General features: G+C 35.8%; 2 protein-coding genes across 3 annotated transcripts in view; both read left to right on the top strand.

Annotated features, from left to right (window-relative positions):
• Nucleotides 1–16,640: 16,640 nt before the first annotated feature.
• Nucleotides 16,641–102,076, top strand: TRIP11 (thyroid hormone receptor interactor 11). Of its 2 annotated transcripts, none has more exons than XM_077123376.1 (21): nt 16,641–17,182; nt 20,752–20,810; nt 27,602–27,712; nt 30,654–30,917; nt 32,940–33,008; nt 34,518–34,683; nt 35,146–35,508; nt 40,198–40,238; nt 40,946–41,032; nt 43,379–43,591; nt 44,195–47,224; nt 49,959–50,099; nt 50,617–50,810; nt 56,200–56,363; nt 57,452–57,555; nt 60,807–60,906; nt 87,988–88,069; nt 88,877–88,991; nt 89,430–89,546; nt 91,774–91,918; nt 98,262–102,076. In XM_077123376.1, exons 1-21 carry the CDS (start codon nt 17,047–17,049, stop codon nt 98,480–98,482), a joined length of 5,922 nt encoding a protein of 1,973 aa, XP_076979491.1. In that variant the 5' UTR covers nt 16,641–17,046; the 3' UTR covers nt 98,483–102,076. The 2 variants fall into 2 exon arrangements, with proteins under 2 accessions (XP_076979491.1, XP_076979490.1); XM_077123375.1 differs by having other exon boundaries at nt 20,749–20,810; nt 98,262–102,075.
• A 16,780-nt stretch (nt 102,077–118,856) lies between these two features.
• FBLN5 (fibulin 5) overlaps nt 118,857–119,232 on the top strand; it is a 78,622-nt gene continuing 78,246 nt past the window's right edge. Inside the window, exons 1-2 of the mRNA XM_077123374.1 lie at nt 118,857–118,962; nt 119,125–119,232. The exon at nt 119,125–119,232 is cut by the window's right edge and continues 90 nt beyond it. The gene's annotated coding sequence lies outside the window, so the exon portion shown is untranslated. The remainder of the gene's footprint in view (nt 118,963–119,124) is intronic.

The raw sequence follows: 119,232 nt of genomic DNA, 5'->3' as shown, positions 1-119,232 counted from the left end.
CCCTGACCCCCAGACCTGTGCACACCAGGGCTCTGCTCCCCAGATCCATGCACCAGCACAGCCACATCCTCCCTGCCGGGCACCCATGTATCCATGCACAGACCTCTTGACCCCTGCACCCCACCCCCACCCCACCTGCACACGTGAACACCCTTGCCCCACTCCATGACACAAGTCCCCTCCTCCCATACTTGGCAGGTGCTCTCAGGAACATTTATGCTACATAGCCTCTGCCCTGCACAAGTGGGCACCCCTACCTCACCCCACCCCTGCGGACCAGACCCGTGCCAGGGCCCCACACATCCATGATCACCCACCCCTGACACACGTCCTACAACCTCTGTGACCTGTGTCCCTACCCTACACACTCTCACATCCACATCCTGGCCCCCCTGGACTCCTCCCCCTGTGCAAGGACACACCCATGCCTAACCTCCTGTGCCCAGACCTCTGTACCCTGTATCCCACACCCTCACACCCACAACCCACACGTTTCATGCACCCGCCTGCATCCTACCCACATACCAGCCCCAGCACAGCTGTTCAGTCCCCCATCTGCCTCCTGCTATGCCCTACCTGTTTCTCCCATGCTGCACCCTGCTCCTGCGCTCCAACTTCTGCCTGAGCTGCACCTCCCACCCAAGGCCCCCGCACCACAGTTCTACAACACTGTGACCCATACCCCATGCTCAGAGGCACCAGCATAAAGTCCCCCAAACCCCGCATATTCGTACACCGCAACCCATCGCCACACTGTTGTGCCCTGCCCTGTGCCCAGCGACCTGCTCCAAACCTGTCCAGCAAATACAAAGCTTTAAACTACTGAAGGAAATCAATATCCAAAGTAACCCTATCAAGATAATTACATGCCACAAAGACAACAGAAGTTCATTAACCATATGAAGATGCAGACAAATACAGTCCAAGTCCAATGACAAAATTAAAACGCTAATCAAAGATTAGTGTCTAATAAAAGATGTTCATATAACTTTACTAAATAATAAGTGGGATATAAAGGAGATAAAGAAGACACTAGAAGGGTATAAAGAGGAATTTGAAAGAATAAATAGAAAAATAGCAGATATTACAGAGATTAAAGATGCTGTAGGCCAAATAAAAAATATGCTAGAGACACACAGCAACAGATTTGAAGAGGCAAAAGAAAGAATAAGTGAACGAGATGACAGGACGACTGATTTTGAACACCCAGAAGAGCAAATGACAAAGAAGACGGAAAAATTTGAATTGGATATCAGGGAAATGATGAACAAAACAATACACACAAATATAAGAATCATTAGTGTTCCAGAAGGAGAAAAGTAAGGGCTAGGAAGATTAATGGAGGATATAATGGGGGAAAACTTCCCAACCTTTATAAGAGACACAAATATGCAAATCAAAGAAGCCCAATAACTCCTAAGAGAATAAAACCAAATAAGCCTACCCCAAGACACACACTAATCAGTCTGTCAAATGTTGAAGAGAAGCAGAAAATCCTGAAAGTGTCCAAATAGAAACAATCTACTACATATAAGGGAAACCATGTGAGACTCAATTCAGACTCCTCAACTGGCACTGCGGAGGCAAGAAGGCAGTGGCATGATATATTTAAGATCCTGAAAGACAAAGACTTCCAGATGAGAATTCTGTACCCAGCCAAATTGTCCTTCAAAACTGAGGGAAAGATTAAAATTTTCACAAACAAAGGCTGAGAGAATACATCAACAAGAGACCAGCTCTACAAGAAACACTAAAGGGAGTTCTGCTGGCTGAAATAAAAAAAAACAGGAGTGGGAGTTCCAGAGGAGTGCACAGAATTGAAGAATACCAGCAAGTGTATTAAAGGATAAAAAGAGAACGAGGGAAAAGAACATATAGATCTGGAAAATAAAATCCAAAGGATAAGATGGTGAATTCAAGAAATGCCTTTACAGTAATAACTTTGAATGTTAATGGACTAAACAAAACAATTAAAAGATACAGATTGGCAGAATGGATTAAGAAATATATATGCTTTTTGTAAGAGACTCATCTTAGACAAAAGGATACAAATAGATTGAAAGTGAAAGGATGGAAAAAGATGTTTCATGCAAGCTGTAACCAAAAGAAAGCAGGAGTAGCTACACTAATATCAGAAAAAAATAGGCTTTAAATGTAAAGACATCATAAGAGACAAAGAAGGACTATATATTAGGAAAAGGGAGAATTAACCAAAAAGAAATATCATAAATGTCTATGCTCCCAATTGAGGGGCTCCAAAGTACGTGAGATAGACACTGGAAAAACTGAAGGGAGTGATAAATGTTTCAACAATAATAGTAGGAAACTTCAATATACTACTCTCCTTTATAGACAGAATAACCAGATGGAAGATCAATAAGGAAATAGGGGGCTTAAACTATTTGATAAATGAATTAGACCTAAGAGACATATATAGATTGTTACACCCCAGAACACCAGGATATACATTCTTCTTTAGTGCTCATGGAACATTCTCCAGAATAGATCATATGCTGGGGCACAAAACAGGTCTTTATAAATTTAAAAACATTGAAATTATTCAAAGCATTTTCTCTGATCACAATGGGATGAAGCTGGAAATCAATAACCACCAAAGAACAAGAACTTGCACAAATATATGGAGAGTAAATAACACACTCTTAAACAATGAGTGGGTCAAACAAGAAATTGCTAGAGAAAACAGTAGTGATCGGAACATGAATGAATACGAGAATACAACATATCAGAACTTATAGAATGTGTCAAAGGCTGTGCTGTAGAGAGGGAAATTTATTGCCCTAAATGCCTGTATTAAAAAACAAGAAAGAGCAAACATCAAGAACTTCACTGCTCACATGCAGGAACTTGAGAAAGAACAGCAAACTAACCCCAAAGCAAATAGAAGAAGAGAAATAACAAAGATTAAAGCAGAGTTAAAGAAATGGGAGAACAATAGAAAGAATCAATAAAATCAAAAATTGGTTCTTCAAGAAAATCCATAAAATCAATGGGCCACTAGCAAGGCTGACAAAGAAAAAAAGAGAGGATGCAAATAAACAAAACCAGAAATGAGAGAGAGGTTATTACCTCAGACCCGGAAGAAATCAAAAACAAAAATCATGAGGATACTATAAACGACTGTACACCAAGAAACTAGACAACTTAGATGAAATGGACAAATTCCTGGAAACACAAAAACAAGCTATACTGACTCAGGAAGAAACAGATTTCAACAAACCAATCACAAGTAAAGTGATTCAATCAGAAATGTTAGTGATCAATGGAAGATAGGGGCAAGGGGTATGGTATGTATGAATTTTTTTCTGTTGTCTTTTTATTTCTTTTTCTGAATTGATGCAAATGTTATAAGAAATGATCATGGTGATGAATATGCAACTATGTGATGATATTGTGAATTACTGATATATATGTAGAATGGAATGATCATAAGTTAAAAATGTTTGCTATATATTTTTTAATTTAAAAATTAATAAAAAAAAATTTTTTTAAAGGCATTCAATCAGTCATCAAAAATCTTCCTACAAAGAAAATCCCAGGGCCAGATGTCTTCACAGGGGAATTTTATCAAACATTCCAAAAAGAACTAATGCAAATCCTGCTCAAACTTTTCCAAAAAATTGAGGAAAAAGAAAGACTATCTAACTAATTTAATGAAGCTAACATCACTTTAATAGCAAAACCAGGTAAAGATACCACAAGAAAAGAAAACTACAGACTAATCACCCTAATGAACATAGATGCAAATATTCTCAAAAAAAATGCTAGCAAATCGAATCCAATGGCATATTAAAAAGAATTATACACCATGACCAAGTGGGGTTTATATTACAATTAGTGTAATACAGCACACTAACAAATTGAAATGGAAAAATCATACAATCATCTCAATTGATGCTGAAAAAGCATTTGACAAAATCAACATCATTTCCTGATTAAAAAAACACTTCAAAAAGTAGAAATCGAAGGTAACTTCCTCAACATGATAAAAGGCATATATGAAAAAACATAGCCAGTATTGTACTCAGTGGTGAAAGGATGAAAGCTTTCCCCCTAAGATCAGGAATGAGACAAGGATGCCCTCTGTCACCATTATTTTTCAACATTGTACTAGAAGTTCTAGCTAGAGCAATCAGGCAGAAAAAACAAATAAAAGGCATCCAAATTGGAAAAGAAGAAGCATAACTCTCATTTGCAGATGACATGATATTATACTTGGAAAATCCTGGGAAATCTACAGCAAAGTTACTTGAGCTAATAAACAAATTCATCAAGGTGGCAGGTTATAAAATTAATATGCAAAAATCAGTAATACTTCTATATGCAAACAATGACGTAACTGAGGAGTCAATTAAGAAAAAACTTCCATTCAAAATAGCAACTAACAGAATCAAGTGTCTTGGAATTAATTAGGGATATAAAGAACTTGTACACAGAGAACTGCATAAAATTGTTAAAAGAAATCAAAGAAGATCTAAATAGGTGGAAAGACATTCCATGCTCATGGATAAGAAGGTTAAATGTAGTTAAGATGTCAATTCTACCCAAATGGATCTACCAATTCAACACAGAACCAATCAAAATTCCATCAGCCTACTTTGAAGACTTGGAAAAACTAGTTACCAAATTTATCTGGAAGGGAAAGAGACCCCGAATAGCTAAAAGCATCCTAAAAAAAGAAGAATGAAGTGGGAGGATTAACACTCCCTGGTTTTAAAACTTATTCTAAAGTCACAGTGGTCAAAACAGCATGGTACTAACACAAAGATAGAAGACTTGACCAATGAAATTGAATTAAGAGTGCAGAAATAGACCAACAAATCTGTGGTGAACTAATCTTCAACAAGGCCTCTAAATCCACTGAACTGGGACAAAATAGTCTTTTCAATAAATGGGCATGGGAGAACTTGATATCAATAGCCAGAAGAATGAAAGAGTACCCTTACCTTATACGCTATACAAAAATTAATGCAAATTGGATCAAACATATAAACATAAGAACCAGTACTATAAAGTTCCTAAAGAAAATGTAGGGAAACATTTCCAAGACCTAGTAATAGGAGGTAGCTCCCTAAACTTTACACCCAAAGCAGAAGCAACAAAATTAATTAATAAGCTAGATAAACGGGAACTCCTCAAAATCAAATGCTTTTGTGCCTCAAAAGATTTTGTCAAAAAGGTGAAGAGGTAACCAACTCAATGGGAGAAAATATTTGGAAATCACACACCGGATAAAGGTTTGATATCCTGTATACACAAAGAAATCATACAACTCAGCAAGAGAACAAGCAACCCAATTATAAAGTGGGCTAAAGACATGAATAGACATTTTTCTGAAGAGCAAATACAGATGGCTAAAAAGCACATGAAGAGATGCTCATTCTCATTAGCTATAAGGGAAATGTAGATCAAGACTACTATGAGATACCACCTTACACCTATAAGGATGGCTGTTATTAAACAAACAGGAAACTATAAATATTGGAGAGGATGTGTAGAAATTGGGGCACTCATGCACTGCTAGTGGGAGTGTATAATGGTACAGCCTCTATGGAAGACAGTCTGGCAGTTCCTCAGAAAGCTAAATATCAAGTTGCCCTATGACCTGGCAATTCCACTACTTGGTATATACCCAGAAGAGCTGAAAGCAGTGACACAAACAGACATTTGCACACCGATGTTCATAGCAGCACTATTCACAATCACTAAAAGATGGAAACAATCCAAGCACTCATCAACAGACAAGTAGATTAACAAAATGTGGTATCAACATATGATGGAACATCATGCAGTAGTAAGATGAAATGATGTCCTGAACCACATGAAAAGACAGGTAAGCCGTGAGACATAATGCTGAGTCAAATAAGCCAGACACAAAAGGACAGATACTGTAAGGTTCCACTGTTATGACCACAGTAAAGGTAAAATTAGAGGCTTATAATACAGAATATAGGGGACCTAGAAATACACAGAAGCTTAAGATGATTATACAGTTTGCTAATGAAATTGAACTTACTTGTAAGGAAATAGAAGAGAAGGTGGTTCACTAGTGGGTCTATAAGTAATATTACCACATTGAAGGTGAACATGATTGAAAGGGGTTGTATAGACTCATGCATCCCACCAATTACCACTACAAATATAAACAAGTTCTTGCATGAACTACTGCAAAGGTATGAATCTTGTACAAAGAGTATATAATTTCAGGGTATAGGGGAAAATGATATTGCATGTTCTGGTCATGTTTAACAGGAAAACATCAACAGTACCACAGCAGTACCAGGGAAAAATAATAGGGGAGGGACAAGAGATGGGGGTGGTTTGGATTTTCTATTTGGTGAAGGTGTGTTTATTGGTTATCTTTCTCTGGAGATCAGTGAAATTATCTAAAATTGAGAGTGTTGGTGAACTGTTGACTTTGGACATTATACATAAGGCCCAGTAAAAAGAAGTGGCTGGAAGATGCACTGACCGAGAAGGAGATTAGCAAATGATGGTGTAAACATGTGAACAAATACAGTGCTGGTACAAAAAAGAATAAAGTTGTGAGGCATGCAATGATGTGACGAACTTTTGGGACATTTGGTGAGGCAAGATAATACAGAAACAAAAGAGCAAATATTGTATGATCTCATTTAGAAAATATGTATAAGAAAACTGGGGTCTAGATTGTAATCTCTTATAGCAGTCATATTTAGTCCAGAGTAGTAACTGTTATTTCTGGATTTTGAGGGGCTGTTTTGTATGTGTATAACCTGGTATTTAAAGATAAGAATGAATCCGATGAGGTCGGGATTAAGGTAATTCAGAATACAGGCATATAAGGAAGACATTGCCTGTATTTTAGAACTTCACCTACTCTTTTTGAGACCAAAGGAAGAAAGTCTTAGTATGTCCAGAACCCAGGTTTTCTGTAGCACATAATCTAACTCAACCTGTCTGGATAGGTCATTTGAACAATCCAAACACAGGGAGGGGAGCTTAGAATGAGAATGAGAGCCTTTAATCCTGATTAGTTTAATGTAATGCCTGGATACATCCCAGAGTATATTAAGTAGATAATCAAACAGTATTGGCAAAGTCCCATGAAAGATAGGAGAAAAATTATAGAGCTATTAAACTTTACCACCGGGGAAACCCCAGATACTGTGTCAAACATTAGGGACACCCAGATTGATAGGTCAAGTCCTTGATCTTGAGGCTTGCTCTTGGGAAGCTTATGTATGTAGCGGAGAACCTTAGCCTACCTATAGGTATGCCTAAAAGTCACCTCCAGAGTTCCTCTTTGGTTGCTCAGATGTGGCCTTTCTCTCTCTAATTCCAACTCTGCAAGGGAAACCATTGCCCTTCCCCCTACATGGAGCATGACATCCAGGGATGAAAGTCTCACTGGCAGCATGGGAGATGACTCCCAGGGATGAGCACTGTGGGATCAACAATGCCACCCTGACCAAAAGAGGGGAAAGAAGTGTAACAAATAAGGCATCAGTGGCTGATAGAGTTCAAGTAGAGTGTAGGGTGGGCCACGGTGGCTCAGCAGGTAAGAATGCTTGCCTGCCAAGCCTCAGGACCCGGGTTCGATTCCCGGTGCCTGCCCATGTAAAAAAAAAAAAAAAAAAAGTAGAGGGTAGAGGCTACACTGGAGGTCATTCTTATGCATGCTTCAGTTAGACATTGCTACTTATCATAACTTGGCAAACATCAACCCCAAAACCATTCCTGCCAATCCTAAGGAATATCTAGGGCATTATACAAGATTCTACAAAGGTTCCATGCACTAGGGTAACTTTCCAGAAATCAACAACTTCCAGATGGGTCCCTAGGCCAGATAAGTTCTGAAATGCAGAGGGGCCAACTATTCCAGAACATCAACTAGTTCCATCCCCCTAGCCCATATTAATGACAGCCGTTTCCAACAAGAAAAAGTTAGAAAGGGCATAGCCCAAATATCCCTAAAGAGTGGGAGAAAGATCACAGGTGATGGTGGAGTTATACAGAGAAGGGTAGATTTAACACATGAGTATGAGTGCTGAATCATTATACTGATATTTCTTTTAGCCTCAAGTACCTTAAAGCAGCTAGAAATAAAAACCTAAAATTGTGGAATTGTAACCCACCCAAATTCAGAAATCTGTTCTACAACTAATTGTTGCAGTGTACTCTGAAATTTATTGCTTTCATGTATATATATATATTATTTAACGGGAAGAGGAGTGTGACAGAGAAGATAGGATTTAACAAATGAGTATGGCTGCTAAATCATTATATTGATATTTCTATTGGTCTCCAGCTTCTTGGAGCAGCTAAAAGAAAAAACTTATGGACTGTAATCCATACCAAACTTTAAAATCTGTTCTATAACTACTTGTTAAAGTGTACTTGGGAATTTATTTCTTTTTTGTCTGCATGTTTCACAATTAAAAAATATTAAAAAAATAAATAAAATAAACCTAAGCAATACACAGACAATCCAAAAAATAGAAGTAAAAATGATCACACAACAAATTAAAAAAAAAAAGATATTGTTTTAGAGAGTGATAAGAGGCAGGGCTAGGTCAGATGGAGTTCAAGGAAGTCTCTTCTGAGGAGGTCTCATTTGACCAGAATCCTGAATGAGGCAGCTGTGTGATGAGCTTGATGCCTGCCCAAGGACACAGCAAGCACACAGCTCTAAGTTGAGAGGTGGCTTTTTGCCTCTAAGGAGGGAACAGAAGGGCAATGAGGCTAGCAAGTAGTGAACAAAAGGTAAAATTGGGATGCAAGCAAAATTTTACCATGTACAGTTTTATAAATAGGGAAAGTTGGATTATATTTATCATTTATTACACCAGGGAATGTAGCTCCTCTTTTTTTTTTTCTTTTCTAGAATATTCCTAGGCTTGTCTGTTTTATTATAATCTTTTAAAAGGCCCATTAACTACATTTTCTACCAAGGAACAATCTGTGTTTGTATCCATGCTAAGGAACCCAAACAGCTAGCCAAACTTTTAAAATTAAAGATTGTGTTTACCATAGATCAGCATTTTAGCAAGGCTTCCCCTTCCCCGTTAGTGCATTTTTGTTTTCTTTCCTGTTGTCGACCCAACTTTTTCATCATTAATAGACTACTTTAGTTCAATTTTGAAGGCTTAGCATTATATCTTGTTTGCCTATTCATAGCATCAAGCCTAGAGATTAATACCTGGATGTCTCCCTGCTATACTCCTTTTGTCTTTTTTAGCCACTTCTAGGCCTGGAGGACATCATCACCTTGCACAGAAACATGTACAATAACTTCTTAATTGTTCACTTGGCCTTCAGTTTCTCGGTACTTGAGTTCAGCCTTCCCAAAGCTCCCTAGCCCCTTCACTCCAATCACCTGTACGTGAACCTCCATTATTGTCAATATTATGTTGACATATTGTTATGAAGGAAATGAGATGAGTCATACAGCAAATAGATGAAAGACCCAGGCAGTCAGTCTCAGAGTCTGTATTTCTAACCACTGGGGTATAATGTCTTCCATACATATACATAGAAAACACTTAACGAACTCTTCTAACATGAGATGCAGATTTCTTGAAGCATTTCAGACTGGGTCCCAACAAATTTTTACTGATTACCTTCTATAGTAGAAATTTCCTCTGGTGGCTTTCAGCTCACAATTGTAACACTACTTTATTTAATATACAATGAGATTTATTCATGAAACAGACTTCATCTAGAATTGAAAGCACAGCATTTCTTTTTCAAAATGATTCATTAGAGCCCAGCATGGCAATTTAATAAAGGCATACCTCAGAAATATTGCAGGTTTAGTTCCAGACCACTGCTATAAAGCACATATTGCAATAAAACAAGTCAGATGATTTTTTTTTTTTTGCTTTCCCAGTGCATAGAAGAACGTTTACACTATACTGTCATCTATTAAGTGTGAAACAGCATTATGTCTGATGTAAAACAATGTACATACCATAATTAAAAATGATTTATTGCTAAAAATGCTAACTATCATTTGAGCTTTCAGCAAGTCGTAATCTTTTTGCTGGTGGAGGCAGCTGACTGATCAGGGTGATGGGTGCTGAAGGTTGGGATGGCTGTGGCAATTTCTTAAAATAAGACAACAATGAAGTTGGCTGTGTCAATTGATTCTCCCTTTCACGAAAGATTTCTCTGCAACATGCAATGCAATTTGATCGCATTTTATAGTCACTGTAGAACTTCTTTCAAAAATGGAGTTTATACTCTTTAACCCTGATGCTGCTTTATCAACTGTCATGGTTAGGGACAGGTGTCAACTTGGCCAAGTTGTGGTACCTGTTTATCTGATTGGGCAAGCGCTGGCCTGTCTGTTGCAATGAGGACATTTCATAGGATTAGGTCATGATCACGTCAGCTACATCCACAGCTGATTCCATTTGTAATCAGCCAAAGGGGAGTGTCTTCTGCAATTAGTGATGCTAAATCTAATCATGGGAAGCCTTTTTTTTTTTTTTTTCACTTTTTTTTTTTATTAATTAAAAAAAGAATTAACAAAACAATTAGAAATCATTCCGATCTACATGTACAATCAGTAATTCTTAATAACATCACATAGTTGCATATTCATCATTTCTTAGTACATTTGCATCAATTTAGAAAAAGAAGTAAAAAGACAACAGAATAAGAATTAAAACAATAATAGAAAGAAAAAAAAACAAAAAAAAACAAAAACAAAAAACCTATACCTCACATGCAGCTTCATTCAGTGTTTTAATATAATTGCATTACAATTGGGTAGTATTGTGCTGTCCATTTCTGAGTTTTTATATCCAGTCCCGTTGTACAGTCTGTATCCCTTCAGCTCCAATTATCCCTTCTCTTTTTTTTTTTTTTTAATTAATGGAAAAAAAGAAATTAACCCAACATTTAGAGATCATACCATTCTACACATGCAATCATTAATTCTTAACATCATCACATAGATGCATGATCATCATTTCTTAGTACATTTGCATTGGTTTAGAAGAACTAGCAACATAACCGAAAAAGATATAGAATGTTAATATAGAGAAAAAAATAAAAGTAATAATAGTAAAATCAAAACAAAACAAAACAAAACAAAACAAAAACCTATAGCTCAGATGCAGCTTCATTCAGTGTTTTAACATGATTACTTTACAATTAGGTATTATTGTGCTGTCCATTTTTGAGTTTTTGTATCTAGTCCTGTTGCACAGTCTGTATCCCTTCAGCTTCAATTACCCATTGTCTTACCCTGTTTCTAACTCCTGCTGAACTCTGTTACCAATGACATATTTCAAGTTTATTCTCGAATGTCCGTTCACATCAGTGGGACCATACAGTATTTGTCCTTTAGTTTTTGGCTGGATTCACTCAGCATAATATTCTCTAGGTCCATCCATGTTATTACATGGTTCATAAGTTTATCTTGTCTTAAAGCTGAATCCATTCTGCCATTCTATGTCTTTTGATTGGGAAATTCAGTCCATTAACTTTTAGTGTTATTACTGTTTGGATAATATTTTCCTCTACCATTTTGGCTTTTGTATTATATATATCATATCTGATTTTCCTTCTTTCTACACTTTACTCCATACCTCTCTCTTCTGTCTTTTCGTATCTGACTCTAGTGCTCCCTTTAGTATTTCTTGCAGAGCTGGTCTCTTGGTCACAAATTCTCTCAGTGACTTTTTGTCTATAAATGTTTTAATTTCTCCTTCATTTTTGAAGGACAATTTTGCTGGATATAGGAGTCTTGGTTGGCAGTTTTTCTCTTTTAGTGATTTAAATATATCATCCCACTGTCTTCTAGCTTCCATGGTTTCTGCTGAGAAATCTACACATAGTCTTATTGGGTTTCCCTTGTATGTGACAGATTGTTTTTCTCTTGCTGCTTTCAAGATCCTCTCTTTCTCTTTGACCTCTGACATTCTAACTAGTAAATGTCTTGGAGAACGCCTATTTGGGTCTATTCTCTTTGGGGTGCGCTGCACTTCTTGGATCTGTATATTTAGGTCTTTCATAAGAGTTGGGAAATTTTCAGTGATAATTTCTTCCATTAGTTTTTCTCCTCCTTTTCCCTTCTCTTCTCCTTCTGGGACACCCACAACACGTATATTTGTGCGCTTCATATTGTCATTCAGTTCCCTGATTCCCTGCTCAAGTTTTTCCATTCTTTTCCCTATAGTTTCTGTTTCTTTTTGGAATTCAGTTGTTCCATCCTCCAGTTCACTAATTGTAGCTTCTGTCTCTTTAGATCTACCATTGTAGGTATCCACTGTTTTTTCCATTTTTTCTTCTTTGTCCTTCACTCCCACAAGTTCTGTGATTTGTTTTTTCAGATTTTCTATTTCTTCTTTTTGTTCAGCCCATATCTTCTTCATGTCCTCCCTCAATTTATTGATTTGGTTTTTGAAGAGTTTTTCCATTTCTGTTCGTATATTCAGCATTAGTTGTCTCAGCTCCTGTATCTCATTTGAACTATTGGTTTGTTCCTTTGATTGGGCCATATCTTCAATTTTCCGAGCGTCATCCATTATTTTCTGCTGGTGTCTGGGCATTTGATCAGATCTCCCTGGGTGTGGGACCCAGCTGGTTGAAAGGTTTTTCTGTGGAATCTCTGGGCTCTGTTTTTCTTTTCCTGCCCAGTAGGTGGCGCTCGTGGCGGTCGTTTGTCTGCGGGGCAGTCGGCCTGGGAAACCGCGCATGGAGGCGGGGGTCGCTGGCAGTGGCTTGGGGGAGTGCCGGTCCAAATTGCCCAGCTGGCCCGAGACGCCAAGCGTGACGGGAGGGCCCCGCTATCCAATGTTCCCAGTCAGACCGGGGAGCCACGTGCGTGGAGGGGACCCCAGACGCCAGCCACCCCAGCCGGGAAAACGTGCACCCCTCGTGTATCTCACAGCAGTGGATTCTCCCTACCCGTTCAGCCGTTCCAGAATGGGGTACGCTGTCTTTTTTGGTCTCTGTCGTGACTCCGGGAGCTGTTTTGTATTGTTTCTGTTTCTTTAGTTGCTTTTCTGGAGGAGGAACTAAGACCCGCGCGTCTTACTAAGCCGCCATCTTTTCCGTAAGACCATGGGAAGCCTTTTAAGGAGGACTCAGAGGAGACAGGTTCCATTCCTGCTTTGGCTGGTGAGCCTCTCCTGTGGAGTTCATCCAGGCCATCCATCAGAGTCATCGGCTTCACAGCCTGCCCTGTGGATTTTGGACTCTGCGTTCCTATGGTCACGTGAGACACTTTTATAAATTTTATATTTGCAAGTGTTCCCTGTTGATTCTGTCTCTCTAGAGAACCCTAACTAATACATCAACTAAGTTTACGTAATCTTCCAAATCCTTTGTTGCCATTTCAACAATATTCTCAGCATCTTCACCAAGAGTAGATTCCAATTCAAGAAGTCACTTTCTTTGCTCATACATATGAAGCAAATCCTCATGCATCCAAGTTTTTCACCCCCACCCCCCATGGGTAAGCACTGGGAATTGAACCCGGGTCTCCAGCATGGCAGGCGAGAACTCTGCCTGCTGAGCCACTGTGGCCCATCCTAAGTTTTATTGTGAAATTTCAGCAGTTCAGTCACATCTTCAGACTCCACTTCTAATTCTAGTTCTCTTGCTATTTCCACCATATCTGCAGTTACTTACTCTATTGAAGTCTTGAGGTCTCAAAGTCACCCATTAGGATTGGGACCAACTTCTCCCAAACTCCTGTTAATGTTGATATTGTGATCTCCTCCCATGAATCATGAATGTTTTAATGGCATCCAGAATGGTGAACCCTTTCCAGAAGGTTTTAAATTTATTTTGCCCAGATCCATCAGAGGATCACTATCTCTGGCAGCTACTGTCTTACAAAGACTCTTCCTTTTACTTGAACTCTTATGGCTATTAATTGGCCTAATTTCAATATTGCTGTTTCTCGGGGAATAGTGAGGTCTGAGAAGGAGAGAGATGGGGGAATGGCCGATTGGTGGAGCAATCAAAATACACACATTTATCTATTAAGTCTCATATGGGCATGGTTCATAGCACCCCTAAACAATTATAATAATAACATCAAAGATCACTGATCAAAGATCACCATAACAGATACAATAATAATTAAAACATTGAAATATTGTAAGAATTATCAAAATGTGACACAGAGGCAGGAAGTGAGCACATCTTATTGGAAAAATGGCACTGATAGACTTGTTTGACACAGAGTTGCCACAAATCTACTCTTGGTAAAAATAAATAAACAAACAAACATATAAATAAATAAATAAAGCAGTATCTGTGAAGCACAATAAAGTGAAGCACAATAAAACAAGGTTATATTGTTATAAAAGGAATGTTATAATGTGAATTTTCCTGTGGTATTGCTGGTACTAGCTTTGCAAGTGACCACCTCTCTCATGGTCCTCAGTTACAAAACCTGGTTCACTCACTAGTCAGTCCTGCCTTGTCTGCTTTCTCCTTAAAGGAAAAAAAGTTATCAGCCATGCAACTTACAAGCACAAATGTACATGGCATATAGTCATTGGCCAGAGAGACCACTTAAGCACAGCACAAATGTACTTACTGGCCTCTTTCGCTTCGATTTTATCCACAGGAGAGGCCACCATAGATAGCACTATGAAAGATAGTGAGTGGAACATAGTGAATGCCTCCAACACTTGGAATCTGATGGTACCAGGCTTCCCTTGCTTATAAAGATAGGTCCCTAGCAATCATCTTTGCACCCTCATGACCATACACTCTTGCCACAGTTGATTAGACCAAAGATAGAAACTTGAAATAAGGTGGGCTAATCAGATTCACTCATCTGAGAATGTGGAGTTGGGGCTGAACTTTAATGGAGTCTGGGTTGGTGTTTTAGATGGAAAATGTACAGAAACTTCAGGGCCAAGGAGGAGCCATCTTCTGCTATGTGTGCTCAGTAGCAGAGAAAGCCACTCTGCAGAAAAGAAAGAGGAACAAAGCAGAGGGAAGGAGTGGTAAGATGTGCCAACAATGCCTGGTTCTGGTTCTTTTCTGAGGATGGCACGAGACCCCCATTTAACTTTGTAATACATTTCTCTTTCTGTTGCTTTCTGTATCTATCATGTTGCCCATGCTCTTTCTCTCTTACTTAAGCTTGAGTTGAGTCGTGCTATTTGCAGACAAATAATTCTAAGTAATACTTAGATGCAGATATTATAGAAGGCTCTGGATATACTCCTGCCTAGCTGAGCTTACCATCTGGTGGGCTAGTCAGATACATTAATAGTAGTTTTAATAAAATATGATGATTGCGTGATGATATGTAGAGTTCTTCCGGAGAATCCAGAAGTGGAATCTAGTCTGTCCTAGGAGGTGACATTCAAGCTGTCTTCTAAAGGTGAAAAGCGAGGGAAGGGGTTTCCTAGCAAATAGCACTCCATAAGCAAAGATGTGGAAACAGTATGTACATTCAGAGAAAAACAAGTAATTTGGCTCACTTTTTCTGGAATATAAGGGAAAAGACAGGAATTGGTAGGAACTAGAGCTGAAGAGGTGAGCAAGGCCAGAATTATGAGGTCTTTGAAAGTCATGGAGCTATCACAGGAATGTATACACAAGGGGTGTGTGTTTGTGTGTGTGTGTAGAAACTGTGCTGGCTAGAGGACTAGAGCACCCAATTTCTTTGGCAGCTATATTTCGAGTAAATGAATAGACAAGTATTTATTAACAATAGTAATAATTAGAACATCAGAGTTTTATTGACTTTGTTAGTAGGAAAATGTCCCTTGCAATGCAGTCCACTCTGGAATCTTGGACAGTGTGGAATTTTGGAGTTTTTGAGGTCCAGGGCTAGTCAGACCTTGATTTGAAATAAATTTATCAAGATGCTACCACTTCCCAAGGCCTCTAAAGTAGCTTATTTCCTCAGTCTATTTTCCTCTCCCTTAGCACTGCCAAACTATGTTCCAACCCCTCCCTAAAAGGATTTTTCAAGAAGCTTTCCACAAGCCCACTGAAAATGTCTTCTCATTTGTCTCCCCACCAGACTTAACCAGAGGTGACAGAGGAGGACCCCAGGGACGTAAATTGCCCCACAAATGGGTTTTCTTTCGTTCGTGAGGTGTATTTAAAAGTTCTGTACACAACAGTTAAAAATTAGATCTCCTGAAAGCCCACATTTCTTCATGACAACCATCCAATGGAGCCGTGTGCGTGTGAATTATTCCCGCCCTGCTTCACTCATTGTGCTTCCTGCCAGGACACCTGAATTAGTATCCCCTCCTTTACCTCGTTGCACCCTCAACTCCTACCAGAGCGTATGGCACAAAGCAGCCCTTAAGAGGCTGTTGAGTAAATGTTTGATACAGTAGCGGGTACAGAATGGGTCGATCCCGCCGTCTTGCTTGCACCGCTGTCTTCGCGGATGTAGTCCAAATCAATACGCTCAGGCTTCAACACCGTAACGGAGTACGTGGGGTCCCGGGCCACCAAGGGCCCGGCTCTGCCTGGAAACCCAGGGCTTCGGATCGCTGCAGGTTCTTCCCGCTGCCAAACCAGCGGACCACCATTTGGGAGGGAGACAGCCTAGCCGGCCCGTCCGCACTCGGTCCTCCGCGATCCCACCGTCCCTTGCGCCAAGGACACGTCTGGCGGTTTTCTCGTGGCCCTTCTATGCCACCGTGGCGCCTCTCTATGATCTACTGCTGTTTTTAGGGTGGGTGTCATGGCGGCCTGCGTCGAGTTGGCAGGAGTTGCCCACTGAACCGGGGAAAGTCATTAAAGCAGAGGAAGAAGTGGCCCATCCAGACGATGGGAAGTAGCGGGAATGAGCAGGGTTGCTGTGTTACTGGTGGCAACTCGTGATAAAGTCCCAGGCCAGGGCTTTGCATTTCTAAGCAGAGCCGGGCAGTTGGTAGGTGCCCCCGAAGCCGTTGTTGCCTAGGAACATTGTGTTCTCGAATTCTGAGTGTTTTGATTCGGACTAGTTCTGCCAAGGCAGAGGTTCGAGGACACTTGGTGGGATCGTCGACGACGCTGGACGCTTTTCTCGGAGCGGACCACGTAGTTTACTGACCCACGGCGATGTCCTGGCTTGGCGGCCTCGGCTCCGGCTTGGGCCAATCTTTGGGCCAAGTCGGGGGCAGCCTGGCTTCCCTTACAGGCCACATTTCAAATTTTACGAAGGATATGCTGTTGGAAGGCACGGAGGAAGTGGAAGGTAACAGCTGGGGCGAAATGAGGGAGGGCTCGACTGAGCGTCGGTTTAGTCCCCACCACCATCTGTCAGAAATGGGACGGGTCAGATAGTAGGGGCACTGCATTTCTTTATTTACATTTCTTATTTTGTTTCTTATTAACTGAATTTCTCAGATGAAGGACCACTGAGGTCTTGGGGAAGAGCTCTGGCCTTCTTCCTTTTGATTACTCTGGATGTCTGAGTAGAGTGAAACTGCGACAGTGTTAAGTAGAGTTTATTTTCATTTCATCCACGCCACCTTTTACTTTGCCCTTAACTTGGGGGCGGGTCTGATTTTGATCATCTTTTCATATTGACAGTTAAAAAAGAATTGTCTGTGTATGACAAATAGTCCCATAATTTTGTTTCTTCGCTTTTTAACCAGTTGCAGTAATTCATAATTAAAATATTTAGTGGCTCTTATCCTTTCTGACGAAGTATATTAGTGAAACATTGCTGGGTTTTTCCCATTTTATATTTTTGCGTATTCTGCTGACACATTGCAGTGCTCCAGCTAAAAATTACTTTGTGAATAATTGCCCATTCACCCCACATTTATACAGTAGAACAAAGAAAAGGAACCCTTTTAATTTGGGTTGGCTAGGTACCTTTATTATCTAACTTCAAGATAATAAGAAAATAAAACTCTGCTTTGCCAGAGTTACCTCTTACTCCTTCCCCTTCTTTCCCAAATACCGTACATATGCACATTCACGTGTACATGCACACTTGTATTTGTACCTAGAGCTTCTGTTGTAGCTTTGTCAACTACCAGTATAACTCCAAGTCTTTGCATGGAATACCCATCCTTCTCTTCCTCCTCCATCACCCTCCTGTGCCTGGAAAATTATTTTCCTGAATGTCCCTGCTCAGATGTCAGGTACTTGGTGAAACCATCTCATTCCCACACAGGTTGAGATAATTGCAGGTGATCTGTGTCCTAACTGAAGTTTGTGAATCTCTCCCTGATAGCACTTACATATTGAGATTAATTTATCTCTTTCCTTGATGCCCAAAGCATGGACACTAATTTACCTTATACTACTATTATGTGGCATCTTCTTTTGTACACACTTGATGCTTTATAAAAATATTGCTAAGCAAGTGTTTAAAAATCTACTTAATGCTTTCATTCTTTTCCCTTTGTGTAAAAATAAGACTTGCTTAACACCTATTTGTTTTATAAATTGTTCAAAAGTAGGGGTAGAGTACAGTTCATTTACTTATTTGACAAGAATTTATTATCTATCCTGTACCAATAATGAACAAGAAAACAGTTCCAGAATAATAATTTTGGTCCAGCTTGACAATCACCCATGTTTACAATATCAGAAAGTTGCTGTTCTACCAAATACTGGTAGGAGCTTGGGCTTTTTGTTGTGGTTTTTTGTTTTTGTTGTTGTACTTTTTAACTCAGAAAGGAAAGGAAGAAAATAAAAAATATTCATATAAATAACTATTGCAGAAAAAAAGATCTGGGTTGGATGCTGGGACCTCCTTCTTCTAAAATGGGAATTAATGGTTTAAACAAAACAAAAAAAAAAGAAAAAAATTAATTATTCTGCTCAATAGTATTTGTCATAATTGCAAAATTTTTTTTTCATCTTCTAAACACTCAAAATCTCCTCTTTAGGAAGCATTGAGATGAGACTGGCAAGAATAGCTAATGCCCTGACTCCCTAAAATGGTGGGGGAAGTCCTGAGAGGCACTCTACTAATGGCCCTCGAAAGCCACACACACTCCAGAACTTGGGCTTTTAAATCAAATAGATAGGGATTGAAATTCCACTTCTGTGTATTAAAGGTGTGGGACCTTTGGCAAATTATAACAGCACAGCTTTTCGTCTATTTCATAGGGATAAGCATACCTATCAAGAGATTATGCAGATTAAGTGAAATCATGAATGTAAAATGCCTAGAACTATGCCTAGCAAATAGTAAGAATTAATAACCAGTAGCTGTTACTTTTTATTTCTCTCATTAAGAAAGGCAGAATTTTTTTGTCTACATATCTTCCCTTTATTTTTTAAAAGGCTAGTATTTTTTAGGGGGAGTGGGGTCGGAAAGTGCAGACAATCTGTATAAACATTTTCTTTGTCCCTCTTTGAAAAAATTGCTGCCTCCAACAACCTTACCAAACAGATTATTGTTTGTCCTCATCAGAGTAGCAATTGCACAGACCTTCCATAGTTTTAAGCAAGATGTTATACACAAGCACAGAAACAACCCCCACATGGTGATTTTGAAAACAGGAAGAGTGAGTTTGTCGCTATTGCTCATTAGCTGCCATTTGTATTTTTTTTTTTTTTGGTTTAAATCGTAATTCAGAGAAGTTCATTTTTTTAAAAATATTTTTATTGAGAAATATCCACACATGCACAGTCCAACCATGTTATACAAGCAATGGCTCACGATATTGTCACATAATTGTGTATTCTTCACCATGACCATTTTTAGAACAATTGCTTTATTCCAGAAAAAGAAATAAAAAGAAAAAAAAGAACGTATGCATCCCATACCCCATACCCCTCCATCTTATTGACCCACAGCATTTCAATCTAACCATTTTTTACCCTTTATCTCCCTCTATTATTTATTTTTTTTTATCTTTTTTTTTTTTTTAACATCTGTCTGTACCCTGGATAAAAGGAACCTCAGACACAAGGTTTTCACAATCACGCAATCACTTTGTAAAAGCTATATAGTTAGACAGTCTTCAAGAATCAAGCCTACTGGCACAGCTCAACAGTTTCAGGTGCTTCTCTTTAACCACTCCAATACACCATAAACTCAAAATGGATCTCTAGATAATGCATAAGAATACCCTCCAGGCTAACCTCTCCACTCTGTTTGAAATCTCTCAGCCACTGAAACTTTATTTTGTCTCATTCAGAGAAGTTAATTTTAATAATAATAAAGTTCTGTGTGTAATGAAAATGCTAGTATCTAGAAAAGATCTAACTCTATGGAATGATTTTCAGACAGAATCAAAAGTGTCGTTTTGACACGTTTGGACACTGACCTTACTTTTAAGTGAAAATGTATAAAACCTGACTAGAAGCTCATTCCATTTTTAATAAATTGTGTCTTAAGTTCCTTTAAATAAATGTTTCCCTCGTACATTTTCAGTCTTTGTTTATAGGTCGTTAATTGTTTGATAGTCTTGGAAACAGAAGTTAGAATTAAGGACTTTAACCCAGATTAATAAATTTCATCTAAAATTAAAATGTAAGCCAACAGAGAAAGATATTCACTTTGCACAACTTCACTTTACACAAGACATTTTTAATGAACGCTTCAGGAGGTAAAGGTAGAAATCCTAAGATGCAGGAGGAGATAGGCAAAAAAGAGTGACTTATGTGACAGCGAACAACATTAGGGCAAAAGACAGTTGTAATGAACAGCAAGTGATATTTATCTTCTGAATTTGCTTTTAGATCAGCATACCATTATGTTTAAAACTCAGTGAAATATATTTCCCTTAGAGTGCCTGTTTATTACTTCATATGGTGTTGATCAAATATTCAGTATCTACTTTTTTTTTGTAGCAGAATTACCTAACTCTAGGAGAGAGGAAATTGAAGCCATTCATTCAGTCTTAAAATCAGAGGTAAGGAAAAGTAAAGACTACTTTAATCTTAGAGTTTTCTTTTTTGGAGACTTGAAAGTTACCCAAACTTTATTTCAATTTCTTTTTAAAATCTCTGCTCACCTCTTCTCCTTTATCTCAGTTTTTTTTTTTTTTAGCTTTATCAGCCTCCAGTATATAAACAGTATACTTATATGTTACTGCAGATTGCTAATTTTTAATATCCCCATTTCTGTTTCTTTATGCTGGAAGTAGGAAAACTGCCAAATGTAGAAATAATAGTGGCAACAATTTATCATTGTCAGTGACTTACTATGTTGTAACATTGTGCTACATTGCAATAGTACATATATTTAAATTTATTAAGAATGCACTTCTGTTTAACAAAGGTGATATTTGGATACATAGATATTAAGAATATAGGTGTAGCAAATTAACTTTACCTTTTTATTCATTGTTAGTAGTGCCTAGTTATGACTTGTTCTGCACGCTGTACTTAATAGGGATGAGAACAACTTGGAAAAGGTTCAAAGAAAAGCCATAAGGAAAATGAAAGGGTGTAAAAGTGTGACCGAAACTTTTATTCTGTATTCGAAAACGAATACAGAAGCTCAACTATTTAACTTTACAATGAGAACACAGGGGACATTTAGTAGTATTTGAGCAAATGATACTTTTAGATGACTGTGGTAAGCAGGTTTTACACTTTAGTGAGCCCATAAAAAGAAAATTGAATTTAAATATAAGAAAATACTTAATGACAATGAACATTGGTCTAGATTTACCAAGGAATTATAGGAGTATTCTGCCTCAATAGAAGGTGGCAGTTTGGTGGCACTTAGAAACCTTGGTATTAATTACCTACTAAATAAAGTAAGTGCTATAGTGACAGAGAAGAACTTAACAGCTTCTTTCTTTGTAGGGCTGAGATAGAAAATCATTCCTATAGTCCCTAAATAGATCCTTGAGAAAGCACTCATTAGTACTTTCATGCCTACCCAGAAAAATTACATGACAGAGGTGTGTATAGTAGCATTAATTTAAGTGAATTCACCAGTGAGCATTTTGGGAAAAAGAATAAAATAAACAGCTCTAATCTGCTCAATGAATGTCTGTTTTGTATAGTGAATTTCTGCTTTGTGTTGAGCTTAAGAAGGGAGATAGAAATCTTCTGTCCCTCTGTTGATTTTAATTCTAATGTTTCTCATAGTGTTATTATTTGACTATGGCAAGTGTGATTCTGGTATTTAGACGTGCTTTTTTTTTTTTTTAATACAACACATCTCTTAAATACAAGCCAGCTTCCTTGATTGGTGCTTAATAAAGATAGCATGAGCTATTCAAATACTGGCGAAACATAGACTCTCAGACTTCCCAAGGGCTTTATTTTCTAGGATAATTTTGACTATACGTGATTCTTGCCTCGTGGACTGACTTGATAACCCATTTTGCATTTTATCCATGTTTAAGCTTGCTACTGTAAGAGAATAAGGCAAAGATAAAAGGTTAAAACCATGAAGCATCTTATATTCTATTCAGAAAATTTCAGTATAGACAAAGGGCAATGTGTTTTCCAGAGAATTTGCTTACAGATGTTAATTTGTAATTGACTATGAAGTAGTTAGGATTCTTCGATTGCAAGTATCTGCCACCAACTTGAGCTAATAAATCTCTGTATACCAAGAAAAATAGTCATCACATTTACCATCTGGGTCCTATTGGATTCTAATTTTAATATTTTTAAGTAATTTTACAAATAATTTATAGAGGTAAGAATAAGTTGGTATTGAAAAACAGCTTTACTAGAAATTTTAATATGAAATGTAAGTATAGTAAGCCTACATATTTATTCCATATATTCCTGTATTTGAGGACATGTGAACCCCAAATAGACAGTGTTTGAATGCAAATAAACTGCTCCTCTCTTGGGCATGAATTGGAATGGATCTATCATGTAAATACTGATTCCAAATTTCATTTACATCTTTAATAGATTTTAGCTCATCATTACTTCTGGTTCTTCTTGACTTGTCTTGTTAGAACAATGCTTTTGAAAACTTTTTGACAGTGTATAATTTTGCTGAAGAGACAATGCCTGCCTTCTTTGCACCATATTTTTATTCTTAGATTTTCAAATATCAATTAGAATGATCAATCCATTGGATTTTTTTCATTTCTGTGTCATCTGTTTCTTTCCAGTTACCTTTATATACATCTGTGTCTTCAACATTTGCCCACTTTGGGATCATAGCAAGTAAATATTAGCATACAAATATATATATAAAATGCAAGAATTCTGTTACATATATTTTTAGCAAAATGAAATGGTTCAGGTCCCTGTCAAAAAATATTGCTGGATATAATATTTTTCTATTGAACTTGATGAGAACAGCATATTTTGTTTTTGTTCTTACAAAAATATTGTTCATTCATTGATTCTTGTGTTTGAGAAAATTCATCTGGGACATTGTCATTTGAAGATTTGTTTGAGAATTTGCTGCTGCAGTCTGTTTCACCATCCTCATTATGCTCTAGTGTGGTGCTCTCTTTTTGTATTTATTTCCTATATTCATCTAATTGTGAATATTTTCCTCTGTTTTCTTTGTTAAAAAATGAAAAATCTTGAATTTTCAATTGTGTTCAATGAAATCTAAAAAAAAAAAGACTATTGAGATAGTATCTTCAGACTGCTTTTGCTTTCTTAAAAAGATGATACAATACTTTGGGCAATACAGTAAGAAAACTGGCCATTTCACTATTGCATCATCTTTCTAGGTAATTCCATCAATTTTCTGTTTTCTTATTATTTTAGACTATTTTAGCATAGTTGGAAATAATTGATGAGTAATGAAGAAATAATTCCTAGGATGATGACATAGTAAAATGTTTCAAGATACAGGAAAAATAAGATCACTAAGCACTCATGATTATTCTTAGATTTACAGAAGGGTCCAATGGGATGAGTTTTATTGTATTAAAAATAAAATTGAAATTTCTTTTTTCTTTCTTTTCAGAGGACCTCTGAAAAGAATAAACTTCATAAATATCTGTCTTTACAACTAGGACTGCTCAAATAAGAAATTCACAAATTAAAATTGGGTCCAGTGGATGCTGATAGCATATCAAGAGTTAAGCAGGATGGGATAATTAAGGATATAGGAGTAGCTCATGGAGTCCCAAAGCAGAAATGTAGCTGGACCTTTAGAAAGCACCACACCCAGAACTGGAGACCATCAGGAATGTCTCTTTTTCTCATTTCTACTCTACTCTGTTCTTTTCCCTGTGTATTTATTGTTCGGTCCATTCAAGTGAGCCTCCTCTGCTCCATAGTCCATATGATAGAAAATCTGGGCACTGACAGCTCGTGACATGTTAAGGCTTCAGTCACATGGAGAAAATTTGTCCTTTGTGTGCTTTCTCCACCTTTCTGACTCTCACTTTGTTGAGAGTTAGGGACAGACAACCAAATAAGTATTGGCTACCCTGAAAGTTTTCAAATTCTGTTTATTAATCAAAGTTAAACAAATAATCTTAAGTATTTTTGTGTGACAAAGCCTGGAATGGACTTTTATGAACAGGTTTGACTTCAGTATATTACGTTGCTTCAATTATGTATAGTATTTTTCATGTTTAACAGCTCACAGAAAATCATGCAGAAACAGTCCATGAGATAGAAAGTAATTAGCTGTATGATCATTGGTTCTGTTTCTCATTGATATTTCTTCAGGATAACAAAGCTCTGTGTTGGTTTCTGAAAATAGAGTTCCAAACTTAGACTCATGAGAATTGTAATTTTTCCTTTGATTTACTCCATTGGTTTTCTGTGGGAGTTAAGAGAATTCATGGTTTTCACATCTGTTGACATAAAAAGTTCCTGGAATCTATGAAGAATACAGATAATATCCCCAAAATGAAGAAGTCCCTACTTCTAGCTGGTACTTTCTTTCCCACCAGTCTCATTTTTTTCTCAATCATTACTATATTAAACTGTGTAGACATATTAGTAGAATTCTTAATAGTATTATGTGTAATATGTGAATTTCTTTTTTGTAGAAAATTTTAGTGTTTGTTTCTCTTTTCCAGTTGTCCTTATTACATTCATTCAAATGACAAGGAATTATAAGAGGTTAAGAGGATTTAATATTTAGGAATGTAAAATTGAAGTAATGAAGACATGCTTTCCAATATCTTAAAATGAAAGACTGTGATCTCTAGATTCATTGAATTATGCTTAGAATATTTTGTGTACTTATAACAGTGGTTTTGCAAATGGAGTTACACTGGTTTCTTCAAATTTGATTTTTCAGCAGTACCTCAGGGAGCCCAGGGGACCGGTAAACATGTAATGTGAGGCTTTAGCCTCCTACTTGTACTTCAACCAGAAATTTTTTTATGAAAAGATTTTTATAAAAAGTTCTACCATTACACACCTATTAGAATGTCTAAAATCCAAAAGTCTGACAATGCCAAATTCTTGTGAGGGTGTAGAAAAGCAGGAGTTCTCATTCATTGTGGGGTGAACTGCAAAATTGCATATCCATTTTGAAAAATAGTTTGGCAGTTTTTTACAAAGCTTAACGTAATCTTATAAGAACCAGCAAGAAGACCCAGCAATCAGGCTCCTAGGTATTTATCTAAATGAATTGAAAATTTAATGTCCACACAGAAATCTCTATACAAATATTTATAGCAGCTTTATTCATAATTGTCCCAAATTGGAAGTAGCCAAGATGTCCTTTAAAAGGTAAATGGATAAACAAATTGTGGTACATCCATACAATGGAATATTATTTAACAATACAAAGAAATTAGATGTCAAACCTTGAAAAACATCAAGGAGATCTGTAAATGCATATTGTTTAGTGAAAGAAGCTAGTCTGAAAAGGCTGTACATACTGTGTGGTTCCAACTATATGGCATTCTGAAGAAGACAATGTAGAGACAGTAAAAGATCATGGTTGCCAGGGATTTGGAGGGAGGTGAGAAGGGATGAAGAGGTGGAGGACAGGGCAATTTTTTTTTTTTAATTAAAAAAAAGTAACACAACATTTAGAAATCATTCCATTCTACATATGCAATCAGTAATTCTTAATATCATCACATAGATGTATGATCATCATTTCTTAGTACATTTGCATTAATTTAGAAAAAGAAATAGCAAGACAACAGAAAAAGAAATAAAATGATAATATAGAGAAAAAAATAAAAATAAAAAATACAAAAAATATATATAAAAAACAAACAAACAAAAAAACTGTAGCTCAGATGCAGCTTCATTCAGTGTTTTAACATAATTACATTACAATTAGGTAGTATTGTGCTGTCCATTTTTGAGTTTTTGTATCTAGTCCTGTTGCACATTCTGTATCCCTTCAGCTCCAAATACCCATTATCTTACCCTGTTTCTAACTCCTGATGGTCTCTGTTACCAATGACATATTCCAAGTTTATTCTCTAATGTCAGTTCACATCAGTGGGACCATACAGTATTTGTCCTTTAGTTTTTTGCTAGTCTCACTCAGCATAATGTTCTCTAGGTCCATCCATGTTATTACATGCTTCATAAGTTTATTCTGTCTTAAAGCTGCATAATATTCCATCGTATGTATATACCACAGTTTGTTTAGCCACTCGTCAGGACAGGGCATTTTTTAAGAGCAGTGAAACTATTCCATATAGATATTACCATAATGGTGGATACATAACATTGTACATTTGTCAAAACCCAAAGCACTGTACAGTGTAAAGAGTGAACCCTGATGTAAACTATGGACTCCGATTAATAATTTATTAATACTAGTTCATCAGTAGTAACAGATATGTCACACTAATGCAAGATGTTAATAATAGGGGAAACTGTGAGGGGTCAAGTATTTTTCTTTAAACCTAAGACTGCTAAAAAATAAATATTTGAAAAATTAGCAAAGTTCTGTTTGGGGAAGAATCAAAGACTCAAATATGTAATCTAGTTAATTAACAAATGTGTATAACCTAGTATATTCATTTACCTACTATATGCTAGACACTAGGTATACAGAGATGGGGGAAACATTGATTAGTGGCTTTTTCTTAGTAGAATAGTAAACTGAACAATTTTTTGTTTTTTTACTTTGGTTCAGAATTAAGTATGATCTCTGTTGTAGTTTGCTAGCTGCCGGAATGCAACATACCAGAGATGGATTGGCTTTTAATAAAAGGGAATTTATTTCATTAAAAACGTATATAGTTCTTTAGAGGAAACACAGCCAACTTTCAACTAAGGTTCTTTCTTACTTGGGAAGGCATGGGGTGATCTCTGCTGGCCTTTTCTCCAGGCCTCTGGGTTCTGACATCTTTCCCTGGGGTGATCACTCCTTTCTGCATCTCCAAAGGCCTGAGCTGAGCTGCTAGTGCTGAGATGAGGTATGCTGAGCTATTTGGGCTTTGCTAAGTTGAGCTCTCTCATTTAAGCACCAGCGAATTAAATCAAATGTCATTCATTGCAGCAGACACACCTAGCCTACTGCAGATGTAACAGCGGCAGATGAGGTTCATAGGCCATTGGCTCATGTCCACAGCAATAGAATTAGGTACCTTCACCTGGCCAAGTTGACACCTGAATCTAACTACCACAATCTCTATAAACTTTTGTATTAAATTTGAACTTTCATTTGAAAATGTATTTTTAAGGACAAGATTATGCCTGAGATTTTTAATATTTCATTTTTTTAATGAAGTGATATAATGTTTTTCAGAATGCCATATACATAACTATTACTGACGTATTTTACTTTAAGTCTTTTTGTTGAAAATACTTTTTTCTTCACTTCTAGAATGAGAGACTTAAAAAACTTTGTATAGATCTGGAAGAGAAGCATGAAGCATCAGAGCTTCAAATAAAGCAGCAATCTACAAGTTACCGAAATCAATTACAACAGAAAGAGGTAAAGGTTATTACAGTTATTCATATTATTTCTACTGTAATGTATTTAGAAAGGTATTAAAGAGTTATAATATACATCAAGCTTCTTTTAGATACATAGAAGTATTGAAAGGGTGTTGACTATAATTATTTTCAACTCAGTTTGATATAAAAAATTTAACAACAATAAGCTTTTCTACTAAGATTATTGCATAAGCTAACCTTCGTGGAGTTTAATTTCTACTTTCCCAATGGAGAAAGGTCTTTGTATAAAATATCTTCAGGCATCTGTTGCTTATAATTTCTAATTTGGTGAAATATAACTTCTCAACTATTTACTTAAAGTTGCTTTAAATCAGTGCTATCATTACTAATGACATTTTCTTTTTTAAACTATGATTACAGATATATATATTGGCATCTACTTGATTTTCCTCAGAAAAATGATATTGCACATATTATAGTTTTTTTTAATTAAGAAAAAAATATGACAAGAAAGAAACACAAACATTCTTTATTTTTTTATTTTTTTCATTTTACATGGGCAGGCACTGGGAATCAAACCTGGGTCCTCTGGCATGGCAGGCAAGCATTCTTGCCTGCTGAGCCACCGTGGCCTGTCCAAACACAAACATTCTTAACATATGATCATTCGGTTCTACATATATAAACAGTAATTCATAATATCATCACATAGTATGCATATTATAGTTTAATGTTAGTATTCTGTAAAGTTTGTGTATGTCTTTCGTTTGATTGAAATGTTTATTTTAGAATTGGCTTATATTTTCTTTGCAGTGCTGCTTATACATATTATATAATTTAATCATTGTTATCTGAATTCTTAAAATATAGACCATGACCCCATGTTTTATACTGTTGAATTCTCTTTAGTGTTTAGTATATAAGTGGAGTTCAGTAAACACTTAAAGTGAATTGAACCATTTCCTTTTATTATCCAAATGGCTTTGATGTTCTTCAGTTTGTTGATTAAATGTTCATTTCTACCACACTTTTGTATTTTGGCTTTTTATTTAGGCACATTTATTTCTAGTTCTTCTAGTGATACCCTAAGGTGAAAAATAAAAGTAAACCCGTTAGAGATAAACACTTAAAATAGTGCTTTTCAGACCATCTGTGGTGAGGGGGTGAGGACAAGTGTTTTTTTTCATTTTCAGTCTGTTGAGGGTTGATAACTTTCATAAAATACACTAAAAATTAATTACTGCAAAATAAATAAATACAGAAAAGCAAGCTAATAAGCCCATTTTTAAAAGATTCAATAGATATAAAATTAATCTGTCATATTGCTTTAAAAGTCTTTAAATCTTATTCATGGCACCAGTTCATGGACCACATTTTGAGTAGCACTGATTTATAGGGCACTATGATAGAACAGTAAATGCTACCTAGGGCTATACAGTAGAATCATAAGGGACCCTTTTAAAATAAACACATGTTCAAGCCCTCCCAGGAGATTCTGATTTTGTATACTGGAAAAGGGGCTTGGTATTGGTATTTTTCAGAAGCTCTGTAGGTAATTGTGATTTGTATCCCCTGGTTGAAAATTTTGTTTGTGGAAAATTTTGGCATTTTATTTTCTAGTTAACTATTGTTCTAGAAATAAAATTAAGCATTCAGCATTTAGAAATGCCTGTTTGCTATTAGAGCTTGCATTTGTGTAATTCTACAACTTGATGTAAAAGTCTGTTGTGTATTGAGAATTTTCTTTGTATTATAGCTGCATTTGAAAAAATGTGAATTTCAGTACTTTTTACTAGGATGAAAAATAATACATGAATACACTTTTTTTTGATTTTTTTAAATACACTTTAGATCTGCTATTTTCTAAATTTATTTGCTGTCTTCATTGTGATAAAGATACAATTTACCTCATTATTTATAGACAAATGAATGTAATTGATGTATACTACTATAAATTGATGTATATTACTAGAGTATATAGGAAAAGGACTCTAATATGAAAAGCTTGTTTGTTTTGACATACATATATTTGGTTTTTGTTTGTCTAATTGCTTGTCTTTACACATGCAGAAAAACTTACTTGTTGGCTGTCTTCCCAGTGTTAGATTTTCCTCAGTTGTGGCAGAGAGTCTTCTGGACTAGTTTGAATATTTTACAGATGTCTTATTTTTCTCTTGTTTACTCACTTCTATTTCTTGGGTAATTCTTCACTTGGAATGGATGTCACACTATGATAGGTCCTATGTTCATAGTTTCTTTTGGATCATGACTTGGTGTTGTTACCCTCTAGTCTAAACACTCTTCTCAGGATTTCAGAATTTTTATACTGTTCTGTCCCTGAGTAGAGTCAGTTTATCACTAATTCCTCTCTGCCAAGGCTAAAGGAAGGGCCTCTTTCAATGTATGATTTCCTTCTTAGACTCATGGACTAAAAATCTTGGGTGTGTTACCTTATCTAAAAAGATTGGATTAATAAAGCAAAGCACTTTTCCAGCTGTGCTGTACAGAGCAGTACAAAGTTGCCTCTGATTCACAGTGTGTTTTTAGCCTAAACCCAGCCACATTCAGTTATGTAAGACTCTTCCAACACAAGATGTTCCGAGAAAACTTTCCAGAATGCAGGCTGACACCAGCTTTCCTTTTCCCATTATCTAAGGTCAGAGAATCACAAACAGAACTCTAAGAAATTACCTATGCTATTCCATACATAGAAAAAAGAAAATTCATGTTTAATTGAGAAATTCGTTAGAGTGAAATTCTTATCTCCATACTCTTTGAAACATTATTTATGCTTTAGCTATGGTAGTTGTTTTTGTTTTTTAAATAATAATCTTATGGGTAGAATGTTCTAGAAGAGTTGGATCCAGCTAATAGAGTACTCTCTTAAATTATTTAATGTGTAATATTATGAAACTACAAAATGGTCAGTATGGTTATTTTAGAGTACCTTTTCTAAAACATGAATTATAAATATATAGGTAGAGATCAGCCATCTTAAAGCACAACAGATTGCACTACAGGATCAGCTGGTGAAGCTGCAGTCAGTCGCTCAGTCAGTACATTCAGGAACTGACAGTGTACCAGCAACCACTGCATCATCTTCATTTGGCTATGCTTCAGCTTTCCACGGTGATGACATGGACTTTGGTGACATTATTTGGTCACAACAAGAAATAAACAGACTGTCAAATGAAGTTTCAAGACTTGAATCTGAAGTTGGTCATTGGAGGCATGTTGCTCAGGTGTGTAAAATTTTCATGGGTTTTTGTAAACTAGGGGTGAGTAGAAATACTGGCAATATTTGTAGAATAGTTGCTTTTTATATCAGAAAGTACCCTGGACTAGGAAATAGAAAACCTGCATGTACTCTTATTCTGCCAATGGCTTTCTAAGGAAATTTTGGTCAGCTCATTTTACTCTCTTGCTTGTTTCTACTTTTGTACAATGTTTGGGATAAATTTTCAAAATATTTTTAAAGCAACAAAACCTTTTTTTTTTCCTTTTTGATAAAATAAAAAGTTATAATCCCAGGACTCAAAAGAGGTCAAAATGGAGTTGCTCTGTTTGAACCACCCCTTTTTCCTCTGTAGACCCTGAGACTCCAAGGCACTGGGTTGAAACCCCTCATTTACATGGCATCTGAGGTTTCTGTTAGCTCCAGTTGTATGTAAAATGAAAATATGATATTTGGTATTATAAAATAAGTTAAACAATTCTGATGTTTTTCAGGGATTAGAAATTAAATCCTTATTGTTTAGGGCTGTAAACTTTCTTCCAAGGAACACATTTTGTGTTATATAAATATTTTGTGTACTTTTGAGGTTGTCAATAGTCATGAGACCCAGAATAAACAGAAACATTATTCACTTGGATTGAATTTTATCAATGGGGAAAAAATATGTTAGTAAAGATATTATTTTCTACCTTTTTGTGATTGTGATCTAGTTATATTAAGAGGGAACCATTGTAGTTAAAATTAACCCCTTCCCAAGTTGCTACTCATTTTCAACACCCATAATGAACCTTAGAGAGGATAATATGTTTGTCCATCTTACCTTCACAAAACTAGTTCTTAAACTTTATGTAAAAATAACACAAACTCCCGGGGAGCTTGATAGTATTGTAGATGTCCTGTCCTGTCTTTAGGGATTTCAATCCAGCAGCCTATTTTAGGGTGTTGGTACAAATACTCCAGATGATTCTGATAATCTGTGGAACACATTTTAAGAAACATTATATAGGGTAAGAATTCATAAGGAAGAGATGGATTTTTGGTATGTTCACTTCAGTATATTTTGGATGCTTACTATTGCTCTGTACTGAGATATAAAAACGTAAAGGCAGAATTGGGACTTTTCAGGATACTTGATTTTCTAGCAAGGCATAATAAAAATTAATATCTGTATATATTTTATAAAATGCTTTCATATATGTTATCCCAATATATATTATATTAGCCTTAATAACTATGTGAGGTATTTATTACCTGTACTTTGCACATAATAAAACTAAAAGTTTAAGTAATACACCCTTTGTCATAGTGATTGTTTTTTTTTTTTTTTTTTTTTTTTTTTTAATTTTTATTACATGGGCAGGCACCGGGAATCGAACCCGGGTCCTCGGGCTTGGCAGGCAAGCATTCTTACCTGCTGAGCCACCGTGGCCCACATAGTGATTGTTTCGATTCAAACATGTTCTGCAACTCCAAATTCCTTTGTTCAGGCATACAGCAGCTTTTGACTCAATAACACTCTACACAGTAAAGGTTAATAAAGATAAATGCACATACAGCCTTGAATGAGAAAGGAAGAATCAAAAAGTCCTTTTATTTATTTGTCAAATAAAAGGTTATTATTTATTGGGCTAAGGATCTTCTGGGTAAAATCATTAAAACTTTTTTTTATTGACTTATTATTAGTATTGAGTATCTTCATTTTAGAATTTTCCTTGTAGAAAGCTGCTAGTTTATCATCAAATCTACATTTTGTCAAGTTAAGTAAAATAGTCTTTTTTTTTTTTCCTTTAGAACTTTGGTTATTTTTTGAAAGTATTGTCTCCCTAGTTAAACTCTGGAATGTTATCTTTTATTTATTGTAGATTACTCACTATTGGTCTAGATTCTATAAAAGGTACTGGACATTTTTAAGCCAGAATCTGTCTGAGAAATGTCTGCTTTTTGAAAAGTATCTTAATAAAATTAATTTGTGACTTTCTATTTTATAAGAAAATCAATATGTTTTTCTAATTCTTTTTTTCTGATCTAGACTGCTAAAGCACAAGGAGCAAATAACTCTGATCAAAATGAAATCTGCAAACTGCAAAATACTATCCAGGTAAGAAAGATTGTTGGAAAATTAGTTATTATATATAAAAATTTGCTTATTAAAGGTTTAAGTCTAAATTAGTAAAAGGCTCAGTTATGAAAGTAATGATAGACGTTATGCCATTTATTTCTTTTTCAAATTTTGTATGTTCTTTATTCTTTATAACAAGGGATATAAACATATCACTTTCCAAAATCATTTAGTTTTGAACATTTATTTACTAAGTAGCATTTATTTTTTAAGTCTGTACTTTCTCCTGTATCTCTTAGAACTGTTTTTACTAAACCAGAATCCTGAGATTGCTGAAATTTCAGGGTTTAAGGTTAAAGGGTATCCATCAAATAAAATGCTAATACTATTCATTGTAAAATATTATTTCACCTTAGAGTTAGAATTTTGCTTTTGTTTTAAGAAAAGCCTTAGCTACATATATTTATCACTGGCCATGGATTGTTTTTAATCTGCAAATTATTGTCAGATACAGAATTTTCAGTTTTTTGTTTTAGTATTATTACAGTACTAGCATGGGTGGGTTCCAGAATCAGACCTGCGTTTGAATTCTAGCTCTGCTATTTGCCAGCTGTGCTACTTTGGATAAGTTAATTAACCTTTCTAAGCTTCTATTTTCTCATCAAATAGAAAATATTTATAATATTAATCATAATACCTATCTTATAGGATTTCTTAGGGATTAAATATAAGCTTTTAGCCCAGTTCTTGGCATATAGAAAATGCATAGGATTAAAGAATAACTTTCACTTGTTTTCTCAGGAAATAAAAGCTTATTTCTAGATTAGAATTCTTGTTAAAAGCAACAAAATCTGTCCCTAAGTAAAGTAAAAGAGGATTTACTGGGAAAACCTAATGTAGTCTCCAGGATTGAAGGAGTTGATCACTCTGGCCTCAAGAAGGACAAAGATGGGAACTGTGTCAGGGATCTGGGTAGCGAGACACAGTGGGCAGTCTCTCTTCAGGGTGCAGCTATCATAATGCTTTCAGACCAACAAGTTTCCCTTTGAGGCCTCAGCTGAAGATGCACATTTCTGAGAAAGAGATTGGTGGACTCAATTTGCTTGACAGAGCACCTCTGTTGACAGTTTGGGAAGCCATCAAAACTGATAGAAAGAAAGTCCAAGTGAGGGAAGAATAAGACTAATAGGACAACAGGTGCAGATTGGCCAGTGGTTGACACTGGTATTGGTGGGATGTGTCGTTAGGAGGAAGAGAAACTCATGGTCACAGATACTAAGGAAAAAAATATTTTTTTTTGCTTGCCTTTTGTTTCAGTTTTTTTCTTGCATTTAAAATAGAGAAACTGCCCTGAAAGTCCAAGAAAGATGAGGGTAGAGTCTTTCAGAATCTTCCTGATTTTGAACCTGTGTTAAAATTTTTTTTAGTCTTAGCGCTTTCTGAGAATTATTTTTAATAATATGGACTTAGGAAAATAGTAATATAAATAGCTAATGTAAACCTAGGGATCATAATAAATATGTTAATTTTATGTTTCTATTTTTTAAGGAACTTAAACAGAATCTAAGTCAGGGAATTGATGACCATCAACATGAAATGTCAGTATTGCAGGATGCACATCAACAGAAATTGACAGAAATAAGTCGCCGGCATCGTGAAGAATTAAGTGACTATAAAGAACGAATTGAAGAACTTGAAAATCTGTTACAGCAAGGTTCTTGTTTTTATTACCAGTTTTAACATTTTAGATGACATAATTAATGATAAACCTAGCACTCTTAACACCAGGACACTGCTGTAAACATGAGCTAGATGAATTCTCCTAGTCTACAAAAAAATTGCAGTGGCTGCCAGTATATTCAAGATTTTGGCAAAAATGAAAAGATCCTTTTGCTTTGGTGGTAAAGTTATAATTCATAGATTTCTTTCCATTGTTTAGTGGTCATAAATGATTAGCGATATTTTCAGTTTCTTTCAAACTTGGATATATAGGCTTTTTAGTAGTTAATTCAAATAATAGCTTTCCTATTTAAAAAAAGTGCTTAGTCTATTATAGTAATTTTTGACTTTTCTTTTTAAGCCTTTCAAGTTCTGAAGCCTATTAAGTCTGTTAGTAATATGTAGGTATATTTCTTGGTACTTGACAGTTGATGACCTTTATTTTTCTTTGTTTTAGGTGGTGCAGGAGTTGAAGTAACTGACCACTCTAAAATTCATGAGATGCAAAAAACTATTCATGTGCTACATACTGAAAAAGTAGAGTCTGCAAAAAAACTTGAAGAAGTACAGGATCAAGTAAAAGACATAAATAAAAAATTAACTTCTGTAGAAAATGAAAGAGATGTTTTGAGGAGAGAACAAGAACTGTTAAATGTGGAAAAGAGACAGATAATTGAAGAATGTGAGAAACTGAAACTGGAATGTAGTAAATTGCAACCTTATGTTACGAAGCAAAGTGATACTGTGACAGGAAAGGAAAGAATTCTCCCACAGAGTACATCAATGGAAGAAGTGTTCAGACTACAACAAGCTCTGACTGGTATAAAATATTTGGAACTTATTTCACATTGGTATTTCATTGCATATTAGTTGTTTTCAGAGACAGAATGGCCTAAGAAATAAACACGTGATTAACTGAATATTCTTCCTGGAAATGGAGTACGCATGGAAGTGACTATGGAATTTGAGTAGGAATGTTTGTTTTGAATTCACCGTCACAGTTAATAGATGGCAAATAGCAATTGTCTACTGAAAAACAGTTAAGCTAGGTGTCTCTCAACTTCCTTTCTCATCCTTTCAGTATTTGCATGGAACTTGTTGATTTAGGAGGCCATGTAGATTTCTGAGAAATATTTGTGTACTAGACATTTTTGTGAGGAAGTATGGGTCTGTTTCTGTTAATCTGTATAGAATCAAACACTTCTGTTTGTTACTGAGTACAGCCTTCCTTCTCCAATAATTTGTGTTTTCTTTTGAAATAATCTTGCCTGTATCTTAACAAAGGCCCGAGTGATAAGAGTCATGGGTCTTCCACTGTTTTCTGTGCTCTGGATGGTATTTAGTATATTATACCAGTGTTTTGTGCCACAAAAAGTAAGTACTGAATGAAATATACCCAACTCCAGTGTTCATTCATGCCAGGAAAACATAATTGGAGCTCTTCAGCTGAAAAGATTCCTTTTGTTTTTTACTGTGTCTTCTTCTTACAACATTCATTAGGAACTCATTCATTCCTGCTCTCGAGCTTTCCAGCCCTTATGTGTTTCCCAGTCCACATCTGTCTTCCTTGCCCAGGTCTTTATATGAGTTTCTACCTTGGATGGCCGGCTCTCTTCACATCACATGGATAGTCACATTAAAGTTATGTTCAAAGTAAAGTCATCATGTCCTTTTCCGCTTCCTTTCCTTACCTTAGTGGTTGGTAGTGTTTACCAGTCATCCAAAGCAGAAAGCTGGGGAAGTCATCTCCTAGCAAGTCCTGTAAGTTCTAACTCCTTGGCTTCTCTGGCTTAGTGATATTTTAGGATTATATCGCAGAGAAGTTCTAGGATTTCTCACAGATACCTCAATCCTTGGAGCTGCCATACAGGCAAAGGAATTCTAGATATCATTCTCACTTAGCTTCAATCAAAGTAGCACTTCTTTTAAAAAAAACTAATTAATTATACATATTGGGTAATTCTATATGAATTTTATTTACTTAAAAAACAAACCTACTGTCCTTACCCACCCCATTTACCATCTCCATTACCACTGATTTGCTTTAGCCACTCATAATTTCTTAATGGTGCAGAATAGGCCAATGGTTAAGAACATGACTGGGTTGGAAGAAAAATCGATCAGTAACTAACTGCCACTGGTTAAGTTAGTTAACATTCCTGGGCCTTGGTTTTTTCTCTGTTAGATTGAAATAATACTGTCTTCCTCATAGTTATAATGAGTATTATATGAGTTACTAACCACCAAGTTCCCTTTACAAGCGTCTTGCAGATGTAAGCATTGTTACTGGTCTCGTGATTCCTTGTTCAATCTATTTTTCTTTTTCATTTTGCAGCCAGAATGATTTTTCAAAAGTGCAAAGCAGGGTATTCCCCTACTTTTAGAACTTTGTGGCCCTCTATGGACTTAAGGATAAAGTCTAAATGTCTTATATGGGCCTATAATGTCCTTCATGATTTTCATGTATGCCTCTTCAGTTTCAAGCCTTCCCATTCTCCTAACATTCTAAGTATAGCCATACTGAACTTTTTGTAGCTCTTTAAATCAGCAATGCCTCTCTTAGCTCAGTTGCCTTTGCATTTGCTGCTCTCTCTGTGTGGAGTGTCTTTCTACCTTTCTGTCAGCTAACTCTTAATATATTAAAATTCAGTTTAGGTACCTCCACTGGGAGGTGCTGCTGCCTTCCTGGTGCAGTACCTTTCTCTCCTAGTCTGGATTAGGTGCTTCTCCATTTTGCTCTCACCAGCACCTTGTGCTCCTTGTGTCGCTGTATTGTAATCATAAATGTGTTTGTCTTCCCCTCTGAGTTGTAAACTCCTTGAGAGTGACGACTAAATTTTTCCATCTTGTTGTGGAGTATCTGGACTCCTAGTAAATGATCAATTACTGTTTCTTGATTGAATATTAAATGAGTTACTTTGGCTGAATTCATAGTATTCTGTTTTTGTGCTCCTCTTCCAGAAACTCTTCTATTTATGGATCTACCCATAATAGAGTTAATGGTGTTTTTGTCAGCAGTAATGTCTAAATTATTTTAGTTAATTGAGAGATTATTATATTATTACATGTAAATTTTTGAAGTCCCCCCTTAACCTTAGAGTCATTTTGAAACATAAGTTGTTGTTAATATTTTTTCAAGGCAATGCTTATAACTCATTCAGAATGCAGTTATTCTTTCTTATACTACTCTATAAAATTAGATTTTAACTTGGTTTTTAACTTTCATTAATAGTATGATTTCTTAGGTACAGTAAAAATATGTTTCATTCACAACTGTTTGTGCTCACTAGTTGTGTGCTTATAAATATACTTTATTATTATTTTTTATAATTTTGTGAATATATTGTGAGAATGCTTATATTATTTCTATATTTACATGAGATGAACAGCATTTACAAACAGTTGTAACATTCAGAGAACTATATAATTAAAAAGTCATTATCTTTTTCCTTTATGTCATGTACTCTATTTTCTTTTTTTTTAAACAGTAGCAAAGACATGTTTAATTTAAAAAGTCAAAAACAGGAAATATTAGCCTGAAGTGGCAAATTTTCAAACACCAATCTATGTAAAAATGTTTAAATAGTGATGTTACTCCAAAAATAGATATTTATTCTATTTTTTTCTATTTGCAACAGTTTTATAAAGGCAAACAAACACCTGCAATTGAGGTAGAAAAGCCAAATTCTTTTGGATTAAAATACTCTTCTTATGTTTTATTTATTTGCTTATTTTTTATATAGACAGGCACCGAGAATTGAACCCGGGTCTCCAGTATGGAAAGCGAGAATTCTGCCACTTGAGCCCCTGTTGCACCGCCCTCTTCCTATGTTTTAATAGCATCTTCTATACAATATTAAATGAATTCTAATTGTTTCAAAAATTTTAATTCACAAATATATTACTTTACAAAACTTAATTTAAAATACTGAAAATTTTTTTTGTTAAAAGACACTTAGCCTTGGGCAGGCCATGGTGGCTCAGCAGGCAGAGTTCTTGCCTCCCATGCCAGAGACCTGGGTTCAATTCCTAGTGCCTACCCATGCAAAAAAAAGACACTTAGCCTTGACAATTATCTCACATTCAAAATATTGTGCAGAAAAATCTGAATTCGCCATATATATTACATAAAAGTAAGCTATATATTTACATTTTCAAAAGTAGTTTAGAAGTTGAAGTTAAGCCAACTGCTACTAATGGTCCCCTTTAAGCAGTGTCTGCTAGTACTCTCTCTTCACAATCAGCCTTTAAATAGGACCAGTTTTCACTTTCAAATCATGTAACTAGTAAATGATTTAATTAAAGGGAAATAAAAATTCGATCCTCTTAATTCAGTGTAAACAAATGTATTTTTTTCCTTTTTTAATTATGAAAAATAATATACATGCAAAAAAGCAATAAATTTCCAAGTACATTTTAACAAGTACTTATACAGCAGATTTTAAAGTTTGGTATGGGTTACAGTTCCATGATTTTTCATTTTTTCTTCTAGCTGTTCCAAGACACTGGAGACCAAAAAAAATAGCAATATATTGATTCAGCAATCATACTCATTTGTTAAATCCTATCTTCTCTATTATACTCTTCCCTATCTTTTTTTGTGAAAAATAACGTATATACAAAAATGCAATAAATTTCAAAGTACATTGTAACAATTAGTTATAGAATAGATTTCAGAGTTTGGTATAGGTTACAATTCCACAATTTTAGGTTTTTATTTCTAGCTGCTCTAAGGTACTAGAGACTAAAAGAAGTATCAATATACTGATTCAGCACTCATACTCATTTGTTAAACTTAACCTTGTCAGTATAACTCTACCATCACTTTTGATCTTTCTCTCCCTCTTTAGGGATATTTGGGCTATGGCCATTCTAACTTTTTCATGTTGGGAGTGGCTGTCAAAAATATGGGATTGGGGATGGAACTAGTTGATGTTCTGGAAAGACTAGCCACTCTGTATTTCAGGACTTACCTGGGCCAGGGACCCATCTGGAGGTTGTAGGTTTCTGAAAAGTTATAGCAGTGCATGGAACTTTTGCAGAATCTTATATAAATTCTTTAGTATTGGCAGGAATGGTTTTGGTTGGGATTTGGCAAGTTATGAGAGTAGCAGTGTCTTACAAGCTTGTGTAAGAGTGACCTCCAGAGTAGCCTCCCAACTCTAAACAAATGTATTTTAAAAGTGTTTTCATTGAGGGAAAACTAACAGACAAAAAAAAAAATCAAAATTTGAAAAATAAACCTGAAACGGTAAATATTTGAAGTATTCTTTTCAGCACATTTCTAATAAGATTGTCTTCTGTTTTCAGATTTTTAAGGATTGAAAATTTCCTGTTAAAATGGAAATTCTAACATCTTTATATTTTTATTTTCTTATAAAAATAAACAGGGCTATATTAAAAAATGTACTTTATTTTAATAGAATTGCTTTTCTGAGTTTAATATAAGGGTAATTATTGTTATTTTAAAGGTTTAAAATGTCAATGAATTCTTTTGTTGTTTTTACAGATGCTGGAAATGAAATAATGAGACTGAGCAGTTTAAACCAGGTAAAGTCATTTTAAGGGAAAAAATTTGGTGTGAGTTTACTATGAAAATGTATTATGATTTATTGCAATTGTTTATTTTGTGCTTTTTATCCATTCATGTGAACTTGCCCCTAGGAACTTTCACCCCAATAATTTTATGTTTGCTGATTAATAGAAGAAAATTTTTCCATTATAAATCAGCATAATTTAAAATAATCTATAATTGAAAAGTGCTAGTATATCTTATTTTCTTTCTTTGACATAGGCAGGCTCTGGGAACCTGGGTATCTGGCATGGCAGGTGAGAATTCTGCCACTGAGCCACTGTTGCACTGCCCTAGTTTATCTTTTTTTTTGTTTTTCCTAGTATATCTATTTGAAAGATTAGTTTTACAAATGCTGCATATGTAGAGGCAATAGAAAAAGGTCCTATACCAAAATGAATACATTTGATTTTCCTTAAGAAATTCAGAGTTGTTTCTTTTTCTAATTATTACAGATGATTTTGTATGCTTATATTTTTTCAATATAGTAAAGAAATCCTCTCTAAGAATGGCTGTGAAATGAGTTGAGTGGCTTTATATGGACAGTATTGCATGTCTACATTTTTTATGTATCGCTAAAGAAATAATTGAGTAGAAATGCACAATTATAAAGCTTGGCTGCTTTTTTTATCAATTTGAAATGTCTCAGTACTTATCTGAAAACATATTCTTAACATTTTTGTAGGATAACAATCTCACAGAAGACAATCTGAAACTTAAAAAGCATATTCAGGTTTTAGAAAAAGAGAAATCTCTACTGGGTCAAGAAAAGGTGGGTACTGTAAAAATGGGGGCAGAATTCAAATAGTATGTGTATTATAGATCACAGCTAAGGGCCAACTTTATCACAAAATGGAGTGTTTAATTATTGAGAACCCAGAGGATAAAGCTGATCCCATTGATGCTTGGCAGGTCAGGTTGGAGAACCTGGGTAAGGTTCAGAGTATGAGAGGCTGGCCAGAGTTACACATTCACAGATAGGCCAAGTGGGCGCACAGATATGAGTTGAACAGATATGTAAAGACCTTATTTTGGTTACAGATGATACTCTGACAGCAGCAACATAACTGATGGGTCAGGCGGTCTGGAATAACCTACTACAGTAACTGTATATACTGCTTTTGCGTGTCAGAAGATGCATAGTGGACAGGATTTTCATAGTGGTGAAGGGAAAAAAGGGACATTCTCGGTGGTAGAGAGTGTATTTTTTGCTATGTGGTTGGTAGCAAGGATTCTATAAGGCAATGTTTCTGTGTTTGCGCCATTTGGAGGTATTTTCTTCCCTCAGGCAGGTGCTTAAATGTAGGACAGTTGTAAGCTGGTATTATAAGTTAGAGGTATCTCAATTCAGTTAAATTCTCAATTTTTAAAAAAAGTAGTAAATTCATAAAGTAAAAAAAAAAAATCACACATTAGGAGGTATTTTTTGTACCTTTAGTGTTTAGCCTTTTCTACAGAGGCAGTCTCTGTTACCACTTCCTTATATATCTTTCCAGACTGTAGCTATATATGTACGGTCATATATGTCAATAGCTTTCTTTAAAAAACTTCAAATATTGTCCATCTATATCTTAACATCGTATCCTGGACATCATTTTATATTAGTATATAGGCATTGTTTCTCAAAGAGGGCACTGCTGGCAAATTCTTAGCTGTGTATACTGTCCTATGCATTATAGAATCCTTGCTCCCATTCTTTTTACCCATTAAATGCCAAGAATGTCCCCTAGGCTGTTGCTCTTTTTGCTGTATTATATACATTTTCTCTGATTTGTTTTCATACTCATTGCATTTGCTCTTTCAGATGTTCCTTTTTATAACTGGCTCAGGTTTATTTTATAGTTTGACTTCTCTGAATTTATTCTGTAGGGCCTGTATCTGTCTCATGGTATTTTTGGATTTTGTAGCTACCCTGAAAACTGTTTCTCCTTTCTTTTGTTGTCAGTAGTCCATTGTAACACTTCCTTTAATTGTATCTGCTGTAGTTCTGACTACTCAATCATTAAGAATGCCAGAGACATCGACAAGGCTATGTGCTCTTAAGATCTACTCTAGGAAATTATTTGTGGTTCTCCTAATTGAAAGATAACTTTAGAAAGACATAAGAGAAAACTGTTTCCATTTTTCAGTTGTGGTTCTGGATAAAATTTTGAGTTGGAAGAATGAAAATTGTTTGACAGATGTTACCGTGTTGATTGGTCTTTATAGAGTATATATAGTAGGCTTTTTATAAGAGGAAAATTGAAATTTTAGTTTGCTTTACAGTATATACCATATTGGGTGTGATTTTTAAAAATCTCTGTCTATGAAAGAAGAATTTACAGTAATATGTATTTAATCACAAACATTATAATCAGCAATTGAAATAATGTTGAAGCATAGGAAATGGTCCCATTCCCGAAGTATGGCAAATATGGGAGGGAAAGTTTTAATACCAAATAATATAGCATCAAATGCTAAAAAATTCTTATATATATATATATATATTTATCATTAGGAATGTTAGGTTTGAGGGAGGAGAGCTCAGGTCAGAAGGTAAATGAAGGAAGGAGACACATAGGGACTCCATGTTCTGAAAGATACCGGTAATAAGGGAGGTAGACTTAAAAATCCTTTAATAAGGGGAAAGAAGCCTTTTTATTGTCTCAATAGAGAGGACAAAATTTTAGAGTAAATGAGCATTGATTTTTAACATTTGTATTTGTGTCTCTGGCTATTGATGACTGGATGTTAGGGAATGGAAGTGAAGAGAGATAGAAGACTTGGGATGTTTTTGTAAGTATGTATGTGGAGGTAGTAGGAGGGGGAGGAGAGATAGAAAGAAAGCCTCAGTAGGAGCTGGATAGGAAAGGCTTTCAAATGGAAAAGTTTTGTAGGAAGAAAACGTTGGTACTAGAAGACAAACTTATAATCACTTCATCTTTTCTAGAGTTATAGAAATGTTTTGCTGGAAGCTGCAGATAAAATTGCACATTAATGTTTATATATATGTATATATATATTTTTTGGGGGGGCATGGGCAGTCACTGAGAAATGAACCCTGTTTATATATATTTTTAATCTTTTGTTTTCTCTTCTTCCAATTTACATGTTGCTTTCTCCCCCTTTATCATTTAAGGAAGAACTTCAGCTATCACTTTTAAAATTGAACAATGAATTTGACATAATTAAAAATACAGCTACAAGAGACATGAATTTGGATTCACAATTAAAGGATTTGACACTTACTTTGGAAGCAAAGGAGCAAGAACTTAATCAAAGTATTACAGAAAAGGAAATACTGGTGACTGACTTGGAAGAATTGAACAGGCAGAACCAGGAAGCTACAAAGGTAACATTGTAACAAAGACAGTGAGGTAGTGTATGCTTACTCAATAGATAAGCGCCAGATTAACAAGCAAAAATGATGAGTGTAATTTAAGTAATATTTTCAGTCATTGATGTCATAGACTGGCAAACTTCTTCTGTAAAGTGATAGCAAATATTTTGTGCCTTATATTTAGATAGTAGACATTTTACTATCTTATTTTATGCTTTATATTTAGGTAGTACTAAATATCACAGACAGTACTTAAATGAATGAGTGAGGCTATGTTCCAGTAAAATGTTATTTACAAAAGCAGGTAGTGGATCCATTTTGGTCCAGTGGCCATAGTTTGCTGACCCTTACTCTAGTGTTTAAGAGTAGAAAATAAACAACCTGTATATGTCATTTACCTCTTTGGTTTTAAATTTTTATCTTTAAAAGGGTAAAAGGGATTTGCTATAAGTACTAGTAGATAATTTTATAGGTGATGTTGGGATTAAAAAATGAGTTATTTTGATTGAGGATTAGAAATATCAGTATTATTCTATTACATATGAAATTTTACAAAATTTTCTTTAGTTACTGAAGTGAATGTTTTAGTTACCATGCAAATTAATTTTTTTCCAGCACATGATTTTTATGAAAGAGCAACTATCAAAACAGCAAAATGAAGGGGATAACATCATTAGTAAATTAAAACAAGATTTGGATGATGAAAAAAAGAGAGTTTGTCAACTTCAAGATGATAAAATGAACATTAGTAAGGAATTGGATATACAGATTGAAAAGCTAATTCAAAGTGAGTTGGTTCTTAATAATATGCATTCAACCAAAGAGAAGCTTGAAGACAAAGTAGAAGAACTGGTAGATCAGCTAAATAAACTACAAAACAATAATTTAAATATTCAGAAGGAGAATGTTGAGCTTAAGGAATTTATTAGAAAAAATGAGGAGGAACTTTCTAGTGTCAGGAATGAGTTAACTCAGTTTCTTAAGCAAGACTCTAACAGTAATTTTAAGGGTGATTTACTTCAAGAAAGGGAAGCTGAAGTTAGAAACTTAAAGCAAAATCTTTCAGAAATGAAACAGCAGAACGAAAACTTAAAGAAACTTGCTTTTGATCTCAAAATGGAAAATGAAAAGTTGGTTTTAGTATGTGAAGATGTAAGACATCAGTTGGAAGAAACTGTTGCTGGTAATGATAAACTTTCTCTGGAGAAAAATGCCATTGTGGAGGCTCTAAAAATGGAAAAAGGACAGTTAGAAGCGGAATTGTGTCAGGCCAAAAGGAGGCTGTTGGAAGAAGCAAACAAGTATGAACAAACCATTGGAGAACTATCAAATGCCCATAATGTGAATAGTTCTGCCTTACAGCTAGAACATGAGCATTTAATTAAACTCAGTCAAGAGAAAGACTTTGAAATATTAGATCTCAAAAAGAATATTGAACAGATGGATGCTGATCATAAAGTAACGAAGGGAATTTTATCATCTAGTTTAGAAGAGCAAAAGCAATTGGCCCAACTTATAAAAGAGAAAGAAATTTTTATTGAAAAACTTAAAGGAAGAAGTTCAGAGCTTCAGGAAGAATTAGATAAATATACTCAAGCTTTAAAGAAAAATGAAATTTTACAGCAAACTGTAGAGGAAAAAGACAGAATTCTTGCATCCATGAAAGAAGAAAACAATCACCTGAAAGAAGAGCTGGAACGGCTGAGGGAACAGCAAAGTCGCGCTCCACTTGTGACTGAGCCCAAAACCCTAGAAATTATCATGGAACTGGAAGCTGAAGTGTCTCAGCTGAATATAATAAAGAGTACTCTTGAAGAGGAAATAAAACATCATCAGAAAATAATTGAAGATCAGAACCAAAGTAAGATGCAAATACTTCAGTCTTTACAGGAACTGAAAAAGGAAATGGATGAGTTTAAATACCAACATGAGCAAATGAATACCACACACACCCAGCTCTTCTTAGAGAAAGATGAGGAAATTAGAAATTTACAAGAAACAATTGAACAAGTCAGAACACAGTTGCATGAAGAAAGGCAGGGCATTCAAACAGAGAATTCTGATATTTTTGCAGAAACCAAAGTTCAGAGCCTTAATATTGAAAATGGAAGTGAAAAGCATGATTTATCTAAAGCCGAAACTGAAAGATTAGTAAAAGGGATAAAAGAACGAGAAATGGAAATTAAACTTCTAAATGAAAAGAATATCTCTTTAACAAAACAGATTGATCAACTGTCGAAAGATGAGGTTGGTAAACTAACTCAGATTATCCAGCAGAAAGATTTGGAGATAAAAGCTCTTCATGCAAGAATGTCTTCAGCTACGTATACCCAGGATGTTGTTTACCTTCAACAACAACTACACACCTATGCTATGGAAAGAGAACAAGTGTTGGCTGTTTTAAATGAGAAGACTAGGGAAAATAGCCACCTAAAAACAGAATATCACAAAATAATGGACATAGTTGCTGCCAAAGAAGCAGCCCTTATTAAGCTGCAAGATGAGAATAAAAAGTTATCCACTAGAGTTGAAAGTACTGGTCAGGATATGTTTAGAGAAACTGTTCAGAATTTATCACGTATCATTCGAGAAAAAGACATTGAAATAGATGCATTAAGTCAGAAATGTCAGACTTTATTGACTGTTTTACAGACATCCACCACAGGTAATGAGCTTGGAGGCGTTAATAGTAATCAGTTCGAGGAGCTTCTACAAGAACGTGATAAACTAAAACAGCAAGTGAAGAAAATGGAAGAATGGAAACAACAAGTAATGACCACTGTACAAAATATGCAGCATGAGTCAGCCCAACTACAGGAAGAACTTCATCAACTTCAAGCCCAGGTTTTGGTTGACAGTGATAATAATTCTAAATTACAGAAAGACTATACTGGCCTAATCCAAAGGTATGAGCAGAATGAAACCAAACTCAAAAGTGTTCGTCAGGAATTAGTACAAGTTCAGCACAGCCTAGGGCAGCTTTGCAATACCAAGGATCTTCTTTTAGGAAAACTTGATATTATTTTGCCACAGCTCTCTTCTGAACCATCACTTGCTTCACAGTCAACAGAATCTCTTAAAGCAGTTAAGTCTGATATACTGAGCGAGTCTTCTAAATTACTTCAACAAGAGATAGAAGAGTTAAAAAGATCACTGCAGGAGAAAGATGCAACAATTAAAACTCTCCAGGAAAATAATCTTAGATTATCTGATTCTATTGCTGCCACCTCAGAGCTAGAAAAAAAAGAACAGGAACAAACTGATTCAGAAATAAAGCAGATAAAGGAAAAACAAGATGTTTTACAGAATTTACTTAAGGAAAAAGACCTCTTAATCAAAGCCAACAGTGACCAGTTACTTTCTTTAAATGAAAATTTCACTAACAAAGTGAACGAAAATGAACTTTTGAAGCAGGCAGTAACAAATCTAAAGGAGAGAATATTAATTTTAGAAATGGACATTTGTAAGCTAAAAGAGGAAAATGAAAAAATAGTGGAAACATACAGAGAAAAGGAAACAGAATATCAAGCATTACAAGAGACTAATATGAAGTTTTCTATGATGCTGCGAGAAAGGGAAATTGAATGCCAGGCAATGAAGGAGAAGACTCTTGCTTTTGAACAGCTATTGAAAGAAAAGGAACAGGTATGTTTTGGATAGAGTATTGTGGAGAAAAGTTTGAGATGGAGAAGGAGATTTTTTAAAATGTGTTATTTACTTGATTGATTGATGTTATTGATGTTGTCTTTGAAGAGAAATAATACATTATTCATTTTAGAAATATTTATTTCAAGGTATTGTGACTCATTTTAAATACATTTCTTCAGAGGCATCTAGAAGTTTCTTCTGCAAATAATTAGATATTTCTAAATATTTTTAGTACTAGATTAATTTTTATACTCTGTTAATGAGAAAAAAGAATTTAATTAATTCAATTAATATTTTTCTTTAGAAAATAGAAGTGTCACAAGAGAGGATTTTTTTTATTGATTAAAAAAATTAACAAAGCATTAAGATATCATTCCATTCTACATATACAATCAGTAATTCTTAATATCATCACATAGTTGCATATTCATCATTTCTTAGAACATTTGCATCGATTTAGAAAAAGAAATAAAAAGACAACAGAAAAAGAAAACAGTAATAGAGAAAAAAAGATTATATATACCATAACAAGAGAGGATTTTGAAGTCACTAGAATTTGACCAAATTTTAGGTATAGTTCAGTAGCTGCTAGTAATGGTTAACGTTTCAAACTTCTTGTATGTAAAGGAAACTGTGAAACATGTTACACTATGCCTTAAATATGATCTGCAGTACGAAATACATTTTACATTGACACCCAGTAAACACCTGTGTGTATGTATATGTGTGTGTATAAAACAGAAGTTTCAGGAACCAGGTATTACCCTTAGTACATGTGCTGCTCTACTAAAAGTGTTAGTAGCATTTCATGTATTTAAAAATTTACATGCAGTTCATTTGATAAGAATCTATTGATGACCCCCTATTGTATCATATTATGTTATGTGCTATGTGGGGCTTGTTTGTAGTGCCCTTTCACTGTGGTTTCCATACTTTTAGTAGTAGAAATTTGGAGAAGAGAAGATAGGCACAACAATAGAACAGTCAACACTTACCTATTGAGTGTTTACATGTAGATACAAAACACAAAATCATTTAATTTTTTTTTTTTTTTGCCAATTAAGTTCTTGGATTAAAGTGTGAAAACTTAACTTATTTCCCCCCTTGTTACCTGATTAAGTAGGTACACTGATAGTCAATGTTGATGTGTTCTCTTTTCAGATATTGCCTCATCACATTAGTGGTACTGTTCTGTCCATAATTGGTGAGAAAAAGACTTCTAGAGTCTTTCTATTGCTCACTAACCAAAACTGGGTATACTGTCTTATTGTTGTAGGAGTATGACAGAAGAATGGAGAACAATGAAGTATTCTGGTTTCTATATTTTTTGCTCTTGTAATTTTAGCATATTGTATTATTTCATTCCATTCATTAACGTTTATAGGTCTAAAGTACATATTTTTGGTAAGGCTTGCCTACCTTTTAGGAGGCTTCCCTAAGGTAAGAAAGTAATCCTTAAATGTTGTATTACTTGAGGGTAATTGGTATAAATAAATAAATTTCTTTCAGTTCACCATATATAATTGTAGAGGACTTTCGACTATATTTTGAATGTAATAACATCTTTTTTGGGGGGGTGCACAAAGGGATGTTGTCAACGCAGATCATCAAATCTATTTCTCAAGCATTTGCTCTTTCTCTGTAGTATGAAAAAATTTTTAATTAAAAAACTATTTGGAATATTTTGGCTTCACTATCCAAGAAGGGGTAAGATAAAAGGAACAGATGGTTTTGCATTTTGTAATCAGTGATTTAAAAAAAGACAGGACTAATTATAATTCTTAAAGAAATGGAAAGTTTACATGAAGAGTTTAAATAATATTAAACTATAAATAGATTCATTTGATATGCATATTTAATAGAGGGACAAGACTTAGTTCTAAACAGCCTGATGCTATTTTGTGCTTTTGAGTATTCCAGCTGTCTTTAACTCATGGCCTTACTGCTGCAATGAAGAGTTACCTTTTTCTGCCATTGTTAATATATTGCACTTGTGTGGAATGCATTCACTAAGAAGTTTTATTACTATCTAGCAAGACAACATTCCAGATTTGCTTTCATTAAACTGTTGTAAATTGTTTTTTTAAAATAGGCTGGGCATGTTAAATAACTCACCTTCATTCCTCAGCCAGCTACTTGAAATTGTTACTTTCTCTAACAATTGTGTATGCTGAAAGGAAGGACTTTTGTGGTTAATGAAATATGCATGCACGTACATACACATTTTTGGGGTGAATTGGGCGTTTGTGAGCCATTTTAATATAGAGAGAAAATTTTATCAGATTTTGTCTTTTCATTTTTTAAAAATTTCTAATAACCTTTTTCTTTTATGATATTTTTAGATTTATAGAAAAGTTGCAAAGATAGAAGTGAGTTTCCATATACCTTACACCCAGTTTCCCTAACTATTAACATTTTATATTCCTGTGGTACCTTCGTCACAACTAATGAGCCAGATTGGTATAATATTTTTAATTAAAGTGCATACTTTATTCAGATTTCCTCAGTTTTTACCAAATGTCCTTTTCCTGTTCCAGAATTCTGTCCAGGTTACCACATATTTAGTTGTCATTTCTCCTTAGGGCCCTGTAAACTGTGATAGATTTTCAGACTTTCCCTGTATTGATGGCTTTGCCATGGTTAAATATATTATTAAATTAAATATCTAAGGAAGTAAATTTCTTTTTAAAAATGTGTTTTCTTTAAAGCTAAAGTTATTTCTTTCCAAAAGGGCAAGACTGGGGAGTTAAATCAGCTTTTAAACGCAGTTAAGTCAATGCAGGAGAAGACAGTTATGTTTCAACAGGAAAGAGACCAAGTTGTATTGGCCCTGAAACAGAAACAGATGGAAAACAATGCCCTACAGAATGAGGTATGCTTTCTCTTTATATGAACAGTGAATTAAACATTAAGTTAAATAACTATTAAGTAAGAAAAAAGGAAAGATTATCAATTAAGATGCATTTATCTCATGTGATTTTTCTTAGTCTTCCTCTGATGTACTGTAGTAGGATTTTGATCTCCCAGAGTACATTTTACTTCAGTTTTCAGAAGTTAAATAAACTATGGCATACTTTGGGTATAAAGAAATTTTCCCACCCATAAAAAATGAAAAAAACAAAAAAGGAGAGAGACATTTACTGAAAAAGCAATCTGTTCCAAAGAACCTAGTACTTTGTATTTTTCCATTTTCTATTATAGCCACAGGGAATGAGATCTTTACAAAGTAAAGCTTCCAGATGAACATTCCATATGATTTCAAGAGATTTTTTTCTTGAAAAGCATACAATTATTATGCTTCAATAATGGAAAAAGATCAATAACAAAGTGATTTATGGGAGGGATGGATCATTTTGTAGAAGAAAAATAAGGAAATGTTCTCTACCTAGGTAAAACATTTACGTGACAAAGAATTGCGCTTAAACCAGGAGCTAGAGAGATTGCGTAACCATCTTTTAGAATCGGAAGATTCTTATACTCGTGAAGCTTTGGCTGCAGAAGATAGAGCGGCTAACCTAAGAAAGAAAGTCACACTATTGGAGGAGAAGCTAGTTTCATCCTCTAATGCAATGGAAAATGCAAGGTAACTTTTGTTTTCTTTTTTTTAGCATTAACTGATTGAAAATGTCTGAGTGTCAGACTCGGTAAGCATTTTTCATATGGTAGTTTCTTTTATTCTCATAAAATTTATTCTCTCCATTTTGCAGTTGAAGAAACTGAAGGGTAAAGAGCTTTAGTAACCTGCCCACAGTCACACTGAACAAGGTTTCACACTCTTAACCAGATTAGACATTCACACTGAGGTCTCTGAATCTTAACATTATCATCCTGCATAATTGCCTCTTATCATTTTAGGAATTTAGACATAAATTCTGGCTGATTTAATTAGCTTGTTAGGTTCTTAAAGAACTTAGTTTGTGTGGTTTTATTCTTGGTCAAATGATGTAAGGTTAATACTGAGTATGAGTATTAGAGGGAAGACAGAAAGAAAGTAGCAAGGTGAAGACGTAGGTCAGTATCAATTGACTCTTGATTTATTAGAATTTTTGAGTCTTTTATATTTGTAAATTTTATTTCATTAAAAAGATTTTCTTGTTTTCTGTTTTTTTTTTTTTTTAAAGCTTTTCTTTTATTACAGAAGCATTTTACTATCCACTCCAGGAAAATCAAACAAACCCAAAGAACATAAAGCCATCATCCTACCCTCTCATAGATCCTCTTTTTTTGTTTTTTTGTTTTGTTTTTTTTGAGGGGTTGCTGGAGGGGAATTGCAGGGTCCAGCACATGAACCCGGGTTTCATGCATGGCGGGCAAGAATTCTACCAGTGAGCTACCCTTGTGCCACTCTTTTTTTTTTTTTTTTATCTTTTTTTAGTGCTTTTATATATATGTGTGTGTGTGTATTATAATTTTTTTAAATTAATTAACGGAAAAAAATAAAAAAAAGAAATTAACCCAACATTTAGAAATCATACCATTCTACCTATGCAATCAGTAATTCTTAACATCATCACATAGATGCATGATCATCGTTTCTTAGTACATTTGCATCGGTTTAGAAGAACTAGCAACACAACAGAAAAAGATATAGAATGTTAATAAAGAGAAAAAAAAAAGTAATAACAATAGTAAAAAAAAAAAGACAAACAAACAACCAGACAGACAAAAAACAAACAAACAAAACAAAAACAAAAACAAAAATCTATAGCTCAGATGCAGCTTCATTCAGTGTTTTAACATGATTACTTTACAATTAGGTATTATTGTGCTGTCCATTTTTGAGTTTTTGTATCTAGTCCTGTTGCACAGTCTGTATCCCTTCCGCTCCAATTGCCCATTATCTTACCCTGTTTCTAACTCCTGCTGGACTCTGTTACCAATGGCATATTCCAAGTTTATTCTCGAATGTCGGTTCACATCAGTGGGACCATACAGTATTTGTCCTTTAGTTTTTGGCTAGACTCACTCAGCATAATGTTCTCTAGGTCCATCCATGTTATTATATGCTTCATAAGTTTATCCTGTCTTAAAGCTGCATAATATTCCATCGTATGTATATACCACAGTTTGTTTAGCCACTCGTCTGTTGATGGACGTTTTGGCTGTTTCCATCTCTTTGTAATTGTAAATAACGCTGCTATAAGCATTGGTGTGCAAATGTCCGTTTGTGTCTTTGCCCTTAAGTCCTTTGAGTAGATACCCAGCAATGGTATTGCTGGGTCGTATGGCAATTCTATATTCAGCTTTTTGAGGAACCGCCAAACTGCCTTCCACAGTGGTTGCACCCTTTGACATTCCCACCAACAGTGGATAAGTGTGCCTCTTTCTCCGCATCCTCTCCAGCACTTGTCATTTTCTGTTTTGTTGATAATGGCCATTCTGGTGGGTGTGAGATGATATCTCATTGTGGTTTTGATTTGCATTTCTCTAATGGCCAGGGACATTGAGCATCTCTTCATGTGCCTTTTGGCCATTTGTATTTCCTCTTCTGATAGGTGTCTGTTCAAGTCTTTTTCCCATTTTGTAATTGGGTTGGCTGTCTTTTTGTTGTTGAGTTGAACAATCTCATTATAAATTCTGGATACTAGACCTTTATCTGATATGTCATTTCCAAATATTGTCTCCCATTGTGTAGGCTGTCTTTCTACTTTCTTGATGAAGTTCTTTGATGCACAAAAGTGTTTAATTTTGAGGAGCTCCCATTTATTTATTTCCTTCTTCAGTGCTCTTGCTTTAGGTTTAAGGTCCATAAAACCGCCTCCAATTGTAAGTTTCATAAGATATCTCCCAACATTTTCCTCTAACTGTTTTATGGTCTTAGACCTAATGTTTAGATCTTTGATCCATTTTGAGTTAACTTTTGTATAGGGTGTGAGATATGGGTCTTCTTTCATTCTTTTGCATATGGATATCCAGTTCTCTAGGCACCATTTATTGAAGAGACTGTTCTGTCCCAGGTGAGTTGGCTTGACTGCCTTATCAAAGATCAAATGTCCATAGATGAGAGGGTCTATATCTGAGCACTCTATTCGATTCCATTGGTCGATATATCTATCTTTATGCCAATACCATGCTGTTTTGACCACTGTGGCTTCATAATATGCCTTAAAGTCAGGCAGTGCAAGACCTCCAGCTTCATTTTTTTTCCTCAAGATGTTTTTAGCAATTCGGGGCACCCTGCCCTTCCAGATAAATTTGCTTATTGGTTTTTCTATTTCTGAAAAATAAGTTGTTGGGATTTTGATTGGTATTGCATTGAATCTGTAAATCAATTTAGGTAGGATTGACATCTTAACTATATTTAGTCTTCCAATCCATGAACACGGTATGCCCTTCCATCTATTTAGGTCTTCTGTGATTTCTTTTAACAGTTTTTTGTAGTTTTTTTAATATAGGTTTTTTGTCTCTTTAGTTAAATTTATTCCTAGGTATTTTATTCTTTTAGTTGCAATTGTAAATGGGATTCATTTCTTGAGTTCCCCCTCAGCTTGTTCATTACTAGTGTATAGAAATGCTACAGATTTTTGAATGTTGATCTTGTAACCTGCTACTTTGCTGTACTCATTTATTAGCCTAGTAGTTTTGTTGTGGATTTTTCCGGGTTTTCGACGTATAGTATCATATCGTCTGCAAACAGTGATAGTTTTACTTCTTCCTTTCCAATTTTGATGCCTTGTATTTCTTTTTCTTGTCTAATTGCTTTGGCTAGAACTTCCAACACAATGTTGAATAATAGTGGTGATAGTGGACATCCTTGTCTTGTTCCTGATCTTAGGGGGAAAGTTTTTAATTTTTCCCCATTGAGGATGATATTAGCTGTGGGTTTTTCATATATTCCCTCTATCATTTTAAGGAAGTTCCCTTGTATTCCTATCTTTTGAAGTGTTTTCAACAGGAAAGGATGTTGAAATGTTGTCAAATGCCTTCTCTGCATCAGTTGAGATGATCATGTGATTTTTCTGCTTTGATTTGTTGATATGGTGTATTACATTAATTGATTTTCTTATGTTGAACCATCCTTGCATACCTGGGATGAATCCTACTTGGTCATGATGTATAATTCCAGTTTTCATATGGAACTGCTGGGTCAAGGGGCAGGTTTAAAACTTTCAGATGTCCTGCTAAATGATCTTTCAGAAAGATTATATCCATTTATATTTCTACTAGTGCTATATGCATCTTTTTATTTATCTTTTTACTATGTATGATGCCAAAGAAGATAAATGGTGATAATAGATGTTACCTCTGTCTGCAGAGAGATTTATAGAGAGGTTTTTTTGCAGGGTGTGTTATTGTAGCTTACCTTCTAACTCAGAAATAAATCTTGTTTAAAATGGTAATTAAAACAGTTAATGATTGTTTGTGTATGTTCCACATTTGACAGAAATGCTACAACACCTCAGGCCATGAAATTTATGATCCTTCCCATTTTCAGGCCCTTATTTTCTCCAATTAAAATAATTTCTAGTTTCTGCCCTCTTTTGTTCACTGTACACAGTAACTGCCAGAATAATTTTCCTATACAGCTGTGATCCTGTTTTGCTAAAAAATGGTCCATATTCTTATTATGTGGTTCCTTATACTCTTATGATGTGGTTCCTTATCTTAGCCTTATTTTATGCTATTACCTACTCATCAACATCCAATCAAACCGAATCTCTTAGTTTCTTCAGGCAAAGTTACTACTTTCCCATTTCTTTTTCTTCTACCCTTTCTTTTTCATATTGTTTCTTCTGCCTGAAGAATAGACCTGATCCCAGACAATTTTCCTGCAAATCCGCCTGTTCTTCAGATACTTTCCTTTAAGAAGGGTGCTTTAGTACCCCATTTCCTTAGATCTAAAACCAAACTCTGATGTGATTTTTGCCCTTTGAACCTGTGTAGTACTTTGCTTGAGTCTTTGATAGGACACATATTTATTTTAGAGCGCAAGTAATTGTTGACCTTCCTTAAGCTGTCTCCTACCCAATGAAATATGAAGTCAAGAAGATAGAGGTGATACCATTCATTCTGTACCCTTCCCACTGCATGTATTCTTATACATATTTTTTAACAGTTGTTCAGTAGATATTTGTCATATGAATAACTCACTTCTGTGAGCCAGATTATGCTATTTTGAGCCCTTGCTTAACAATAGTCACATCTGTTAATTTACCTTTTGAGTTAATTAACAGCTCATTTCATGCTTACAATCACCCATTGAGTGATTTGCTAACCAATAAAAGTAATATGAGTTTACTACTCTTTCCACAAGAGGGTGCCATTGGGTAAAATCTATTTAAAGTGAGCCAATCTTAATGGACTTGAATAAGAGTTTAACCAGATTTTAAAAACCCAGGAAGAGAATTGCATGATTTTGTGTATAGCAATTACACATTAAGGATGTACATCATTGACACAGTTCTGAATAGGTGCTATATAAATCTGTTATGGATCTCTGGTTTCTTATTTAGGGAATGGTAATTGTTATTGTATTTAAAAGATGGATGATAAAAGATAATTAACAAGTAATCAGAGCATTTCATTAGGAAATAGCCTGTAGAAAGTAATGAGTTCATTATGATTATATATGTCAAAAGCAAGGGGATACCATAGACTCCATTGTTTGTTAGATTGGAAGCTGGACAAAATGACCTCAAAGATCCCTTAAAAATAACAATTTATGATAAATTATGTTTTAGAATTTTAGCCTGGAAACATGAAAGTTTCAACTATTTGTAAATTTTTCTTTTACTGGCATTTCCTGTTGAGCCTAATTTTTAGGTATGTAAAATGACTACCATTTGTTCAGAGTCACTTTCACAGGAAGGATGATTAAATGAACAAAAAAGGAAAGACTAGAGATAAGAGGAACTCTTCATGATTTCTTTGAAAACCTAACTTGAATTTAATACAATAAAATGTAGGTGAAGTTTCATCTTGTTAAAGTGTCTAGAGAGAAAATGTTGACTTTTATTCTTTTCTGTTTGAAGTCATCAAGCCAGTTTACAGGTAGAGTCGCTGCAGGAACAATTGAATGTGGTTTCCAAGCAAAGAGATGAAACTGCACTTCAGCTTTCTCTCTCACAAGAACAAGTAAAGCAGTATGCTCTATCACTAACCAATCTGCAGATGGTACTGGAGCATTTCCAACAAGGTAAAGTCTAGTCCTTTAGTGAAAATGAATGATAGTTTTGGGGGAATTTTACCTTATTTTAGTGCTGTATTAGATCAGGCATGGAGAAATCTTTGGAAGGTTAGTCACCTGTTGGGGGAAAGCTAAGTAGCCATTAACAGGTTAATTTAGATAATAAAGTACAGAGATATAAACTATTTTATTAAAATTTTATTTTAGAATCATATTATTACCAGTTAAGTTGAGCATAGAGACATATGAAATGAGCATGATTTGAAAGGATGTTCAAGGGATAATGAGGGAAACACAGAGGAAGAGAGAGAGACACGTAGAAAAAGACAGTTAGGTTTTTGCATACTGGTCCCACTTTGGAGTGTTACTCATCAGTAATTGCTGTCTTTTGAAATAATAGCCTGCTTTTAGCTATTCATCTATACTTTGAAGTACCTACATTTTCTAGTCTTGGTAGGCAGTACTTTTCTGGAGACACAGTAACAGTGACAAGAGCAGTTTTACCCTTATAACCAAATAATGCTTTTTTACTTTCTCCCTCCCTCAGGTTTACCCCCGTTAGATCATTCACCCGCCCATTATTTATTTATCCATTCAGTAATTACCAGGGGTTTCATATAATCTGGGCATTGAATTAACTGTTACTAGAGGGTGGCGGTTGGGGAATATGAGGATAATGGAAGAAACAGGGGTTTACAGTTTTGTGCCTAAGCAGAACTTTAAGTTTGTACATGTTATGCAATGTCAGGGTTACTCTTGAATTTTAAATATAAAAGTTATATAGGTCTACTCTACGATATAATGATGTAATTACCAGAGTGGACAAAATGATATGGGTCTGAGGCTACAGAGAAAGTATTTCCAAAGAGGAATGATTTGAATGAAAGAATTTATAAGATGGGCAAGATGGAGGAAAATTAGGCAAAGAAAACAGTAATCTCATTACTTTGATTCCACTTAACATTATCACTAAAGCCTCTATAATTTTCTTGTTAAAGAGACATTTGAACTGTTACCGGAATTAACATTTCAAGTGGTTTAAAATTCCAGTTATATCACACACTACAAAATATTGATGTAACTTTTTTTCTCTGTAGAGGAAAAAGCTATGTATTCTGCTGAACTAGAAAAGCAAAATCACCTTCTAAAGGAATGGAAAAATAAGGCAGAAAATCTGGAAGGAAAATTGGTGTCATTACAGGTAGGCCAAAAGAATTTTCTCTTGTAAATTTTATTATTGTTGAAATAATTACTTGTAGTATCCTTGTCTTGGAAATAACTATTCATTTAGTCAGTATTGTTTTAATGATGACTAAATCTGGGAACCTATACTGGGGCAAAATAGGGAGCAAGGCGTAAGATTTTCCTCATATAACATCAAGGCTAAAAGGAAACAACAGCAAATGTGAGACAGGAAGACATCTAATTGTTTTTTAGCATACATAGATATTTTAGACATTTCTAAAGTAAACCTAAATCTAAAAATTTAACTTTATAATTAATTTTCTCTTTTCAAAAAATATATTGACTATTATATTTCACATGGATTAATTTAGATTAGATCCTTTTCTTTTGGACATTATCCTTTAAAAAAGATTTTTCCCATTTTTTGCCTTATTTTATATGCACAAAAATTATATTTAAGGTATGAAGAATAATAAAATGAATATCCATCAAGAGACATGAGTTCAAAGTAACTTGTTTTTAGATTTAGAAGGAACTATAATCTAAGTTATAAGTAGACTGTAGCTACAGCTAGTGGAAAATAATAAAATTTATTCAGCTGGCCTTAGTGATGATTATGCTGTTCAGGAACATTAATGTCCTACATAAGTGAACACATTTCCTTTAAAGTTTTAAAACTTTTTGTGAAATACTGAATGGCTACAAAACCATATTTAGATAATGTGTATAAAATTTAAGAATAACAGTACAGCAAATACCAGTGTTATTCATTGTAACAGCACATTCACCACCCAGTGTAAGAAATAGAATGTTATCTTTTGACGGTCCTTATACACCCTCCACATCTCATCTACTACCACCTCATAAGTAACCACTGTTTCAAAATTTTATGTTTATCACCCCCTTATTTTTCTTTATGAATTTGTCAGAGATTTGTATCTTCAAATAGTTTGTTTGGTTTTGCATATTTTTGAACTCAGTATAAATGGAATTTAAACTATGTTAGTTAACTAAGTCTTCTATGACTTGCTTTTTTCAGTTTACTTTTATGTTCTTGAGATTCACCCATGTTACCATGTGTGGATGGTTCATTATTTTGACTAGTATATCATATTTCTTTGCATGAATATACAGTTTATTTACATTTGTTAAAGAATATCTCAGATATTTGCTGTACAAACAGTGTGGTTATGAACATTTTTATTTAAATCTCCTGGTGTACCTGTGAAAGAGTTCTTTCAGGTGCATATTTTGATCAGAATTGCTGGGTTGTGGGGTATACATGAGTGTCTTCAATTCTACTAGATGATAGCAAATTGTTTTCTAAAGTGATTGTACTAATTTTCTCCTGTCAGCAGTGCATAAGAGTTTTTGTTTTATGTCCTTGTCAATACTTGGTATTATCAAACCTTTAACGTTTTTCCAACCTGATAGGTGGGAAGGGCTATCTTTTCATGGTTTTAGTGTGCATTTCTAATGAGGTCAAGCAACAAATTAAAGGAGCAAAACCATAGAAATTATTAAATAGCTGCTAAAAAGCATGCAATCTAACCCAATAGCTTTATAGTCCTAATTGAAAACTTAGAAAAATTAAGAGAAAACTACAAAATAAACAAACAAACCGCAAAACATAGTGGCAGTTATTATCATAAGCCCAAAACACTAAAAGAATTTTAATTAAAATAAAGAACTATCACCTTTATTATTTAACTTTGTCTTGGAGAGTCAAGCAAATGAAGCATGACAAGAAAATGAAGTAACTGGTCTAAACTTTGTAATAGAAGATATAAAACTACTCTTCTGAGTAATTTGATTGTGTACCTAAAAAACTCAAGAGACTAGTAAATTACCAGATTAAGGTAATTTGGTAAATTCATGGAATATAAGATAAATACAGAAATCAGTAATTTTTCAAAACTGATAAAAAGTACAAGATAACTGGGGAGAAATGTACCATATAAATTTAATGGAGTTTCACTTGACTCTCAACAGAGTTTTTTTTTTTTTTTAATTGAATAAAATAACCTGGAGTTTGGTTTACATGGGTGAGTAAATACTCAAGAATAGCCAAGAATATTGTGAAAAGGAACAGTGAAGAGGGACTTGCCTTACTAGATATTAAAATAAAGCCATACTTCAGTACAATATTGGCTAGATTAATGGAATAGGAGGAGAATCTAAAATAGGGTCCACATTATATTTGAGAATTTAAAGCTAAAGTTAGGATTTCAGTTTAGTGAGATAAGGATAGATTATTTAGTAAATGATGCTGGCACAACTATTTGGCCATGAGGAAGAAAAAACATCAGACCCCCACCTTATGCCATATACAAAAATAAATTTCAGTTGTATTATAGCAAGGATCACCAACTTGGGGTGGACTGGAAATCTGGGGGTTTTTGGTTATTAGATTGATGGGGCGGCTCCTCTGGCAGTTAGTGATTAGGAGCCAGGAATTTCAAAAGCTCTTCCATTGAGAAATACTATATTAAAGATAGAAAATAGTTAAAAAAAAAATCTCTAAGACTACATCCACAGTCTAGGATCAAGGAGTCTCCTAATCAAGACTAAAACTCTGGAAGCTGTAACAGCAAAGTAGTACACATTTGACTACCTATATACAATTTAAAAACTTTTACATGGCAGAAGACATTATAAAGTCAATAGACAAATGACAGATCTGGCAAATAATATCAGTAGCACAGATGACAAGGGGTTTACTAAGTGTACAAGATACACTTCCAAATAGACAAGAGAAAGGCAGCTAGTAAAAAAACTTGTGAAGTATGTGAGGTTTTCACAGATGAACATATCCAGCTGTTCTGTAAACATGAAAAATGCTCAAATTCACTGATAGTCAGGGAAATAAAAATTAAAGTAATAATGAAATATCACTTTGTACCCATCAAACTTGCAGAAAATAAAAAGAGCAAGAACATCTGCTGCTGTATTTCTTGAATTTTTGTATCTTTTTTTTGTAGTTTTTCTGATTTCTTCTATTATTGCTGCTTTTTACTTTTGCTACCATGTTATCTATTAGCATCCTCTTTTTTACTTAGCTCCCTCCAAAAGAGTCAGTGTTGTGTTGTAAAAAAAAACTGTGGGTTCTCTACTTGATACTTATTATGTATGTGAACTTGCCCAACGTCACAGAGGTGCAGTGTACTAGTTGAAATGTGGAAGGTTGACTCTAAGATGTCTTTTAGCTCTATAGATTGTGATACTGTTTTTGCACATTGCTTTTTAATAAACCTTTCTCCCTCTAAGGAACGTTTGGATGAAGCAAATGCTGCTTTGGACTCAGCATCGAGACTTACAGAACAATTAGATCTGAAAGAAGAACAAATTGAGGAACTTAAAAAACAAAGTAGGTTTCTTTTTTCTACAAAACTAATCTTCCACCCAACATTAGTACAATTGAGTGAGACCAAATTTAGTAAGTGTGACTTCCATTTCCATGTCTCATGACTGATTTGCTTTGATTTGAATATGACCCTGGTGAAGCAAGAATTAGTAAGTTAGCCCTGGCTGCCAGGTTAGTTTTCCTGGATATTCAGGTAATCATTTGTGTTTGCTGTTACTCCATTGATGATCAAGGGGTTGATTTAACTCATTTGACTTTTTATAGTTAGGACTTCTTCCTTATCAGTTCATGTTCATCCACCTAAAGCTGTCTGATCTTTTAGAAAGGGCAGTGTTCCCAAGTTAAAGAGTAACATTTTGTGAAATGAAATGTTTGAGGTACAGCTCTCTATGAATATAGATAGTACTTTACACACAGGTACTCATCATATATTTTTTGATGCTTGCAAGGTGTCTCATTAGCTCTCTCAGTTCCCTAAGGTGAGTCCTGTGCTTAGGGTTATCAGTTGGCCCTTAGCTAATCACATGGTTCACAGTGCACTGTTGAATCTAACAGCTAACCAAAAATGGCATGTCCTTATTAATCTCCAATTTAGGGATCACCAGGAAGTTGAAGCGATTCTAGGGCTGCACATAGTAGGTAATAAATCGGAGTTATCAGGAAGGAGATAATTGAGCCTTAGAAATACACTAAATTTAGGAGTCTGGGTTAGGCACATCAGCACCAAGGCAAATAATTAAGGAGTTAAGAAATACATTCCACCTACCATAAAATAGAAATTAGACATAGACAAAAAACATGGCATGGCAAAGATACTGTAAAACTATAGAAACACACCAAAGAAGCAAGCAGACAAAAACTACTGAAGCATGGATACCAAAAGACAAGGGAAAGTAAGTTCGCCTAAATCCTACAGGAGACGAGAGTCCTTTAGGAACACAAAGAGCAAAAAAAAATAAATGTGAGGTATTGTTTCCAAAATAACTTGATTCTGAGGCAAATTATTGCCCATCTAGAAGTCCTCAGTTTACTTATTTGAGTTGGGTGAGCCTTGGAACTCTCAATCTAGTGGATGAACTGGAAATGGGCAACAAAGAAATAATTATATATGAATGTTTATTATGGACATTTTTACATTGCATATATGGTATCATTTAGTCTTCTCTTATTTCATTTACTCTTCATAAGCAACTCTGAAATAAGTGGTATTAGTTCTATTTTTAGAGTTAAAGAAACTGAGATTTAAATCTTGATCATTTTATCCTCTGACCAAAGCTCATGATCTTTCCACTTTACTAAATTTCTTCCTGTCAGGAAAATGTTTATTTATAGTCTGACTTATATTTTGTTCAGTGTATCTTCACTTCCCTTGAACATAGGGCAGTATCTCTGTGTTGTACTCTAAATGTTGAAATGGTTGCTTTTACCTAAGGTGGTGTTTATTGGGAAAATAATTTAGTTAGGTTGAACACCTGTGCAATTATAACATTATCTAGAAGACATATGGGAAACGCAGAGAAACAAATAAGGTGACATCCTGTGAACCTAAGGATTAGCTGAATAATTAGTATCTTAGGGTAGGGCTAGACTGATAGAGGTGAAAAGACAGTATTCTGAACTAATGAGGTGTTTCATTAGTATGTGGCAATTCAGTGCTAATATAATATCTAATGCCATCTCCCCTTTTAGACATCTACCTGAGTCATTCCCAGAAGGTGATATAATGTAGTTGATAGATGTTATCAAAGTTCCTGCACTATTATGTACTTGTTCAGGTATCCATTTAAACCCCGTAGATAAAATATATTTTCAGATTTTTTAAATTATATTTGACAAGGCTTAGGTGGCCTAGGTTCTCTGCATGTAAAATTTGCAGTTTTCATCATAAATATACAGAAACTTTGAACTCATTTTGTGGAGTCGGTATGAGCTAGAGAAGAAGCTCTAATTGTCCTAACACAACTGGTATTCAAAAGGGCAGACAAGAGGCCAGTGTGTATTGCATAGACAAGAAGGGAGGAGTAAAGAAAGAGTTCTGTTTTGTCTTTTAAGTCATTCTTGCCATTTACAGTTCTTCTTCACTGTTTTCTTTTATTACCTAAATGCTTAATAATGCTTTTGAATCTCTAAGCACAAATGTGATTGTATTTTCTCAAAGCTGTAGTCTTTTGATTTGGTAATATAATATTTGATAGTATAAATGAAACTTTGTTTCAAAATAATCACTGTATATTTTCTTTCATAGATCATTAAGTGTTTTAAATTTTGATGGATGCTGTAATACAGTACTTTATTTTTAACACAAAACTTGGCCAGACAGCAAAAATATTTGCCAGGAGAAACAATTTTAAAAAAGACAGATTGGCTTTTGCTGTAAGAAAGTACAGAGAGATTTGAATTGTAGAGGCAACGTATTGTTTTATTTCTAAGCATCTGTAGACTGATGATTAGATGATACACATTTTCACCATTTAAACAATGTTAGGAAATTCACTTTAAAAAATGATATTTTATTCAGAGTGGTTGATTATGTCATTGTTATTAGAGATAAGATAATTCAGTCTGGTCATACATGAAAAAAGAGCTTTACATATAACACCAGTATTAAACCAGTAGAATGATTTCAATCATTCTTAGAGTATATAATTGTTAAGTGCCATTTACATGTAACTCTGGTTATGGGTTGAGGGCATTTGTAAGCTCTGTATGAAAAGTATGAAAATGCCTTATAAGGCATTAAGCACTTAATGAGAACCATTTGCTTGGCCTCATGTTAGGTGATGTGTAAGATGCTAGGTAGATCCCTTTTTTTTAAGAAGCTTAGCTAAAGAAATAACACCTAGTGTAGATCCTCCTAAGTTAGTAATTTAAGACAGTAGTACACAATAGCGATCATAAGATAGTGTGTATTTAATCCCCCCCAAGAGTCCCACTGAGGGTCAGGGAACAGTCCATCAAGGAAAGGAACTTGACTGGAGCCTTAAAACAATAGTATAATTTGACCTAAAGAGTGAAAGAACTATTTTAAAAGAAAAGAAAACACACATAAAACCACATACACACACCCTGGGCAAATGACAATGAAAGAAAACCCTGCACTACTATAGATACTATATTTTAATAATAAATGTTGGCTGGCAGAAGAATTACTGTTATTGTTCCTTTTAGAAATTACTCTTTCAGCATTTTGCATGAAGTTGTTCTTTTTCCAATTGTTCCAAAGACTTATTTCACATACCATCTTACATTTTGTTTTTGTTTAAATGCAAGACACTAGGCCTCTGTGAAGTAGATAGGACGTTGTCTTTCATCAGCTCTGCTGAGTTGATCAGAGTTCAGAATTCCTATGGAATTATCATTCCTGTGAAAATATGCATTTGTGTAAACCTAGATATTAGTTAAACCATTAAGAGATGGGGAGAAATGTTATCTTTCCATATTTATGTCCAAATTTGACTCTTCCCTCTTTCATTTCTTATTCTCTATCATCATCCTTGAAGTAAGTTCTTGCTTAAAGGGGAAAAAAAGGTAAAATTGTAGAAGAAAGGGCAACAGTTCTTGCTTTGGTAACCATTATCAAAACTGTAGTGAATTTTATGTTAAATAGATAAAAGTAAAGTTTTCTTAAGCAATACAAGTTTAGATTCTAGCATTGGGAAAATCTTTTGGTCCATCTGCCAGTTTATATCTATACTTAAAGGGCCTCATAACTGATTTTGTTTTTCTTGAGGAAGGTTTAGTGGCCGCTTTAAAAAAAAAGTCTATCGGTTGAGAATAGAAAATTTCCATAGCATATTTTTTAAAAGAAAATCTAATAGAACATATAGAATGTGTTCCAGTAAAATCTACTGTAATATGAATCATAAAAACATGTTTGAAAACTACAAATATAAAAGAAGCTTGAAGTGTTTTTCATGGACCTACCTTTATGGTGCTGGATGGCAGAGATTTTATTTTAAATAAAGACATTCCATTTTCCAGAACATGATTTATACAAGAAAACATATAATGTCCTGTTGAACATAGGCCAAACGCATTCCCAGACGCTTTGTTACCCAAACCTTTGAGGGATTTCTTTATAGATGTTTTTGGCAGAAGTAGTGGTTTTAGAGGAAATATATAAGAAATACCAGATGTAGTTTTCTGAATAGCCATAAATGGTTAAAAAATTATTTGAGACAATATAAACATCTGAATATACTATGCAGTGCCAAAATTTGAGTTAAGAAAAAGTTTTTATCAATAAGGTAAATAATTAAGCCCTTTTCAACTTAATGGTTATGTATTTAAATGTGTGATTCCCAAAATTTGAAACAGAACTATTTTTTAGAAATTGCATTCATGTTTTAATGTTTCCTCTAAATATAAAGGAAAAAGTAAACTATGAAGAGATGAGAATTCTTTGACTTAATGGATTTTATGGGTACTTTTCCTTATTTTTTTATATATGGATAGGTACTTCAGAACATAAATCATTTATTATTATTCTGTGTTTTATTCTTCCACCCCAGATGTTCTCCCTTCTCAGGGAAAAAATCATTTTTCATTTACATACTAAATATTCATTTTTTATCTGCTGTGTTCCAAGCACTAAAATAGGCACTGGAGATGCAAAGATCAGGGACAAAAATCCTGTCTTCAGGAGGTTTACAGTCAGGCAGTAAGGTAAAGATTGTATACAATGAAATACATCCAACAAATTGTTTCAGCAAGGAGCTATCCCTTCTTCTTGGTAATGGTGGTATGGAACATAGAAAAGAAGGGTATATCTGACTTCACTTGAATGATGAGTATGTACAGCTAAGCAGGCAGGGAGTTGGGGAAGAGCATTCTTGACAGAGGGAAAAATTCATATGAAATTGTGACGCAATCTGGAAATTGGCTATAGATTTGATTGGCTAGTAATGGTCAAGGAAGGGGTGATGTGTGTGGGGTATGCTGGTATGGAACACAGGGGAGGTGGGGATGGAAGTGGAGGAGAAATGAAAGTATAATAATGGGTCACAAACATGAATTGCCAACTGAGGCTAAAATGGTAATATAAAAGTAGAGACTGGTGAATTAAAGAGTGTTTTTTATAAGGGGCAGCAGGGGGTTGTGGGAAGATGGCAGAGTAGAAAGCTTCAGGAATCAGTCTGCCACCAGAACAACTATTAAACAGGCAGGAACTGTCTGAATCAACTGTTTTGAAGCTCTGGAGTCTGGTAGACACTGTGCAACATCCAGGAAAGAGCGGGAAGAAGAGACTGGCAAATCACAGTAAATACTGGTGGGCTTCACTCTCCTTGAAGCTACTATCATTGTTTATCCACCAGCCTCATGACAGGCAGCAGTAACATCTTTAAACCCCAGCCCCTGGTACAGTTTGCTGGTGCCACAATAGACTATAAAGACGTAGTTTTCCAAGATCAGGGAATGTGCAGTCCTGCCATTGACCTCTGCTTTTTATCAACAGTTAAGATCACTAGGATCCCATCACTGTTCCAGCCCACCTAGAACAAAAGCAGCAGATGAGTCTTCACTACAGTAACCTTTCTCCAAACTGTGGAAAACAGTTTAAGAGCTGCATTTACTGAGCAATTTCAAGTCAAGGAAACACAGTTTCAAAGAGCCATAGAAGAAGCTTTGGCATTCTTGCTGGCTACTCCCTCACATGCTCTTAAGGCAGTATGGAGCTGGCTGGTGCACCTTTTGTGGGTCTGTGGTCTCAATCTGCCTGGGAAAGATTGACCTAGTAAACTACTCTCCTTTGTAACACCTTGCTCAACACTGAATTTGCCTTCCAGGAAAAAACAACTTGGAATAGTAAAAAACAGTGCAAGAAACAGTTGAGTCAGGCGGCTTGAGGCAAAGGCTTACCTGCTTTAAGTCCTGTAAGGGAGTACCTGAGAGAGATAAGATCTATTTTCTAGGGAGAAGAGGGGGCATTCAAATTCCTGTAAGCAGGGGGAACTCCTAAACCTTGCAAGCACAAGCCCAGTGCAAGACACAGGGCTCAGAAAAGATAGGGAGAATCCTGTACTTTACATTCACCTTGGACAGACTTTATTTGTATGGCTGAACTTTGAAGGAGTTCAACACAAAACCAATTTTGCAAAGACTGTGAAAGGTGTTTTTTGCATTGTTTTGTTTGGTTTTGATAGATCCTGACACTGAAAAAAATCTTTGATATCACTAGCAGGATACAAACTCATAAAACTCAGGTACTCAATATCAGTTCACATTTTAAAATATTAAAATGTATAGATGTACAGTGTGCAGCAAAAGATTATGAGACGAACAGGAAATGATGGCCCATCCAAAGGAACAGGATAAAAATCCTAAACCATCAACAAAGAAGCCCTGACTATGGACATACTGGACAAAGACTTTTAAAAAGTATGCTCAAGGAAATGAAGAAAAATACAGAAAAGAACTAAAGAAAATCAGGCAAACAATGAAGAAACAATATTAGAATCCCAGTAAAGAACAATTTAAAAAAGGAACCTGACAGAACTACTGGAATTGAAGACCACAGTAACTGAAATGAAAAATTCCCGGGAGAGTTTCAACAGCAGATTGGAGCTGGCAGAAGAAAGACTCAGTGAATTTGAAGATAGGACAATTCAAATTAGTGGGGCTAAGTAACAAAAAGGAAAAAGAAATAGAAAAAACAAAAGTGGATTAAGAGAGAGGTCACCATCAAGCATGCCAATATACATGCAGAAGAAAAGAGAGGAACAAAAGAAATTTTTAAAGAAATAATGATAGAAAACTTCCCAAACTTGCAAAAGATGTGAACATGCACATCCAGGAAGCCCAGTGAACAACAAACAGGATGAACTTGGAGACAAATATGCCTAATTTTTTAATGCAAAGGACAAGAAGAGAGTTCTGAAAGCTCCAAGAGAAAAACAACATGTTTATATCCAAGGGAGCCCCAATTAGACTAAGTGCCAGTTTTTCATAAGAAACCTGGGAGTAAGAAGACAGTGGGGTGAATTACTTAAAATGCTGAAAGAAAACAATTGCCAACCAGGAATTTTATATCTGGCTTTACTTTCTTTCAAAGATGAAGGAGAGATTAAGATATTCCCAGATAAACCAAAGCTGAGAGATTTCATTACCACTACATGTGCCTTATAAACGGTACTAAAGTGAGTTCTTCAGACTTAAAGGGAAGGATACCATATAGTGGTTGAAAATGGCATAAAGTAGTAAAGACTTCTGGTAAAGGTAACCATATGGGTAATTATAAAAGCTAATATATATTATGTTTCTTGGTATGTAAACTCCACTTCTGACTTCTTATAGGTGCTAAAATGCAAATGCATAAAAAGCAATGATAAATGTATGCTTTGGACGTACAATATACAAAGATATAATTTGTAACTAGTATAAAAAAAGATAGGGGAATGAAGGGGTATAGGACAGCTTTATATGTATGCTACTGAAGTTAAATTAGCAACAAACAAAAATGACTTATAAATTTATATAACAATCTCACAATTTAAGATGTGAGATTTTAATCCATGATACCCACAAAGAAAATATATGAAAAATATATCCAGAAAAAAGTGAGAAGGAACACAATATGGTACAATGCAAAAAAATCAGAGAAAGATGAAAGTAGACACTAAATAGAAGAATTGAGGGTCAAAAGGTATGATAAAGATGTAGTAGCAAAATGTCAAAAGAAAGTCCTGCATTATCAGAACTGACTATAAAGATAAATGGATTGAACTCTTCCAGTTGAAAGCCAGAGACTGCCATCCATTGGCAGAATGTTTAAAATAGTACATCCAAACTATATGCTGCTTATGAAGGATCACCTTAAATTCAGAGATATCAGTAGGTTGAAAGTGAAGAGATGGAAAAAATATATACCATGCAAGTATATCCATAAGAGAGCTGGAGTAGCTAAAAAGAGATGAAATAAACTTTAAGGAAACTGTTACAAGGGACAAAGAATGTCATTATATACTGATAAAGGGGTCAATTCAACAAGAATAGATAACAATTATAAATATATATGAACTTTACAGCAGAGCATGCAATTATATGAAGCACATATTGACAGATTTGAAAGAAGTAGGCAGTGCTACATTAATAGTAGAAGACTCGAATGTGACACTTTCAATAATGCATAAAATATCTAGATAGAAGATCAATAGGGAAATAGAAGACTTGAACAATACTCTAGAACTAACAGACGTTTGTAGAACACTTCGTCCGATAACAGCAGAATACACATTCTTCTATTGTGTATCGTTCTTCAGGATAGATTATATGCTAGGTCACAAACTGAGTTTCAGTAAATGTAATTGTATCTTCTGCAACCAAAAGAAACAAATCAGGGTGGGCCTTGGTGGCTCAGCAGGCAAGGATGCTTGCCTGCCATGCCAGAGGACCTGGGTTCGATTCCCGGTGCCTGCCCATGTAAAAAAAAAAAAGAAACAGAACAGTAATAGAGGGAAAAGTGAAAAAATTAATAAATGTGTGGAAATTAGCATAGCCTGAAAGAACCTAGTAGGTCAAGAAGAAATCAAAACGAAAATTAGGAAATATCTTGACGTGAATGAAAATGAAAACACAGCATACCAGTATTATGGGATACAGCAAAGGCAGTGCTGAGGGGAAATTTGTAGCTCAAATGCATACATCAGTAAAGAAAGATCTCAGATCAGAAATCTAACATCCAACTAGAGGATCTAGATAAAGAAGAGCAAACTAAATCCAAAGTGAGCAGAAGAAAGGAAATAAAATGATTAGAGAGGAGATAAATGAAATAGAGAATAAAAAATGAATAGAGAGGCTCAACAAAAGCAAAAGTCAGTTCTTTGAAAACATCAATGAAATTGATAAACCTTTACCTAGACGGACAAAGAAAAGAAAGACATAAATAACTAAGATCAAACAGAAAGTGGGACATTATTACTACACAAAAGTGAAAAGAACTCTAAAAAAGATTCTGAACAACTGTTCGCCAACAAATTTGATAAACTAGATGAAATGGACAAATTCCTAGAATCATTCAAACTACATACGCTGACTTAGGAAGAAATAGGACATCTCAGCAAATCAGTAATTAGTAAACAGAATGTATTAGTAATCAAATCCTCCCAACAAAGAAGTCCCAGGGCCAGATGGAAAATCTTATCAAACATTCTAAGAATTAACACCAATCCGCCTCAAACTCTTCTGAAGAAATTGAAGAGAAGGAAACACTCCCAGAATCATTCAGTGAGGCCAGCATCACCCTCATATCAAGGCCAGATAAGAGATACCACAAGAAAAGAAAATTATAGACCTTATGAACCTAGATGCAAAAATCCTCAACAAAATACTAGCAAATGGAATCCAACAGCACATTAAAAGAATTATACACCATAATCAAGTGGGATTTACACAGGTATGCAAGGGTGAGTCAACCTAATAAAATTAAGTAATATACCATATGTGCTGGTTTGAAGCTATTATGCACTCCAGAAAAACCATGTTTTAATTCTGATCCAGTCTTGTGGAAGTAACTATTCTTTTAATCCTGATTCAGCATCACAGGGTGGAAACTTTTGATTAGATTGTTTCCACAGAGGTGTGGTGCATCCAGTTGTGGGTGGACCTTTTGCTTAGATGGAGATGGGATTCCAACCATTCAAGGTAGGTCTTGATTAGTTTACTGGAGTTGTTTAAAAGAGGAAACATTTTGGAGAAAACTCAGAGCCAGTATAGATGTTTGGAGATCAATACAGAAATAGCCCAGGTGCTAAGCAAGGACTCACAGAAATAGCCAGAACCTGAAGAGAAGAATTCTACGGCCATGGCAGATGCTAAGAGATAAAAGCCAGTGTTTGGTCCGAGAGCAGCAAGGTGATGCCCGAAGACATTTAGAAAGGAAACCACTGGCATCAGAAGGTGAAAGTAATGGAACAGGGAACAAAGACTAGCAGATGTTAGCACATGCCTTCCCAGATCACCCTTCCTTGAGCCAAGGTATCTTTCTCTGGATACCTTAGTTAGGACATATTTATAGCTGTAGAACTGCAGGTTTGTAGCTTATTAAATTCCCTTTTTAAAAGGTATTCCTTTCTGGTATAATTGTATAATAGAAGCATTAGCAAACTAATACACCACATTAACAGAATGAAGGGGTAAAAATATTGCAATTGGTGCATAAAAGGCATTTAACAAAATCCAGCTCTTTTTTTTTCTTAAATGTTTTTATTGAGAAATATCTACCCACCTACAGTCCAACCATATTATACAGCAGTGGCTCACAATATCATCACGTGGTTGTATATTCTTCATTATGATGATTTTTAGAGCATTTGCATCAGCCCCCAAAATAAATAAACTCTCATACATCCCATACCCCTTACTTCTCTCTCTCATTGACCAACAATATTTCAATCTATCCAACTTTTGCCTCTTCTCTCCCCCTATTATTTATTTATTTATTATCCTTATTTTTTGTTTACTTATCTGTCCATACCCTAGATAAGAGGAACATCAGAACCAAGGTTTTCACAGTCACACAGTCTTATTGTAAAAGTTATATCATTATACAGTCATCTTCAAGAATCAAGGCTACTGGAACACAGTTCAACAGTTTCAGGTCCTTCCCTCCAGCCACTCCAATACACCATAAACTAAAAAGGGATATCTATATAATGCATAAAAATAACTTCCAGGATAGCCTCTAGACTCTGTTTGAAATTTCTCAGCCTCTGAAACTTATTTTGTCTCTTATCTCTCATCCCCTTTTTGGTCAAGAAGACTTTCTCAGTCCCATGATGCAGGGACCTGGCTCATCCTGGGAGTTCTATCCCATGTTGCCAGTAAGATTTATACCCCTGGGAGTATAAATCCCACGTAGTATGGAGGGCACTGAGTTCACCTACCGAATTGGCTTAGAGAGAGGCTGCATCTGAGCAACAAAAGAGGTTGACTGGGGGGATTTTTAGGCCTAATTATAAGTAGGCTTTGCCTATTCTTTTTTTCATAGGGGTGAACCCCAAGATCAAGGGCTCAGCCTGTTGATTTGGTTGTCCCCACTGCTTGTGAGAATATCAGAATTCTCCAAATGGAGAAGTTGAGTATTTCCTCCTTTGTCCCCAGTTCCCCAAAGGAACTTTGCAAATACTTCTTTATTCACTGTGAGATATATTGGGGCATCACACCAACCTGAACAAACCAACATGATCTCATGTCCAATTCAAGATTCTAGGTGCTTATGGTGTTCAACTAAACTGACCATGCAAGTTAAATTAGGTAATGCACTACCCAAAATATAAATTTTGCACCAACTAAACATCTCTCCCTTTAGTCTCACACAGATGTTGAAATTATAAAATATGGACCACATCATCTTTTACCCTATATTCTGATTTACATCAGTCCTATAGCAATCAGCTTCATTCATATTTCTAGTTGAAATCTGATCCCTTTTTCAACTTTCTAAACAGTTCCTGTATGGGTTACTGCTGACTTTCATAGCTTCAGAACTCTGAGTCCCAGGTGTCACATAAATACTCAAAGTTTCTGGGAATGACCAAATTATAAAGAAACAGCTCAATATCTCAGAATTTGGAAATATAGTTACAACTCCTGAATATATGTGACTGTTGTAAGAGCTTACAATATAGGACCCTTTACAATAGGCCCCAACCTGATAACCCATGCTCTTAAGTTCACTGAGATTTTTTTTTAATTTTTTATTAATTTTTAAATTAAAAAAAATGACAACAAAGAAACAAGCATTCTTAACATATGATCATTCCATTCTACATACCCCCTACCCCTCCCTTTCATTGATCACTAGCATTTCAATCTGTTTGTTTTAACATTTGTTCCCCCTATTATTTATTTTTATTCCGTATGTTTTACTCGTCTGTTGACAAGGTAGATAAAAGGAGCATCAGGCATAAGGTTTTCACAATCACAGCCACACTGCAAAAGCTTTATCATTATACAATCATCTTCAAGAAACATGGTTCCTGGAACACAGCTCCACATTCTGAGGTAGTTCCCTCCAGCCTCTCCACTACATCTTGAATAACAAGGTGATATCTATTTAATGCATAAGAATAACCTCCAGGATAACCTCTCAACTCTGTTTGGAATCTCTCAGCCATTGACACTTTATTTTGTCTCATTTCACTCTTCCCCCCTTTTGGTTGAGAAGGTTTTCTCAGTTCCTTAATGCTGACTCTTAGCTCATTCTAGGGTTTTTCTCAATTCCTTGATGCTGAGTCTCAGCTCATTCTCGGATTTCTGTCCCATGTTGCCAGGAAGGTCCACACCCCTGGGAGTCATGTCCCATGTAGACGGGGAGGGCAGTGAGTTTGTTTGTGTTGACTGGAGAGAGAGGCCACATCTGAGCAACAAAAGAGGTTCTCTTGGGGGTGACTCTTAGGCCTAATTTTAAGTAGACTTGACCTATCCTTTGTGGGGTTAAGTTTCCTATGAACAAACCCCAAGATTGGGGGCTCAGCCTATTGCTTTGGTTGTCCCCACTGCTTGTGAGAATATTAGGAATTCAACTTAAGGAGTTGAATTTTCCCCCTTTCTCACCCTTTGCAAATATTTTCTTTTTCACTGTTCAAATCACTCTGGGATTTATCGGTGCATCACTCTGGACAAACCAACAAAATCTCATGCCCTACTCAAGGTTCTATGTACTTATGGTGTTCAATTAAGCTGTCTACATAAGTTAAATTAGGAAATGCACCGGTCAAAATATAAATTTTGTGCCAGATAGACATTTTTTGCTTTAGTCTTACACATAAGTTACAATTTTAAAATGTTCATTGCTATCAATTTTCAACACCCTGCAGTACTGACATTCCTATGTTCTTCCTTATGCAAAAACAATTTTTTTAATTTGTGCATTTAGTCACTATCATTATACACTCTAGGCATTCCTAGATTATACTATCTCAGTCTTTATCGTCTATTTTTCTTTCTGATTTCATTTGTGCCCCCAGGCCTCCTCCCTCTATCATTCTCACATTCAGCTTCATTCAGTGTTTTAACATAATTGTATTACGGTTAGCTAGTATTGTGCTATCCATTTCTGAGTTTTTACAATCAGTCCTGTCGCACAATCTGTATCCCTTCAGCTCCAATTACCCAATATCTTACTCTGTTTCTATCTCCTGGTAGTCTCTGTTACCAATGAAATTCTCCAAGTTTATTCACTAATGTCAGTTCATATCAGTGAGACCATACAGTATTTGTCCTTTTGTTTCTGGCTAATCTCACTCAGCATAATGTCTTCAAGGTCCATCCGTGTTGTTACATACTTTGTAAATTCATTCTGTCTTATGGCTGCATAAATATTCCATCATATGTATATACCACAATTTGTTTAGCCACTCATCTGTTGATGGACATTTTGACTATTTCCGTCTCTTTGCAATTGCAAATAATACTGCTATAAACATTGGTGTGCAAATGTCTGCTGGTGTCCTTGCCCTCATGTCCTCCCAGTAGATACCTAACAATGGTATTGCCAGGTCATATGACAATTCTATATTTAGCTTCCTGAGGAACTGCCAAACTGCCTTACACAGTGGTTGTACCATTTGACATTCCCACCAACAATGGATAAGTGTGCCTCTTTCTCCACAGCCTCCCCAGCACTTGTCATTTTCTTTTTTATTGATAATGGCCATTCTGGTGGGTGTGAGATGATATCTCATTGTGGTTTTGATTTGCATTTCCCTAATAGCCAGGGAAGTTGAGCATCTTTCCATGTGCCTTTGGCCATTTGTATTTCCTCTTCTGCAAAGTGTCTGTTCAAGTCTTTTGCCCATTTTGTAATGGTGTTGTCTGTCTTTGTGTTGTTGAATTGAACTGTCTCTTTATATATTCTGGATACTAGACCTTTATCTGATGTATCGTTTCCAAATATTGTCTCCCATTGTAGTAGGCTATCTTTTTACTTTCTGGACAAAGTTCTTTGATGCACAAAAGTGTTTAATTTTGAGGAGTTCCCATTTCTTTCTTTCTTTAGTGCTCATGCTTTGGGTGTAAGGTCTAGTAAACCGCCTCCTAGAATAAGATTTATAAGATATCTCCCTACATTTTCTCCTAAAAGTTTTGTGGTCTTAGATCTAATGTTTAGGTCTTTGATCCACTTTGAGTTAATTTTTGTATAGGGTGTGAGATATGGGTCCTCTTTCATTCTTTTGCATATGAATATCCAGTTCTCTAGGCACCATTTATTGAAGAGACTATTCTGTCCCAGGTGAGTTGGCTTGACTGCCTTATCAAAGATCAATTGTCCATAGATGAGAGGGTCTATATTTGAACACTCTATTCAATTCCATTGGTCAGTATATCTATCTTTATGCCAGTACCATGCTGTTTTGACCACTGTAGCTTCATAATATGCCTTAAAGTCAGGTAGCGTGAGGCCTCCAATTTCATTTTTCTTTCTCAGGATATTTTTAGCTATTCGGAGCACCCTGCCTCTCCAGATAAATTTGGTTATTGGTTTTTCTATTTTTGAAAACTAAGTTTTTGGTATTTTAATTGGTATTGCATTGAATCTGTAAATCAATTTAGATAGGATTGACATCTTAATTATATTTAGTCTTCCAATCCATGAACACTGTATGCCCTTCCATTTATTTAGGTCTTCTTTGATTTCTTTTGATAATTTCTTGTAGTTTTCTTTGTATAGGTCTTTTGTATCTTTAGTTAAGTTTATTCCTATTTTCTTTTGGTTGCATTTGTAAGTGGATTTTTTTCTTGATTTCCCTCTCAGATTGTTCATTACTAGTGTATAGAAACACTACAGATTTTTGAGTGTTGATCTTGTAACCTGCCCCTTTGCTATACTCATTTATTAGCTGTAGTAGTTTTGCTGTGGTTTTTTCAGGGTTTTCGACGTATAGTGTCATATCATCTGCAAACAGTGAGAGTTTTACTTCTTCCTTTCCAATTTTAATGCCTTGTATTTCTTTTTTTCGTCTAAGTGCTCTGACTAGAACTTCCAACACAGAGTTGATTAGCAGTGGTGAGAGTGGACATCCTTGTCTTGTCCCTGATCTTAGGGGGAAAGTTTTCAGTTTTTCCCCATTGAGGATAATGTTAACTGTGGGCTTTTCATATATTCCCTTTATTATGTTGAGGAAGTTCCCTTTTATTCCTATCCTTTGAAGTGTTTTCAACAAGAAAGGATGTTGAATTTTGTCAAATGCCTTTTCTGCATCAATCGAGATGATCATGTGGTTTTTCTGCTTTGATTTGTTGAGATGATGTATTACGTTAATTGATTTTCTTGTGTTGAACCATCCTTGCATACCTGGGATGAATCCTACTTAGTCATGGTGTTTAATTCTTTTGATGTTCTGCTGGATGTGATTTGTAAGAATTTTGTTGAGGATTTTTGCATCTATACTCATTAGAGAAATTGGCCTGTAGTTTTCTTTTCTTGTAATATCTTTGTCTGGCTTTGGTATGAGGGTGATGTTGGCTTCGTAGAATGAGTTAGGTTGCTTTCCCTCCTCTTCAGTTTTTTTGAAGAGTTTGAGCAGGATTCGTACTAATTCTTTCTTGAATGTTTGGTAGAATTCACATGTGAAGCCATCTGGTCCTGGACTTTTCTTTTTGGGGAGCTTCTTAATGACTGATTCATTTTCTTTACTTGTGATTGGTTTGTTGAGGTTGCCTATTTCTTTTTGAGTCAAAGTTGGTTGTTCATGCCTTTCTAGGAAGTTGTCCATTTCATCTACATTGTTGAATTTATTAGCATAAATTTGTTCGTAGTATCCTCTCATTACTTCCTTTATTTCCATGGGATCAGTGGTTATGTCTCCTCTTCCATTTCTGATTTGATTTATTTGCATCCTCTCTCTTTTTGTCAACCTCGCTAAGGGTCCATCAATCTTACTGATTTTCTCATAGAACCAACATCTGGTTTTGTTGATTTTCTTGATTGTTTTCATGTTCTCAATTTCATTTATTTCTGCTCTAATCGCCATTATTTCTTTCCTTTTGCTTGCGTTGGGGTTAGTTTGCTGTTCTTTCTCTAGTTCTTCCAAGTGCACAGTTAATTCCTTGAGATTTGCTCTTTCTACTTTTTTGATATAGGCATTTAGGGCAATAAATTTCCCTTATAGCACTGCCTTTGCTGAATCCCATAAATTTTGATATGTTGTGTTTTATTTTCATTTGCCTCGAGATATGTACTTTTTTCTCTTGTAATTTCTTCCTTGACCCACTGGTTGTTTAAGAGTGTGTTATTGAGCCTCCATATATCTGTGAATTTTCTGGCACTCTGCCTATTATTGATTTCCAGCTTCATTCCTTTATGATCTAAGAAAGTGTTTTGTATGATTTCAATCTTTTTAAATTTATTGAGACTTGGTTTGTGACCCAGTATATGGTCTATCCTTGAGAATGATCCATGAGCACTTGAGAAAAAGGTGTTTCCTGCTGTTTTGGGGTGTAATGTTCCACATATGTCTGTTAAGTCTAGCTCATTTATTGTGTTATTCAAATTCTCTGTTTCTGTATTTATCTTCTGTCTAGATGTTCTGTCCATTGATGAGAGTGGGGAATTGAAGTCTCTGACTATTATGGTAGATGTGTCTATTTCTCTTTTCAGTGTTTGCCTCATGTATTTTGGAGCATTCTGGCCCAGTGCATAAATATTTATTATTGTTACATCTTCTTGTTGAATTGTTCCTTTTATTAATACATAATATCCTTCTTTGTCTCTTTTAACTGTTTTACATTTGAAGTCTAATTTGTTGGATATTAGTATAGCTACTCCTGCTCTTTTCTGATTGTTATTTGCATGGAATATCTTTTCCCAACCTTTCACTTTCAACCTATGTTTATCCTTGGGTCTAAGATGCATTTCCTGTAGACAGCATATAGATGGGTCCTGTTTTTTAATCTATTCTGCCAGTCTATGTCTTTTGATTAGTGAGTTTAATCCATTAATATTTATTGTTATTACTGTGTGGGCAGTACTTTCTTCAGCCATTTTGCCATTTGGATTTTATATGTCATATCGCATCTTTCTTCTTTTTACCTTTACTGATAGTCTTCATTTCTATACTCTTCTTCACACCTCTCTCTCCTATCTTTTCTTATCTGTCTCTAGTGCTCCCTTTAGTATTTCTTGCAGAGCCGTTCTCTTGGTCACAAATTCTCTCAGTGAATTTTTACCTGCAAATGTTTTTATTTCCCCCTCATTTTTGAAGGACAGTTTTGCTGGATATAGAATTCTTGGTTGGCAGTTTTTCTCTTTTAGTAATTTAAATATATCATCCCACTGTCTTCTCACCTCTATGGTTTCTGCTGGGAAATCTACACATAGTCTTATTGGGCTTCCCTTGTATGTGATGGGTTGTTTTTCTCTCGCTCCTTTCAAGATTCTCTCTTTCTCTTTGACATCTGACATTCTGATTAGTAAGTGTCTTGGAGTACATCTGTTTGGATCTGTTCTCTTTGGGGTACGCTGCACTTCTTGGATCTGTAATTTTAAATCTTTCATAAGAGTTGGAAAATTTTCAGTGATAATTTCCTCCAGTAGTTTTTCTTCTCCTTTTCCCTTCTCTTCTCCTTCTGGAGCATCTGCAACATGTATATTCACATGCTTCATGTTGTCATTCAGTTCCCTGGGTCCCTGCTCATATTTTTCCATTCTTTTCCTTATATTTTCTTTTGCTTATCGGATTCCAGATGTCCTGTCCTCCAATTCACTAATCCTATCTTCTGCCTCTTGAAATCTGACATTGTAGGTTTCCATTGTTTTTTTCATCTCTTCTACTGGGCCTTTCATTCCCATAAGTTCTGTGATTTGTTTTTTCAGACTCTCAATTTCTTCTTTTTGTTCATCCCTTGCCTTCTTTATATCCTCCCTCAATTCATTGATTTGATTTTTGATGAGGTTTTCCATGTCTGTTCAAACATTCTGAATTAATTGTTTCAACTCCTGTATCTCATTTGAATTGTTGATGTGTTCCTTTGACTGGGCCATTTCTTCAATTTTCCTAGTGTGATTTGTTATTTTTTGCTGGCATCTAGGCATTTAATTATCTTAATTAGTTTATTCTGGAGATTGTTTTCACTTTTTTTTTTTCCCTTGGATTTTCTTGCTGAATGACTTTGTTGTCTACCTGTTCTTTGACATTCAGTTCAGCATATTCTAGTCCTCTAGCTTAGGTTTGTTTAATAGATCAGAATTTTTCCGTTCTTGTTCTTTTGTTTCTTGCTCTGCCTGTATGGTGCCTTTCCCCCACTCCTTAGGAGGGTCTCCTTAGGTGTTTTAGACCCCAGTCAGATTTTCCCAGACCTAACTGGTCTCCTCTCAGGAGGAAAGAGTCAACTATGTCAGTTTTCTCTGAGAGTGAGACCCAGCAGATTAAAAGGTTTTCCTATGAAGTTTCTGGACTCTGCGTTTTTCCTACCCTGCCCAGTATGTGGCGCTTTTCTGCCTGGAGGTCCCACCAGCATAATGATGCGGTACCTTTAACTTCAGCAGACTTCCCCTGCTAGGGGCATGGTGGAGACAGAGGAGAGGTTGTAGGCTGGCTTTAATCGCTTCCGTTTTTCCAGACCCTGGGGTGTGAATCCCTTCAGGGAGGGATTCCACCTGAGCTGGGCCCCACTCCTCTACTGGGGAAGGCATAGGCTCCAGACAAGCTCTCAAACAAGCCTGTTTCTGCCTATGCCTGGGGCAGTGGAGCCCGAGAAGCCTTATAGCTGTATCCAAAGAGTAATCAATCCATAGAAACACAGCCACAAAAGAGAAAAAGAAAAATCCTTTTCAGAGCAGAACCCTGTTCCTCAGGTTTTCCAATAAAGAGCTTAAGTTGGTATGTTGCTCTGGGTATCTCCAGGTCCTGTGTGCCCCTGCAGGGCCCAGACCTTTTCAGATTTGGAAAAAAAAACCATTTTTTTTCTTTTTTCTTTTTCTGCCAGCCCTGCCCCCTCTGTGTCGTGGCAAAAAACAGTGACCTCCGCTTTTACTCAAGGTTCAGCTGAGCTGGGGGCCTATTTTTAGTAATCAGCATTTCTTAATTAATTCCACAATTGGTGTTTGGTTGTGCTCAGCCCCTGATGCTAGTAAAATCTCTTTCCTTTCCCCTCTTGGAAGCAGCCTGTGGGGGTAGGCCGCTGCGGCTTGGGGAACTCACAGTACTAGGGGTGCTCGCAGCTGGTCCACTTGGTCCAGACTGGGATACACTGTGTGTCCGGTCACTGATGTGGCCCCAGCAGTTGTCCTGTACTGTTCTGGCTATTAGCTGCTCTAGAGAACGAACTAAATCCCCCACCTTACTAAGCCGCCATCTTGGCTCCTTTCGTCAGTTCACTGAGTTTTTATATTATAGATAGACCGTATGAGTGAGGTATAATAATATTTGTCTTTTTGTTTATGACATTTCATTCAACATACAGTCCTTAAGTTTCATTCACATAGTTGCATTCCTCACAATTTCATTCCTTCTTGCAGATGCTCAGTAGTCCATTGCATGTATACATCAAAGTTACCCCCTCCATTCCTCAGTCATTGTACCCTTACGCCACCTCCATCCATTGTGAATGGAAAATACTGCCGCCATAAACACTAGTGTGCAAATGTCCATTCACATCCCCACACTCAGTTCCTTCAGGTATATAGTGAGCAACGGGATTGTAGAATCATGTGGCAACCTCACCCCTAGCCTCCTTTGGAATCACCACTTTGCCCTCCAAGGGGCTGGAACTCTCAATTTCCCTACTGACCGTGAATAGGTACATCTCTTTCTCTGCATTTTCTATAGCACTTGTTTCTCTCTTCATTTTTAAACAGTTCTATTTGCACATCATACAATGCAACCTAAGTATATAGACATACTTTCACCACCATGATCTATCCACAAAGAATCCATACCTGTCCCCCATGCCCCCCACCTGTTGATGTTTAGTTTTGGCATAATACCTTTGTTACATTCAATGGAAGAATATTACAATGTTACTGTTGACTATAGACCCTAGCTTGTATTGATTGTCCTTTTTCCTGTATACATGTATGCAGTCCATTTTCAGTACCTTGTAATGTTGACATTCATTTGTTCTCCCTCATACAAAAACATTTTTTTATTTGTACATTTAATCACCATTGTTGTCCACTCTAGGCATTCCTAATTTATACATCTGAGTCTTTATCCTCTATATTTCCTTCTGGTTTTATACTCACCCCTAGCCTTTCTCCCTCAGTCATAATCACATTCAGCTTTGTTCAATGTACTTATATTGTTGTTCTACAATCAGGTAGCATTCTGCTATCCATTTCTGAATTTTTACAATCAGTCCTGTTGTACAGTCTGTATTCCTTTAGCACCAAATGCCCAATCTCTGCCCTATTTCTATCACCTGATAACTTTTGTTCTTAACTTCAGTTCTCAAAGTTCACTCATTAATGTTAGTTCATATTAGTGAGACCATACATGGCCAACTGTTTTTTGACAAGGGTGCCCAGTTCACTCAATTTGGAAAGAATAGTGTCTTCAACAAATAGTTTTTGGAAAACTGGATGTCCATATGCAAAATAATGAAGGAGTATCCCTATTTTATACCATATGCAAAAAGAAACTCAAAATGGATCAAAGACCTAAATATAAGAACCAGAATTATAAAGTTCCCAGAAAAATACATAGGGAATCGTCTTCAGGACCTTATGTTAAGCAATGGTTTCTTAGACTTTATACCCAAAGCACAGGCAACAAAAGAAAAAAATAGATAAATGGTGCCTCATCAGAATTTAAACTTTTGTTCTTGCAAGGGCTTTATCATGAAAGTAAAACTACATCCTATACATTGGAAGAAAATACTTGGAAATCATATATCTGTTAAGGGTTTACTATCCACATAAAGAAATCCCACAACTCAACAACAGAAAGACAGGCAACCCTGTTTAAAAGATGGCCAAAAGACTTTTTATAGAGATTTTCCAAAGAGGATTTTCAGATGGTCAAAAAGTACATGAAAAGATGCTCAACATCATTAGCTATTAGGGAAATGCAAATCACAACTACAATGAGATACCAGCCATTCACTAGAATGGCTATTATTAAAAAAATGGAAAATTACAAGCATTGGAGAGAATATGGAGAAATAGGAACACTCATTCATTGTTGGTGGGAAAGTAAAATGGTACAGGCCACTGTGGAAGAGAATTTGGTGCTTTTTCAGAAGGTTAAGCATAGAATTACAATATCTCCTGGCCATCCCATTATGATTAGGTTCAGGTGTTAACTTGGCCAGATGATGGTGCCAAGTTGTTCTGTTGCTGTGGACTTAAATCACCAGCATGTGAAGTTCATGTGTGGCTGATTACATCTGTGATTGGCTAAGGGGAGTGCTTCCCACGATGAAAGACTTTTAATTTAATTAGCTGGAGGCCTCAAAGGAGAGTTAGAGGAGAAAGAGGAGGAGTTCAGACCCAGATGTTTGGAGATGCAGAAGGGAAATACCCCAAGAGAGCTGTTTGAACCCAAAAGCTGGGGGAGAAGGCTAGCAGATGCCACTGCATGCCTTCCCATGTGACAGAGAAACCAGAGGAAAGCATTTCCTCTGTGAAACTGTAAATGTGTAACTAAATAAATCCCCTTTATAAAAGCCAGTCCATCTCTGGTGTGTTGCATTTGGGCAACCTTAGCAAATAAAACATCTACTTCTAGGTGTATACCCAAAAGTACTGAATGCAGGGACTCTAACAGGTATCTGTACATGGATGCTAGTAATAGCAGTATGCATAATTGCCAGAAGTCCAAGTGTGCCATAACTAATGAATGGATAAATTAATTGTGATATATACATTCAGTGGAATATTATTCAGCTGTAAAAAGTAGTGAAGTTCTCACAAAAAAAAGAAAGAAAAAGGAAAAATAATGAAGTTCTGATACATGCAACAACATGGATGAACCTTGCAGACGTCATGTTGAGTGAAATAAGCCAAACCCAAAAGGACAAATGTTGTATGATCTTTCTGTTAGGAAGTAATTAGAATAGGCAAATTTATAGAGTTAAATATAGGCTACTAGGGGATGGGGTGGAATAGGGAATGGGGAGTTAATGCCTAAATTATATAGCGTTTATTTGGGCTGATGGAAAATTTGTGGTAATGGATGATGGTAGTGGTAGCACAATATTGTAAACGTAAATCACAGTACTTAAATATAAATTTGAAATACATATTTGGTTAAATGAGATTTTAGGTTGTATATGTGTTACTAGAATAAAAATCATAAAAAAAATTAGAACTGTACAACACAATCAGTGAACCCTATAGTAAACTGTGGACTGTGGTTAATAGAACAGTTATAAAAATATTCTTTCATCAGTTGTGACAGGGATACCACACTAATGGAAAACGTGTTAATAATAGAGTGTTACATGGGAACTTTGTATTTTATGCATGATTTCTCTATAAACCTTCACTTTCTCTAATGAGGAAAAATTCTATTTTGATATGGAAGTATCTAGTACAAATTATTCACATTTAAACTTAAGGATTGGGGGGAAGTACAGAGTATAAATTTGATATGGTGATTTAAAATTATTTATATAAAATCTCCTTTAACTGCTTATATTAACTTCAATTAACTGTACAAGCAATCCAGTAGACCTCAGCCCTTTTCATTTTAATAGATTCTGTTCTAGTGAAATTCAAGTTTTATAAAGTTATAGTATATTAAGAAAAGTCTTTTCCTGTAAGTTCACTGCTAGAAGTGAAATTTTAATAATTTTCACTCTAATTATAATTATGGACAAGACGACATCCACCATGTGCTTTAGATCTTAAAATTCTGGGTCTGATATGGTTGCAATGTTAAAAGACAAAGCAGGTGCTATTATTTCAACTTCAATCTGCCAATAAATATAGAACACCTTTAAAAATATTTTTTTGGTGTTATAATGAAAGTGATCTTGTATTAAAAATATCATCTAATTACTAGCTTGTACTTTAATTTTTTACCTAAATGAAGAGGTTACATTTCCTTATATTAGCTTTAAAGTTGTATCAGATTTAAATTTATTTTTTAAGGTAGCTGGTGCAAATAAAAGACACCAGACCCTACTTTATTTACCGCCATTTGTATACATAAAGAAGATGATCTTTCTAACTTACTTCTCTTGACATACTTGCTTTGGTTTTTAAAGATGATAAATATGGCAAAATGGAGGAAAAATCACAGAAATGTTAATATTAACCAAGACCATACATATGACATTGATTAGGGTAAAGTTTGTAGGATGAATTCTTTGTCTTACTTTAGGAAATCAGGTGAAATAGTATTAATGCTTATGTAGCACTTTACTGTTTACAAAAGTCCCATTTGATTATTCTTTGATACTCTCAAAATCCTTTGAGATAAGCATGCTTATTTTACAAATGGACAACAAAGTCTGTACCAGTGACAAGACCATGATTCAGATCCAAGTTTTATGACTCTTAGTTCCTCTGCTCCATCTACCTTTCTTTTCTCAGTTAGGTAACTGTTATATCTAATTTGGATCTTATCAACAGCAGCTTAGTCATGAAATATCCAAGTGACTTTGTAAGGAATAAAACTAATATTCAGATGTTCTCTGAAGCGAGTGTTATGGTGAGATTCTAGTGAAGTATGATTAATCACAAATGAAATGTGAAATTTTGAAGTGGTGATTTGCTGTAGTCAGGTACATTTTATATTCAATTTTGATGTAAAATCAAGTAAAGATCATAGCACCAATTCTAGGGATTATGTGGAAGAGGCCTTGATGTATGTTATTCATAGGATCTCTTCCTACAAATTAGACTGTATCTGTTGCTTTGCTGCTCAACATTAAAGGATAAACCTCCCCCACTTTTTTTTAACTTTCAAAGATTTATTTTGGCATGTTAGATTTTTTTCCATAGGGATGTATGTATTTGGCTAAATGCCCATTTCTGAATAACTGTATTTTTTTTTTTTTTGCATGGGGCATGCACTGGGAATCGAACCCGGGTCTCCAGCATGGCAGGAGAGAACTCTGCCTGCTGAGCCATTGTGGTCCGCCTTGAATAACTGTATTTTGCTTGCCCATATAAATACAGTCCTAATTTCAAATTATGGTTTGAATTAGTCTTCAGGGTTTTTTTTGAGAAATATTCAGAATTTCTGAGGGGAAGAGAATATGGTACCTGGAGAAAAAGAAGAGTCTGTGGAGACCTTTGAAGTGGGTGTGTAACTTTTTTTTCCCCAGATTTCTTAATTCCATCCTTCCAGCCCCATTCTCCAAATTCTGAGGTTTTTTTCCTAGAGTCAAATGTTAGAATACATTTAAACTCTACTAGAATTTGAAACTTCCCTTTTCATGACTGCAGAGAACACGCAGAGTTCTCAATTCTGTATCACATCAGCTCATTGGCTAATTGTATATTCTGGTGAGTTTAAGAACTTTCAACTGTCATTTTGACCTTGAGGATGTTTTGACTCCACCTTCCAGAACAATGAAATTTTAATCAAAAGTGTATCAACAACATGAACTTTCATTAAGAAAATATTTTTATTTGAATTTTAAGACAGTTTGCTTTCGTGATCAGTTTTTCATGAAGTTAAATTTTTCTAACTTACTTTACTAATTTTAAAAATAGCTTTTAGTAATAAAAATTATTTTAAATTAAAATTATTTAAAATAATTTTTATCAGAATCAGCACTTTTCTGTGAGTTTTACTCTGAAGATCTGTTTATCTAATTAGTTTGTCTTTTTTTGTTTTTAAATAAGAGACAGTATAGTGTAACAGTTATACTTTGGTTATGTTTTAAAGCAGTGCTGTCCAGTAGAAATATAATGCAAGCAATATAGATAATTTTAATTTTTTAGTAGCTATATTTAAAAGATACAGGAGACATTAATTTAAATCATATTATTATTAAAGCATATATAAGCATATATATTTTATATAATCTAATATAAACAAAATATTATCATTGTGACATGTAAAATGTATAAACATTAAAGTTGGAAGTGGGTAGGAGAAGTGAAATCTCAGAGAAAGGGAAGGTGGAGGTAGGATAAGTTTTGTTGCTCTACTGCCTTTCTATAGCTAGCCTTGGGAAGGAGTGAAAGGAAGATGGGAAGAGTAGACCATTTTTACCCTGGTTCCTGCTATAGCTCACTAGTGGGTTAGTTAAGTTAGAATAAAGATGAAATAAACTTTTATTTGCTGTTCAGCCTTGGAATGGTGGAGAGTTTTGTTTATATTTAGAATGTAGTACTAGAAAAGGCCTAAATATCAATATATGTTCATAGTATATATGTGCTCATTGAGAATCTAAAATGTCCTACTGATTCAGACTTTTATATTAGTTTGTTCTTTCTTTCTCTCTTTTTTTAATGTCAAAGTTTAAATTCCTTACTGGAAAGGCAAGACAGGAAAAGTTTGTAGTAGATTTTCCAAACACAAAACTTGCTTTTATAATATGGTTATGACAACCATCTCTATTTTGGTAAAATTAGCTTATTATATGAATTGCATTTTGCAATTTAGATTTTTAAAAACCAGAAACTGTTGCAAACAGTTAAACTGGACATTATGGCTATACAGTAAGTCAGAGTTTTAGGCCTGGTGCAGATGTATTATACAAGATTGAATGAGATCACAAAGCAGTTGGACCTGGCCTAATCCATGAAATTCAGGGAAAAAACTTCCTTGAGAAAGTGACCTGAGAATGGAGACATGAGGTATGAATAGGCAATGCCAATGAAAAAGGTTTAAGTAAAACTTTTCAAGCAGAACAAAAAGCACTGGGGGAAATCTTACAGTGGGAATTAAGAGTACAGAAATGAACCATGCATTTATGGCTTATTTTTGACAAGGGTGCCAAGCCCATTTGGTAGGGAAAGAATATTTTTACAACAAATGTTGCTGAAACAGCTAGATATCCATATGCAAAAGAATGACATTGGACCTCTAACTCACACCATGCACAAAAACGAACTCGACATTGATCATAGACCTAAACTATAGAATTGAAACTGTAAAACTCTTAGAAGAAAACACAGGAGTACATCTTTGTGACCTTGGGTTAGCCCTTGGTTTCTTCGCTGTTACACTAAATGCAAAGCAACAAAAGAAAATCAGATAAATTATACTTCATTAAAATGAAAACTTTTGTGCTTTAAAATGTATCATTAATAAAGTGAAATGACATCTCATAGAATGGGAGAAAATATTTTCAAATCATATATCTGATAAGAGAACTTGTTTCCAGCTACTAGGAAAATGCAGCATAACTCAAAGAAATAGTAGGTTTGCAGAATGAGGTCAAATCTAGCTTGAAAGTAGTAAACAACTCTTTTAACTCCAGTGTATACTTCAGAGGTAACAGGTATAAACTTCAGGGTTTGGCCCTATCACATGGTTGAATTTATGAACAGTGCTTCTCCTTTGGTAACTCTGGACTTTGCCTTTATTGCTACCTGAATTCCAACTATCCTAATAAAAATTTAACAGATTTTTCTTCCTTTTTAAATAAGAAAGGAAGCATCCTTCTCAAGCAGTCATAAGCTGTAGTAATATGAGTAGTATTTTAGAAGCAATTACTAAAGTATATTTTGCAATTTCCTTACCCAGAATATTCTGCCCTACCAACTGTGTCCTGAGTCATAGTATTAGTTGTGTTAGATACTCTTTAGACAACTCAACAAAAACAGTGTCCGTCAAGAAAATGGAAAAAGGAAAATTTTAAATTGTCCTTTCCATTTCTCTTCCGATTACAGAGTGGCTCTGGAAATGTTTCATGCAAGGAAACAGTGGTGAAAATCTCTTCTTTGTTATTAAGTTGCCCTGGAGGGTGAAAACCCTTATTGGGTTTAAAATTTTCTTTTAAAATAATTGATTAAGGAGGGTAAACCATGTGAATTAATGCATACTGTGGCTTCTAGGTAATCTCTATAGCAAAGAGCCCAGTTTCTTGAACCAAAGAACAGATGGAAGTAATCGAATATTCCCAATTAGAATAAGTATATATATTCAGAGGTCATAGTAAAGATGCCATAATTTTATTATATTTCATCCATGCAATTTTTAATCAGTTAATGACTATTTTTATTCACATTTTTAAAAATAGATGAACTCCGACAAGAAATGCTGGATGATTCACAGAAGAAATTGATGAACTTAGTAAACAGCACAGAAGGAAAAGTAGACAAGTATGTTTTGCCTTTTAACCTTTATGTATTTTATTGAGAATACTTAAATGGTAAAAAAAAAAAAAAAAACCCACAATTCTACATGTAGGTGTTTATATGTGATTAATGTATTTAAAAGCCTTTTCTTATGTTGTCATGAAATGTAGGTAGTTTTAATGTAGGGTCAGTAGAATACTTACCTCATCCTTTTGTTTTTTAAACAGATTTTCCTCAACCCACATTTGTTTTATTTAATCATATGGAAGAGTTTAACATCACTTTGATATAAAGTACTTTAGAAAATAAAAAGTTTATTCTTATTCTTTTCTGCTCCTTTTACTTTCAATGAAGCAATCTTGCTCAAATGTATTGAGTCTGAAACCTAAGTATATATGCAACATATAATTTATTATTTAAAAAACTTATATACGTTTGGCAAATTAATTTTTAATAAATGTGAATGGGGAAATATATGCATAAGGATTAAGTGCAATAACTATCTTCACCATTTAAGGTGGGGAGGGGAAATCTGAAGTGTCTTTTTAAGGTGAAAATCAAGACAGGCAGGCAACAAAAAATATTAATGAAGTACCATTCAGTTGATTATTTGGTTGTAGAAAGAAAATGGCTAATAAGTGATGTTCTTAAAGGTAATGATTGTTTTGGGTTATCTGAAATATTCTTAATCAGACTTGTCAAGATGTTAAAAAAAAGCTACTTTAAAATATTTAAAATACTGTCTTTGGGAAAATGTGTTTATTGTTTGGGTGCATTTAATGTTGGGATAACTTGAATTAGCTTGAACTGTTTCTGCCTTTGTTTTTATAGACTCCTAATGCGTAACCTTTTCATTGGGCATTTTCATACACCAAAAAATAAGCGCCAAGAAGTGTTAAGATTAATGGGAAGCATCTTAGGTATCAAAAAAGAGGAAATGGAACAGGTAACTGAGCTTTGAAAGCCATTCTGATACATTTATCACTGATAAAGTAGTGGCATAATTTAAGCATTGTTCCCTTTTAATGTATATTATATCATTTTTACTGAATATAATTTTCTTAGTAAAGTAGAAATGAATCATTTCATGCTACAGTGAAGAGGTGGATTTGTTCAATTTTTATGATGTTAGTTTTAATCTTCTGTAACTTATAAACCACCTCTCATGTCAGGATACTTAAATTTGAGACATGACTTTCCAAAAAAATTTTATTTGAGATATTGCTTTGGGATGATATTTCATTGTCTTCATGATTCTTATCAGTTGGAAACAATTACTAGTAATTGGTCTTGAAAAAGATGGTTTGCTACTATCTGAAGTCATATAAAATTGGTACCTTTTTTGATATTCATAATATTTTTCTATTTTAAATTATTATTTCAGTTATTCAGTGAAGATCAGGGAGGTGTTACCAGATGGATGAGTGGGTGGCTTGGAGGAGGATCAAAAAGTGTTCCCAACACACCTCTGAGGCCAAACCATCAGTCTGTGCTTAACAGTGTAAGAACTGATTTTATTCTTGCTGAATATGAATGGTGATCTGATTGCATACCACACTCATTTGTAAAGAATCACAGAATTTCTTGTATAGATTATTTTATTTTATTTTACTCATTTGGGTTAATTTATTTAGGCTGTTTTATTTATTTATTTATGTTGGAGTTGTGGAAGCTGTGATCCAAAGAGAAGTGGTTAGTTAAGGATTCCAAGCCAGTTTTAATAATTTTGTTGTATATATGTTTCATTTTAACTTTTTACATATATGGTACTTTTATTTTTCAAAGAGTTAACCATTCCTTTCTTTGTGTTTGATGCTACTGCCTTAGGTACATATTAATCATTGATTTGTCTGTTTTGCTTCTAAATTATGAGATTCTTGATGGCAAAAGCTTTATTTTATTCTTAAATGTACCTGCTTTCATTGAGCCACTGTCTACTTATTGAACACCTGCTGTGTACTAAACTGTTCTAAGCATTGGGGAGGCAGCCACAAACCAGCTAGACAATGTGCCTGCCCTCAGTGAACTTACATTTTGGTAAGAGGAGGCAGTTAATAGATATATTAACACAGTGCCTAGTATTTAGTAGGCTTTAGATGAATATTAATTGAATTAAATAGCACTGTGAGTTAGAATGAAAGTTTGTTCATTTATAATGAAAAGGAAACTGAGGATAGTTGACTTACCTAGAGCTAACTAGTTAAAGATAAAACCCGGAGCTGTTGTAGTCGAGTCACATAAAATTTAATATAAAGAAGGACCTATGTTACATTATTTTAATCTGATAATATTCCTGGTGATCTTTTTCCATGTTCATTGAATCTTACTTTAGAAAAATATCACTGCTAAATCCTTGTTTTCCTTTGATATAATTTTTCAAACCATGTAAACAAAAATAAAAATTATTTTAAGTTTAATGTTTTATGTGCCATTGATAGCAAGAAATATAAGTTGGCTAAATCCGATCATATATATTTTTAACCTGATTTTATTTATGGCATGATATATTTGCATACCATACAGTCATCCAGCATGTACAACCAGTGGTTCACAGTATCATCATATAGTTGTGCATTCATCACCATAATCAGTTTTAGAACATTTTCATTACTCGCCCCCCCAAAAATATAAAAATAAGAACAAAAATAAAAAAGAAGACCCAAAACATCCCATACCCTTATCACCCTCTATTATTTATTTATTTTTTGTCCCTATTTTTTTTTATTCATCTGTCCATATACTGGATAAAGAGTGTGTCCAGCCACAAACTTTACACAATCATATGGTCACACTGTAAAAGCTATTTAGCTATACAATCATCTTTAAGAATCACGGCTACTGGATTTCAGTTCAATAGTTTCAGGTATTTCTTTCTAGCTATTCTTATACATTAAAAGCTAAAAAGGGGTATCTGTATAATGCATAAGAATAACCTCAAGAATGACCTCTTCACTGTATTTGAAACCTCTTAGCACTGAAACTTGTTTCATTTCTCTTCCCCTTTTTGGTCAAGAAGGCTTTCTCAGTCCCACCATGCCACGGCCAGGCTCATCCCTGGGAGTCATGTCCCACATTGCCAGGGAGATTTACACTCCTGGGAGTCATGTCCCATGTAGGGGGAAGGGCAGTGGGTTTACCTGCTGAGTTGACTTTGAGGAACAGCCCATATTTGAGCAACAAAAGAGGTTCTCTGGGGTGATTCTTAGGCTTAATTATAAGTAGGCTTAGCTTCTCTGCTGGAATAAGTTTCATAAGGGTAAGCTTGGCCTATTAAATTGGTAGTCCCCGATGCTTGCAAGAGTATCTGGAAATCCCCAGGTGGGGAAGTTTAATAGTTCCACATTTTCCCTCAGTCCCTCAATGGGGCTTTGCAAATACTTGGCCCAAATTACTCTGGAATGTATCGGGGCATCACACTAACCTGTACAAACCAAAAAGAACTCACCCCCTATTCAAGGGTCCATGTAATTTAAATCTGATTATAAAATATTTGTAATAAGTGTTTTTATTAAAGATTATTGATTATACTGTTAAGTTTTTGTAATTGATACCCAGGTTAACTACAGTGCTAGCAATTTCAGTCATCCATTTATCTTATCTGTAAAGAAATTATTCAGATGGCATGATTAGTTTTTAATATTCATTTGAAATAGTTGCTACCTTTTCTTATTTATAGTGAATATAATTTTATTATCTAGCCTACATATAACCAAAATATTTTTTCTTAGTCTTTTTCAGAACTTTTCGTTAAATTTCTAGAGACAGAATCTCATCCATCTATTCCACCACCAAAGCTTTGTGTTCATGATATGAAACCTCTAGTTTCACCAGGAAGTTCAAAACTAGTCACAGATGTACCACAAGGTTTTAGAGGTAAAACCAGAAATTTATTTTCTCTGCAATTTATAAAGTTGGGTGTTTAATTTCTGATTTTATTTTACAGTGATAGTGAAATAAGTTTTTAATGTTTTTGAAAATTCATAATGACTTTTCCCCAAAATTCCACCAAGGCATCAGATTTTGACTGTGTATAATTTTGTAGCAATCTGATATTGAATTGGCTTAGATTAATTTAAACAGTACAAAATATTTTCCCCTTTTTTTAATGCAAGTTTATTGAGATATATTCACACAGCATTGAAACCACCCAAAGAATACAATCACTGAAACACAGTATCATCCCATGGTTATGTATTCAGCCGCGTGATCAAATATAGAGCATTTTTATTACTGCAGGAAAGAAATAAAAAAGAAAACCCTAATCCTCCCTACTCCTTATCCCCCCATATTATTGATCCATAGTGTAGCTATAGTACATTTGTTACTGTTGATGAAAGAGTATTAAAATATTACTGTTAACTGTAGTCCATAGTTTGCAATGGGTATATTTTTTCCCATATACCTCTTTATTATTCACGCCTTATAGTAGTGTCATGCATCTGTTCTGTAGTTTGTGAAAGAACATTTTTACATGTGTACAGTTAATTACAGACATTGTTCATTACAAGATTCGCTGTGTAAACAATCTCATATTTTAACCTCCAACTTTTCTTCTGATGACGTATATGACTTTAAACTTCCCCTTTCCACCACACTCGCTCACATTCAGCACTGCTAATTATTCTCACAGTAGCATGCTAGCATCACACAGAGTTTCAACGCTGTGTGAATTGAAAGTTTCAATGCTGTGTGAATTGAAAGTTCACCCTAGTTAAACATTCTGTACATATTAAGCGACTGCTCCCCATTATGTAGTCTCATTCGATAATCTGGTAACTATATTCTATATTTTATGTCTATGAGTTTACATATTAGTTCATATCAGTGAGATCATAAAATATTTTGGTCTTTTGTATCTGACTTATTTCATTTAATACAATGTCCTCAAGATTCATCCAAGTTATTGTATGCTTCAAGACTTCATTCCTTCTTACTGCTGAATAGTATTCCATTGTGTGTTTGTACCACATTTTGCTTATCCGTTCATCTGTTGATGGAAACGTGGGTTGTTTTGGCAATTGTGAATAGTGTCACTATGACCATTGGTGTGCACATATCTGTTCATGTCCCTGTTTTCGGATCTTCCAGGTATATCCTGATACTTAGCCTCCTGAGGAACCACCAAACCATCCTCCACAGTGGCTGTGCCATTTTACATTCCCACCAGCGTGAATAAGTATTCCAGTTTCTCCACATCCTCTCCAACACTTGTAGTTGCCTGTTTGTTTAATTGCGGTCTTTCTAGTAGGTGTGAAATGATACTTTATTGTGATTTTGAGTTGCATTTCCCTAATAGTTAGTGAAGCTGAGCATCTTTGCATGTGTCTCTTAGCCATCTGTATTTCCTCTTTGGAGAAATGTCTTCATATCTTTTGCCCATTTTTAAACTGGGTGCTTTGTCCTTTTATTGTTGAGTTGTAAGATCTTTTTATATATACTGGATATCAAACACTTACCAGATATGTGGTTTCCAAATATTTTCTCCCATTGAGTTGGTTGCCTTTTTCTTACACTTTTGACAAAGTTCTTTGAAGCACAGAAGTGTTTGATTTTGAGGAGTTCCCATTTATCTATTTTTTCTTTGTTGGTTGTGCTTTGGGTGTAAATTCTAAGAAACTACTGCCTATCACTAGCTCTTGAAGATGTTTCTCTACATTTTCTTCTAGGAGTTTTATGGTGCTGGTTCTTATATTTAGGTCTTTGATCCATTTTCAGTTAGTTTTTGAATAGGGTGTGAGATAGGCATTCTTTTGGTTATGGATATCCAGTTCTCCCAATACCATTTATTGAAGAGACTGTTCTGTCCCAGTTGAGTGGGCTTGGGAGCCTTATCAAAAATCAATTGATCATTGATCTGAGGGTCTGTTTCTGAGCTCTTAATTCAATTCTGTCGATCAATATGTCTATCTTTATTCTGACCACTGCTGCTTTATAATATGCCTTAAAGTCCCCACTTCATTCTTCTGTGTCAAGATGTTTTGGTTATTTGAAGCCCCTTATCCTTCCAAATAAAGCTGATAATTAGCTTCACCATTTCTGCAGAGTAGTCTGTTGAAATTTTTATTGGTATCACATTGAATCTGCTGATCACTCAACAACATTGGCCTTCCAATCCGTGAACATGGGCTGTCTTTCCATTTAGTCAGGTCTTTGATTTCTTTTAGCGGTGTTTTGTAGTTTTCTGTGTACAAATCCTTTACATCCTTGGTTAAGTTTAGTCCTAGATATTTGATTCTTTTAGGTGCTATTGTAAGTGGAATTTTTTTTCTTGATTACCTCCTCAGATAGTTCATTACCAATGTATACAAACACCATTGATTTTTGTATATTGATCTTGTATTCTGCCACTTTGCAGAACTTGCTTATTATTTCAAGTAGTTTTGCTATTGTTTTTTCTGGATTTTCTAAATATAGGATCAAATCATCTCCAAATAGCAACAGTTTTACATCTTCCTTTCCAACTTGGATGCCTTTGTTTCTTTTTTCTTGTCTAATTGCTCTAGCTGCACAATGTTGAATAGAAGTGGTAACAGTAGGCATCCTTGTCTTGTTCCCAATCTTAAGGGGAAAACTTTTGGTCTCTCATCATTGTGTAGGATATTAGCTATGGGTTTTTCATATATGTTCTTTACCATGTTGAGGAAGTTCCTTCAATCCCTACTTTTTAAAGTGTTTTTATCATGAAAGGATGCTGAATTTTGTCACATGCCTTTTCTTTATTAATCGAGAAGGTCATGTGGTTTTTCCCTTTTAATGTTGATGTGGTGTTTTACATTAATTGATTTTCTTGTGTTGAACCATCCTTGCATACCTGGAATAAAACGTACTTGGTCATGGTGTATAATTATTTAATATGCTGTTGGATGCTATTTGCAAATATTTTGTTGAGGATTTTTGCATCTATATTCATTAGAGAGATTGTTTTGAAGGTTTCTTTTCTTGTAGTATCTTTATCCAGGTTTGATATTAGGGTAACTTTGGCGTCATAGAATGAGTTAGGTAGCTTTCCCTCTTCTTCAGTGTTTTAGAAGAGTTTGGGAGGGAATGGTATTAATTCTCAGAATGCATGGTAAAATTTTCCTTTGAAGTCATCTGGTCCTGGGCTTTTCTTTGTTGGTAGATTTTTGATGACTGATTTAATGTCTTTACTTGTGATTGGTTTGTTGAGGTCTTCTACTTCTTTTTGAGTTGTAGGTTTCTTGTGTGTTTGTAGGATGTTGTCCATTTCATCTGAGTTGTCTAGCTTGCTGATATTTTCCCTTTATATTATCAGAATAATACATCTCTCTTTGCATAGACCACTTTAAATTATTATTCTGATGAAAGTAAATTTGTCAAACCTTTCCTTGGGCTTCTGTTTTCTTTCTCACTAATGGTGAGTATTGCTACTCAGAGTTAGAAGTGTATTTTATGTTAGAGAAGGGACATTCCCTGCCCACCCCTCCTACCCCCATCCCCCTGAAAATCTAAGTGTTACATTCAATAATCAGACCCTTTGGCATGTTATATAAAGCATTTTCACATCTTGAAAGATCTGCTAATGGATAGTTGGTTGGAGACATGGGTACATGTCTTTCTATTCCATTAGGTTATAAGGGCCATGTCTTTTTTTATATATTCATATCCCCTGTATTGGCATGAAATAATTTTCTTATGTTGAAATTGAATATAGACCATTAAACTATAAACATTTTGTAATTAGAAGGTCTTTTTTCTGACATCTATATAAATAAACATGTTTGCTAGTTAGATTATATTGCCAAGCTCATGTCACATTTCATATACTTAAATTTGGACAAAAAAATAAAGATTTCTATTCTGATATTTAAAAAATTTTTTTAGTCATTAAGGTGACTAAAGAGAAAGTGATAAAATGTATCTATTGTTCATATTTGGCTGCCAAATTTAATGAATAGTAGTAACTTTATTTAACAGATAAATCTGTTTCGGTTTGCTAATACTGCCAGAATGCTATATACCAGAAATGGATTGGCTTTTATAAAGGGTGTTTATTAGGTTACACATTTACAGTTCTTAGGCCATGAAAATGTACACATTAAGGCATTAAAAAAAGAATACTGTTACTCAAGAAAGGCTGCTCCTATCCAGGCTTTCTCTGTCACATGGAAAGGCAAATGGTGATGTTGGCTGTCCTTCTCTCCCGACTTCTGATTTCAGATGGCTCTCAGATCCTATGAGTCCTTCTGGCATCTCCTAAGGCATTTTCCTTGTGCATCACCAAACATCTCTGTTCTCTCCAACATTTCCCACTTAAAAATACTCCATTAAGCAGATTTAAGACCCACCTAGAATGGGTGGGGTTACATCTCCATGGAAACAATCTAACCAAATGGTCCCATCCCACAATAGGCCTGCCCCACATGATTGGCCTAAAAGAGCATGGCTTTTCTGGGGTACATAACGGTTTCAAACCAGCACATAATCTGTACTTTTTTTTTTGTTACACTGGGTTATAACATCATGAAGCACATTCCAGAATTCATTATGGCAGGGTGTCTTTCTCTCTCTTTTTGTTATCCAGTATATGTGCTCAGCTTGATTTGGGTTGATCAGAGACAAAAAGCTTGTAATGTTCTGAGTTGGCCTGAGGTCTGCATGAAAAAAGCAAGCTTATTTTTTTAATCCTTGCTTTGGAGTATATAGCAAGGGCAGAGGTTAGCTAAGTGGCACCAGGAACCTTTCCAGAAAGTTTAGATATTTGTCATTCAGAGAACAGTACAGCTTAGGAACCCAAGGCTATTCTCTAGTAAGTAGATTTGATGAATTTGTCTCAGTGTTTTCTTTGTTTTAGTGGCCCTCTTTTTGCTGGAGTTTTCCATTGCAGAAATGGGTACCTTCAAGGGGTTACTTGTCTCTTTCCCAATAAATTGTTGAAGGTCTTGGATAGTAAAGCAAAATTCTCCCCACTAAGACATTAGATCATAAGTCTATTCCAATAAAAGTGAACTATGTCAGTTTAACGTATATAGAGAAATAATCTTTTCAAACCTCTGTCTAAAAGAAGATAGGTAATATAATGTATGTGCTGTTGCTATTTTTTTAATAGATTAAATATTCTAATTATCATATTATCATTGGTGCCAGTTTTCTTCATGACCATATGTTAATTAGGGGAAATTGAAGTTCACGTGTCTTTCATCTTTCAGGTGGGTATTAGAGAGTTTGCCTTGCAACAAAGGCAGCACCTTTAAAAAACCTGGTATTATGATAAATTAAGCTTGTCATTTATATAGCAGGTAATTACACATAAAATAGTAACATTCAAGTATCTAATAAGGTATTAGATATGCATACAGATACTCTCTTCTCCCTTTTTTCTTTCTTTCATTTCTTTCTCTTACTCTCCTGTCCTCTTTCACCACTCTATTTCATAGATCCTGCTTTGTCGGACCCAGGCCCAGCAACATAAGAATTAAGTTTATTTGGTGGGCCAAATATGGGAACCTGAAGCACCATGTATAGCATTGTTTTTATCAGAAAATGTTTTGAGTTACTAAGAGTGAACTTCAATTAAACATTTTTTTAACTTTTTATTTTAAAATATTTTGAAATAGCTTCCCCTTGGATATCCTCCTTCTGCATCTTCAAATGTCTGGGTGTAGGCATCTGCTCTATGTATCGTCTCTGTGCTCTTTTTTCCGTGAGCTCTTTTAAGAACTCCAGTAAACTTATTAAGACCCACCCTGAATGGGCAGGGTCACATCTCCATCTAATCAAAAGGTCCTACCCACAATTGGATGGGTTGCATCTCCATGGAAACAGCCTAATCAAAATGTCCCACCCAAAATAATAGGTCTGCCTGCACAAGATTGGATTATGATTGAGAGAACATGGCTTTTCTGGGGTACATAATAGTTTCAAACCAGCACAATCCCCTACCCAGATGCCCAGATTTACCAACTTCATCATTCTGTCACATTTGTTATATCATTCTATATCTGCTTAACTATCTAATAATTGAAGCTTATATGAACTCTTATTTTGAATAATTAACAATATTACAAAAAAAGAGGACCAAATACCATAGTGTTATTACCAGCAGGGTGGAATTTTAATATTGTTGGGATTCATATATGCATATACATATAAATAAATTAAACAATATTGGTATGATTTCCTTTATGCCATTGCTTACATGATTATGTGACTTCTTTGTGAAGGGTAGGAGATTAATAATCCATATTTTGTCATTTAGATACAGCAGAATCCAGAACCAGTAGAAGAGCAGATGTGAATCCATTCTTAGCTCCCCGCTCTGCAGCTGTGCCTCTTATTAACCCTGCTGGACTTGGAACTGGTGGGCCTGGGCATCTTCTTTTGAGGCCCATTTCTGATGTGTTGCCCACATTTACACCTTTACCAGTGTCACATGAGAACAGTGCTGGAGTTGTTTTAAAAGACCTTTTAAAGCAATAGATGGTTCTCAAGCCAGAAACGATATAGCACTTTAAAAAACAAAACCGTGAACACTATGTATATGAACTTTATCACAAAGTGGCCTTTGGAAGAAGTCATGTATTTGTTTGTACTTTCTCTAAATTTAATAAAAATATCCTTAATGCTTTTAGAAATGGTACATGTCATAGAATAAATGTCTGCGATGTAATTGCTTTTTTCTTCTCTGATTTGACCCTATTTAAATTAAAAATACTTGAGTTATCTTTTATCTTAATTCACAAAAAAAAACCAAAAAGAAAGAAATACAAGTAACTGTAACTATCAGTTCTTCATTTCCTTCTCTGATTTTATATGCTCATTTAAACTAGTCACTTGATTTATCTTTTATTTTGATTTACAAATGGAAAAAAAGTACTAATAGTGGCTTCTCTGCATAGTGTAGAAAATGGTTCTGAAGCATGTTATCTTTACAGAACTTTGTGAGGACAGGCCAAGATTGAGGTTGTCCCTGGGAGGTTACAGGTGACCTGAGGGAGAATGTGTGTATATTTGGTTTTATGCAGTTTGATCACATGTTAAATTCCTGTGCTCACCACCACCATCAAGTACAAAACAGTTCCAAAGCAAGAATCCCTCATGCTACCCTATTATACTCATAAGCCACTTCCTTCCTTAACGCCTAGCAACCACTCCATCTCTATAAATTTGTCATTCCAAGAAACCTACATAGATGAAATTGTAGAGTATATTACCTTTTGAGATTGACTTTTTTCACTCAGTATAATCCCCTTGAGATCCATCCAAGCTGTTAGGTGTATCCATAGTTTGTTCCTTTTTATTATTGAGAATATAATATGGATGTATCATTTAGTTTTAAGAGCTAAGGTATTTTTTATAGGTATCATCTTAAAACTACTTGTTTCCTTACACAAGTACACAGCACTTTGATATATGTGTTAAATCGTACAATTGCATATACAAAGCTAAAATTACTGAAATGTAGCTGAACGTGATGCCTCCTGCCTCTGCCTGAGGTGTCATTATGAGGTTCATCAATCCAGCAGTCTGTTCCCATGGTGATGTTACCGACAGCAGTGAAATCACTTTGACAACAGCACCGGGTGTTTGGAACTTAAGAGTTAGAGAATATATGTTTTTTAAATTTTATATAAAACTGTCATAAAAAATCCTGACTCCAGAACAATTGCATCATGATGCTCATATTTTTATTAGTTTTGTTGAAGTTGTACATTTAAAAAGGCATTTCTTGCAAATTTTGTAAATTTCAATATGCATTTAAAATAGAAACATTTATATAACAAGGAGAGGTGAAAATGATACTAATTCAAAGATGTAAATAGTCCTGGCCCCAGCCACAGCTAAATTTAGTTATTTATAAATTTTGCTGTGATTAACTGTACATTTTCTACTGTATTTGGCAGACTGGAAGTCTTGAATCATATGTTAATGGGTAAAACTTTTTTTTCTGAAAAAGGAAGTAAATGAGACAATGCTGCTTTAGAACACCACCTGTCTCCTTGGATAACTTATGTTGCCATTCTTTATTTAGTACACTTTAAAGGAAGTTATCATACAAGTTCTATATTAGAACTGTCAAATTGCCTCCTGTTGGTTTTACCCATTATTATTTCTCTATGAAATCGTTACTGTTAGGTTTTTATATGCTCCTTACAAAGATACTATTGCTGACAATCCTAAATGATTTGCTGCTTTCATTGAAGTTTCATTTCAGGGTGGAGTAACTGAAATACTAGTTTCTAAGTTAAAAAAAAAAGGCACATAGTCCTTCGTTTTGAGGAAATAGAACATGTAAAAAGTTCTCTCTTTTATATCTTTTCAAAAGGAGATGCATGGTGGGTATTTAAGTAGCATGCAATCATATTTTAAATGTGTTTTATGACATATGAGTATTTCCTTCCCTGAGCACAATGACTTGCTTGTCCTCCCTCATCTCATAGTTTAACATAAGTTTGAAAGCCATTACAGATGGATTGTGTATCTAAACATCATAGAGCATGATCCTTACATGGCAGCTATTTCACTAAGTGTGTGATCTTGTTCTAAAGCTAATGTTTTAGTTGTAACATCATTGAAGGTATGTACCTAATGTTTAATTGTGTCATCATCAAAACTGTGGTTGACTGGTGTGCATACTAAGTGTTGATTTAAAACAGACATGACTGATACTTTTCTGAAACTAAGTTGTATCAGAGATGAACCATTTGCTCAAGGAATCTTCTTCATAACCACACAGTGATGAAGCATATCATTCTAAGGTTAGCAATAGGATATTGTTAACAGTAATTTTACTGCAGGATTTTAACTGCAGTAATTTTACTGTTTACTTTTGATTACACTTACTAGAATTTGTGGATGAATTCCACCTTAGCTGCCAAAATTTTCTATATCTTTATACTACAATAGAAAATTCATCCTATCATTGAATGTTACTTTAGTATAATCCTGTATCATATAATTGTTTGAATTTTAGTTCCTGCCATTATTGACTGAAAAAACAACAAAAAACAAAGGAACCATGGGAAAAAGGGAATAACTTTTTGGCAACTAGACAATTAAAACATTAAGTGTTCCCTCCAAATAAAGTTTCCAGTTTATTTTAATCCTTTAATGGTTAATTGAAAGGGGGAATAAAGATATCAAAATACTTAATAAATCAGTAGGTAGGGAAAAATCCCACTTATGTCTGTAAGGACAGGGTGAGTGATGAGAATTATTGAGAAAGGGCTATTATGTATCAAATTTAAAACATTTGAATTTCACTTTTCAAGCTAATGAAATTATGTCAAAATACTTAAAAGGTCTTCCATCAATAGCAATTTGTCTTTAATTTTAAAATGCCAAATAAGTGTAAGTAATATGTATTTTATATCTTCCTATGGAAAAAAAATAATGTACTGTAATGTTCTGACATTTGTGATCATTTGTTGGTCTTTTTAACTTACTAAGTTTACTTAAAAAGGATAAATTGTCTTGATTTTGGGAAATAGCTGATAGTGAAAAATTTACAATGCACACCTTAGTATTAATTTGTGTATTATAGAGCTAAAGTCAATGCATTTCTGAATTTCTCAGGAGCTCTGCAAGGCAAAAGCAAACAAACAAAACTCCAAATAAAAATGATATATGAAAGTTGGCAATGTCTTCATCCACAATAAAAAAAAAACTTTTTTTGAGCAAACAACTGCTGGCTTTTTCTTTAGAAGGGGGAGAAATGACTTACACATGTTTATAGCAATGGTTGAAGAACTATCGCAACTAATGTCTCTAAGTGTTCACTGGATGTCTGTTTTTAGGATACTGTTTGAACTTTGGAAATTTTAAGTGTGAGCAACTTAATAATGCTTAAAATGTGTGAAAAAAGATCTGAGAGGTTTTAGCCACCCTTTGTTTTGGGCTCCTTCAGAGGTGTATTATGCATCATTGGCCTCTTAGCCTTTCTGCAAGGTTATCAGTCCTGTCTTCATTTTTTTCTTAGATGTAGAACTTGAATATTTTAAGCTGTTTATGTAATGCAATATCAAAAGAAGCATAGGTTTTAAAGTTGAGAACTAGACTGGAATGTTGATTTTGACCCTTTCTGTGTGACCTTATGATCTTTAGCAAATTACTTTGAGTCATCATTTTTCTTAACTCATGTTGAAATGAGATAACACTCATCTAGCATGGAGTTTTAAGAGTCAAATGACACGTTGATTCATAATGTTTATGAAATGGATAAATGTGCAACCTGAGTAAATGCTTTATAAAACCTACAGTTCTGTACAGATGTTGGAAATTGTGATTATTCCTGCCAAAGAATGAATAAGAATGTCAGAGAAAGGGAAAGAGTGGGGATAATGGTGATAGCTGAAACCAAGGGTTGTTTCAAGAAGGTAAGAAGAGGTCAAAAGCATGAAGTGCAGTGAGGAAGCTGGTGGGATAAGTTTTAAGAGGATTCGATTGGACTTAGGGAACAGGAGTTTGTTGACTTTGACAAAGAAATGTTGGAGTAGTAGGAGCAGACGCCATATTGTTGAATGGGTGATGAGCAAATGGAGATAGCATTGGTAGGCAACTCTTGAGAGACCAAATTGCAAAGGGGAAAGGGCGTTAATCAGAGAGGGAGGCTGGATTGAGGGAGAGTTGTTTTTTTTTCCTACCAAGACTAATTTATTTTTCATATAGCTGTGTATTTATCATCACAATGAACTTTCTTTTTTTGTGAAAAATATATACAAAACAAATTTCACAGCACATTGCAACAATTAGTTGTAGAACAGATTTCAGAGTTTGGTAGGGGTTACAATTCCACAATTTTAGATTTTTACTTTTAGCTTCTCTAAGATACTGGAGACTAAAAGAAATATCAATGTAGTGATTCAGCAACCATATTCATTTGTTAAAGGCTACCTTCTCTGTATAACTCCACCATCACCTTTGATTTTTCTCCCACTCTTTAGGGGTATTCTAACTTTTTCATGTTTAAAGGGGCTGTCAATAATATGGGATAGAGGGATGGAACTAGCTGATGTTTTGGAGAGGCTGACCCCTCTGCATTTCAAGACTTACCTGGTCCAGGGATGCATCTGGAGGTTGTAGGTTTTTGAAAGTTACCCTAGTGCATGGAACCTTTGAAGAATCTTATATAATGCCCTAGGTGTTCTTTAGGATGTCTAATTACAGCTTGCATAAGAGTGACCTCCAGAGTAGCCTCTCAACTCTATTTGAACTTTCTCAGCCACTGATAACCTTATTTGTTACACTTTTCTCTCTTTTGGTTAGGATGGCATTGTTGATCCCAATGGTGCCAGGGCCAGGCTCATCCCTGGGAGTCATCTCACATGCCACCAGGGAGACTTCCATCCCTGAATGTCACGTCCCACGTAGGGGGAAGGGCAATGATTTCACTTACAGAGTTGGGTTTAGAGAGAGGCCACATCTGAGCATCAAAAGAGGTCCTCCAGAAGAGACTCTTAGGCTTACCTATAGGTAGGCAAAGACTCTCTGCTACATACATAAGCTTAACAAGAGCAAGCCTCAAGATCAAGGGCGTGGCCAATTGATTTCCCTAATGTTTGAGACAGTATCAAGGATTACCTGGTGGTAAATCAGGAAATTTAATAGTTCCATATTTTTTCAAGGGAGAGTTGTTTTAAGCTGAAAGACTTTAGCATGTGGAAATGCTTACAGGAAGGAAACAGTTTAGATGGAAAGACTGAAGGGAGTAAAGAGTTCCTGAGAAGGAACAGATAGGATGGGAGCACAGATGGAGGGGTTGGCCTTTCATAGGAAGGACTCCTTTTTAGGGACTGGAGGGATGGAAGAGAGGGAAGATGCAGTTAGTAGGTGGTTTTGGGTGGAGGGAAGTTGTGGGAATTTTCATCTGGGAGGTTGGAGGGGAGTTCTCAGCTATAAATGAGGTAGGTAGTGTCTGAAGCTTGGGAAATTCAAGTGGGAGACAGATACATTCAAATTACTAGAGAAATGTGAGAGCACATACCAAGTGATTGGGGGCCCTGACTTGGTCTGGCAGACAAATGGGAGGAGGGGAAGCAGTTCTTAAGAAAATCTTTAAGGAAGTGACATTTGAGCACTCTTGAAGGAAACAAGCTAGCAAATGTCAGATAAAGGTCAAGGGTTCTTACCCTAACCAATTCTAGTGGGAATACAAAAACTTGTTAACCTAACATAGTTTTCCTGTTCTTGGAATTTAGGTCATGTGAATATATGATATCTCTAGGGGTTTTACAGCATGTCGTTGTCATAATTTAATAGATCCAGTAAATTAATAACCCATTATAATTGCAACAATATTTGTCTTGGAGATAAAAATTCAGGCAAATATTTGAACCCTTAGTTGCCTTTTTTTTTTTTTTTTGCCTTAGCTCCTAAAATACAGTCTTCTGTCTTTTAGTCTTTTGTGTTTAAGAAATTAATCACTTGCACTATAATGATTTTTTAAATGTGATAATTTTCAGCTGTGACTTTTTATGCACAACCTTTTAAACTCTAAAATTCCTGGACTTCAGTGAACTTTCAGGGTCTCAAAAATTAAATCTTAATGATTTGAAAATATTTGACTATGAACTTAATATAAGTTTGGTAAAGTTGTTTCTCCATATTCTTGGACACTGGTTAAGGAATGTGAGTTATAATATTCTATTTTTGTACAATATAAGGCATTTAGATGGTGAAGGACACTATATTGTGAGATGTTTTCCTTTAACAATAATGGATCAATCTCAAGCCCTTCTTAACCATGTGTAAGTGGGTATTTTCTTTTGTATGCTGTATGGCAGGGTCACAGTTCATTATTTTTCCATGTGAATATCCCAGTATTGCAGCACTATTTGTTGAATTTTTGTTTGTTTGTTTTACTTGTTTGTTTTTTTGGAAAGTGCATAGACTGGGAATCGAAACTCGGTCTCCCACATGGCAGGCATGAATTCTACTACTGAACTACCCTTGCACCTCCAGGTATGTATTTTTAATACATACATTTCCCAAAGGAAAATGTTCATCCTAAATGGTGAAGGAAGAAGACATGACTTCTTTTAAAGCAAAGAATCAGAAACGATAGAGGTTTCCTATGCAGCTCCTTCCATTTTGGTGTATTTTAAGAACCATGATGTCATCTACTGGTGTTTCACTTTCCTGGCTGCTAAAGCAAATACCCATGCAATGAGTTGGTTTAAATGGGAATTTATTGGCTCATGGTTTTGAGGTTAGGAGAATTCCAAAATCAAGGTGTCATCAAAGTAAGCCTTTTTCCTAGAAGACTGGCATTTGGGGGCTGGCTATCGGTGATCTTTGGTTCTTGGATTTACTGTTCCATCATAGCTTCTCAGTTCTGTTGACTTCCAACGTCTGGTTGCTCCCTGTGGCTCTCTCTTTGGCCTTCTCTATAAGGTCTTCAGCAATAGGATTAAGACCCATCCTGATTTGGTTTGGCCATATCTTGACTGAAGTAACCTCATCAAAAGATCCTTTTTACAAGGGTTCACACCCAAAGGAATGGGTTATGTTTAAAAGCATGTATTCTGGGGTACAAAGCTCCAGTCCACCACAATGGGTTAACATATAAATCCTTTTTCCAAAGTTATTTTCAGGCACTCTCCCTGAATAAAAAAAAGGGGTGGTACTGATAAAAAGTAACAAGTTTGAGACTAATGAGATGTTTTATTTTTGAAAATTTATACTGAGTTTAATCTTTGAAAAATTTTTTAATCATTTTATGAATTCTTTTCCCTAAAGCATTTGCCATGCTGCCACATGCAGATTTCCTACTAGAGTAGTTTCAGATACATGCATGCAATCTTTATTACTCTCTTTAGAATTATCCCTGGCCACTTAGTAGCTCCTGTGATAAAATCAATTCTCCACACAGTTGCTCCTTGAGAAATTAAGGCTTCCTTTTTTTTAAAAAAAATTTTTTTAAAACATAACATACAAACATGAACATTCTTACCATATGATCATTCCATTCTTGGTATATAATCAATAACTCACAATATCATCACACAGTTATATACTCATCACCATGATCATTTCTTAGAACATTTGCATCAATTCAGAAAAAGAAAAGAAAAAAGCTCATACATACCATACCCCTTACCCCTCCTTCTTATTGACTGCTAGTATTTCTACCTACCAAATGTATTTTAGCCTTTGTTTCCCTATTGCTTTCTATACCCCTTATCACTCCCTTTCATTGATCACTAGCATTTCAACCTACTAAATTTATTTTAACATGTTCCCCCTATTATTTATTTTTAATGCATATGTTTTACTCATCTGTCCGTACCATAGATAAAAGGAGCATCAGAGGCAAGGTTTTCACAATCACACAGTCACATTGCAAAAGCTATATCATTATATGATCATCTTTAAGAAACATGGCTACTGAAACTCAGCTCTATATGTTCAGGCATTTCCCTCCAACTTCTCCAATATACCTTAACTAAAAAGGTGTTATCTATATAATGTGTAAGAATAACCTCAAGGATAACCTCTCGACTGTGTTTGAAATCTCTCTTTCTTTGACCCTTTATTTTGTCTCATTTCTCTCTTCCCCCTTTTGGTCTAGAAGGTTTTCTCAATCCCTGACGCTGAGTCCCAGCTTATTATAGGATTTCTGTCCCATGTTGCCAGGACGGCTTACACCCTTGGGAGTCACGCCCACACAGAGAGGGGGAGGGCAGTGAGTTTGCTTGTCGTGTTGGCTGTGAGAGAGAGGCCACATCTGAGCAACAAAAGAGGTTCTCTGGGGGGTGACTGTTAGGCCTAATTTTAAGTAGGCTTAGCCTATTTAAATAGGCTCAGTTTCATATGAACAAACCCCAAGATTGAGGGCTTGGAAGGCTTCCCTTTAAAAGCATTTTTACTTTTACTTTTTTCCCTTGAGATATCAGTTTTACTTGGTGAAATGTAATTTCTCCTCTGCTGCCATCCTTTGTGTGTGTTTGTATGTATGTGAAACATTTCAAATGTTCCAGAATGGAAGATAAGGATATTAGAATAATGTCTGGCAGTGTAAAGAGGACAGTGCATCGTCTCCCTAAAACATAAATATGAAGCTGGGCAGCATTATGAGAAAGAAATATCGTGGGGTTCTGGAAATTGATCAAAGGAAGACAACAACTTGAGAATTGTTTTCTTTTAAAAAACTTGTAGAACTTCAAGTTAGACACAAGAGAGTCTGTGGCTTTCCTGCCTGGAACTGAGGACCCTACCCTACTCCCACCCCAAATTTTCTAGTGCAGAGCTGACTACCACAAGCAGCAGTTTTGCTGCCCAAGGGGGTGAAGTCCATGGATTTTGTCAGTTAAAAGTGGAGACCTTGGTAGGAAACAAATGGAGAAAGCTCAGCCTTGCTAGCCTGAGATTGCAATTCCAGATGAGGCAAGTGGCAAACCAGCTGGAAATTTAACATGGATCTGAGAGAGTCAGAGAAGGGCTAACTAAGCCCTTCTCACATCCCTGACTGATGGGAGACTTTTGTGTGCAGGGGAGACCCACGAGGGCCCAGTGAGAATTACAAACTGAGATCAGTTTGAGTCTGGCTGAGCTTCGAATAACCTTCCCAACCCATGCACAGATCCCTTTGCACTAGATGGGAGTCACCTGGGCTCAAGGTGTTTGAGCCCAGCCTCTGCTGATCATTAGCTATGTGGAAATAGGGGCAACCCCTAGGAAGCCAGACTAAAAGATAAAAATGAAAAAACTAGGCTGAAACATCATTTGCACTCCTCCATGGTGACGGTGGGGGCAGGGCAGGGGACAGATTCCATTGGTTAAATCCTGTCAAGTTAAAAAAAAAAATCAGAAAAATATACTACCATCAATCGTTGCTGCAGTGTTATCTAAATGTCTATTTGTAACCCAATAATTAGTAGCTCAAAAAAGAACGTGTGACCCATACTCAGGGAAAAAGTCATCAAAGAAACTGTGTGGGCCTACATGTGGATTTAGCACACAGCCTTTAAACTAAAAACTTTAAAGTAATTATAAACACAAGGAATTAAAGGAAAGTATGTCCAGAGAGTACAGAAAAAGATAATAAACAAGCATAGTTATTAGCACATTTATGAAATCTTAACACTGCCACATTTTTTCAGAATTTAAAAAACTTTGTATTAATAGAGCGCTTCAGGGCAGCCCATGGTGGCTCAGGGGCAGAGTTCTCACCTGCCATGCGGGAGACCCAGTTCAACTCCTAGTGCCTGCTCATGCAAAAAACAAAACAAAACAAAAAAACCTTCAAACATACACAAAAGTGGAGCAACTAGCATAATGAATCCATGTGTTCACTGCCAGCTTCAATTATCAACTCAAAATTTTCAACTCGTTTCATCTCATACCCCTACCTAACTTCCTCTTCTTTTCCTTTTTTAAGCATTTTTACAAAACATGTTTGATAACTACAACAAATAAAGAGCCAATTTTCTTGTTATTTTTCACATGACAATAGAGATGATCAAATAATGTATGCCTCTCCTGTTCCTGAATGCTCCAGGAATGTTGTGGTTGAAATTTGACATCACCTCTGGATGCAGAAAGCCACTCTCAGGGCCTCGGGGTGGTGAAAGTGAGATCTGGACCTAATATCTGGCATACTGGATATCTGACATCTGTGGAATGACCAGGGCATAAAAGTTCTTTACTCTGTAGTCTCTGTTTTGATATAGGTTTCTGTGGTTGACCAGTGTCCCCACTACCCCAGGGGAGTGCAGGAACTTCTGCACCTCTTATTTGCAAAACACAAGGAGGTAGGAAACTGGAGATACTTAGGCCATCTCTCCAGGTTCCTTTCACTACCAGTGGCACTCATTTGTGGTGCCATGATGGATTGTGTGGGAAAGTGGGGCCCAGATGTCCTCTGATTCTCTTTCTACTTACCTAAGAGTTTCTATCATGGTGCAAAAATCTCATCTTACCTCTTGGGCTGAGACCTGAAGTGGGTGCACTGAGTTCCTTCTTGGAGACCCAGGCCTCTTTGTACCGAAATTTCATCCTCCCTAATTCTCTTTACTTCTTGGCTTTGCCCCAAATTTGTTTTCTGGGAACAGAGAGGTTACTCTGATAGATCATAAATCTTCTCTACCCTCTGACCTCAGGAATACTTTCTCCAGCAAAGCCTGTGTTTCAAGACTATTGTTTTATTATAGATTTCCCAAATTCTCATTTGAAATGCAATCTTAATCATCCTTTTGCTGTCAATAATTTCTCCAAACTAACTTCAAATGCAGCTTTCGGTTTGATATTTTAGAATACAACAATCCTTAGAGCCATCCCAGATGGATAGCCATAGATTAGCGTATCAACAGTTGAAAGTGCTAATGAATGTTAATGACAGACTTGGGTCACAGAGTAAGGAAAAGGAGATAGGGCAAGGGAGAGGGGAAGAAAAAAAAAAGTCCACCTTTGTCACACATAATGTAGTGAAAATCTAAACTCATTTGAAAATACAATCCCATAATTCTTCACAAATACAGAAAACTAGAAATAAGAGTTTAATGGACCTCCATAAATCCTAACCCAGCTTTGGCAATTAATGCAGTTTTGCCAATCTTGTTTGATTTATTCCCTCCAATTTTTATTTTTAGCATACATTTCTAACATGAGATGTTAGTAATTATCAGACCTTACAACATTAGCAGTGTGTCCTTATTATTATCTAATATCCAGGCCATATTCAAATTTCCCCAGTTGTTTCAAAGGTATGTCTTCTCACACACTTAGTCAATTGAAATCAGGACCCAAAAAATTTCCAAATGTTGCATTGGTTGTTATGTTTCTGCTAATTAGATCCATTCACTGACCCTTTCTTGCTCTGCCAGTATTCTGCAAACTACACTTCTCAGGCTTCTTTGCCAACTGCTTTCCAATTAAGGTCAGGCAATGGGAAGCTGTTTTAGTTTGATACTGCTGCTGGAAAAGCAATATACTAGAAATGAGTTGGCTTTTATAAAGAGAACTTTATATTCTTTTATTAAGAATATAAGAACTTGTATTAAGTTACAAGTTCACAGTTCGAAGGCCATAAAAATGTCCAAACTAAGAGGCATCGAGAGAAAGATACCTTGACTCAGGAAAGGCTGATCTGGGAAGGCATGTGGCTGGCATCTGCTGGTCCTTTGGCTTCTGGTCGCAGCTTTCTCGAGTGCATTTTCTTCCCGCATCTCTAAAGATCTCTATGTGGGCTCTGAAGATTTTTCCAAAATGCTTCCTTCTTAAAGGATTCCAGTAAGCAGCCCACCTTGAGTGGGTGGAGACACCTCCCCATGGAAACCAACTAATCAAAAGGTCCCAACTACAATTGGGTGGGTCACATCTCCATGGAAAGAACTTAATAAAAAAGAGCCCACCCAATAATATTGAATCAGGATTAATGAACATGGCTTTTCTGGGGGTACACAATCGTTTCAAAGTGGCACAGATGTGTCTGTGGGTGATTTAAAGGATGGGAGGAGGAAAAAGCCTGGGTATTTCTCCCTGCTCCCTGCTCTAGGCAGTGTTTCTGGCAGTGGCTCTGTCACTTTGGTGGACCAGGCTCCTCTAAGCAGCCACAACCATCATTTCCGCTTCTGGGTTCTGGTAATACCACATCCCTTTTTGGTTCCTGTTGCCCTAGGGGAGGTGGTGGTTTCCTAATGTATCCAATCTTTGGATTGCCTCAATGTCTCTTTGGCTTTACAGCTTTTCCAACACTTTTGCATCTAGTTCCCCATATTAAATTCCTCTGTTGAATTATCCTGTATGAGCTATTTTTTCCTGACCAGACTCATTCATACAAGCTTTTGTTCCTAACTGCATTTCTTTACACCCCCTTCCCACTTTAAAATGTTTCTTCTTTTATGCCACTGATTCTTTCTTGTGGGCCTTTTAATTTCTCTGTTCTCTATATTCTTACAAATAGTTAGATCTAGAGCCATGCTGGACAATATGAGAGTTATTAGTTACATATTGCTATTTAAAGCTAAATTAGTTAAATTTAAATAAAAATTATAAAAATCTGGTTCATCAGTAGCACTAGCCATATTTCAAATGCAGCTAGTAGCTGCCATGCTGCATGGCACAGACAGAGACTATTGCAGGCATGGCAGAATGTTTAATTGGACAGTGCTGGTCACTGAGGCTTCGTTAGATGAAGGTTCAATACTTTTAGGCAAGAACTCCTTAAGATAAAACAAAAATAAAAATAACAGGAAAAAGATACCTTTAAAGACAAGATTTATGTTGGGAGAACTTAGCTGCAGTAGCTCTGCTGAGAAAGTAACAACTTTTCATCAGATTCAGTTGACGTGCTTATTAAAATGCAGAATCCTTGGCCTCCAACTGCATACCCACAGGGTCAAAATTCCCTGCCTGTCATGAATTTTAGCAAGAATCTCAAATGAATCTGCTGCACACTGACATTTGAAACCATTGAAATAACAAGCAGGACACTACGTTAAGCTTTTGCACACTTATATTCAACTGTAAATAACAGAACCTGTAGGGAAGGAGCTGCTAGGCACAATGGAAATGGCTTTAAGTAGCCGAAGGTTGGGAGGAGAATGAATCTCTAACTAGGAAAGACTGATACATTTTAGAACAAAGTTCACCGTTTGTGCTTAAAGGCCTTAAACCTTGCGCTGGGTGGATGATGGTCTCCTGCAGGTCTGTGATGGATTTCACCACTCACTAAATATGAGAAAAATCACCATAATGTTTCATAAGACTAAACATCCAGGCTCTAAGAGCCTGTCTTTCCAACGTTTGATGATGTGTCTTTTCTTTATGAAAGATGATGATACAATATATGAAAGTTGTATATATTTTTAATTTTTTTTTCGGCAAGACTAACATTTGGCAGCATAACATTGTTTCCTCTGTTTTTGGAGGGAGTTGAATTACTTGTTTGACAAATCCAAGAATCCAGGAGCCACTAATACAGTCTGCCTTAGGTGACTTGTAAATAGGAAATGAGGTAATTTGAACCAAATACCATTTTGAAGATATATTAAATATATTACATTTGCCTCAAACCTCACTGTATATTAAGTGTCAGAAAGCAGACAAAAACAAACAGGGATGGGAAATGGAAGAATGCCATTAACCATTTCCTCAAGTGCAACTCTGGGCTCCACAGCAAAGGGTCTGCTTGCCTAAAGTCATTATTTATAGCAGGGATCCCATATTTCCCAGGTGATTGTGTTACAACCACCGTCAGTTAAAACAATCCCTAACAAGAGCCCAGGTGTTTTCATCATTCACTGTATTTCCTGGAAATTCCTGCCCTCCTTAAATAAGTTAGTTACAGCATAACTAAACCTGGGCTTGATTTCCACTTCTGTCTCTACCTGAATGATCTTGGGTAAATTAGTCTCTCTGGCCTTGATTTTCACATGTGTAAAATGCAGGGGTAATAGTAAATAATCTATAAGACTCAGGACTTCATCACCTCCTCCAGGGAACCTCCTTCTTCAACATTCCCAAGACTGGTGGGGGACCGCCTAATGCACTGTATAACTGGAGATTAAAAGACATATCAACTAATCATTCATGAATATGATTATATTCATTTGTTATATGTTATATATACCTTCTCTGTATAACTCTACCATCACCTTTGATCTTCTATCCCACTCTTGAGGAGTATCTGGGCTATGGCCATTCTAACTAAGGAATTGTCAATAATATGGGATAGGGAGATGGAACTAGCTGATGTCCTGGAGAGGCTGGGCCCTCTGCATTTCAGGACTTATCTGGTCCTGGAACCCATCTGGAGGTTGTAAGTTTCTGGAAAGCTACCCTAGCGCATGGAACATTTGAAGAATCTTATATATTACCCTAGGTGTTCTTTATAATTGGTTGGGATGGTTTTGGTTGGGGTTTGGCAAGTTATGATAGGTAGCAATGTCTAACCGAAGCTTGTGTAAGAGTGACCTCCAGAGTAGCCTTCTCGACCATTTCAACTCTCTCGGCCACTGATACTTTATTAGTTACACTTCTTTTCCCCCTTTTTGGACAGGATGGCATTGTTGATCCCACAGTGCCAGGGCTGGACTCATCCCTGGGAGTCATCTCCCATGCTGCCAGGGAGACTTTCCCCTCTGAATGTCATGCCCCACACAGCGGGGAGGACAATGAATTCATTGAATAGTTGGGCTTAGAGAGACTGAGACCATGTCTGAGCAACAAAAGAGGTCCTCTAGAAGTAACTCTTAAGCATACCTATAGGTAGGCTAAGCTTCTCTGCCACCTACGTAATCTTCACAAGAGCAAGCCTCAAGATGAAGGGTTTGGCCTATTGATTTAGGTATCCCTAATGTTTGACACAGTGTCAGGAGATTCCCTGATGGTAAAGTTTAATAGTTTCATATTTTTTCCCCATTTGTCAAGGGATTTTGCCAAAACTTTTTGATTATCTGCTTACTATATTCTAGGATGTATCCAGGCATTACATTAAGCTATACAGGATTAAAGGCCCTCATTCTCATTCTGGGCTCCCTGTCTTTCAGTTGTTCAAGGGAGCTATCCAGCCAGGTTGAGTTAGTTATATGCTACAGAAAATTTAGGTTTCAGACAAAATAAAACTTTCTTTCTTTGGTCTCAAAGAGTAGGTGTGGTTCTAAAATATAGACAATGTCTTCCTGACCCCTGTGTTCTGAATTATCTCTTTTTTTTTTTTTTTTTTTTTTTTTTTAAATGGGCAGGCACTGGGAATCGAACCCAGGTCCTCGGGCATGGTAAGCAAGCACTTTTACCTGCTGAGCCACTGTGGCCCACCCAAGATGTTCTGAATTATCTTAATCCTGACCTGATCGGTTTTGTTCTTATCTCTAAATATCAGGTTATACATATATAAAACAGCCTCTCAAAATTCAGAAATAAGAATTACTGTTCTGGACTAAATGTGTCTGCTGTAAAAGCTTACAATCTAGGTCCCTGTTTTATTATAAGCATTTTCTAAAGGAGACCATACAATAATTGTTATTTTGTTTCTGGCTTATTTTGCCTCACCAAATGTCCCACAGTTTCACTCACATCGTTGCCTGCCTCACGACGTCATTCCTTTTTGTAGCAGCGCAATATTCAATCATGTGTGTACACCATCGTTCACCAATCTACTTCTCAGTCAGCGTGTCCTTCAGCCACCTGCATTCATTAGGCATCATGTAGAAGGTCCAAAGTCCACGCTCAATTTTAGATAATTTCATTGTTCCCAAGAGAATGGTAACCAGTAAACAAACTGTCACCAAATAGGAAATCTAAATCTCCTCTTAACTCTTGTCCCTCCCCCATTATTTACCCCTGCTGTCGCTGTGGGACTGCTGATGCTTTTCTGTTAAACACAGTCCATAGCATGTAATTGCAGTTTTTCCCCCTGTACTGGAAAGGACTGTTTTTATTAGTTGACATGAGTGAACTAATTGCCCATATTTGGTGCCTGATAAGTCACGAGAGGGAATGGATTTGGGGAAATACCCAACAAGGTGTTGAACATTTAGGACTGCAAAGCAAGAGAGACGTTACAGATGGTGAGAGGGGTTTGAGTGTCATCTGCTAAAGGTGACAGCTGAGGCTATGGGACCAGTGACTATTCCCAGGACAAAAGTGTAGTGAGAATGGAGTACAGAAGCTGAATCAAGCTTTGGGGAGACTCTTTGGTTAGGCATGAGGAGAAAGAAAAGGGACTGGAGAAAATTCAGGTAGAGTCATGAAAAGCAAACCAGAATAACCTAAAGTCATGGATGCAAGAGAGGAGAAGATGGATCATCAGTGTCAAATATTTCAGAAACAAAGGGACATTCAGGGATGGAGAACAGGGCAGTATATTTGGCCAAGAGATCATAAGGAAATTTAAGGAGTGCCATTTGGGTGGATGGTGAGAGACATCCTGTTTCAGAGGGTTCAGGCAAGACCAGGAAGTGAGGATGTGGCAGAAAAATCCATTCATTGAGAAGTCTGACAGAGAGAGGAGGAGAGCAGAAGCCACTTGGGGGCATCAGGAGCAAGAGAAATTTTCCCCCACTCTAGGACAGGAAGTCCGATGCGGTGGAACAAACACCCAGCACTGGACTAAGGCATCAGGTATTTTTTCTGGTTGTTTTGGGCCAAGTTTGGAATATATAAAAATAAATAAAGGCTTTACTAGTGCTAAGAAAAGAAAAGGCAAGAGTGATGATGAAAGAGCCCATGGAGTTCTGGAATGTTTCTGGGGAGCCAGGACTAAGGGAGAGAACCAAGAAGTGAACAGTCATCAGAGAAAGCAAGGCGTGGTGAGCTGGAAGGAACGAGGGCCTAGAATTCTGGCATGGCTGCTTGTTATCTGTGTGGCTCTAATCTCTGGACCTGTTTCTTCATCTGCAAAATAGAGGTTGTCCTGGGGTCAGAGGAGAGTGTATGTCTAGAGTCTAGCATGATGGGAGACAATCAATGACAGGTCTTCTGTACCTTATATTCACTTCTAAAAGGCATTGTGATGTAATTATTTTGGGCAGTGAAAAAAAGATGCAATATTAGTAGTCAAGGTATATCATCTTACCCCCCATACTCCCAATTTGAAACATCACCCTGTTTGGTTTTTTTAATTGCCCATTTGTCTTCCAATCCACGCACAGTGAAGAAACAGCTTCATGGGAGCCAGGAAGGTCCAATTTAATAGCCTCTTGCATTTATATTACAATTTACATTTTCTGAAGTTGTTTGATAATAGTGATTCCATTGATTCTGATGACAGATGGCAAGTCAGATGCTGGAATACCCATTTTGCAACTAAAAAAGAAAACAACTCTTAGGAAAGGAAGTGATGACCTCTAGAAGCCAGCAAGTGTCAATAGTTCATGCCAAATGAACTTCATTTTCTTTTTTAAAAAAGAGCTGCTACCTCAGGAAATGCTACAGATTATTTGCACCTTGATTTTAGCTGGACTTTTGACAAAGTCCCAAAGTTTTTGTGGATCATCTATAGGAGAGCAGTTGGTGGCACCCACAATTGGATAAACAGCAGTGGCCCCAAAATGTTAAAATACAGAAAAGCAGCTCAGCACTAATTTGGACAGAGCCCTTCCCTCCAGTGTCCATCCTAGTAAACTTTTTATTGATGATTCTGATAAGGTCAAAGAAGTCTTATGTTCAGCAGATCTGCAGTCATCAAAGCTAGGAGTGAAACTTAATATTTTAGATACTAGAATTTACGTTGAAAAAAATTGTGAACAATGGACAATAATGTAATAGGGACCCATGTAAAATCTTGTTCTTGGTTGAAAAAACAACATATCAGTGCAAGTACAGGACGGAGGAGATGGTGTGTTCAAGTTCAGTAAGAAACAAGACGCTGATGCAGCCACCATCAAAGATGGTCTGGGCTGCTCCAGGGTCTCGGGACACCCGAGGAACTGGGGTGCTTAATCTGGGGAAGAGGAGACCAGCTTGGGAGGGGCGTGGGTGCAGTGGAGGGCAGGGGCAGAATTTTCAAGAATAGGAAGGCTGCTTATGGGGGTAGCCTTTAGCTGCAGAGGGGAGAACTAGGGTCCGTGGAAGGTATTACATATAGGGAAATGGATTTGGGTTCAGGGTCTAACAATCTGAGCTGTTTAATATGGGATGGCCTATTTTGTGAGGTTAGGATTTCCCTGTCCATGGAAGCAGCTCAATTACTCTAATTAAAGATATTTTGGGAAGGGCTGTGTAGGGGGTGGGAACTTGGATACAATGATAGTCTCGAGGATACCTAACTTCTCTTTCATCCCCACAACAATCCTGAGAGGTAGATATTATTATCTCCATTTTGCTGACAAGGAAACCGAGATGCTGAGAGGTTGTGATTTGTTCAAGCTCATCCAACTGGTAAGTGGAAAACCAAGACTAGTACTCAAGGCTTTTGTTGTAACTCCTATGCTCTCCCTCCTTGGACAATCTCTGGTCCAGGATGGTTCCTGGATAATTTTGCTTCCAAGGTCCTTAATATACTCATCTAGAAAACAGGCATACTAATCTCCTCTTCCTCCTGATCCTGCAGGAAGGAGGAATTCATAAAGGGAAGGTAATATGGGCTAATTTAAAACTTCCTACTCCAGCAAAAAGCTCTCTGTAAATATAATGTAATTTGAAATTAAATTTATCCTATATTTTGAATAGATAATATATGCATGTGGTACAAAATCAAAATATATAAAGTGATAAAGCAAAAGCAAATTTTCTGACATCAATTCCCCAGCTACCTACCAACTTTCTTTCTGGGAGACACACAATGCTGTTTCTTGTGTATCTTTCAGGAGATCTTTTCTGTACATATGCAAGAGCTTGTGTATATGCATTTTTTCACAGAGAGAAAGCTTCAGACACAGTTCTACAATTTACAGTACTTTTTACATGTTGATCTATGTGAAAGTACCAATATTGACCTACAAAATAAATCACAAATCTTTCCATATCAGAAATAAAGAGCTGCTGCAATCTATTTAAAAATAGAGTGTAACATACATATGGGACTTCACAAATTTTAAGTGTATACCCCTGTAGAACCAGCACCCAGATTAATGATTCAAATTTTTCCAATACACTGAAGGCTCCTTGTGTGCCCTCCCAGTCACTACCTGATTCTAAATTTTATGTAAGTGCAAACCTCCAGCGCGTACTCTTTTGAGTCTAGCTTCTTTTTAATGTTTACACAGTTGTTCATTTTTGGAAGTCCCTTATTTTCCTTAACCCTTTTTCATGACCTACTGATGGATGGTGAGGCTGTTTCTCATCTTTTGCTATTATAAGCAATGGGCTCATAATAAATATAATGTATTTTTAAAAAATATTTTATTGTGGAAAATGTCAAATATATGAAGCAAGCAGAACAGTATCGTGGGCATTCAACATCAACAACAGTCCACATTCTGCTATGCTCATTTAATGTAATATGTTTTTAGTGTAGGATTTCAATTCCTTACAAGAAAATACCCTTTGAGAAGACGAAATGCGCAGAGTTTGGAATTTCGACTGTATCACTTAATAGCTGTGTGACCATCAGGAAGATGCCTACCCTCTCTGAACGCAGTAAAATGAAGACAGTGACTCCTACTGCACAGACTTGTGGTGGGGATAATGGACATGATGATGTGCTTTTCAAACTGTAGGTGCCCAAGTGAAACTTGAGGGTCCCAAGTAAAGGTGGGCGTGAAAGGTGGAGGAGGAGCTTCCCCTAGTCACTTCCGTCCTCTATAGAAAAGTGTCTTTGTTAAGAGTTCATTAGATGAAAGGGTTCCAAAGCCAAAGCAAAAACAAAAACAAAAACAAGCACCATAGTTTGAAACTCCCCACACATTGAAGGTAGAGACTCCACCTAGAGCGGAGTCTCAATCATCCTTCTGCTTTTCCCCGACCTCCCTTTGTCTTTTCAAATCATCTTCTTACTGGCTAAAATCATTTTCAAGCCAAGGGACACTTTTTGATTAAAGCAGGAAAAGGCCAGTGACAGTAAGGGGGCTGAGGGCAGGGAAAGGAGAGTGCCCTGGTGACTCAGCCTCGCACGGGAGCTGGTGTCTTCCTCAGGATCCGCTCCCTCCGCCGCCCTCTTCCTCCTCTCCACCCCTTATGAAAGGTCCGGAGTCTCCTATCAGCTTACCCCAAGCCTCGGCTGAAGTGGTTCTGGGTTCCCAATCCATCAGCAGTCTCTGGTCCCGGGGCTGCTTGCGCCATGAATTCAAGTTACTCTTCTCCCCGAGGCTAGGAACTTTCCCTAGGCGTCCCGTCCCGGTGCCACGAAGCGCTGCTGTCCTGACGCCCGCCCTCCCCGCGCGCCCTGGGAAAGTAAAGGGTCAACGGGCCCTCCCAGCACCCCCCCTCCCCCCGCACTTGCCGGCCAATCGCCTCCACTAGGGATGCTCCGAGCCCGAGTGCGGCTGCTCGGGGCGTCCCGGGAAAGGCTTCTCCTCCCAGCGCCGAGCACTGGGTCCTGGCAGACGCCCCAAGATTGTTGTGAAGAGTCTAGCCAGTTGGTGAGCGCTGTAATCCGAACCAGCTGTGTCCAGACTGAGGCCCCATTTGCATTGTTTAACATACTTAGAAAATGAAGTGTTCATTTTTAACATTCCTCCTCCAATTGGTTTAATGCTGAATTACTGAAGAGGGCTAAGCAAAACCAGGTGCTTTCTCTGTAGGCGCTCCAGTGGCTCGGAGGACCCCTTGTCCTCTCCCCGACTGGCTGATCCGCTCCGGAATAAAAATATCGACGAGCCCCGAGAGCCGAGAGAGGCTGAGCTTCAGGA

The sequence above is a fragment of the Tamandua tetradactyla genome, chromosome 12 (assembly GCF_023851605.1).
Source record: "Tamandua tetradactyla isolate mTamTet1 chromosome 12, mTamTet1.pri, whole genome shotgun sequence".
Lineage (NCBI taxonomy): Eukaryota > Metazoa > Chordata > Mammalia > Pilosa > Myrmecophagidae > Tamandua > Tamandua tetradactyla.
Note: the sequence above shows the minus strand (reverse complement) of the source record. Positions and strands in the feature narration are given on the sequence as shown.

Coding starts and splice junctions, on each gene's coding strand:
- TRIP11 (XM_077123375.1), top strand. CDS start 17,047: ATGTCCTGGCTTGGCGGCCTCGGCTCCGGCTTGGGCCAATCTTTGGGC. Junction 33,009..34,517: donor AACTGCAAAATACTATCCAG/GTAAGAAAGATT, acceptor CTATTTTTTAAG/GAACTTAAACAGAATCTAAG. Junction 57,556..60,806: donor GAAAATTGGTGTCATTACAG/GTAGGCCAAAAG, acceptor TCTCCCTCTAAG/GAACGTTTGGATGAAGCAAA.